Source organism: Lissotriton helveticus, chromosome 7, assembly GCF_964261635.1.
Source record: "Lissotriton helveticus chromosome 7, aLisHel1.1, whole genome shotgun sequence".
Lineage (NCBI taxonomy): Eukaryota > Metazoa > Chordata > Amphibia > Caudata > Salamandridae > Lissotriton > Lissotriton helveticus.
Window position 1 is genome coordinate 139,990,710 of NC_136068.1, and position 144,179 is coordinate 140,134,888.

Here is a 144,179-nt window from a genome sequence, read left to right on the forward strand (position 1 = left end):
GGGTGTCAAAGTGACACCCCCTGCACCCTTGTGTCAATCGGTATTTACCGATGCGGTAAATACCGACCGGTAAATGCCCAATCATTCCTATGGGTTTCAAAGCCCATAGGAATGCATGGGCATTTACCGGTCGGTATTTACCGCATCGGTAAATACCGATTGTTTCCGAATCGGTAAATGCACATCTGCATTTACCTACATCTCGGTACTTTTATTTTACCACTTCTTAAATACCGAGTCGGTATGATGCGGTATTTAAGAGGTGGTAAAATAAAATTTACCTACATCTGGCCCTTAGTGTTAGGGCCACAAACTAGCAAAAAACATACATGTGGTTATAGGTCGTTGAAATTTTTCCCAGTCGTCAAACTCAATTTTCTGAACCAAGGGAGAACATAGGAGCAATCACACGTTCATCAAGTGTGTTGCTGCTGCCTTGTGCCATGTTTTCCTTCCGTCAGTCACAATAAATTAATACTGTACAATAACACCAAACCACTACCATGCAATTATGAGCTAACCCCTCCTGGAATGGAAAATGACTGTGCTGACCCCGTTTTACCAGACAGAATTCCGCATGGTTTTTCCAGCTCCAAGGGGACTAACGCTTACATTTACCACCTGCTCTGTACAGATGGTAATAGTGTGCTTGGGCTGGCAGGTTCTGGGTAGGTGGAGAATTAGGGTTTGGAAAGGTAAGGAAGAGAAGGAGAGAAAGGATCTCTGGCAAGGGAAAACTTGTGGTTGCCAGAAAACGATGCTCCAGGGGGGAGGACAGACACTTCGCTGCTGTTGCAGCCAACGTTTTAAGTGGTGTTTTTTATTTTTTAAATTCTGTTTATTAAATAGAAAACAAGAAAAACCAACGGGAGGTGCCTTACATCACGGAACAAACAACAATTATACAATCATAAAAACGGAATAGACGGGTAACCCCCGAGGCAAAAGCGGAACCATGGATTGTAGCTAGCGTGCGGTCGTATAATATGTAGGAGATATGTCGTTCAGTTCAACCAGCACCAATCACAAATCCCACCACCCATAGGAACAGAATTGTAGTGAACAGGGCAATTTCAAGTGGCAAGAGAGCATAACACAGTAGAGGAGTGAACTAAACAGCGACCGCAACTAGCACACAATAATAAAACACAACACATTGTAGAGGTCAATGTAAACAATATCTCCCCCAGGACCCGTCTACCCATCAAACAGGATTACCCATCAGGAAGGCACCTAGGATATTAAACATAAAAACAAAAACATAAACAATACAAAGAACCCCGTCCCCCCACAGCAGTGTGCCTGTCGCCCCATCTAACTAAATACTAAAAGTAGAAAAGTGGAGGAGGACCTCTTCGTACAGGCTCCCGGTCTCCCCTCCCCCCGCCAGGAACAAGCAACCCCTGTAGTATAACCAAAAAGCTATCAGAAAACACCGGCAGAATGAAACAGGGGAAGTTGTAAAGACCGCCCAACCTCCCGTAACCCTAATGGTAGCAAAGTCCATATCCATTGAGGCCATGATATCAAACCCAGTCAGTCAAGCTCATCCTCGGCCCTTCCGATCTTTCATGCGAACCCCTTCCGGTCGAACCACCGCATCCACAGGAGAATCAAAGTCCGTAAAGAGTTCAAAAAAGTTCAGTCTGGAACGAGTCAAAAATGTTAAATCTTTGAGAACACCATCCGCACAGAAGATCTCCCTCACCGACATTAATTCCCAATGTTGCTTCCTCCGCGACCGTAGTAAAACTGCCAGGGAGGGAAAAGATGTTGTTTCAATCCGAGAACAGTCAACAACAGAAGTCTCCGGGAATGGAGAATCGATTGGCCCTCCCTCAGTCGGCAGCGATGTTAGGTGTAGAGATCCTTTCGAAGCCCTAGGCTCGCAATTATTTATCAGCACACTAACCAAGGGTTTCAATACTTCTTTCTGCACGGGGCCCTCATCCTCCGTTAAGATGTTCATCGTGGGAATCTTAGCTAGCTTTAGATCTTGCAATGGACGGGAGACCGGTCTCATACGCCCTGTCTCAAATGTACCCGCAATAATTTTGTGGACAATGGCTTCCACATGTGAGTGAAGTGCCCCGATGGCGGCTAGTACGGTCCTCAGCGACGGCTCACACTCCGTCCGACCCATCTCTTCTCACTCGATATTGACCATGGTCACTTTTCCCAGAGAGCCGGGTCTCTCCGGGGGGGCAGGCAAGAGCGGAACGGACGGCAGCGGAGGGCGACTTATCGATTACCACAACATCGATTTGTACTTCGCTACCGCGAGCGGGGACCCCGACCCATCGAACACCGGCGGTGGCAAACCGGGTCTCCGGGACAGGGACCTCCGCCCACAGCCTCAGTCGTGCCTTGTCACCAGTCCTTCGATGTTAACCAGACCAAGTGACCGCCATCAGAATCGGGCAAAAACAACCTCCACAGCGAGAGACCGGACCCTGCCTGGGTCCCACGGCCGATGTTGTTCAACTGTAACCCGGCTGGGCCAGTACTCGAGGCCCCGGCTCACAAGCTGGGCTAGGCCGCGAATTAAAACACGACGTAACTCCGTCAATCAAGCCGTTAAAATTCTAGGGATTGCACCATCAGACTCTGTACCGATTCATACACACGGAGGTCGGGCGTAAACTCAGGATATATGACAGGATCATCCGGCTGGAGACGGAGGACGGCGGAGCTGGGAGCCTAAGCGGCCATCTTGTTTGCTAGCGTAGCTCCTCCCTCTTAAGTGGTGTTTTTAAAGCATTTTTTTTCTAGCTGGTAAAATCAGTCCAGTGTTCCAACACCGAGGAAATCCAGATGAGGAATCACTATCCTACTTTGTGATCAGGCAGAGCTGAACTCTTGTTATTCCACTCTGTCCATCTCATTAGTGGGTTCCAGGTATTAGCCTGCTCTCTGTACCAAGCACATTGTAATCAGTCCCTTTCTGTTAAATCTGCTTGCTCTGGTACAGTAATATCAAATTTACAATATTCAGATGGATCTAAAATGCTGGTCTAATCGAGTACCTTTTTATAGGCGCAATGAAGGGTAAATTCTTTCCCCCTGGAGGTGGAGGCTGGGGAAGAATCACCACGAGGGCCAACTTTCACCTGTGCATGACCTAAGTAGCCAACTGGATGCAAAGCAACTGCCTCAAACTCAACACAACAAAACAGAAATACACATCTTCGCGAACAACACCTCCCAATGGAATGACTCCTGGTGGCCTGCAGATTTAGGACCCCCACCCACTCCCACAGACCATGCCTGGAACCTCAGCATTGTCCTGGACAGCAAACTCACCATGACAACCCAGATCATGCTGTCTCCTCCGCCTGCTTCCTCACCCTTCGCATGCTCCGACTGATCTTCAAATGGCTCCCCATCAGCACTAGACGTACCATCCCTCAAGCCCTCATCACAAGCCTTTTGGATGACGGCAATGCACTCTATGGAGGAATCACCACTCACCAAAGTTTCCCAGGTCCATGAGTGACTTATTAGGCCAGTCCTGTTTTTACTTTGAATTCTGGGACTTGTAGTCTTATTTAACCAGTATAAACCCAGACAGAATGCTGAACAATGTGAAACATTCACCGAAGTACAAAGATCTGGGCCTAAATCCATAGTTGTTTTGCTCCCCATGCCATGCCGTGTCTTTGTGTCTTTTAGTCTCAGGTCTCTTTGCCAAAGCGCCGGGACACCCTTCGGGGTAGCCGTGCGCTATACAAGAGTTTGCACATTCCAGTTGAAACCCAGTCATATGCAAATCAGTCTTGACCATGCTCCCCATGGGAACAGGCCATCCCGAACTGCCAAGCCAGGCCCTCCCTGGACTGGAACCAAGCATTCTAGGACCTGGTTTCGGGGTTTCACCCCTCAGCAGCCAGGATAGCTTGACTCCAGTGGCATGGAGAGCACGGGACATACGTCTGGGCATACCCATCCCACTCGGGTTGACAAATGCAAAAAGAACAATTGATGGACAGAATGCAGGGACGTTTTAAGGCATGGGCAATGTGGGCTGTGGCCCAGGGCCCCAGCCTTTCAGGGGGCCCCGTGGTGGAACCAGCTCTTCTGCAGAGAGTCTTGCCCTGATGACCTTGAATAATTCTTAAACAGATTGTTTTAAATTGTTTCCCTTTCATTTATTTTTAATGTGGGTGTTGTGTGAGAGTCTATTACGCACATTTTGCAGAGAAATGTTGTGTTTATGTTTCATGTAACATCCATTAACATTTGTTTTAGATCAAAACAGCATTTCAGATATGAGAAATAGAAGGGTGTTCCAAAGATTATTTGAAGTAATATTGGTGAACTGCTATATTAGAGTGTTGAAAACACACATCACTATCCCTGAATAGTAGATGTAACAACTTTAGAATTTGGGCAAGTGTGTCTGTGAGTGTCCTGGCTAAAGAGGATATGAAAGACCTGAGATTGGACTATAAATTCAAAACTGTTCCAAACAGGGCCCACAAAAAATGTTTGACCCAGGCCCCAAAAATCCTTAAGATGTCCCTGAGCTGACCCACAGAGGATATTGAGTGCTGAGTGGTTGGTGTCCGGCGGGAGCACCAACAAGCCTTGGCAAATGCAGCCAATGCAGGAATGGAAGAAGAAGCAACGCTGGGACCAGCAAGGTCCAGGGGACTCACCACCAGCAGGAGAGTCAGGGCAGGCCCAGAGCAATCAGGGGAGCCCAAAAGAAATAAGTGTGACCCTCAAATGGACCCACTGGCCGGAGGCACTGGAGTCGCGAGAGGACCTCAAGCAGCTCACCAGAAGACGTAGGTCACCATGCACACGATGCGGTGAGGCTGCAGATTCTGGTCACTGGAGGTGCTCAAGGTTGGGGCTACTTGGAGCTCGAAGATCTTCTTGGAAGGAAGCCAACAAGCCTTTGCAGCTGATACTGACCTCAAACTTGATGAGAGGGCAGGGCAGGCCTCGGGAGCTGTGGAAAATCACCACCTTTTGTTACTGACCCTACGGCACAGCTTTCCAAACTGTGTGGCGTGACACATTACTGTGTCGCGCCCCAGCCGTAGGTGTGTCGCTGGATGAGATGACTTCTGCTGGCAATCTGCAGAGCCGGGCTGCAGGGGCTCTTAGAAGGGCTGAAATAACAACAAAGCCCAATTAACATGCACATGGTCTTTAATGACCTGTGTAGTGCTCGGGTGCCGCTGTGAGCGGTTCCGGGATGCCACACACGACGGGGAGGTGGGGGGAGGATTGAGTGGGGGCTCATCACGCACTGATTCAAGTGTTTTTGGTGAATGTGTCAGGCGCTGTGTGCTGCTAAAGAGCTTCTGGTTGAGAGGTGCCAATTAGTCGTGACTACTTCATGGGGTCATCAAAGAGCCTTTGGCAACACCACCCCCCCTTCTGGAGTTTATCTTTTAGGAACACCGACATCAAACGCCTAAAATGGGCCCTCCCTATCCCAAATGTCAGCTTGTAGTTGCAGAGGTAGCATGCTGCCCCTGGTATGCAGTTTGGAAGTCATCTGCATGTCAACCAAGGGCAGCTGAAGGCAGACAACTGAGCTGAAAACAGATAACAACCCATATAGAGTTTGTCCGTGGTCTCACTGAATACAGGGGTTTTAGAATGGACTCGCACCACCCGACTGCACCATGTTTTGGTTCCACGTCTATTGCAGTTTTTAAGAAGCAGACAGAGTTCAGTTTATGACTACAAGCTGGACACTTTAATCATTGTCCGGCTCCGGCCATGGACAACGGATGAGAAGTAAAGGAAGTAGGGCAGTGCTTAATTTGAGCAGGAGCTCTTCTAAGAAAGCAACTAAGTTGATAAATAATGGTAGAAAACATCCTTTGCTCTTTACCATGCACCTTTTGCCAAACTTTTTTTGTTGAGCAAACTAGAGCCAAAGGTATCAGAGCGCTTTACATGAGCACCAGTTGTGTTACAGACAGGCACTTGCATTTTTGTGTGTGTGTGTGTGGAGTTGTGTGTGGGTGTGGGGTGGGTGTGGGGTGTGTGTGGGGTTGTGTGTGTGTGGAGTTGTGTGGGGTGTGTGTGTGGGTTGTGTGTGTGTGTGTGTGTGGGGGGGGTGTGTGTGTGGGGGTGGGGTGTGTGTGGGGTTGTGTGTCTGTGGGGTGGTGTGTTGGGCTGTGTGTGGGGTGTGTGTGGGGTGTGTGGGGGGCTGTGGGGTGTGTGGGGGTGTGTGTGGGGGGGTGTGGGGGGGTTTGTGTGGGGGGTGTGTGTGGAGTTGTGTGGGGGGTGTGTGGGGGGTGTGTGGGGTGGTGTGTCTGTGGGGTGGTGTGTGTGGGGTTGTGTGTCTGTGGGGTGGTGTGTGTTGGGCTGTGTGTGGGCTGTGTGTGGAGTGGTGTGTCTGTGGGGTGGTGTGTGTGGGGTTGTGTGTCTGTGGGGTGGTGTGTGTTGGGCTGTGCGTGGGCTTTGTGTGGGGTGTGTGTGGGTGGGGTGTGGGGTGGGGTGTGGGGTGTGTGTGAGTGGGGTGTGTGTGGGGGGGTGTGGGGGGTGTGTGTGGGGGGTGTGGGTGGGGTGTGGGGTGTGTGTGGGGTGTGTGTGGGGTGTGTGTGTGGGTGGGTTTGTGTGGGGGGTGTGTGTGGGTTTGTGTGGGGTGTGTGTGTGGGGTTGTGTGGGGTGTGGGGCGGTGTGTCTGTGGGGTGCTGTGTGTGGGGTTGTGTGTGTGGGGTGGAGTATGTGTGTGTGGGGCCTGAACCCACCATAGGTGGTTCGGGCTCGCTCGCTGCGCTTCCTCGCGCTACCGTGTCCCTGAATTTTTTTTCACAAAAAGGTGTGTCACCAACATGAAAAGTTTGGAAAGCTGTGCCCTACGGAATCCGGAGGAGCTCAGGTTCAGCAGAGTGGTCGACTTAGTTGTGGTGCCTGCGAAAGCAAGGGAGTGACTGCTTCACTTCAAGGGAGATTCCTTCAAGTGTCTTTGATGCTTCACATGCCTTCGGTGCGCAACCTGGGAGCCATGCTGAACAACAAACTAAGTATGGAAACCCAGGTGACGAAAACCGTAGGGATTTGCACTGCCCTGCTTCGATCACTGCGGAAAATCATGCCTCTTCTCCCGGCACAAGCCAGGGCGTCGATAGTCAGGTGCACGATACTCAGTCGCCTTGACTATTGCAACGCCCTGCTCCTGGAGTCTCCAGTCACGATGCTGGACCGACTACAGCGAATTCAATCTGCCGCCGCCAAGCTGGCTCTTGGCTGGACGAGGAGGGCCTCAGCCACAGCAGCTCTGGCTGAGCTGCATTGGCTACCCCTAAAACAAAGAGTGGCCTTCAAATCCCTCTGCATTGTCTTTAAGGCGCTGCACGGACTTGGACCTAAACCTCTGCAAGCCCTGTTCCGGTGGTACACTCCTGCCAGAGATTTACGTTCATCTTCTGCCTGTCTGGTAAAAGTACCCAGATTTAACAGAACTAGAACAGGGGGCAGATCATTCAGTGTAGCAGCGGCCAAGCTGTGGAACAGCCTGCCCACCGACATACGTCAGATATCACTGCTACTTCCCTTCAGGAGACGTATTAAGACCTGGCTCTTCCCCAAATAAATTGCCCGTCCGACTGTTCTTCCGGTTTACCGTTAACAGAGTAATTTCCAGCGCCAGGAAGCCTGCAAGGTGTCAGTCGCGCTTTACAAATTCTCAAAATAAATAAATAAATAAATTGGAAGGTTCCTGTATGATGCACAGGCACAGACAATGCAGCAGACTGGAAAGGAGACAAAGTCAGGCCCAAACGAAGTCCAGAGAAGTCCCGTGTGCCCAGATGGTACAAGAAGTAGCGTTTGATCTAAATCTTATCCTACGACGAAGCTAGGGCCCTATACACAGGTAAGCCCTTAGGTACCTTAATGGAAGGGTTGGGACGATTCAAGGGACCCTCCCAGGAGAGTGCCTGGATAGGGAGTAGGTTATTCCCATGTCCTTTGTCCAGTTTCGCGTGAGAGCGGTAGCCAACGGCTCCCACAACTGACTTGAACTCAGGGCCGGACTGAGAACCAAAACCGGCCCTGGCAAAGTGCTCGGCCGGCCCCTTGGGGGTGCGACCGAGCTCTTTGCTGGGGCTGGTTTTCGGCCGATTTTGTTACAGGGCCCATGGGAACAGGCCATCCCGAACTGCCAAGCCAGGCCCTCCCTGGACTGGAACCAAGCATTCTAGGACCTGGTTTCGGGGTTTCACCCCTCAGCAGCCAGGATAGCTTGACTCCAGTGGCATGGAGAGCACGGGACATACGTCTGGGCATACCCATCCCACTCGGGTTGACAAATGCAAAAAGAACAATTGATGGACAGAATGCAGGGACGTTTTAAGGCATGGGCAATGTGGGCTGTGGCCCAGGGCCCCAGCCTTTCAGGGGGCCCCGTGGTGGAGCCAGCTCTTCTGCAGAGAGTCTTGCCCTGATGACCTTGAATAATTCTTAAACAGATTGTTTTAAATTGTTTCCCTTTCATTTATTTTTAATGTGAGTGTTGTGTGAGAGTCTATTACGCACATTTTGCAGAGAAATGTTGTGTTTATGTTTCATGTAACATCCATTCAAATTTTTTTTAGATCAAAACAGCATTTCAGATATGAGAAATGGAAGGGTGTTCCAGAGATTATTTGAAGTAATATTGGTGAACTGCTATATTAGAGTGTTGAAAACACACATCACTATCCCTGAATAGTAGATGTAACAACTTTAGAATTTGGGCCAGTGTGTCTGTGAGTGTCCTGGCTAAAGAGGATATGAAAGACCTGAGATTGGACTATAAATTCAAAACTGTTCCAAACAGGGCCCACAAAAAATGTTTGACCCAGGCCCCAAAAATCCTTAAGATGTCCCTGAGCTGACCCACAGAGGATATTGAGTGCTGAGTGGTCGGTGTCCGGCGGGAGCACCAACAAGCCTTGGCAAATGCAGCCATTGCAGGAATGGAAGAAGAAGCAACGCTGGGACCAGCAAGGTCCAGGGGACTCACCACCAGCAGGAGAGTCAGGGCAGGCCCAGAGCAATCAGGGGAGCCCAAAAGAAATAAGTGTGACCCTCAAATGGACCCACTGGCCGGAGGCACTGGAGTCGCGAGAGGACCTCAAGCAGCTCACCAGAAGACGTAGGTCACCATGCACACGATGCGGTGAGGCTGCAGATTCTGGTCACTGGAGGTGCTCAAGGTTGGGGCTACTTGGAGCTCGAAGATCTTCTTGGAAGGAAGCCAACAAGCCTTTGCAGCTGATACTGACCTCAAACTTGATGAGAGGGCAGGGCAGGCCTCGGGAGCTGTGGAAAATCACCACCTTTTGTTACTGACCCTACGGCACAGCTTTCCAAACTGTGTGGCGTGACACATTACTGTGTCGCGCCCCAGCCGTAGGTGTGTCGCTGGATGAGATGACTTCTGCTGGCAATCTGCAGAGCCGGGCTGCAGGGGCTCTTAAAAGGGCTGAAATAACAACAAAGCCCAATTAACATGCACATGGTCTTTAATGACCTGTGTAGTGCTCGGGTGCCGCTGTGAGCGGTTCCGGGATGCCACACACGACGGGGAGGTGGGGGGAGGATTGAGTGGGGGCTCATCACGCACTGATTCAAGTGTTTTTGGTGAATGTGTCAGGCGCTGTGTGCTGCTAAAGAGCTTCTGGTTGAGAGGTGCCAATTAGTCGTGACTACTTCATGGGGTCATCAAAGAGCCTTTGGCAACACCACCCCCCCTTCTGGAGTTTATCTTTTAGGAACACCGACATCAAACGCCCTAAATGGGCCCTCCCTATCCCAAATGTCAGCTTGCAGTTGCAGAGGTAGCATGCTGCCCCTGGTATGCAGTTTGGAAGTCATCTGCATGTCAACCAAGGGCAGCTGAAGGCAGACAACTGAGCTGAAAACAGATAACAACCCATATAGAGTTTGTCCGTGGTCTCACTGAATACAGGGGTTTTAGAATGGACTCGCACCACCCGACTGCACCATGTTTTGGTTCCACGTCTATTGCAGTTTTTAAGAAGCAGACAGAGTTCAGTTTATGACTACAAGCTGGACACTTTAATCATTGTCCGGCTCCGGCCATGGAAAACGGATGAGAAGTAAAGGAAGTAGGGCAGTGCTTAATTTGAGCAGGAGCTCTTCTAAGAAAGCAACTAAGTTGATAAATAATGGTAGAAAACATCCTTTGCTCTTTACCATGCACCTTTTGCCAAACTTTTTTTGTTGAGCAAACTAGAGCCAAAGGTATCAGAGCGCTTTACATGAGCATCAGTTGTGTTACAGACAGGCACTTGCATTTTTGTGTGTGTGTGTGTGGAGTTGTGTGTGGGTGTGGGGTGGGTGTGGGGTGTGTGTGGGGTTGTGTGTGTGTGGGGTTGTGTGGGGTGTGTGTGTGGGTTGTGTGTGTGTGTGTGTGTGGGGTGTGTGTGTGTGGGGGTGGGGTGTGTGTGGGGTTGTGTGTCTGTGGGGTGGTGTGTTGGGCTGTGTGTTGGGCTGTGTGTGGGGTGTGTGTGGGGTGTGTGGGGGGCTGTGGGGTGTGTGGGGGTGTGTCTGTGGGGGGTGTGGGTGGGTTTGTGTGGGGGGTGTGTGTGGAGTTGTGTGGGGGGGGGTGTGGGGGGGGTGTGTGGGGTGGTGTGTCTGTGGGGTGGTGTGTGTGGGGTTGTATGTCTGTGGGGTGGTGTGTGTTGGGCTGTGTGTGGGCTGTGTGTGGAGTGGTGTGTCTGTGGGGTGGTGTGTGTGGGGTTGTGTGTCTGTGGGGTGGTGTGTGTTGGGCTGTGTGTGGGCTTTGTGTGGGGTGTGTGTGGGTGGGGTGTGGGGTGGGGTGTGGGGTGTGTGTGAGTGGGGTGTGTGTGTGGGGGGTGTGGGGGGTGTGTGGGGGGGGTGGGTGGGGTGTGGGGTGTGTGTGGGGTGTGTGTGGGGTGTGTGTGTGGGTGGGTTTGTGTGGGGGGTGTGTGTGGGGTTGTGTGGGGGGTGTGTGTGGGGTTGTGTGGGGTGTGGGGTGGTGTGTCTGTGGGGTGCTGTGTGTGGGGTTGTGTGTGTGGGGTGGAGTATGTGTGTGTGGGGCCTGAACCCACCATAGGTGGTTCGGGCTCGCTCGCTGCGCTTCCTCGCGCTACCGTGTCCCTGAATTTTTTTTCACAAAAAGGTGTGTCACCAACATGAAAAGTTTGGAAAGCTGTGCCCTACGGATCCGGAGGAGCTCAGGTTCAGCAGAGTGGTCGACTTAGTTGTGGTGCCTGCGAAAGCAAGGGAGTGACTGCTTCACTTCAAGGGAGATTCCTTCAAGTGTCTTTGATGCTTCACATGCCTTGGACGGTTCCTGTATGATGCACAGGCACAGAAAATGCAGCAGACTGGAAAGGAGACAAAGTCAGGCCCAAACGAAGTCCAGCGAAGTCCCGTGTGCCCAGATGGTACAAGAAGTAGCGTTTGATCTAAATCTTATCCTACGACGAAGCTAGGGCCCTATACACAGGTAAGCCCTTAGGTACCTTAATGGAAGGGTTGGGACGATTCAAGGGACCCTCCCAGGAGAGTGCCTGGATAGGGAGTAGGTTATTCCCATGTCCTTTGTCCAGTTTCGCGTGAGAGCGGTAGCCAACGGCTCCCACGACTGACTTGAACTCAGGGCCGGACTGAGAACCAAAACCGGCCCTGGCAAAGTGCTCGGCCGGCCCCTTGGGGGTGCGACCGAGCTCTTTGCTGGGGCTGGTTTTCGGCCGATTTTGTTACAGGGCCCATTTTGCAGCTATGCTGCAAAAACGGCCCTGTAACAAAAACGGCCCCAAGCCCAAAAACCGGCCCCCACCTTTGCGGCGCACCGGGGGATTGCCCGGTGCCCGCAATGGCCAGTCCGGGCCTGCTTGAACTGCACTATACATGGGGATACCGAATGTACCCCTCAAGCAGTCTGAGTGGTGCTGGCAAGCGCACCCACCCTACCCCAATACACAAAATCCTGTCTGGGAGGTGGTCATGCCTCCCTGTGACAGGATGCTTATTGTTCTGCCTTCTCCTGCTCGAGCTTGGCTCAGCAGCAGGAGGGCAGAATCATGTCTATGGTCGGCAGCAACCATTTTGTGCTGTCCAGGTCAAGAAGGCTGGTCCGGGAACACTGAGAGCCTAACGGAGGGCTTTTCCAGTGCTTGGAATCATACCACCCACACCGTTTATGGTATGTGGGTATGATTCCAACGTATATGGCTGCCTCACTGACAACCCGGGAGAATGGACTCAGTAGGCTGCAGGGGTGTCCTGCTAATGCAGGGGCACCCTCTCACTTAGAACCAAGCACCCTGCCTTCAGGATTGAAAAGGCCTACTCGAGGGGTGACTTATAGGTTTTAAGCGCAGTGACCCTAGATATAGGAAACCTATATCTTTAGTAAGTGGTACCAGCACCAACTTACACAGGCTTCAATGGCAGGCCTGTAATTCCATTTCAAAAGGTCTCTCATGGGTGGCATAATACATGGTTCAGCACATGGGAGACCTCTGGTGTACCAATGCCCTGTGTACATGGGTACCAAATACTAGGGACTTATGAGGGTACCCCAGTATCCATTCTGGGGTGTATCTAAGTACAAAATATAACAATTTAGGGAGAAAGCAGATAGACTGGGGTCCTGGTTAGCAGGATCCCAGTCAGACGAGTCAAACACAGCTTAGCACCAGGCAAAAAGTGGGGAGTAACCATAGAAGTATATCCTACGTTCCTACACATGCTCACTGCGCCACTGGATTCAAGCTAACCTGGCTGATGAGGGGTGATGTCCCAAAACTCGTCCCAGGATGCTTGTTTCCGGTCCAGGGACGACCTGGCTTGGCAGTTCGGGCTGGATTGTTCCCATGAGGCACAGGGTCAAGACTGGTTTGCATAGGGCGGGGTCTAAACTGCGGTGGCATGGTGAACAAAAGAACAATGGATTAAACCCAGATCTTTGTGACTGGGTGTCAATGTTTGCATTGTTCAGCAACAGTCCATCATTTGTTTCTTTTGCTCGAGCAGAGCTAAAAACAGTTATTACAATATGTTGGGGATTGGTGGAAGAAAACGTTATAAACTTATAATGAAACGCTGTCCATTTGCCCCCCCCCCTTTTCAAAGTGGCGTTTAGCCTTGCCACCTTAAGAGAGTTGCCAAAGTTTAAGCAGGTGGAAGTAAATTTGCAGACACATTTCAATTTTAATTTCTGAAAATTCAAGCCGCAAAAAAAGGCATTTCTACTATTTTCTGCAGAGGGGATGCGTCTCTTAAAGAGGGACAGCTGGGAAGGATGTCACACACAGATGGGCATCGTATTTCTGCGTCGAATGTGCACTTCCTGTCTCCATGGAAACACTATTTTGGAACAGTTTTATCTTTGTTGCAATGCACTTCCTGTGTCTCCTGGTCCAGAATAAGTGCGTGACCCCCGAGTGTACACACACACGGGCCCGCAGCAGTTGTACCACGTGCACGCATGGGCACACCCTTACACTCCGCTACCCCCTCTGCAAATACACCCCAGAGGGACCTGGGGGCCCGGGGCCCCGGGGCCCCCGCGCACTGCACTGCTACCGTGTCTGGCGTCACAAGCCCCGCTGCTAGGCCTGCAGTCCCCCAACACTGCCCGAAAGAATGGCAGGAAGGGAAGCGCCCCCACCCCCATATCAGGGCAGGGCGCTGGTGGAGTTTCCCTGTCCGGAAAGGCCTCGGTGAATAGGAAGGGCAGTGCTGCAGTGACTGGAGAGAGCTAACGGAGACCGACATGGACTACGAGCCTAAGAAGGACAAAAAAGTAAGTAGACATTTTAAAGTTTATTTAATAACTCGCAGAAATATGTATTTCAAGCCCCCTGTAGTCTATCAAAGCATATAACATAATGCTATATATAAATCTCAGGCCTAAATATTCTTAAACTGTAGTGGTGCTATTGGAGGCTGTTGTTACGGCATTATCGTTTCTATAGCGCCTTCCACCTCTAATATGGCAATTTAGCGCTTTGTAAACAGCCCCCTCCACTTTCTACGAATTTAAGATTTCTTAAATACAGTGCCAGTTTTGCAGCAGCCCCCCCCCCCTCCCGGGACATAACTTTCCCTCATTAACAATCTGCAGGGGGTGACGTCAGGTGTTTGTGGAGGGTGATTCCATTTAAACCGAGGGGGTGAACCATGTTTGGAGTGTAAAGAAGGTTTGAAGGGTTGGTAATCCCACTGAAGTCTATGGAAAGCGCTTGGCAGGTTGAGAGAGTGAAAATGATTCCAAGGCGAAGACATCATCCAGATGAGATTGAATTGTTGGAATGGCCGCCAGCCTGCCCCAGTGCTGCTACTCCCACACTGCTCCCAGGCGCTATATTGTGTTCCCAGACTACACCCCAGTGCTGCATGTCCCACCTGTTCTCTAATCCGGGAATCCTCCAGGTGTGAGACCCAGTCTCAGGTTCATGCTTAGTGTTGCATGGTGAAAAGCCCTTTTCTTAGGGTCAGTGTCACCTACATTTCTCAGTACATGCCATTTTTGCTACCTTTATTCTATTGTAGGTCTCATTGTTAGAACTAAATCTCTAATAAAAACTTGTGCTTGAAATTTGAACTTCCTTTCAGCATTGGGATCTGGCAGCTCCTGCTGTTTTCAATTTTTAGAAGAGTTTAAATGATGTAAAGATGGTGTCTCAGCTCTATCTTTCCCTCGAAAGACACCATGGTGCCCAATATAGGTTCAGGAGATTGACCTCTATGCAGATTTTCAGGATAGCGACAGACTGTGATTCCTGCTTAGGTTCATAATACGGTAAATGTACATACCTTGAAAACCTGGCATGGACGCTACCATCATGCATAAACGTTGGACACCCCAGAATATATTTTCAGTATTTTATTAACAGCTTGATATCATGCCTAAAAAGGCCATACAAACAATTCATAGCCACACATAATACAAAAAAACTCAAATCATTAAAAAAATTATACTTTTTCAATGATATATTTTTTATACTAATATACTTAACCCGCCCACATACAAGCATTTAAATGAACAAGTATTCGTTTTAACCCCAGCCCTTCTCTGTCTAAAAACATTAAAATCTCTCCTTTTCATAATAAAACAACAAACCTTACTCTCTTGCCACAGGAACATTTCTTCCATTTTATTTCCGTACAGGGTTAACATTATCTTTGTGCTAAATACAGTCCACTTCCGTGCAAACTAGAGCAATAATGTCATGGATGCGAGTACTTTTATCTATTGAGCAAGTAATCAAAATAAACATTAGATACCCCAGAGTGGATCGCCGGCAGAAAATTGTGTTCTTTTTTTACTTAATGAAAGTAATAATGGAACGTTATAGGATCTCTCCTTCACCCATGTAAGTCGCCTAATTATATGCATTAAAGTGTCTTACACATTGGGAAAATGCAAATGTTTTGATAGGGATTCACCTTTTCAAGTAGTTGAGATATAGCCTTACTGTCACTAAACCCACTCTCTTTCACTGTGCAACCCGCTTCCGCCTTATTAAGAGAATGTCAGATCGTTTGCAGTAACACTGTGATTCAGTAATTGTGTTACAGCATCCTGTAATCATATTGTCATTTTGCGTTTAGATTTAAATAGGAAATTACTTTTGGAAACAGCACTTGCACAAGTTTCTCCACATTTAAAGCAATGAAATAAGCATTAGTTTCTTGCTACTGAGGCTAAGACATGGCGATTTCAAATATATGTATGCATGGGTATGGTATTTCTATAGTGGAAACCTAGCCAAAAGGCAGCGGAGCGCGGTACATGGTCAAAGACGAGCATAACCTAACCAAGTAATAAAAGAGGACGCTTGGTTGTGGGCGGTTAATACATTATGATGTAGTGCTCTTTACAAAATGCTTCAACTCTTTCCTTGATTGGCGTGGTGTTGAGGCGGTCCGGGTGGATATGGTGATGTTGTTAAGATCCTGTGTGCATGGATGGAAAACGCCTGCCGTCTTGTGGGCCCGATTCACAAAACTAACTTAACCCCTTCCGCGCTGATGACGGAACCGCTCCGTCATCAGCCGCGGTAGCGCTGTGCTGATGACGGAGCGGTTCCGTCATGGCCCGCTCGACGCGCCTGCGCGGCGCGTTCTATTGAGTGGGCGGGGCCATGACGGAACCGCTCCGTCATGAGCACAGCTCAACCGAGGCTGGTGACGGAGCGGTTCCGTCACCAGCATGAGCGCGCCGCGCGGCCCCCGCCCCTTTAGCGCTGCGGCGGAATAGCCGCCGCAGCGAAGGTGTTAAGACAAAATCCTAAACTTACTACCATTTTGGTATTCCCAAAAGGAACTTACTCATTGATGATTAAGCGCCTTCTGTGAATACCAAAATGAGTAAGTTACTTAAAATGAGTAAGTTACTAAAAATGAGTGAGGTACTCAAAATGAGTAAATTACTCATTTTGGTATTCACAGAAGGCACTTACTCATCAATGAGTAAGTGCCTTCCATGAATACCGAAATTAGTAAGTTACTTAAGATGAGTAAGTGGCACTTACTCATCAATGAGTAAGTGCCTTCCATGAATACCAAAATGAGTAACTGCCTTCTGTGAATACCAAAATGAGTAAGTGCCTTCTGTGAATACCAAAATGGTAGTAAGTTTAGGATTTTGTCTTAAGTTAGTTCTGTGAATTGGGCCCTGTGTTTTTAGGTCGCAGTCGGTTTTCTAAAGACATCTTGGGGACATTCAGAAAGCTGACCTAGGAAAGCATTCTGCCCGTTGCTTACCAAAGGCTTTGTGTTTGTAACTCACATTTTCTGGCGTTCTATTTGCTGACTTTTATTTGCCTCAGGCTGTCCAGCCTGAGTTAATCCGTCCTGTTTCCCAAACATTGTTTACCATATTTTTCCACAAGGTCGCTTTCTGTAAACAGGGGTTTCATCTTGTCACATTTGTTGTGCATTCAAAGACAGAAGTGGGGAGCTTCATGTTTACTTTTCTTTCTCTGACTTTGAAGTGAGAGAATTTATGTGACAATTCTGCAGAGCATCCATGTAAGAGGAGAGGATGTGATTGTTTTTTTTTCTAGCGCACACAAAAGACAAACAAGCTTTGTCAATGCCAATAGGTCTCGCCTATGCAAGAGCTATTGGCTTTGCCAATATGTTTTAGCCATATTGTTCACCAGCTTGGCAGATTTTCAGCATGGCTAAATGTTAGTGGCATAAAGGAGAGGGGTGTGGAGTGGATTGTTGTAAAGTAGAGTGTCGTGTTATGGAGTGGTGTAGAGAGTTTTTGAGTGTCTTCAAGTGGAGTGATGTAGAGTGGAGTGTCATGGAGTGGCGTAGAGTTAAGTGGCATAATGTTGTGGAGGGAGTAGAGTGGAAGGGCTTAGAATAGAGTGTCGTAGAGTTGAGTGGTGTATAGTGGCGTAGAGTGTCATACAGTGTTGTGGAGCGGTGTCGAGTACAGTGGCGTAGAGGGTGTTGCTTTGACCGGAGTGTTGTAGAGTGGAGTAGATTGTCGTTGAGTCGAGTCGTATAGAGTGAAGTAGTGAAGTAGAGTAGAATGTCATATAGTGGAGTGGCTTAAAGTTTCAGTGTGGAGTGGCATGGAGTGGCATAGAATGGAGTATTGGAGTGGCGCAGAGCAGAGTAGTGTGTTGTAGAATAGAGTGGAATAAAGTGGCATGGAGTGGCGTAGAGTGAGTTGCGTAGAGTGGCGTGGAGTGTCATAGAGTGGAGTAGAGTTTAATGGAGTAGAGCGTCATAGAGTGGAGTGTTGTGGCCTAGAGTGAATTGGATGGCATAAAATACAGTGGTGCAGAGTAGATTGGTATAGAGTGCAATAGCTTATAGTGTATCGGTGTAGAAGGCATTCACATATGGTAGAGTGGCTTAGAGTGGTGCAGTGTAGAGTTGTGCAAAGTAGAGTGGAGTGGTGCACCGTAGATTGCAGTGGCGTGGAGTGCCAAGGCATAGAGTGGACTGGCACAGGGTGGAGTAGAGAGGCATAGAGTGAAGTGGCATGGAGTGCAGTGGTGCAGAGTAGATTAGAGTGTTGTAGAGTGTAGTGGCATAGAGTGCATTGGTGCAGAGTAGCGTAGAATTCAATGGCGGATAGTTCAGTCTTACATAGTAGGGTGTCTTAGAGTGCGGTGGGACAGAAAGCAGTGTCATACAGTACAGTGATGTAGAGTAGAATAGATTAGTGAAGAGTGCAGTGACATAAAGTGCATTGGTGTAATGATGTAGCTTGCAGTGGCATAGAGTTCCGTGGTCTAGAGTGCAGTCTTGCAGAGTAGAGTGATGTAGAGTGCAGTGGTGTAGAGTGCATTGGAGTAGACTGCAGTGGTGTAGAGTGCTGTAGAGAGCAGCTTCATATAGTACAGTGGTAGAGTAGAATAGAGTGCTGTAGAGTTCTCTAGAAAGCAGTAGCATAGAGTACAGTGGTGCACAGTAGAATAGAGTGCTGTAGAGTTCTTTAGAGAGCAGCAGCATACAGTACAGTGGTACAGAGTGGAATAGAGTGGGTAGAGTGTAGTGACATAAAGCCCAATGGTGTAGATTGCAGTGGTGTAGTGAGCAGTGGTGTAGAGTATTACAGAGTAGAGTATAGTGGTGTAGAGTACAGTGATGCAAAATAGTTGGCGTACAGTGAATTGGTTTTGAGTAAAGTGGTGTAGAGTAGAGTGGGTGGAGTGCAGTGGTTTGCTGTAGAGTGGCTTAGGGAAGAGTGGCGTAGAGTAGAGTGACCTAGAGTGGTGCAGCATGGAGGAGAGTGGCACAAAGTGCAGTGCTGTAGAGTAGATTGTTTCAGTGAAGTGAAGTGCTGCAAGGTAGAGTGGAGTGGCTTAGACTGGAGTGGTTTAAAGTGCAGTGGCGAAGAGGGCAATGGTGTATAGTAAAGGAGAGTGCATCGGCATATAGTAGAGTGAAGTGCTGTAGAGCGTTGTGGCTTAGCATAGTCCAGTGGTGCAGAGTTAGGTGGTGGAGTGTGCAATGTTGCGAGAGGTGTGGCGCCGCGGCCAGGGCGACTGACGCTGGAATCTGGGGACCACAGTTCGATCCCCGGCTCCGGCGGCAGGTTAGCCCAGCACCATGTGACTCTGGGCAATAGCTTGCTTAATCTTCCTGACGGCCCCCAGCGCCTAGAGACCCTTACGGGTGATTGTGCGCTTTACAAATGTGGACTTTAGAGTAGAGTGTCATAGAGTGCAGTGATGTAGAGTGGTTTAGAATGCAGTAGCATAGACTGTTGCAGAGCAAAGTGGTGTAGAGTACAGTGGTACAGAGTAGAATGTTGCAGAGTAGTATATAGTGGTGTAGGGTGCAGTGGCATAGAGTGGAATAGTTCAAAGTGGAATGCAGTGGTGTAGAGTGGCTTAAAGTGCAGTGGTACAGAGTTCAGTGGTGTAGAGTAGAACAGTACAGAGTAACGTAGCATAGAGAGCAATGGTGTAGAGTACAGTTGTGCAGAGTAGAATAGAGTGGCATAGATTAGAGTGTTACAGAGTAGTGTATAGTGGCATTGAGTGCAGTGTTTCAGAGTAGACTGTCGTAGAGTGCAGTACTGTATAGTAGAGTGGATTGGCGTTGAATGCAGTGGAGTAGAGTGGTGTAGAGTAGAGTAGAGAGCAGTGGCATAGAGTACATTGATGCAGAGTAGAACAGAGTGGCATATAGGGCAGTGGTGTAGAGGACATTGGTGTAGAGTGCAGTGGCGTAGAGTGTTGTAGAGTAGAGTATAGTGTCTTAGAGTGCAGTGATGCAGAGTAAAGCGGTGTAGAGTGCATTGGCATAGAGTACAGTGGTTAGAGTAGAGTGCAGTGGCATAGATTGATACAGAGTAGAGTGGATGGGTGCAGCATAGATTACAATTGTGCAGAGTTGATTATTTCTGAGTAGCTTGAAGTGGCGTACAGTGGAATGGTGCACGGTAGATTGGAGTGGTGCATGGTATAGTGCAGTGGCATAGAGTGCAGTTGGTTAGAGTGCAGTGATGTAGAGTAGATTCTTGTGGATAGTGCGGCTGGTATAGTGTGCATTGGCGTAGAGTGGAGTGGTACAGAGTAGAGTACATTGGTGTAGAGTGGAGTGGTACAGAGTAGAGTACATTGGTGTAGAGTGGAGTGGCAAAGAGTGGAGTGGTGAAGAGTGCAGTGGTGCATAGCACAGTAGAGCGCATGGGCACAGATTAATGGAGAGTATAGAGGCATAGACTGAAGTGGAGTAGAGTGGAATGTTGTAAAGTGCAGTGACGCAGTGTGGAGTGGTGTAGAGTGGAGTATCGTAGTGTGAGTGGTGAAGAGTAGAGTGGAGTGGGGTAAAGTGGAGTATGCGTGGTGTGGTAGCTCACTGCCATTACAGACAACACATCTTCAATTGTAATAATGGCCATTACACTTGCCCAGACATACAGTTTAGATGATAAACGTATACAGCGCACAAACAATAATGTGTTGAAATGTCCTCACCTAGTATATTAATTTGTGTTGATGATATTAAAATATTTGTTTCCACCACACTTAAGAATAATAACCCCCAGTCACCAGCATGAGAAGTGTGGCTCAGGGGTTAGAGGCAGCAGACCCGGAAGCTGAGATCGGTCCTGGACCAGGGTTCAATTCCCCGCCTCGGCGGGTCTTGGGCTAAAAATTCCACGGACTCGATAATTCTCGCCCCGGTGCCTCCTCGACTCACGGGTTCACACTCTGCGACTCTGGGCAATAGCTTGCTTAATCTCCACAACGGCCCCTCGCGGCGGGATGCCTGACTTTCACCTTGTGGATACCCTGCTATCTCACAGGGGAATACCAGGAAGGGTTCCCTAAGCAAGCGCTGGGAAACCCACTGCGGGTAGCTGTGCGCTATATAAGCTCAACTACATTTACATTTACATGATTGTCACATAAATTCTCTCTCTCACTTTGAAGTCAGCGAAAGAAAAGTAAACACCAAGCTCACTCGAAGATGGAGCCTGCCATTTGACCTCTGTCTTTGAATGCACAGCATTAAAGCCTGTTTATAGAAAGGAAGCACTCGAAAGGATACTGTAAACAGCTGCGGCCGCTTCAGGTAAGAGCGGTGGGGCAGTGGGTCCAGGTGAGGGGGGATTTCGAGAAACGACCACGAGGGAAAATTGATTATTTATTTAATTCTACCTTGTGGTCGTCTCTCAAAATCCGCCCTCCCCTGGACCCACCGCTCTTACCTGCAGCGGCCGCGACTAACTGTAAATAAGGTTTGTGCTTCCGGAGGGACGATCTTAAGCTGGACACCCTAAAACAAATAAAGCCATCAAATAGAAAGCTAGAAAATATGAATTACAAAGCCAATGATAAGCAATGGACAGAATGCATTCCTAGGTCAGGTTTCTAAATGTCCCCAAGATGTCTTTAGCTAGGCTGTTACATAAAAATTAACTATGCTGATGTTCAGAAAATATTAGAACTAGTACAAATAAAGGACCTTTATTGTGCAATTCTGAAGTGTGGTGTAAAGAAATATTTGAATTGAATGAAAGCGCATCAATACAATAGTTGCAGGGGCGTAGCTTGGTCAGTTAGATTGGGGGGCCGGGGGAGGGGGGGGGTTTATGAGCTTCAGATTTTCCAACCATCATGCCGGCATGTAATGTAAAAATACATTGTACAGGGGGCAAGGAACATTAGAGGAGCTTAAGGGACAATGGAAAGGGCGAGGAATGCAGATTGGTAGAGGTACTAAGTAAGGGAAAACACAGTATTTTGTAGACTTACCAACATATTTGAAGATTTTCAATACATAGACATAGAGAGAGTGTGTGTATGTGTTTTTGTCTGTGTGTGTGTACAAATCGATGGTAAAATCAGACAGACACCTCACCATACCAGACTGAAAGCACCTGTACCCAACCATGTACTAGAAGATACATATATTAGGGGGGTGTAATACCCCAAACACCCCCTGAAGCTGTGCCCTTGACTAGTTAATGACATTTGCACACATTATCATTTGTGTGCAGTAAAACCGCATTTTGGTGGAAATGTAATGGTCATTTCAATTCAAAACATGTTGTCAGTCCACTCCAATGTACCCCAATCTACCGCACCCCACTCCACGATAATCTACCCCAATGTACGCAACTCCAACACACCCCACTCCACTACAATCTTTTCCAACCCAATTTACCCACCCCACTCCAATCTACCCCACATTAATCCAATTTACTCAACTCCCTCTCTACCCCAATCCACTCCACTACAATTCAATCTACCCTACTCCAATCTACCTCACTCCACTCCAGTCTACTCCACTCCAATCTGCTCCACTCTACCCCACTCCATTCAATCTAATCCTATCAACTCCTCCCCAATATATCCCACTCCACACCAGTCTACCACACTCCACTCAAATCTACCCCACTCTGCTCCAGTCTACCCTACTCCACTCCAAACCACCCCAATACACCCCACTCCAATCTTCTCCACTTCAATCTAACTGACTCCACTCTACTCCACTCCAATGTACCCCAGTCCAATTTACCCCACTCCATTCCAATTTACCCCACTTAATCTAAACTTCACTCCATCTATCCAACCCATCTCCACTCTAATCTAGCTCATTCCACTCCAATCTACCCCACTACACTCCTCCCCAGTCTGTCTCACTCCACTCCACTCTTGCCTCCACTCCAATCACTCCGATCTATCCAACTCCCCTCCACCCCACTCCAATTTACCCCACTACACTCTACCTGAATCTACCACACTCCATTCCACTCTTCCCAATCTACTCCACTCCACTTCACTCCATTCTACCACATGCCACCCAAATCTACCCCTCTCCAGTCCAATCCACCCCACTCCAATCTACCCCACTCCAGTCTACCCCACTCCAGTCTACCCCTATCTACTCCACACCAATCCAAACCACTCCAATCTACATCAATCTTCTCACACTCTTGATAAACTCCACCTTACTCTATCCCTCTCTACCCCACCTATCCCTCTCTACCCCAATCTACCCGACCCCACTTTACCACACCACTCCAGTCTACCCCACACCACTCTAATATACCCCACTCTCCAATCTACGCCACACCCCCAACCTACCACACTCCACCACAATCTAGCCCACTCCAAACTACCCTAATATACCCCACTCTATTCCATTCTGACATACTATAATCCACCCAATCTACCCCTTCCTGTCTACCCCACTCCACCCTACCCCACTCCACACAACCCCAATCCACCCCACTCTTCCCCGATCTACACTACTCATATCTACCCCACTCTATTTAACCCCAATCTACCCCACTATATTCGACCACAATCTACTCCTTTCCAATCTACCCAACTCCACCCCAATTTAATTAGCCATGTTAATCTACCCAACTCCCGCCCACCACAGTACCCCACTCCACCCCACCCCGCCTACCTCAATCCACACCACTCAATTCTATTCCCACTCTACCTCTACTCCACTTCCCCTCAATCTACCTCCACTCTACTGAACCTCAATCTACCTTCACTCTACTCCAATCCCCCACTCCACTCTATCCCAAACAACCCCATTCCACTCTACCCTAATCTACCCTACCCCCCACCACTAACTTTTAGCCATGCTGAACAGCAACCACACTGGTGTACATAATGGCTAAAACAAATTGCCAAAGTCAATAGTTCTCACATAGGCAAGACCTATTGGCTTTGCCAATGCTTGTCTTTGTTTATTATTTTTAATCTGCAGTCTGATGATGTCCTGGCTGCGGGTTTGCAGAGAACCACCAGAAATGATGAGCTTGCCTACAAGATAAGTGCAGGTGCTGTTCGTGATGGCCTTGTAAATGATGCAGCTGGTAATGAGCATGGTGTGGGCAAAATGGTATTAGCACATTTTTTTCTTCAGTAAACTACTTTTCTATAAACAGAAAATTGTGTTAAGCGCAAGATTTTTGCTCACATTTCACAGAATGTTTAATACTTGCACTTCCAACCTCTAAACGGAACACTCAATTGGAATTCCAATAGACAAAATGCCATTGGTGGGAAAAAAAATAGCAAAACCAATTGGGTGACTGCCTGTATGGAGCAAAGTAGAGACCAATTGGCTTTGGCAATGCTTATTTAAACTGCTGTTTTAGAAAGGCCATCAGCCCTGTTGGAACAGTAAATTAAAAATGGCCATTGGTGCATTGCGACGTAGGCTCTCCCATAGATTGCAATTTAGGAATGGTTGTTGAAAAATAACTATTTCCCCATTCCAAGATGGCCACTATGTGTGCATGTGCATGCATCTTGTCATTTTTATTCTCAAAACTTTCTTTATTGAGTTTTAAGAAAATCCAACAATACAATCTCATTAGTTTTTTGGGCAATTATCACAATTGAAACTGCAGCTTACAGAAATGCTATTGAAAAATCAGTTGCTATATATTCTCAGGTGTCTTCTACAAAAGCCTCCATTTTCAAGTAACTGCTGCACTAAAATTCTCACCCGTTTTTCTGCTGTCCCCTTCCCTCCTCCACCCCCTGATAATAAGGAACAAGCATTTGTAAAGCCAATAGGTCTTGCAATGGCTTTGCTTTTTTATTTTTATTTTATTATATACCGATCTGAGTAGATTGGTAAATTAAACAAATTGTGACCCCCATGTCTCCCTCCCATGTCTCCCTCAATTTGTATTGGGCATGTTGTTATTTACTGTTTTATAGGTGGTGGAGACTGCCTTAGTTGTTAGCTCTTCCTGCAGTATTCTCCCTTCAAGTGGTGCGTATTCTGGCAATTCAGTATCCTCTATACCCTCTGCTCCCCACGCATGTCATAATTGGGTGTATTTGAGAAATTGGGAAGTGTGGATTTTAAATTCAGCTTGGAGGATGGAAAAAGTTTTGAGTTTACTGAGGAAATCCCGGGCAGGTCCCATGTTTCAAATCCCTGGTGTAATAGTTAGCGGTCCTGTTCTCCCCGGACCGCCGCACCTCATCTGCAGACCAGGCGTGACCTGCGGGGTGAATAAAAGGGAAGCGCCCGCTTGGGGGCAGGATTCCTGGCTATGACCCATTGTGTGTAGTGTGGTTTACTTGCGCCAGCGCACATGTTGTAGCGGCCCCTAAATCAGCCTCCGTTATCACGACACCACACTGGCGGCGAGAAGAGCCGTGACCCTCGCTCGCTACACCAAACTGCCCGATACTGCCAGGTCGCTCATCTCCGGTCGTGGCAGAAGAGCCGCAGACCACGACGTTCCGCACACGAGGCGTGCTGCATCGGGTGAGTGCACCCTGCCACATAACAGCGGTTTTGACCCCACAACAAGACCTGTGCACACCCTCGCGCCCATCCAGCCCTGATATTACCGCGCAATCACCGTGGTTGAGCCACGCCCCCGCCTGGGGTCTGCAAGGCCTACCAAGAGGCTATCTGATCACCGTCAGCCCTGCAAGCTGCACCGCCACGTGCACGCGCCCTGCCACACATGTGAGCCTGCCTGGGAACATGCCTGCCATCACTCAGCCTCAGTGCCTGCCTGCGGTCTTACCTGCTCCCTCTCAGCCCAGCAATTTGGGTTCTCACGCCGATCCTCGGCAGTTCAACCTCTGCTGACCCAACCCCACCAGTGTTGGGCACCCAAAATACTCCTTGCCAGCTCAGCCCTCTACCCCCCCGGATCGAGATGGGGGACAATGACCAGGCCACAGCACCCGCTCAACCCCCCTTCCAGCATGCAGCCTCGGGGGTGTTACCACCTTTCAGTGAGTTGGAGGATCCAGCGACGAAGCTGTGAAAAGTTAGTTGCTGCTACACTACGCGGGAGAAGAAATCTTCAAACTCTTTAAGCACCTGCCCAACACGGGAGCGGCGACGGACTACAATGTAGCGGTGACCGCCCTCAACGCCCACTTTGTCCCCTAACTAAACCCTGATTTCGAGCGATTCAAGCTGCGGCAAGTCTGACAGCGAGAAGGAGAGTCCATGGACACATTCTACGCCCGGTTGCCAGAGACAAGATGCTCAGAGGCCTCATCTTACGCCAACCGAAAATCGCGCTCGAGTACATGCTGATACTGGCATGGTCGCACGATCTGTCAGCAGCCCGAGCAAACAAAATGGACCAGGCACTCATCAAACCCCAGGGACGACCCGACACCATAAAGACGGAACGGGCAGATGCCCTCAGAACCAAGCCGAAGGGAGACTCGTTCAGGAAACCGAAGCCAGAAACGTCTAAGCCAAAATGCCACGAGCAGCATGCTTCAAGAGACTGTCCTCCATAGGGGAAGACCTGTATCAACTGCGGTATACCTAACCACCTTCCCACCGAAGGCCGGAGGCGAAACAGAGGCTGTGACTACCAAGACCAAAGACCCCCAACACGGGCGCTTCGACAACTGTTGGTGACAGAGGCAGCACCATCAGAAGATGCCCAAAGGAAAGGTAGAAGATACCAAGGGCCCGTCAAAGACTCGTCAGAATAGGAGGATGAAGAAGTATACCTGATTTCATTCGCACATGAACTCAAGCGACGTCGCAGTCCCCAGCCAACGTGCATGATCCATGTCGCAGGAACGAAGATAAAGGCAGTCATTGGCACTGGAGCGCCAGTAAATGTAATGGGCCTCCAACAATATCGACAGCTACGACCACGTCCACTGGTGACCCCGTCCAAGACCAAGATATTTGCGTACGGGGCAGACACACCTCTTCAGTTGAAAAGAAAGATTTCTGTCCCCATCAAAGCGGATGACCTAGAAGTAACAGCCATGATCCATGTAATCGACAGGGAAGCAGACACCCTATTGAGAAGCCACACGGCAGAGGACCTGGGCCGTGTCTCGTCTGCCAGGAGAATCCAGACCCACCAAGTAGAAGAGTTACTCAGCCAGTTCCCGGAGCTATTCCAAGGGCTTGGATGCATCAAGTGTGATCCAGTCAAATTACACATCGACAGGACGGTTGCCCCAGTTGCCTTATGACACAGGAGAGTGCAGTTCCACCTAAGGCCACTGGTAGAAAAGGAATTGGAAACCCTAGAAGAGCAAGGTGTCATCGAGAAAGTGTCAGGACTAATGCCGTGGGTGTCCCCGATGGTCATCGCGGAAAAACCGAAGCAGTCAGGTGCCATATGCTTCTGCATCGACATGAGGCTACCGAACAAAGCCATCAGAAGGGAACGTCACATTACACTGACGATGGATGACATGATCGCAGATGTCAATGGGTCCAAGTGGTTTTCGAAGATCGACTTGAATGCAGGATACCATCAGCTTCCTCTGTCAGAAGAAAGTCGGTACATCACCACTTTGAGCACCCACCTAGGGTTACGAAGGTACAAAAGGCTCAACTTTGGGATATCCTGGGCAGCTGAAGTATTCCACAACACAATACGGGAGATGCTGTCAGGACTACCAGGTGTGTTGAATGTCAGCGACAATATTTTGATCCACTCAGCAAGGGCAGCTGACCATCACAAACACCTCCGCAACACCTTAAAGCGTCTCAGTGAGCACGGAGCAACGTTACATAACGACAAGTGCCAATTCTTCTAACCAACCCTTGAATTCTTTGGGTATGTGTTCAACCAAGAAGGTATCCAAGTGGACCCGAGGAAGTCACTCGCCATCAAAAGCGCCCCCACTTCGACAACGCCAACAGAAGTGAGACGTTTTCTGGGAATGGCCACATACTGTGGGAGATTCATTCCAGGACTAGCCACCAGAGCGGAGCCACTCAGAGCCCTTACCAGGACGGATACCAAGTGGCAGTGGGGTCAGAAAGAAGAAGAGGCGTTCCAGGGAATCAAAGATGCGCTCCTAGAAGAAGCTACGCTTGCCTATTTCGACCCGCGAAGAAAACTGAGGTGCTCGTCGATGCAAGCCCAGTGGGGCTAGGAGCAGTGCTGGCCCAAGAACATGAGCCCGGCCAATGGCCGACCCTGGCGTTCGCCAGCAAGTCACTCACGCCCACCAAAACAAGGTATGCTCAGATTGAGCGGGAAGCATTAGCCATAAAGTGGGCCTGTAGCCATTTTTATCTGTACTTGACAGGACAGCCATTCACCATGGTCACTGACCACCAGCCCCTAGTTCCCCTTTTCAAAGGGACTGTGCCTCATCCTCCTCCCCGAATTGAACGCTGGGCAGTTCAGCTACAGCCGTACGAGATGGTGTACCGACCGGAAGCCAAAAACCCTGCAGATTTCTTGTCAAGACACCCCAGCCCGCAAGAGACACAGGAAGACACCGAAGATGCAGAACACTATGTACATCTGGTATCGATAGCTGCCTGCCCCAAAACCATGACCCCAGACGACATCAAAGAAGCAGCCGCCACCGATGCAGTGTATGCTAGAACATAACAAGCTGTCCAGGAAGGGTCGTGGACAAACTATCTCCGACAAGCTACCTCCTGGACTCCGGAAGAGCGAGAAAACCTGGCGAAAATATGGAGAATAAAAAAATGAACTCAGCACCACAGGAAATGGAATCATATTAAGAGGATCGAGACTGCCAATACCCCAAGCACTAAAGCACCGTGCCACCCAATTAGCTCACGGAGGCCATCAGCAAATAACAAAGATGAAAGCTCGGTTGAGAGAAAAGGTTTGGTTCCTGGAATTAGAGAAGATGGTCGAAGACTTCGTCCGTCACTGTCCGCCGTGTCAACTAACGAGCCCCCCAGAAAGGCCAATTCCAGTGATCACTAAAGAAACATGCACCGTCCCATGGTCCAAAGTGAGGGTAGCCTCCGGCAGCTTCCCGGGAGGAAAACACACGCTAGTGTTCGTGGACGCCTTCTCCAAGTACCCTATAGTGGAACCAGTGGTATCTACTGCTTTCAACCACGTGGGCCCTGTCCTGGAAAAAGTGTTTGCCATGTTTGGTTTTCCCCACGAGATCCGCAGCGACAACGGGACACCGTTCCAAGGGGCAGAATTCGCCAAATTCCTAGACCAATGAGGGATAAATCACTGGCGAGTCACGCCTCAATTGCCACAGGCAAACGGTGATGTGGAGTGTTTCATGCGCACATTGAACAAGATGTTCTGCATAGCAGTGGTCGAACAATCCGACCCGGAGAAGCAGCTTCACTAATTCCTGAGAGAATACAGAAGCACCCCCACTGCACCACACAAAGGAGCCCCTGGTCCCTGATGCTCTACGGCCCCAGAAGAGACTTTCTCCCAACCTGTCCAGGATGGGTGTCACCGCCTCTGGAAGCCGACGAAACACAAGATCGGACAACCCGTCGAAACCAACGTGTCAGCCTTCGCCGCAATGCCGCACCACGGGCAATCCGACCAGGGACCACAGTCCTTCTAAAAGACCGTCGACCAGGAGGAAAATTCACAACGAACTACGAGCCTGGAAGGTCACTGCCCACAATGAGACCATGATAACAGCGCAGAGAGAAAATGAAGAAGTTTCCCGAAACATCTCATGGTTTAAGGAAATCCCTGCCGAACAGCCAGCTGGACCCGTCAAGAATCGACCAGGTGGCCCGGCTGTCCCAGTGCAAGAACATCCAAGCGGAGGAGCAGGGAGCGATGGAGGCAGCGGAACACCGTAGGCTACCATCTCGCCACCCCCAGACCTATCTCCAAACTACATGACCCCTGGTAGCCCGCGTCTGCGAAGCTATCCGTAGAGGTACAACCTGCGACCAAAACCCCGCCCTAACCGACACCGAGAGACTTTGTGTGCTGATGATGCCAGACCTGTGCACATGTCAGCCGATCTGTTTGATTTGTTTGTTTTCAAGGACTGAGTTGGAATGGGATGTAATAGTTAGCGGTCCTGTTCTCCCTGGACCGCCACACGTCATCCGCAGGCCAGGCGTGGCCTGCGGGGTGAATAAAATGGAAGCGCCCGCTCGTGTGCAGGATTCCTGGCTATGACCCATTGTGTGTAGTGTGGTTTACTTGCACCAGCGCCAGCGCACATGTTGTAGCGGCCCCTAAGTCAGCCGACGTTATCACAACACCACACCCGGAGCCTGTTCATTTCTTTGAACCAGGTTCCCTTCCACGGAGTAGCGATCCTAGTTATCTTGTGGGCCCAGCCAACACTCTGGTAGTTCTATCCCATGCTTCTAAGCTGCCTGTGGGTCCCCTTCCATCCATACAGGTAATGCATAAACCTTTGTGGTGTTAATGTCTCCCTTTCAAGCCTGTAGGTGAGATGGCCCCCTGGTGCATGTATCTAGTCGTTTATGGGTGTGAGGTGGGCTCCAATAGTATGCCTCAATGTCTGGAAGCGCAAGTCCCCCAGTGTATGGATTTTGTTGTGGTGACTTCAGGACAATTCTTGGGTGTCCTTTCACCCAGAGTAGCGTGCGGAGTTCAGAGTCAATTTCTCTGAATATCGTTCTAGGGAGGGGGTGATATGTGCTTTGTAGTACGTAGAGGAATTGGAGCAGAGAGATCATTTTAAACATAGCTGCCCTCCCCATTATGGTAAGCGGTAAGTCTCCCTGTCTGCAACCTGTTTGAAGTTCGATAGTATCCGTTGTATATTATACGTGCGACAGATCATTGGATTAGAGGTAAGGAAAATCCCAAGATATTGGAATCCCTCTATGGCAATATGCAGGTCTGCGGGTAGCGGCAGCCAGTCCATGGCTTGATTTGGGCTGTATACTATGGATTTATGGTAGTTGACCGTATACCCGGATAACCAGCCATATTTCGCCAGGATGTGGAAAACGGTGGGGATGGTTGTGTTTATGTTCATGGTAAATAGGAGGATATCGTCTGCATATAGTGAAATGTTTTCCTCCCATTGGTCGTCTGGTGTAGTCCTAAAGCCCCCCACCCCTGGGTGTTGTCTGATTATGCAGCTAGGGGTTCGACCACCAATACGAACAGCAGTGGAGACAGGGGGCATCCATGCCTTGTCCCACGGGAGATCAGAAAGGTGGAGGAGAGCCTGCCGTTTACTCGTACCGCTACTCTCTGTTCAGTGTATAAGAGGGATATCCACTTCCTGAATTTCAGGCTAAAACCAAATTTAACTAGGACGATATCCAAGAAGGGCCAGTGTACCGTGTCTAAGGCCTTCTCTGCATCTAATACCCGAAAGGCGTGCGGGGTGGTGTGGTTCTTAACGGCCATCACCTAGTTGTGTGCTCTTCGGAGGTTCCATCTAGTTGCCCCGCCAGGTATAAAACCAGATTCATCACAGTAGATAAGAGTTGTTACGACTTTCAGGAGTCGCGTGGCCAAGATGGTCGCGTGCATTTTTATCTCTGTGTTCAACAGGCAGATTGGGTGGTATGAATCACATTTGTCCTTAGGTTTGCCCTTCTTGTGAATGACCACTATTGTGGCAGTTCGGTGATCTGCTGGGAGAATTCCTTTTTTATAGGCGTCTCGGTAGAGACCCAAGAGGTGAGGGCCCAGGAGATCTTTGCATTTTTTAAAGAGTTTGGCGGGGAGTCCGTTTGGGCCCGAAGTTCCACCGGGTCTCAACCGAGTCATGGCCTCCCCAACCTCTGCCAGAGTCAAATCCTCCTCTAGTGTCTTCATGTCGCCCTCCTCTATTCTAGGGGTAGAGATACCTGTAATGTATTCTTTAATAGCGTCTGTGGTGCTAAACGTTTTCCTGTCTTAGAAGTCTGCATAATGTTGGGCAAATGCTAACACTATTTGTGTGTCCGTAGTGTTAGTCTCCCCCCGGCCGTCCACAATGGAACCAATCCATCTTGGCTTCCTTTTTTCTGAGCCAGGCCTGTAATTTCCAAGACTTGTCCCCCACCTTGTATAAGCGATGCAATGTCGCTAATCTCTGTTTCTTTGCCTCTTCCTGAGCCAGTTTGCGGTATTCTGTCCTTAGGGCATCTAACTGTTGGGAGGTCAATAGTTCTGGCCTATCTAGAACGTTCCTCTCTAGAGTAAGATTGACCTTGGAGGGGGCACCAGGTGGAGGCCTTGCACTCAATGCTCTATGTGCCCGTTCGAGCACATATCAGGTGGAGAAGTGTTCAGGTAGGATGATGTTTCTCAGCCAAGTGGTTAGGAACGTCCGCAGGTCAGGTCCCTCAACCCCCTCCAGGAAACCCACAAACTGAAGATTGTTCCTGCATGCCCTGTTTTCAGCGTCGTCGATACACCATTGCAAGTTGCTGTTGGAACTACGAAGTTCCATTACTTCTTTCTGCAGGTCTTTAACAGTGTCCTCTACCTCTGAGACTTGTTTCTGTCTCCGTAACTCACTCAGAGGCTTTCAGGTGGTCCTGCCTCAATAATGTAACCTCGGAACGTACCTCTCTGATCCTGTTTCCTAGTGCTTCTCCGGATGACTGTATGGCGTGAAGTATGGGGTAACAACCTTTAACAGGGTTTTTACACGCAATACAATCACAACGTGGTTCTTACAACGACCGCGTTGTAACCACGCAGTACCATTACAACGCAAGTCGTTACAACGACTTGCGCTAGATGGTGCTCTAGACTAAGGAATAGTATGATTTACTATTCCAACAGCTTCCCTAGTGTTGCACACACTGGAGTTGGAATAGTAAAGCATACCATTCCTAAGTCCAGCACTCCATCTAGTGCAAGTCGTTGCAACAACTTGCGTTGTAATGGCACTGTGTGGTCACAACGCGCTCGTTGTAATGACCGCGTTGTGATTGTATTGCTGTGTAAAAACCACGTTCTAAAAGTATATATTCGAAGTATGGTACTCGCATCAGGCAAGGGCTGTGAAGGGTCTTGTGGGGTCACTACCTTAGTATAGTTGTCCATTTTCCCCTACCTAGGGGGGTTTGGGTCCTTATCTTTTGTCATCTTGAGCGAAGGATGAGGACTCCTGGCGCAGAGCACGTTTGCGCGCATTGACTTTTGATTTCCAGCTGGATCTGCCAATCTCCGGGGTATGGTCCAGTGGCTCCGATGGCCTGGTCCGATTTCTAATCTAGCTCCCCGCGTCCCATACCGCTGTGTTGCTGTGTCAGGACGCCTCGCCTGTCCGCTGGCCACCAGGGTGCTTGATTCAGTTTGGTTTCTTTTCACATACTACCCCCAGGCACTACCTGATGCAGGGGCAGTGTACAGGCCAGGGCCGGACTGGCTACCGGGTGTTTCTGTGTGCTGCCGAGCTGGGGGCTAATTTCTCTGCAGTGGGGGCTGATTTCGTTGATGGGGACCTGCGTGTGCTGCACAAAATTCGTGTTGCTTTTTTTATTTCAAAACGCACGCAGGTCCCCATCAACGAAATCAGCCCCCACTGCAGAGAAATTAGCCCCCAGCTCGGCAGCACACAGAAACGCCCGGTAGCCAGTCCGGACCTGGTACAGGCCCAACCCCTCTAGGTGCCCGGTTTCTCCACCTCACATTGGGCCTCGATGTCTGTTTTGGTGAGAGTGAGGAGGGGGGAGAGGGAGAAGAGAGTCCGCCCCCCTCTCGCAGCCACATGGATATCTCCGTCCCCGTCTGGGTGTCACTGTGTCCAGGCCCTGCCTCAGGGTGCACCCCCACCAAGGCCATCCAGTGGGATCCCTCTCACCCGCCCGGCGACCAGGGGCAAGGAGAGCACTCACAGAGAGAGCCGAGATAGATCCGGAGAGCTGATGAGCCTGGGGGAGGAATTTGTTTCGGGAGGTCTGTCTTCGTGCCCGACAGCACTTCGCTCACCGTACCAATCCAGGCCCTAATCCAGCAGATGGGCGACACTGCTGCAAGCCAGCGCGGCTTGCTCTTCTGTCTCCCACGCTTCAGCTCCTTCGTCCAGGTGAGGGAGGGGGAGACAAAACCAGGCAGCACCAAGCGCAGTCCCGGCAAGCCACAGCCCCAAGAACCCCCGGGTCCGCACCCTCGCCGCGACAACGCATCAAGGCTGCACCCGCCACTTTCGGGCCATCAGCGTGAGGATTGACTGTACGCGGTTGCACTCGAGGGGCACACACGGCAGGTAGGCCGCTCCTCTTCGTCCTCTCCCCCAGTGAGGATCAGGGTTGCACACAGGGGACCTTGTACCATCACTCCGGGCCGACTCCCCGTGCCAACTCAGTCCGGGCCCAGTGTCGGTATAGGTAGGAGGTGGGGGAGTGGAGATGGCAGGCAGGGCACTCACATCCGCCCATTCAGTTGCAGCGATTCGCCCCGTATCCCCCCAGATTCTTTATTGCCGCTGGGAGCACCCGCTCACTGGGAGAGTTCCGCAGCACATGGGTGCCGATACAGCGCTCTGCTAGGTTTTGCTCCCCGAGCCTCCATCACTTTTACCTCTCCACTCACAAGAGGGAGGGGAGGCTTGGGCACAAAGGGATCGCGGAGCGGCCCCCCACTCCTCCGGGCCCGCCCAGCTTCTGCGAGTCGTCAGGGCCACACGTCCGCCATCTCCATTGTCGGCCTGAGGCTCGGAATCAGATGGCACCCTGCTTCTCAGATTTGGTGTTCGCGCCATCAGTAGAGGGTTTTATTTGGTCTGTGCCCCTTCAGGTTGAGTTTCAGGAATGATTTCTGTGATTGTATGCTGGCAGGATTCAAACAGGATTTCAGCTCTGGCCGCGAGCTCCGAGGAAACACGTCTTACTCGGCCATGTTTTAGGCCACACCCCACGTGATGAGTCCACTTCTGAATTCAGTATTGTGGAACACTATGTTGTATAGATCGCCTGCAATTGCATTAAAAAAGTGATTGTATTTATGTATCCGCTTGGTTTATGAAGAGCCATTTCCTAAAATGCTAGTCAAGATCGACAGACCCATTCCCACAGCCAAAACTATATACAACAGACTACAGTTTTGGAATATTGAGTGCTACCCTGAAGATAACGGAGTGGCTCAGGCCCCATACTGGCTGGTATAAGCCTTCTGCTCCAATAGTCTAGTGTTTTGCTTTCTGTTCCTCTTTTTATTTTAGATCATTCAACCCTAAATTGATTGAAAGTGAAACAGTGTTAGAGCCCTTATATCTTAGGCTACATCGGTTTTATAAAGGCCCTCTCCATTATTAAAGGACCTTACCTGTGGCTCGGGCCTGCAATTCGGTTACAGGGCCTTTAACGACCAGTGTAGCCCTTGACAGTGGGCTATAATGGTATAGTGAATGAATTGAAGAGGTTTCCCAATGCATTACAATTAAATTGCTCATATAAGTATTATATGTTATGGAGAGGGCGATTTCCCTGAGGTACAGCACAAGGCCTGTACTGACACCACCTCATATTTTAGGGTTGTGTGATAATGCAGCACACACTGCCTTCAAGCACTGGACAAAGGTGAGCTGCCTCGGCCTGCTGCAGGCTCTTCGTCATCAGTAGAAGGAGAGGGTTGCTCGGCTGCAGGTGGCCCACAGCTTGGCAGGCCTGTCTGGCTTTGTAGTCATTCTGCACAGACATCCAGCAGTGGTGGAGTGGCTGTACCACAGCGTGGGCTCAGCAGGCAGCCTCGGTCTCTATCCCTCATCCATCCATTATCAGCGAATAAGCTTTCAGGATCCCCCATGGCTTCACCAAAAATACCTCAAAGAACCTCAGGCATTGTGCCCTATCCGCATGCAGAAGAGTATCATAGCATGAAATCTGCAAGAATAAAGACTAGGTCCTCAGGGGCGGCTCTTCCAATTGAGCGGAGGAGCGTTGCCCCACAGGATCAGTAACCGACCCATCCTGAATTGAGTGACCGGTCGGGCGGCGCAAGTTCTGGCGAGTGGCGTGAGGGAGTTGTGCTCTTTAAAATGCGCATGTCTCTTTGGCCGGCTGTCTTGGGACGGCCAGCACGAGGTGCACATTTTAAAGTTGTGTAACCTAGCTGTCTTAGACAGCTGAGTTAGAGACAGTACAGGCCTCCAGTGCTCTTAGGAGCGCTGAGAGAGCCTGCTCTATCCAATCCTGGCGATGCTCTCATGCTGGTGAGAGTAGCGCCAAGCTTGGTTAGTGCAGTTTCCTGGTCCTGCATTGGAGCCTTCCTGGAAGAGAAACAACTGGTGGAGGAGGACGTTGTGTCACGCTTCAAGGTAAGTGTTTTGTTTTTTTGCGCCCGCCCCCCACCAAGCTTCACCACCCTCAGTACATGGCAGCCGCCACTGAGGAGAACTATGTGAGATGTCCATGCTTCTCAAAAAAATTAAAGTATGCCATATGGGCAAAACTTAGGTATGGGCTCTTTAGGCGAGAACTACCAGCTGCACGTCAGCATATATGATAATGGAGGGATTGTGCTACTATACACGGTCTGTGACTTAGCAAAGCTGTACAACCATCTTAAGCTTTCTCTGAAATACATTAAGGAAACAGAGATACTAGTCTAGCATTCCTTTATGAACATTTCTTCTAGTTTACTGCACCAGGAGACACAGCACAAGTCACAGATCATCTGTTGGCAGCAAAAAATAAATTCCAGAGTTTTATATAGCGCAAACTTGACCCGAAACGGGTATTATAGCGCTTTACATAGCACCAGTTGCATTACATGAGGACACATTCATTATTATTAGGCAGTGGGTGATTAAGTGATTTGCCCAGAATCCCAGGATGTTCAGCGTCATTGCAGACACTCGAACCCAGTTCCCCAGATTCGAGGTCGACCGCCCTAGCCGTTAGGCCAACTCCTCTCCCCAATCTAATGGCTGTTAACTTTCCACCGCCCTTCAAGACGCTAATGCTGTGCTTCCTGGTAATGAAACACAGGCCAGACGGTGTTAACACCACAGCCCTCTCCCCATTAATACAGAATCAAGAGCTATGCTTTCTGGCACCCACTCAAACATGGTTCATCCAGCATCTCAACCTACAACTGACACATCACCCTGCACCCCCAGGACATATCAAGCACGTTATCATCCCACAAGAACTTCTGTTTCTTGGAGGCATCAAGGTACAACGGAATATAATAAGGCAACGGCTGCCTATCAGTTGAAATCTTACCTGGACGAAAACAATATATTTTAGCTGTCTATATCCACACCGCCACGAGAAAAGAGACATCTTTGACCTTATCATTACTATACAAAAAACTATTTCACCGCAAATGGAAAAGAAGCAGGGAGGGCTGTGCTAGCACAACGCCTGTGGTCATCCAATGTAGATTGTTTAATTTCTCAATTTCTTTGCACCTGAATCTTTTAAGAATTACCACTGTACAAAATGCGATTCGGCAACTTGTTACTGAATCACGATTTATATGTGCGATTCGGTATTTAGAAGGGGTGTGTTTAGGGCGTTCCTCCCAAACACTGAATCAGTTACGGTATGCATTACTGTTTTGCGACCAAATACCGGTCGCAAAACAGTAATACTCTACCACTAGCTTTAAACTGGTGGTAACCCATTCGAAAAGGAGAAGGGGTCCACAAAAGACCACTGCCCCTTTGAGATTGTAAATAAAATAATTTTTAAGAGTAGGCATTCTTAATAAATGAAATGTCACGGTTTCATTTTTTTCTTTTTAAACACATCCCGTTTTCCTTTAAGAAAAACTAGATGCATTAAAAAAAAAAAGATAGCTGTATCAAAAAGCATTCCTAATGTTTGTACAAGTGGTCCTAAGTGGTTTAAGAGACAGTCTCTGGGTAGACAAGGATCAAAACTGCCAGGGAAAGGGGATTTGGGGAAATAGGGTGAAGACCATCCAAACACACAATGGAGTCAGTCCTTGATAGGTACATTGGATCAAGCAATAAGGGTACTGAATTACCAATCAGATAAATTGGAAGTGCAAATAGACCTCATAGACCTAATCGCCGGCCACATCTCAGGCATAAATACTAAGATGGACTTAATCATGTCGCTACTAACACGCAGGGGAACCCCGGAGCAAGAAACAAATAATGACAAACAACTGCCTAATTGTGGATGAGGCAGTATAATCGATAAATTGCCAAGTTGTCTTTAAGTCCTAATGGACATTCTAGGGGCCGTAAAACTAACCAGTAAAAACAAGCAGAATATGGAAACTCAATATGAGATTGAAATGAAGGAAATACCAAAAGGTAATAAATCGATAACAAAGTCAAGTAGCATAGCCAAGGGTGAAACAGAGCAAGTGGAATTGGATGATCAGTTAGGACACAATAGATTACCGAATGGAAGCAATACAGAGCATCCTTAAGACCTCGCATCCTGTAAAACCAACAAAAAGGCAAAGAAAACATTCAAGGACGGCCAGGCTTAAATATAACAAACAACAAAGCACGGGTTTGGAGAAAAACTATTCAATATTTGCAATCAAAACATCCCAAGGGGATAAAGCAATTCTTCAAAATTGTCCATAAGTGGGGCAGCACTAACAGACACAGATCAATCAAAACATATATCAGAACTCAAGCCAATGCAAGAAAGTTTGTCCTCCACCGCTCCTACCAATCCCAAAAAAAAAGACATATCAAGATTACCAACTGAATGTGGGACGCCCACAAGCAAAAGAAACAGAGCAGAAGTATAGACAGGAAACATGGCTACCGGAAAGACATCAATCAATTAAGAAAGGTGCAGGGCAAGAAAAAACATCTCAAGCACCAGATAAAAATGCATCTCGGAGTACCAAATGTCCAAGCACAGATACAGGAGACAAATCTTCTATTCAGAATGAGGAGAGCAAAACATGGAACGAACCAGGAATCCGGGAAGATTTGACAAGTAAGAGGTGACAGGAGAAAACAAACTTCAAAACTCAAAGCAAGCATAAACCGATAAAGGTCACAATAATGGAAAAGGGCCGAAGATGCAGGATTCCTCTCATGGAACCAGAACCTGAGCCAACAGGGATAAGGATGACAAAAACCCCTGGAAAAGTAGAGAAGAAGAAGGAGGGGGTGAATATAGTACTAGTGGAGCAAGAAGCCCAAGACGATCAAGATACACCAGAATCTGGAAACCCTGCCGCTGGAAAAAACGAAATCCTACAATCTCCCAGTAGTTTTCAAACTAAGTCAGATGTGTTTGAATTCAAATTTACATTTGTGCCCGAATATTCAACTTAAGGAAGGCAAGACATTCTGAACCGAAGGAACTTGTTAAGGCTGTTTACAGAAATGCCAGAACTAGATGGAATAGCCTCAGAAGATCTAACAGCTGTGGAATTTCAACAAAAAAGATCAACTCCAGATATTGAAGAATCCTTGACAACTTGGTCCTCAAAGGAAATAGTGGACAAGATATACTCGATGAGAGCAAGGTTCGGAGCATGGGGAATCATGCTGATGTTACATAAACGCCCAAGGTACCCCTACCCCCTCCTAAAAAATTCTAGAAACTTAAAAGAGGAAGACACTTTCGGGAAAAGCCATAAAACGTGTATGGGGCGCTCGATCCACCACTCCTGTAATGCCTCCCAACATAAACAGGGCCAATATACCAGCAAACCCATTAAATGTGGAAACCCAAACATCGGACTGGATGGATTGGTCCTGGGTGCCAAAGGTGTTAAGTAAAACGCATACCTAACGAAGAGCTAAAACCAATAACGGAAGAAGAGACGCAGGACTGGAACTGGGGGGATAAAAGGCCAGATAGTATTACAATCTGCTCATGGAACGTCCACAGCTTTAAAGACATGGGCCAGGACCATGAAACTCTATCCTTTCTCCGACAACAAGATATAATCCTGCTCTAGGAAACTTGGAAAATGGTACCAAAAGCATGACTGGTCAACCGAAGAACTGGATGCTGGGATTAATTGGGTTCAAGTGATCAAAGTTAGTGGTAAGTCCCCACTCAATAAATCAAAGTGGCAACTACTCCTAGTTAATGTTTACACTCACCCAGACAGAAAGAACCAGAAAGAAAAATACACTACCTTAATGACCTTGATAAAAGCAATGCAAAGATCTCACAAGCGATGCCCTATGTTTATCTCAGGAGACTTTAACTGCAATCTCATTAAAAAAAATCGGAATGAAAGAAAGAGGCTGGAGAACTGGGAAGTTCGAATAATGACGAATGAATTAGAAAACCTCGGACTGACGATTTTGAACGGTAACACAAAGGGAGACACACCGGCAGCAATTACACACTTGAGTGGAAAAGTTCATTCAACAATAGACTTTACTATTACTAGCAATAAGTTAGTCCCTAGTATTGAAATATTTCAAATCGACTGGCGAATAGAAAGCGACCACCTCCCCCAAATCACGAGAATGAAAATTTCTCTCACACAGGCCCAAAAGACAAATGTCCTCTCACGACATGTAGAAAGGTTTAACCTAAGAAAATTAAAATGGCGGGGAGCAGACTTGAGAAACATACAGGAGACAGCAAGGGAACACGTGAGTAAACTAGGGCCACAGACTGAGGAGGAACGTGTAAAAAACTGGGAACAGCTGACCTTGGCTCTCATTCGAAAATTTCCTGCTATTTCGGGTAGCCAAAAATAGACCAGACACCAGGAGGGAACCATGGTTTAATATTGAATTACGGGACCAATAGAGAAGGATCGCAAGAGAGGTGCGATTACAAACACGGGCAGCAAGAATGGGCAGAAAATTAATCAAGGTAAACTGAATGAAATAAGGAACAACTACAGGAAAATGTTGAGTAAGGCAAAACAGCATATAAGGAATCCATCTGGACAAAATTACTATGTACAAGCAAACTGCCAAACAGCAGGGTCCTTTGGGGCATTATAAATCCCAACACATGCAAAACATGTACAGTAGCATGGTATCAGGGGCCATAGAAGAATCCCAAGGGCCGATCCTTGAAATGGGAAAAATACAAACAACATCCAGTCAGGATAGGGCGGAATGCAAAGACACAGGACTAGAGATACGTAGTAATGATCAAAATACCATGACTGACATTAAACAATTAAGAGGCATAATACAAAAACTTAAAACCGAGGGAGCAGCAGGTCCAAATGGGCTACCCAATGCGCTTTTTAAGAATTACCCGGATTTCCGGTCGGAGTATCAAACGCCACTCTTCAACCAGATTTATATGCAGACCAACGTCCCCGATTCCTGGAAAGGGAACATAATCCATCCAATATTTAAACATGGTGACCACTGTAAACCAGGAAACTACAGGTTGATATCTCTAATTGACGTAGAGGCCAAGATTTATGCTTCTTGTCTCCTAGCTCAGTTTCGAGATTGGATGGATGAAAAGAACATAATTCCCAAGTACCAAACGGGTTTTAGACAAGGGATAGGCACAATAACAAATTTGTCCATCTTGGCGCTTTTAACGGAAAAAGCGGTAAAAAAGAGAACACGGATGTATGCATGTTTTGTCGATATAAAATCCGCTTTCGATCGAGTGAGTAGAAAACGGCTCTGGGAGAAACTAAATCCATGGGGATTGCCGAGTCCATTACTGAATGCAATAATTGCCCTATGTACAAACACCTGGGCAAGAGTGAAATTAGGCGATGGATGCAGCACAACTTTGAGCATCCATACGCAGCAAGGTCTAAAACCAGGCTGCGTCTTAGCGCCAAGCCTATTCAATCTGTTTCTCTCAGATATCAGTAAATATATGGAAGCAGCCGACTGTCATCCGCCGAACATGGCCAACAAGCCAATCTCTTTTTTACAATACGCTGACGACATCGTAGTGTTGAGCCAAACCCCCATCGGACTACAAAGAGCAATAAATAATCTAGTATCCTACTTGAACCAGGAAAACTTGGAGTTAAATAAAGAGAAAACCAAAGTCGTTCGCCTAGTGGACACTAAAAAAATCAAGTTTAAATGGTCGGTGAAAGGGGTAACAGTGGAAGAGCAAGGGTCCTACAAATATCTTGGCATAACAATAGGGCAGGGCATTACACACAAGGAACACAAATTGGCCATAAAAGCCAAAACGCAATCATTAATCTTCGCATACAGGTCACTATACAAAAAATTAGATTGCCCGAACCATAACCATCTCTTAAAAGTGATGGCTGCGCTAATTCTGCCTACTCTGTCATATGGCTTAGTCACTCGGTGCGCCAAGGAGGCTGACCTATTAAACAAACTTCAGACGAAGGTTTATAAGGCCGTTTTCAAACTGCCAAAATCTGCCTCCCCAGCTCAGGTCCGGCTCGAATTCGGCTTCCAGAAACAGAAATTCTGGGGCATGAGCGGTTTGTCAAGCTATGCCATAAATTCGGCTCCTCCGATCCAGACACAATGAACAGGTTATGTAGGGAAGAAATTAAGTACCAATAGACCAAGAAACACTGAACCCATGGGGAAGTTATCTGAGAACATCACTGGCCAACCTGGAAATACAAACAGCATGGGAAAATAGGGCAGATAGAGCAAGCATCAGTAAAGCGGTCAATGATGCAGCAAAAAAGAAATCTTTTCTTGAAGATAAAAAAACAATTTCCAAACATCGGCACGGGTGGACTGTCATCACCTCTTATAAATCTTTAAAGCTGCAAGCATATTTAACAGCTCATTTTAGCTTCCAGTTAAAAAAGAGCTACACCGATTATTGGATGGGCTTGCATGATTCAAAAGACCTACAGCTGTCTTGGAAAAACACCCAACAATCAGCGCATTGTCGACTGTGTGGCTTTTACAAGGAATCTTTAACTCATCTACCATGTGTATGCCCAATAGTCATGGCCCTGAGAAGACAGTACCTAAAATCCATTTTTAATTAAGTGAACATTTGCACGTGCAGGCAAGCTGTGATACACTGGTTGGCCGGCTCCTCTATAATCTTAGCCTGTCGGGGAGTAAAATACCTGGGCAAGGTAAGAAAGCCTTTAGAGCAAACTGATCCGGAGGAATACAAAGAAGTATGACCGACCTGGCATGGGCCCAGCTGACTCATCTGTGTAATAAATGGACTGAATGTAAAACATATTAAGATACTATTTAGTTAGCAGGACCACAGAAGTTGGTTTTTAAGACTCACTTTGCACTAACCGTCTAATTGCACTTTATTCCAGGATCCTGCGATTTTTCAGGGCTTTCTAATCAGCTAGCTAGTTATTTTTAAAATTTTGAATAGGCAGTACATAATTTAGTTTTCCATTGTGTTGACTCAGTGATAGTATATCTTTCATGTTACCATTCACTAGAGTGGGAATGACTAAATAACAGCAAGGTCTAAAAGCACTATCATGGTTCTAGAAAGGAAAACGAGGTACTTAGTCAACTGCTTTACAATGCATTTCATAACATTTTATACCGATGGCTAAGCACACGCACTTTAGCTAAAGAACCAATGGAATATCATCAATGTTGTCTGGTTTTAACTGTGAAGGTAAAGATATATATTTTTTTATTTTATTTATTTTATTCATTTGGAGATTTGTAAAAGATTTTAATTAATCATACAATAAACTATGACTTGACTTGACTTGACTTGAGAAGTGGTATCAGGCTGTGACAGCTACTTATGGCCAAATGTGGGGGCGGTCCTGGTGCTCCCTCAAAGTGTAAGTCGGGGGCATTTTTTCTGCTATTCAAGAGTAAACGTGTGAGGTATCAGTCCAGGACCTCCGAGAACAGCTAATAGTGACACCGTGTCACACACATGCAAGCGTAGAGGATATATGACAACGACTAAACTGTTCCATTCAGCGAGGGAGATTATTTACAGTTTAGGGGGTCAAGAAGGTGGTCCTGAGTGACACTGTCTTCCAGTTTGTACAACTAGCAGACTTGGAACGTCTTCTCGTGTCGGCATCACATTGTACTTCGATCGTTCAGTTCCAAGTTCCACCAGCAGGTGGCAGTCTTTCTACTTTGAATGCATTTCATTAATTGTTTTAAAGGACCGAGGAGCATGGAGTTAAAAGGCAGAATGTGTGAGCGCTGACTGTTACTGTAGAGGCTTCTCAGTTAGGGCATTTGGCAGTGCCTCTCTCTGACACGTTTTAGCGAGTGAAATCTGACTGGCACGTGGCACCATATATGCTGCTCTGCTGTCCTAGTTATCACTTGATCGGCTCGCTTATGTTTGCGCCCAATGTCCCTTGTTCGTCATGCACACCCTTTGTGACTTGCAAGCCTGGTTCTAGAGATGGTGGGCTTGCTCCCTCCCCCGCCCCCTCCCCCCAAGGTAGCCCCTTGGCGCTCCCAAGGCCCATTCACAAGCGGAAAAACATATTTTGTACTATTTCTTAATGAAGTACGTCATGTGGGTCTGTAGCCCCGCTTGCCCAGCCGGTCTAACTGCCAAGAAAACCAACAATGCCTTGGCGCAGGGGCGGCTCTAGGCTCATGGCGGCCCTGGGCAGGGAGCGTAGGTAGGGGGCCCCGGAAGAGGTGGTCCGGACAGGGCGGAGCATGGAGGCCAGTGAAGAGGGGGGGTCAGGGTGTTTGGAAGTGGAACAGAGCCAGAGGCTGGCAAATCCCTGCCAGGGGCCGCCACGCAAATATGTATCCATCCCCAGAGGATTATTATATTAAGGATATATATTAGCGTGGTGGCCTCTGGGGTTTGGTGGCCCTGTGCAGGTGCACAGCTTGCACATGCCTAAGGCCGCCCCTGCCTTGTGCTTCTTTAAGTGCCTGGGGACAGGTGTGAAATCAGTGGGGATCAGCAGTCGAAGTGCATTAAAACAAGTATGGGAACTGTGATGATGCTGTATACAATGGGGGCGGGTCAGTGGGCGTGGTCAAAGGGGTGGCTTAAAAAACAAAACATTCTATACGTTTTTGTGCTCTTTCACTGTCAGGTAGCTACATATAAATTAACGCGCAGCCTAAATGAACAAGCATTTGCACTGCAAAAGGTCTCGCATTTGAGTGATTTAATCTATTGGCATTGTAAATGACAATGCCTTTTATTTATCTATTTTGATAATTAACACATAAATAAAAGGCATTGTCATTTACAATACCAATAGTTGAGACTCTTGTAAATGTGAGACTTATTTCACTTCAAAGAAGTGGCCGCCATTGTCCTGGGCTGCTTGGAAAGTCAAAGTGTGCATGGTGCACTGAATGTTGCAGGGAAGCATGTTGTGCCTGCAGTAGGAGAAACGCATTCAAGAAAATAGTGCTTACGGACTTGTAGTGTAGTTCCGATAGTACCCTTTCATGCAGAACCTACACTGTTTACGGATAACATATACTGTGGGCTTGGTGGCAAACTGACTCTGTACACCCCCACCGAATATGTCAGCCTATGTTTTTGCATTAGATAGCTCACAGTGCCACTCGAATCTCCTGTTATCAGAGAGATTAGTTTTGGCAACCTCAGAACATAATAACGTCAGACTCGTGGAAACAATATACTACTTTCACCCAGTCACTCGTGCTTGCTTGTTTTGCTCTCAGAGAGATATACAAAAGAAACAGTTGAGAGTGTTTACAATAAGAATGTATTGTACCATTGTTCTTCTCATGTACAATTAGTGCGCTGCTACATCTGTAACACCGTAGCAGAGATACAGAACCAGCAGTACAGTGAATAAAAATAAATAGTATTGTTCTACCACTTTGCAATAGTCATGAACACATACATGAATATGAAATGCATTTATAAAATAAAGTGCGTACTCCTAAGATGCCTGTCTAGATGTACCTAAGTGTACCTAGCATGTGAGTAGGTGCGAAAGAGCCTAAGCCTAAAAACCTAAGTCTAAGAGCCTAAGTCTAAGAGCCAAGAATCCCACTAGGATTTAGTCAAACCCCATACCCGAATAGTGATAGGCAGGAAGAGAGGAAGATGTGGTAGAGAGGCAATGAAGGCCAAGGCAGGAAGAGAGGAGGATGAGGTAGAGAGGGAGTGAAGGCCAAGGCAGGAAGAGAGGAGGATGAGGTAGAGAGGGAGTGAAGGCCAAGGCAGGAAGAGAGGAGGATGAGGTAGAGAGGGAGTGAAGGCCAAGGCAGGAAGAGAGGAGGATGAGGTAGAGAGGGAGTGAAGGCCAAGGCAGGAAGAGAGGAGGATGAGGTAGAGAGGGAGTGAAGGCCAAGGCAGGAAGAGAGGAGGATGAGGTAGAGAGGGAGTGAAGGCCAAGGCAGGAAGAGAGGAGGATGAGGTAGAGAGGGAGTGAAGGCCAAGGCAGGAAGTGAGGAGGATGAGGTAGAGAGGGAGTGAAGGCCAAGGCAGGAAGTGAAGGCCAAGGCAGGAAGAGAGGAGGATGAGGTAGAGAGGGAGTGAAGGCCAAGGCAGGAAGAGAGGAGGATGAGGTAGAGAGGGAGTGAAGGCCAAGGCAGGAAGAGAGGAGGATGAGGTAGAGAGGGAGTGAAGGCCAAGGCAGGAAGTGAGGAGGATGAGGTAGAGAGGGAGTGAAGGCCAAGGCAGGAAGTGAGGAGGATGTGGTGCGGAAAGAGAAGGGTGAGGCAGAGAAAGAGGAGGTTGCGATGAAGGGAAAAGAGGGTGCGGTGAGACGATGCAGAGTTTGAGGGCGCAGGAGAGCAGGATGAAGTGGAATGAAAGGAGGTCGAGATGGAGAGAGAGCAGATTGTGAGGTGGAGAGAAAGAACGGGTGGCAGAGAGGAAGGTGGGTGAGGTGGAGGGAAAGGAAAGTGAGGCAGAAAGAGCAGAAGAGATAAACACATAGTTGCAAACCACCAGGATTACAGAATTCAAACTAATAGAAATAACTCTGTCAGTGAATAGAATATGCAGCTCACACCCCTAAAAGACCATCCAGCATGCCCAGACCCAACGTACAGACACTTGGGAAATGCTAGTGATGGGTGGCGTGTGTGATGGAAATAGGAGATACTAGTGGAAGAAAGAAAGAGAACTGAAGAGAGACGGGAACAGGCCAGTCATAATTTAGAAGAGAAAGTTCAGTTTTGAGGCTTTCACATGAGCAACAATACATTCTATTGAAGGAACTGACAATCAAACCTTTACCTAAAATACACTCTGCTTACATAAGTGACAGTCAAAAACTGGTTGAGATGCTAGACACCAAATTGAAAGTCCAGTTGTCAACTTCAGAAGCTGTGACTATGACACTGTGGGCAGCTAAGGATTGAAACAGGCCCTTTCATCTTCATGGCCCACCCATGCTGCTTCATGGCCCTCCCATATCCTAAACCCTGGAATCAGGCTTGGTTACTTGCAATATACCCACCCTATTTGTCACCCTGTGCATCCTTTCTCACCCTGGCCTGTGCTCCCATCCTGTTAACCTTGCTCACTTCACGTTCATCTGGTTTCCGCGGAACCACCTGTCCTAACTGTCCTACTTTGGTCTCCATGCAGTACCCTCCTAATTCAGCACACCCTTAGTTACAATGCAACCTCTCGCTCGACCAGTTCTTCCTTGGTTCCTCATCCTTTGCTCCCTTTGTCGCCCTGGACTCTCTTCCTCATCCTACCTTACCTACGTCACACATACTCTTTTGCTCATAATGCTCTCTTCCTCACCCTATCATTTAAAAAAAAAATTGTTCTGCAGTTTTTTTTGTTGTTTTTTTTTGTAAGACGTTTATTAGTGATCAACAGAGCAGTACATATAGCGCAGCCTACAACCCATAGGGCCGGCCGCAACATTGCGATGTATATTAAGGATAGAAGGGTGCAAGAGACAGGTACACATTCCCACAGCTATGACCATGGAATATGGGTCATTAACGGTATCCTTCATAGTACAGGTGCTCATAATACAATTGTGTCTTTAAAGGACGTCTTATTTTATTATTTTATAAGAAAACACTTTAACTCTGTGAACTGAACGGTTCTCATCGGTGTGTCCCACATTGTTGGCCGTGTCGCCAAGTAACATTTCAGTGACTATTGTACTGAAACCCATAAGGGTCACGGATAGACCTCGGTTGCGTGTCAACAGAGTAGAGGTATCCGATATATGTGTGCGGTCTATCCTCGCCGCGAGTCACTCCATCCAGTAAGGACGGCAGAGCCCCACGGATTATTACTGCAGTGTGTGATGCTTCATACGGATAACTGTCATAGCCTGTCTGTAAGTCGGGGAGACACGGCCCTCGCCAGTACTCATGGCCGGTCGGGTGTCCGAGTGTGCCTCCTGGACTATGTGTGTGAGGAAAAAAAGGGGGCTATGTGCGGGAGACAAGAATCCAGAACAGTTAAACGGGGGGGGTTATGTGGGAGGGGGGTGGGGAGGGAGAGTGTACCTAAGGGAGCGACGCCGCGAAAGGGGGCCAGGAAGATAATGTAACAGGACATGTACTGGTGTGTCTTCGTGCGGGTGGCTGTCCGGACCTCCGACCGACGTGTCGGACTTGTGGCATGATCGTCTGTCAGTTGTCAGGGTGGCTGGGGAGGAGGCAGTCCCTACCGGTCTGTAAGCACCACATCTCCAGCGCTCCGAGTGTGTGAGCGTCGTGAGGGGGAAGCACTATCTGTGTTCCTGACGTCTCCCCATCCAACCCGTCTGCGTCACCTCGCTTGTGGCGATCCCTATACGAATCCTCTGATCGCGCCCTCTGTCTGGAGGGATCTCATGATACCATCCCAGTGTTGTGCAATTGGGAATTGCCTCAAGCCCGCTATCTCTTCTCCATGTAATGCCACGCTTTCTGCCCTAGCCCAGTTAGTGAAGGAAGCATACCAGTATTTAGGGATCGGTGGCTCCCTTTTTTTCCAGTGTTTGGTAAGTAACCGCTTGGCTGTGATGAGGCCTAGATCCCAGAACCTGGCTTGTGTCTTATTTAGCTTATTTCTTTTATATAGTCCTAGAATGCAAGCCTCCCATGTGTATGGCAGCCCTGGGCCAGTGCTGCGTGTCAGGAGAGACGTCACCTACCCCCAATACGTGGCTAGAGAGAGGCAATGCCAGAGCATGTGCAAAATGTCCGCGCCTAGCAGGTCGCATCTCAGACAGGTAGAGGTGTTGATCATGAAGTATCTGTTGATTCTGTCTGGTGATAAGTACGCCTGGTGCAGTATGTAAAATTGAATGGTTCAGAAGCGGGAGTTGCGCGGGATATTCATGGGGCAGGCTAGGATCATGGTCCATTCCTTGTCCGTCCAATCTCTCCCTCAGTGGGCCACCCATTTGTCCCGTATCGGTAGTGTGGAGCGTTGTGTGTGCATGAGGAGGGCCTGTGCCAGCCAGCGGATGATGTGGGAGCCGTTGCCCATGACATGTTGGTACTGCATTAGGTGGTGTATCGGCGGTTCTTCCCAAACATCACCCCAGGATTCCGTGTATGCCCTCAGTATAGACGCATGGAGCAGGAACTGCCCCGCCGGCAGACCCGTGCCCTCCGCCAGGTCTTCATTGTTCTGCAGTTTTATAGAGCGTAAACTCGACCCAAAGGTATTGCAGCGCTTTGCATAAGCACCAGTTACATTACACAAGGCACATTCATTTTTGGTAGGCACGGGGGAGATTAAGTGATTTGACCAGAATCACAGGATGTTGATCCAACTCCAGACTCGAACCTGGTTCCCCAGTTCCAGAGTCGGCAGCACTGGCCATGCTCCCTGCTTCACCATGTTCCCTTAGTCACCCTTCTGCACCCATGCTCCCTTGCTCACCCCTTACCGCTATGCCAGTAATCTGTTTCTTTCCATTTCTAACTCTGTGCTCCCTTGCTCAACCTCGGCTTATGTTTCTTGCTCTCTGACTCAACCCCTATCTGTTTCTGGGATGTCTTCTTAGGGGTTCGCTTCTCCAATCAAACGTCTGGTTTTTCCTAAGTCTGCCAGGAGGCACGCTGTGCGGAACTGTAACCACCGGAGACCGCTGCACTCTGTGGCCGCCTATCCCCCCGACTACCTGCTGGACCCACAGATCCTGCTGCGTGACTACGTTGAAAAGGAAGTGAAGGTGAGGCACTACTTTGTGGAGGGAGGAGGGTGACTGAGATAAAGATGAGGCAAGAACATGGTGGTGAGCTAGCAAAACTGGCTCCAATGAGAGTGAGTTCCAGATATCTCAGTGCCAGGCCTAGGACCCATCAAAATAAAACCAAACACCTTGTTTTAGAGCACCTTTTCTGCTGTTTGTAAGTGTTGTAATAGAGGGGTAACTATTACCCAATGTAAAGATACTCGATTGACAAACCTCGCCGAGACCTCAATCATCTCTTACCAAGGTTCAGACTTTTGACTTTCAGATCACCACAATGTCAGTGCAAGCATTAAGTCAATGGGCCATCTTGTCCCAGAGATTGCAACATAAAGGACATCAAGCCACAGTGGTGGCACTAGACAGAAGATGGCATCCCAACCTACTATTAATGAAAAAGTGGAATGTGCTGCCCACAGCTTCCAAGTCTGAAGTAGAAGGCTAATTGAGTGATTTGATACAAGGGAACTGGGTTCCATTGGTTAAGGTTTGTGATGCTAGTTGAAAGAGAACATCGAAACATGATAGCAGGAAAGGCCCGGCGCGTCTGCTCATTTCTGTGCTTCCTGTGGCCAACCAAACCCTTAATGTCCCTTTTATGTTACTACTACTGATGATTGTGTGTGTGGTATTCAATAGAATGTCATACGCATGGTTTGGCCACCCCCTTCAGGTTCAACTGTGGTTTCTTTATTAAAGGAATAGGGATTACTTTTTCAAAACAGGCATCAATTCGATCTGTAGTTAGAGATTCATTCAATATGTCTCGGAGCCGATTGACTATAACAGCAGAGGATGTTAGAAGCTCAGATAAATTCGCTTGGCAGATGTTAAAAGGGGAGGCTGATGTTTCACTCTTAGCATACAACATGCTAAGACCAATAACCAATGTAACCATAAATGAATAAAGGTTAAAAGTCAGTCAAAGTTATTTGAGTTTGCAATGTAAGGTACACTCAGCATAGTTGGATTAACTAACTGTTCATTTAGGCCATCATCATAAATGTTGCTCTTTGTAGCTGTAAACAATTGGTGAAAAAAGACTCATTGATTGGGAATGATCTTCATCTGCTTTGCTATAAAAGGTCTTGAATTGCTGTGAATGGGGATAAATTCATTTTGGGGGCAGGCCTAAGGAACAATTCCATAATGATAACATAGTTGGATTCCTGCACTCATACCACAAATGTATATGCGGAGAGAATCAGATGCTAAATGCTTAGCACAGTTTTTATCAGCAGACCATTGTCAACAAAGATTTATCTGAAGGACAATGTGGCACACCTTGAGCTATGCAGTCAGATAGAGAAACCCAAACAGAGATGTTGTCATCCATCTAACTTTAGTTTCATTGACAAGGAACTCTTACGAGCGAAGACCAAATCATAAAGGGTGAAGTTTTAAATTAGTTGCAATGTTTATTGAGGACAAAAATGTACTGGGTAGTTCTAGGTTGTACTTAAGACCATACAGCACCTCACCGAGAGATGCCTCACAAACATAAGAGCCTCTTCTGTGAAAAAACAATCAGAATCCATACAATTTTGGAGATGTGAATGACCTTCCAGACTGTGGACCATGTGGTGGTTTTCAACTAGCTAAAAGACAAAGCCAATGGGTCTGTTGGACCCCTGGGTGCCGGAAACATTCAACAGGGGAGAGTAGTTTTGTCTGTCTTCAGTGTTCTGTACTGGATAGACCCTCTTGGATTAAACCATTTACTCCTCCAGCTCAGCATCTACATGTTGCTACTCACTGTTCGCAACAGGCGTTTCACCGTGGGTAGTGCCGGCTATTTGTTGATGAGTCAATTAGTTGTCTGCTGCGTGCCAGAGAAGTATATGAAGAAGAGGAGTATCGTCCTTTCAAAACATCGCCCAGGCCATCTTGTGCTTGAACAAAGGTAACTTGGTGGCCCCAGATGGGGGTAATATGGAGATCTTAATGACGACCATCATGTTCCGGATAAGCCCAAAGGCTAGTCCAGGTTGTCAACAATAAGTTCCTAAAACACAAATTTTCCAATTCAGGTAATCCTCAAACCAGGCTCGAGGATTGGACTGTGCTGACTTCTCTGACCCGTCTAAGACATTCACAAGGAAAACACAAACAGTCCGGAACAAAGAAGCCAGATTGAGATACCGGCCTGCACTAAAAGAAGAAACTGAACCGGCTCCAGTAGAAGAGCAGATACAATTCATGCTGCTCAGCATTATCCATTGTGCAGCTCTACCATTGCACCAAGTTTCTTTTGAGACCGGTCAGAGACTACAAGCCCATCATACATTTTGAGAGTAACTAATGATACCCACCAGCAGTCAGTACATTTAAACACAAGAGGTTTGCAGGATGGAAACTCAAAAAAGGCCACCCTATTGCATGGGTTTCTGACATGCCATGGTCTTGCTGCACTTCCATGTTCACTTCCCAGTAAGTTTTCTGGTCTGCTATGGAGAGGTGTTGACACTACTTTCATCTCCAGTTTTTAGGTCACTTGACCTGGGTGATCTCTTCGTTGAACCCGTCCAGCCGTGATGAGATGCTCCAGCTGCTCGACACAGCCAGGGTAAGAAGTAAGTGTGTGTGTGTGCTTGTGTTTGCTTGTGCATGTGTGTGTGTTTCTACCAGATAGGTGAACATACACTATCTTGATTTGTGGCCAGCTGTTATATATGTGACTGGGAGAGATAGACACTGCCAGTGAAGACAGAAGCCGGATCTGCTTTCAGTGTGAGTGTCTTGTGTCTGCTTTCAATGTGAGAGTCTTGTTTTTGCGAATGTTCCCCTTTGTATCTGCTTTCCTAGCTTCACAATTCTCTTTAATGCTCTTTGAGTTTGTGTGTTGCTTCTAGCTTTGGAAGCCAGGGTACCTGCAGGGACAGCTTAAGGACAATGGAGTCTTCTGAGAGAGCCCCCTTGGAAGAGTGTCACAGGGACACGTGTCTGCACAGGCAGGGCTGTGAAAGAGACCAGTGAGGCATCTGCTGGCCCTTGCATCCTAGGGGCCTACACTGGTTTACTTGTGTTAGAAGTGTCTCCATAGTATACGTGTGAGCATTTATGTAGTTTACTGGTTATTTCGCTGTGATGTGCACTTTGCTGCACAAATAATTCAATATTCTCCACTCGGTTTGTATCTCATAAGTCCATACTTACATTTGTACAGGCCACGCATAATTGTTTATTGTCTTGGGGAGGCGCGGTGGCCTGCATTTTAATCACTTCCTTTCCAGGTAGCACTTCCTGCCAGCATCAAACAGTGATGGCTCCAGTCCTCTAAGATAGATTTGGAGGAGTCTGAACCTCAATCTGCGGCCATTATTTTAGGGAATCTGCCCCACCTCAAATAATCCACATTTAGGCAGAATCCACCACATCCCAGCTGTGCAATTTTGATAGATCAATGTTATGTCAGCTCACCTGCTGCCTATCAGAAGTGTGTTACTTATGACTAAGAGGGGTAAAGAAACATTAGCAAAGGTTCAATCAATTCGCCCACTCTAGTAGGTACGAGGGACCCCTGCACCCCCATATCCAAGTGCTACATCTCAGTAAACTCAGAAGTTGAAGCCAAGATGGCTACAGTGCAGCGAGGACCAGAAACATGTCTGTCCTTGACCCCTATCCGGGGAGCTGGGGCAGAAACACTCGTGGGGTTTTGATACATTCCCTTACTAACAAAACCTCCATAATTTTAGGGGTGCATAACACAGCCCCTGCTCCATGGAGATCACCCCAAGCACAGGCCTGGCAGGCAGGGAAGAGACCCCTTAGTTCATGGGCTTCCTGGAAACAGGGGAGTAGCTCCAGGTGGGGGTGTTAGGGGTGTTACACTCCCAATAAAAATATTTTCTGATAAATAGCTGGGTACATGTGTTTTCAGTTGGATATTGTGAGATGTCAGTCGTATATCAACAGGGACACAGGCAAAAACGAACACAGACTCTCTCCCTCTCTCTTTTGAATGCCCTCAGAATATTGGTTATTTTACCAAATATTGTGTTTTCTCTGTTAGTACTCTTACCAATCCACATTCCTTTCCCTTTCTACTGCCCCTTAGGCCCCTCTCATGCTCCCTGCTTCTATAAGGTATTTAAACATTATATTCCAGCCTGATTGTCAGAAAGTCTGAAGTGCACCCCCCAAAAAAATCTTACTGACCATACTACGCCCCTGCCTGCAAGGCGCAGAGCTGTTCTGCTACTTATAGAACACAAAGATCTGTATAGATTGCTCTTGAGATAATCTAGGCATTAACCATGATACACTGCACATGTGAATTTAAGTTTATGATAAGTGATCTGTGTCCCACACCCTACCTGCATTTGACATTCCCATACCATGCATTTGGAATTATTAGTTTCCCCTTTCCTTTGTTATGTTATGTTAACAAGATTTGTAGAGCGCTTGTATACCCTGAGGTGTCTGAACCTTAACTGGGAAGAGATTCTTAATCCTTGCACCTACTCTGTACCTACCTGACCTGCATTAGACTGGCCACAGTCCCTGTTTGCAACCACGTTGTACCTACTTATAAGCATTACAGTACAACCCACAGCCACCTCCACCATCCTGTTCTACCACAAAGTACAGGACTAATGGGCCTCTTCTACTCCCAGACCCCCTACATCATCCTTGCCTTTCTGGATATCCCACTCAGCTCTCCCCTGAGTTCACTGCCTCAGTCCCACTAACTCACTCAGAGCAGACCACCCCCAGCCCAACCTCCTTCACCCTATGTAGACAACAAACTGGCTTTAAACTGTAACCCTACCCTCGTCGCCACATATCATCTAGCTCTGCCCCTTGAATGCAGCTGAATATGTAGCATGGCCTAATTTATTACAAACACCTCGACTCCCTCGTTTACTTCACAACAAATACAGAGACCGGGAGCGACCAAAACAACCACAAAGCAGACCACAACTGCACCCTAGTGTCTCGCACTGCGCATTCAGCAGTTGCGGGGAATAGCCGCCTGCCGCAACGCTACATTAGCACCTCCCAGACAAGACATGCTTATTGCATGCAATGCTGCACGGTTGCCTCTACCATCAGACCCATCTTCTGTGACGTGTGTCATATTCCCCAGAGCATCCAGCCCCACATCTAGTCTTAAATGCTAGTTAGCCTGACAGTCTGGCTCTAGAAAGCATCCAAAGGTAAACATTTAACAACAATGAAGCATCCACAGTGTGTAACAACAGGCTCCAAAGTGCACTCTGGAGAAGTGTTGAAATTCACTTCTAACAGAAAAAATCAATCTTCCTGAACAAGAAAATCTTTAGCTAAATATGTAACACACAGTTTATAAAATCCCAGCGTTAAGGGGTTACCTAGCATTTTATATATGCACTTGTAAAACATGTCAGTCACATGGCAATGTGCAGCGTGCTCACTACTCCAGCATGTATATTCTAGGGGTGTGCGAATTTACAAAGAGGGTTCCTCACAAGGGCCATTTTTTGTCATTTAAAAAGAGACATCTCCAGAAGCATTTCACTACGGTGGGAAACCATTGCTAAATCAGTCTCTTGTCACTCCCTGCACCCAAACAACTGGTATCACCCCAGGGCACTATCGCAACAGAGGTGTTCCTCCCTCACTCACTCAGTGGTGGTCCCTGGCCCCCGCACCCAAGTTGTCCAGATCTGCCCTGTGCTGCCCCAGGCTCCCTCGCTGTCCTGTGGCACTGTGGCCCCAGTATAACCATCGGACCAAGGCGTAGGACCTATTGGCGTGTGGGGAGATGGAGAAATCAAAAGAAAAGTGTTCTTTTTCACTCACCAACCTGGTTGGTGACATGCTCCATCATCGGGGTCCCACCCGGACAGCCGAGTGCCATCCGGGTGTGCTGCGACACCTGACTACAGTGGAGCTGGTAATTTTTTTGTGTGAGTGTAGTGCAAGAAAGTGAGATTAAAAATTGGCCAAGTATAACTTCTAGAAAAAATTTTTTATTCTGAAGCTACTGGACAATGTTAAAAACAGTTTGCTCGATACTTCCGTAGGTTAAATTGACCGACAGTATCTATGTGAGTGTAAAAAAGATCTACATGTTTCAACCTGTAGTGGAATGTACCAGGTTTTCGTCAGGACCAAGTGAAAGGAACCTGGGTGGTATACACTCGCTAAGGTGTATCCAACCCTCGGTCCCTGTAACCTAACTGCGTACTTACAGTTGGTGACCTTACAAACCAATTAGGCGAAGGCAAAAAGAAAGAAACTCGTGGTGCGAGTGGTTATTGTTTCATGGGAAGCAGAGGTGGAAATTACCTTCCCAAAGCACTAATGTGACAGGTAAGGAAAAACGGCCATTCCGCCTACACGTCCGCTGTCAGGTGGGACCCCGATGATGAAGCATGTCACCAACCAGGTTGGTGAGTGAGGGGTCTTCTAACAAAAGAACAATTTTCTTTTGATTTCTCCATCTCCCCACACGCCAATAGGACCTACGCCGTGGTCCGATGGTTATACTCCTTTTGTTTATACAGATTAGGGTCTAGGGGACCAGGAGTTCCGCCCTCCACTTAGTGGTTAATCCCTTACTCTCTCTTTTTGTTGTTACACACACTGTGGCCCCACCACCACCGCTGCAGCACTATCTGCTGCTCTGCCCTCCCATACAACCAAGCTGTCCTGATTGGATCCTTCCTGCATTACACACCCATGCTGTCCCAGCAGCATGCAGTGCCACCCTCACTAGAGCTGCCTGTTCCCTCATTGCCTCCAAGTGCACCTGCCACTCCCACTTGGACATGAGCAATCCATGGCTGCCCAGCTCTCCTCCACACACTGTTGGCTTCCCCCTCTTCCTGCACATTGTCCATGCTCAGGGAATTTCATCAGATCTGCAACAGATTACATGATGCACTGCACCCGGGGAACCCGGAAACAAGTGTCCAGAAAAGCAAACACCGGCTGCTCCCACGAGTGGTGGCAAATACTTTTTATTTATTTATTTATTTAAAATATTTATAAAGCGCGACTGTCACCTGGCAGGTATCCTGGCGCTGATAGCTACTTCTGTGGTTTATTGACGGGGGGGAGCTGGAAAAGGCCAGTTATTTTTGTTATAGGGACAGGGGAAAGAGCCAAGTTTTGATACGTTTCCTGAATGGGAGGAGATGAGGGATATGGCGAATTTCGGCAGGTAGACTGTTCCATAGCTTGGCTGCAGCTACTCTGAACGATCTTCCTCCCATCCTGGCCGTCTTACATCTGGGCACTCTCGCGAGGCAAGCAGTAGTGGACCTAAGTGTTCTGGTGGGGGTATACCAGGAGAATAGACGTTGGAGGGGTCTGGGTCCTGTTCCATGCAGTGCCTTGAAGACCAAACAAAGGGCCTTGAAGGCAATGCGTTGCCTCAAAGGCAGCCAATGTAACTCGGCCAGTGCGGCAGTGGCCGATGATCTCCTGGTCCATCCTAGAGCCAGTTTGGCTGCTGCTGACTGGACTCGTTGGAGTCTGTCCAGTAGTGTCGCCGGAGATTCAAGCAGCAGGGCGTTGCAGTAGTCAAGGCGACTAAGAATAGTACACCTGACTACTAGTGCTCTGGCAGAGGATGGGAGCAGAGGCAAGACTTTGCGCAGTGAGCGCATAAGGCCGGTGCAGGTTGCGACTGTTCTTGAGACCTGAGTCTCCATGCTCAATTGATGGTTGAGCATGACGCCCAGGTTACGGACGGTGGTAACTGGTGGGGGGTTGTTGGAGTTCTCCGGGGGCCAGAACTCAGCGGGCAAAGGGCGGGGTATGCGACTCGCAGGACAGTACATCACCTCAGTCTTTGCGGAGTTGAACTGAAGAGAGTTCTGGTGCAGCCAGCGTGCCGTGTCTCGTAGGCAGTCATGGAAGGCTTGTAAGGAGATGGAGTCTTCGCCTTCCCACGAGAGAAGGAGCTGTGTATCGTCCGCATAGTTTACTGTGGTCATGTTGTGTGACTTGATTAACGTGACCAGAGGTTTTAAGTAAACGTTAAAAAGAATCGGACTGATAGAGGAACCCTGGGGGACACCGTGTGGGACCGGGGAAAAAACCGATTGAAAAGGGGGAAGGGAGATAGCTTGTTTTCTGTCGCTGAGGTAGGAGTGAAACCAAATAAGGGCCGTGCCGTCAATCCCTGCCGCTCTCAACCGCTGGAGCAGGATTCTGTGATTGACAGTATCGAATGCGGCAGACAAGTCAAGTAAAATGAGGGCCACAGCTTGGCCCCTGTCTGCGCGCATTCGAAGCTCCTCCATGGCCGTGAGCACCGCGGTTTCAGTGCCATGGGCTGGGCGAAACCCAAATTGGAATTCGTCCAGAAAATGGTGCTGCTCAAGGTAGGTTGAGAGGCATTTACTGACCCAGCGTTCGAGCACCTTCACTGGGAAGGGCAAGAGTGATATGGGACGGAAGTTGGACAAACAGTCTGGATTGAGCGTGGGTTTCTTTAGCAGCGGGGTAATAAGCGCTTGCTTCCAAGAGCGGGGAACGACGCCACAGCTCAGGGATTGGTTGCATATCAACCGAAGGGTGTGAAATAGTTGGGGGCCACAGGCTTTCCATATTTTCGGTGGCAGAGGGTCAAGGGGGGATCCGGAAGTAATGCCCTGTGCAACTGTTTCAAATTCTATTTGAGAAATAAGAGGGAAGGCCAGCAATTTGTTCGTGGAAGGACAGGATGGCCTCAGGGAATCAGGGTTAGTGGAGATGATTTCGGGAAGGGTGGAGAGAGTGGTAGGCGGGGGTGTTGCCAGGTTATTAATGATGGTCTCAATTTTATCAGTGAAAAACTGAGCAAGATTATCACAGAGGGACTGAGAGGGGGGGATGGAGTTTTTGACGCAGTCGGGATGTAAGATATTGTCCAAAATCTGGAATATGCTTTTTGGACTGTTGGCTGCATTAGTAATGGTGGAGCAATAGTAGTTCGCTTTACTTTCTGCAATAGCGGACTTGTAGTCACGGAGTGACTTCTTCCAAAGGATTTTATTGTTGTTACAGTATCCGTGTCTCCACTTTCTCTCAGCTTGTTTACAGGCTGATTTAAGGGATTTCAAAGAGTCGTTGTACCAGGGAGCCGGGGTTCTTCCTTTCGGTTTACAGAGCTTAAGAGGGGCAGCAGCGTCCGTAAGAGAAGTGATTCTTGAGCTAAAGGACCTGTAGTTGTCTTCCACTGAGCTGGTAATAGCGAAACTGTCTTCCACCTCAAAGGCTCCGGTGGAGGTACTAAGTTTTTCAAGCGCTTTCCAGTTTCGGTACGAGAATTGTGGGGGTGGGTGGGATTTGATTTTGCTTGTTGTGGCATTCTTAATGTAGAGTTTGATGAGCGAGTGGTCTGTCCAACTCATGGGCAGAATGTCGCCTACTTGGGTTAGACCTGGGCTCGAGAAGATAAGATCGAGTCGGTTGCCTGCGGAGTGAGTGGGGCCCTTTATCAGTTGTTGGAGGCCTACATTATCACAGGACAGCCGAAGGTTGTCTAGTCCTACATCAAGACTGCCATTTGGCCAAAGGTTAAAGTCTCCTAGAAGTATAAGATTACTGTGAGAAGTTGCCATGTTGGTGATAGTCGTGAGGAGGGCTTGCTGTTGCGGGATAGAAAAGGCCCCAGGCGGGCGGTAGCAGACGATTACCGTGAAGGTTTCGCCTTGATGGCAGTTTATAGACAGCCCAAAAAGCTCGGTTCCAGGGGTCGGGTCTATGTCTAGGATGTTCGTTTGCCACGAGGCTTTAAAGATGACACCAACTCCGCCACCGCGGCCTTTAGGTCTGGGGAGGTGGAGGATGTTAAAGTTTAGCGGACAAGCAGCTGCTAGGTCTGTCTCACAGTTTGCATGTGTCCATGTCTCAGTTAAAAAGAGTACATCTAGATGGTGCGACTCGATAAGAAGATTAATTTCAGTGGCATGTTTAGGTAAGGATCTTACGTTCAAAAGGCCTCCTACAATTAAGTTCCGTTGTAGGAAGTCAGTAAGTGGGAAGGCCGATTCTTCAAAGGAGAGCTTACCTTCCTGCGCATACCCCCGAAGGTCGAGTAAAGCATCCCGAGTGGAGCCAGGGGATGAAGGGCTGTGCCGGGCAGGGTTTGTGGCGCTAGGCGCGTCCTCGTCGCGGACGAGCGCAGACGAGCTTGCCTTAAGCGCGCCTTCGGCGCGCAATCGGCGTGCCCGCTGCGCTCGTCCGCTGCGCTTCCGACAGTGACACATAGTAGTAGTGGTGACGGGTAGCGTAGGGGAGGGCGTGGCCAACAAGAAGTGGGCGTGGCTGTCGTCTCCCTTCGGCGTTCTATGGCGCCAAGAAACGAGTGGTTTCCGTGTCCCAGCAGCTAGTGATCAGCTGTTATGGGATCAGGTGTATTTCAGGTAGGCAAGTATTTTAAAAGCAAAACAATTCACAATCTTTAAAAAACGAGTGAGTTACACCTCCCGGCTTTTCACCTCAGGAGTAGCAGCAATGGAGCAGCGTTCAGCGGCAGCGCGCTCTATTTATATCTGCGGAGGGGGCGTGGCCAACAAGAAGTGGGCGTGGCTGTCGTCTCCCTTCGGCGTTCTATGGCGCCAAGAAACGAGTGGTTTCCGTGTCCCAGCAGCTAGTGATCAGCTGTTATGGGATCAGGTGTATTTCAGGTAGGCAAGTATTTTAAAAGCAAAACAATTCACAATCTTTAAAAAACGAGTGAGTTACACCTCCCGGCTTTTCGCCTCAGGAGTAGCAGCAATGGAGCAGCGTTCAGCGGCAGCGCGCTCTATTTATATCTGCGGAAGGGGCGTGGCCAACAAGAAGTGGGCGTGGCTGTCGTCTCCCTTCGGCGTTCTATGGCGCCAAGAAACGAGTGGTTTCCGTGTCCCAGCAGCTAGTGATCAGCTGTTATGGGATCAGGTGTATTTCAGGTAGGCAAGTATTTTAAAAGCAAAACAATTCACAATCTTTAAAAAACGAGTGAGTTACACCTCCCGGCTTTTCGCCTCAGGAGTAGCAGCAATGGAGCAGCGTTCAGCGGCAGCGCGCTCTATTTATATCTGCGGAGGGGGCGTGGCCAACAAGAAGTGGGCGTGGCTGTCGTCTCCCTTCGGCGTTCTATGGCGCCAAGAAACGAGTGGTTTCCGTGTCCCAGTAGCTAGTGATCAGCTGTTATGGGATCAGGTGTATTTCAGGTAGGCAAGTATTTTAAAAGCAAAACAATTCACAATCTTTAAAAAACGAGTGAGTTACACCTCCCGGCTTTTCGCCTCAGGAGTAGCAGCAATGGAGCAGCGTTCAGCGGCAGCGCGCTCTATTTATATCTGCGGAGGGGGCGTGGCCAACAAGAAGTGGGCGTGGCTGTCGTCTCCCTTCGGCGTTCTATGGCGCCAAGAAACGAGTGGTTTCCGTGTCCCAGCAGCTAGTGATCAGCTGTTATGGGATCAGGTGTATTTCAGGTAGGCAAGTATTTTAAAAGCAAAACAATTCACAATCTTTAAAAAACGAGTGAGTTACACCTCCCGGCTTTTCGCCTCAGGAGTAGCAGCAATGGAGCAGCGTTCAGCGGCAGCGCGCTCTATTTATATCTGCGGAGGGGGCGTGGCCAACAAGAAGTGGGCGTGGCTGTCGTCTCCCTTCGGCGTTCTATGGCGCCAAGAAACGAGTGGTTTCCGTGTCCCAGCAGCTAGTGATCAGCTGTTATGGGATCAGGTGTATTTCAGGTAGGCAAGTATTTTAAAAGCAAAACAATTCACAATCTTTAAAAAACGAGTGAGTTACACCTCCCGGCTTTTCGCCTCAGGAGTAGCAGCAATGGAGCAGCGTTCAGCGGCAGCGCGCTCTATTTATATCTGCGGAGGGGGCGTGGCCAACAAGAAGTGGGCGTGGCTGTCGTCTCCCTTCGGCGTTCTATGGCGCCAAGAAACGAGTGGTTTCCGTGTCCCAGCAGCTAGTGATCAGCTGTTATGGGATCAGGTGTATTTCAGGTAGGCAAGTATTTTAAAAGCAAAACAATTCACAATCTTTAAAAAACGAGTGAGTTACACCTCCCGGCTTTCCGCCTCAGGAGTAGCAGCAATGGAACCTTTCAGCCTCAACTTTTCTATTTGTCATTAATTCAAACACAGTATGAACTGCAGCTACCATAATGCATGGGACAGCTGGTGCTGGCTTTCTTTCCAGCAGTGTGCTCCCTCTGTAGGTGATAAGGGTAAGAAGAACATGCCAAGGCAAATCTCCATGCAGAGTTCATGTTTGACACCAGTGTGGTTTGAGCTAGGATTTGTGTTGGATCCTTCAAGTTGCTATGTGTTAAAAGGAAGAATACAGATAACATCAAAAGGAGGCCCTGTACAGTTGCTACACTCTTTTTGCTCTGCTCCTCCATGAAAGTTTTTTTCTAGAACTGTGTACAAGCCCTTCAACTAATGGGTGGTACAGCAAAGGTCCTTAAGGATTTTCTTCCTGCTGGGTTCACTATGTCAGGACTTACGGGGGGTTGCTGGGGATGCCAGGGTTGGCAGAAAGTTTCAGCCTGATTCTCCACCTTCACCACAAGGTGATAACGGTCCCTGCTTGCCAGTGTCTGGGGGGAGGCAGCATTGGTCACCATGACAGCAATGGACAGCCTTTGCCCATTGCACTCTGCCCCTTGTGCATGGTTAGAGTTGTGCCTGATTCAAAATGGCCACCACCCTTTTCAACCTCTGTTTTCTTAATGCCCGATTTCGCAATCTTAGGCGCCATCGCTGTATTCCAGGTAGATGGTCCTTCGCTTCCAGATTAAAAGGGGTTCTGGCAGTATCTAAGCCAGTACTGCCTTCTAGTTATGCCTAGCAATATCTGAAGTTGGTGGGTTCTTCCGCCATCGACTTGTTCACTCATGTGACTCCCTTATTTGTGCTTACCTTTTATGTCACTACTACACTGTCTCGAGTTAGGCCATCAGGAGATAATTCCTGCGATTCTTCCTGTACAGTATCATCTCACTATCAATTTTATCTCTCTGTAAGTGAAGAAAAAGGAGCAAATATCTTGCCACCACGGAGGTCTTATGATTGTTAAAATTGATTCTTCAAAGTAAAATGTATGCCCTCACCATATGTGAAGAAGAAATACATTGAAGATTCTGTGGCAAGGGGATTTTTCCAGTACTCCACATCCACTGCTTGCACACCTATCTATTTCGTCCCTAAACGTCATGGAGAATTAAGACTTTAAATAGACTACCACACATTTAAGGTCATCACCAGTTGCAGTCAACATTCGTTGCATCTAATTTCCACATTATTAAATCAATGACGATAAGCAAAATGTTCACAAAGCTGAAACGTTGGGGTGCTTACACTTTGGTACTGATAAAGATGGTGGATGGAAAGAAAACTGCTTTTAACACCAAATGTGGTCAGACTGAATATTTTGTAATGCCGTTTGGCATAGCCAATGCACCAGCAGCATTCCAGAATCTAAACAGTGATGTTCTAAAAGACATTCTCGACATGTTCGTTGTTGCAAACCTGGATGATAATCAGTCTATTCTTCTACACTGACAGAACGTAGCATGTTTGAGAAGTATTACAAAGACTCTAGATCCATTCTTTTTATATACTAACTTGGAGTAATCTCTGCCCACGCGCACCCTCCGTGTTTGAGCCCACCCCCACCCACACTTCAAAAAATTATGCTTTTGCACATTTTTTAATTTTATTTGCCAATCCAACTTAAAATGGCAAACAAAAAAAAGCACCTGTGTCATTTTACAGGCATTCCCATGCATGTTGCGTGTGCCTTCAACATGACACGGCTGGCCACGTTGGATATTTTTTTTAAACCACTGACGAAGTCAATAGGTTTCAAAGGCGAGATCTGTGGCTTTGCCAGTGCTAGTTATACCAGCAGAAGCATCTCAGGTTTAATGTGCTGTTCTTCAAACAGTATTCTGTCCATGGAGTCTAAATATAGAATGCGATAAGGAGGTGGAGATATCAAATTAAAGGAGCCACTGGGTAACTAGCATGGTACCCCTCCAACAAAGAAAAAAGATGTCTTCCAACATTCTTAGCACTTATTTATATGAACAAAAAGGCCAGTGTAGTTATGCATATTTGCATATAGATACTTGAAAGTCCAATTTAGTAGCGAAAGAAATGTCAGCTGGAAAGTATGAACAGAAATATGGAAGGGCTCAAATTCTTAATTCATCCCTGACCGTCCGCTATAAAACACTAAAGTGCAAGAGGGCACTGTGTAATTCACATCTCTAATCTCTGAAATAAAAAGTAGAAAAACTATCGCACAGAGGACCTCTGCTACTAAACCTGCTCTTCCCTTTCTTCATGGTTAATATATTTTGACATTGTGTATGAGACCCCCCAGTACATGAGTCATGAAGTCTCAATGCTGCCTAATTGGTTTTCATTTTCTTTGCATGTGGCTGGCAGACGGCAGATAAATGGTCCAGTCTCAACAAGTTCTGAAGAGGTTAAGGGGGGCACCTGCATGTTCTGTGAGTGCTTTTGGACCAAAGAGAAACTTAACACTGGCACCGCCAAACCCAACTCTGAGTGCCTGGACCCAACCATCTCATTGAGGATGCATTTATTAGGGAGGTGTTACACCCTGCCCCCCTCCCCACAAGCTATGACCCTGGGATAGGGTTTTAAGGTTTTACAAAAGAGACAAAGAGAACCCTCCTCAGTTAGGGGACACATCTGATTAGAACTCAAATGAACTCTGCGCATTGCTTTTGCGAGGTGTCGCCTAGATCTGTGGAATGAATTCCAAGTGCTAAAGTAGTATTTTCCATTGCCCCCACTTCAGGTGCTTTACAACCAAGTACATTTCCTATTTCCCAAGGTGTTTGGAAGAAAGTGCTCCTTGAAAGGATGGAGCTCTGGAGAGCTCCATCTTAAAAGCCCTAATGCTTGCCACAAGCTCAGTTTTAAAGTTTAGATGATTAGTGCTGTGTCCCAGTTGAGTGTGCCCCCAGTGTCCTAACTCTGAACCTCTGGGCATTTCTCTGTGTGTGATTAGTGTCTTTGAATCTAGTGTCCAGTCTGTGGTGTACCATCCTCCCTATTTCAGCTCTGATTGTAAAGCTCTGAGCCCCCCACCCTAATCCTGACTCCCCATCCCTGCAGCAGCTGAAGGAGCTCCCCCTCAAGACTACGGTGGAGCAGGACTGCATCCTGAGCCTGTCGGCCCGCTGCCTCCTCCTGACGTGGCGGGACAACGAGGAGCTGATCCTGCGGATCCCCACGCATGAAATTGCAGCCGCCTCCTACTTGCGAGATGATGCCCTGCACCTGCTCGTCCTGAAGACTGGTATGGGGTCTCCTCAAGCGCCACTCTACCTCCAGCTCTGGCATGGGGTCTGCCATGGGGGGTTCAACAAAGGATACCATAGCAAGCATGGTCCCTCTAACCCACACTTTTTATTTTTATTTCATCTGTCAATATGGGACAATAACAGGACTCCCCATCAAGTAAAAGGCCTCTTTATTAGGACAGGGAAGCAATTTTAACTTCTTCAAACATTACATCAATTTGAATACTCCCCACCCTACTAATACATTGAATAACTACTCCCCCATCACTAGTAAGCCTCCCCCCAACATGAAACAACACCTCAACTGCAACAATTTACCATTCAGCAAAACCCCTTTATTCTCACTCATATCCTTCAACACCTGACCACAGCTTCTCCCATCCGCTCCCTGTGCCAAGGTGTCCCCCAGCCAGGCCACAACCCCTTTTGGGCTCAATGCCAGAACCTTCTCCTTGTACCTGCTTGTCTGCCACCCAAAAAACCCTGTTAGATGTGTTTTTCTGCCCCACCCATCCAGTTGCCACACCAACTCTCATAGGTTGTCGCCCTTACAGCAAAAGACCCGGATCTAAATTACTAGCATTTTCTTGGGCGTGCCGCTCAAACAGCCATACCGCTGCCCAACCCCCGGTGCCCCATGTACTGTTTTTGTCTCCACCGCCTCTTCTAGCAGCTCTTCGATTATAGATAGCCTACTCACTGGCTTCCGCTGAAGCCATTTCTCTCTTACATTTTGCAGGTCTGGGTGTTGACCCTGTCCCTGCCGGAGGAAGCCTTGGTAAATACCCAGGCAGCGAGGCAGAGCATAAACCCACCGGTGGATCAGCAGAGACGAGCCAGGTTGGCAGCAGCACAGAACCTAAACAGCCAGGAGGCAACATGGAGCGGCGTCACACCATATGCAGCCTGGACTGGAAAATGTCACGGACAGGCCAAGATGGCCGCCCTACGGGGGGAGGGAGCCTGGAGAGAAAGCAGGCAAACCGCAGTTGGGAGAAGAAGCAAGGAGGGCGTGCCTTCGGCAGTTGGGAAAGAAGGTTCACATTTAGTGGGAGTTGGGAGAAAAGGAACACAGGAAAACCCGCTGGCAGCTGGGAGAGGGGGAAGACGGGCAAGCCCACAGGCAGCTGGGAGAGGGGACAAGCTTACAGTGGGAGCTGGGAGAGGGGAAAGACGTATGGGAGCTGGGAGCGGCGGCACATGGGAAGCTCCCCACTGGACCCAAAAGTACCATGTCCTGACGCCTACTGCAACCTGATCATCCTGGCCGTGGAGAACAAGGTATGTCATAAGACAAGGAGCCACACCCAGACTGCCCAGTACTTCCACATTTCTCGAAGACCTCTGCTGGGGGAGAAGTCCTGCTAGGGTGGGAGCTCTACTGCGTGTGTTTGCACCCCGCTGGTAGGAGAAGACCTCATATTGCTGGGAGAAAGTCCATCTTGCTGGATCATATGGAGTGAAGCAGGGACTTCTGCTTGGGTGAAGCTACGCTGGGAGGGAGCATGCACTACTAGAAGGGAGGAAGCTTGTGCGGGTGAGTGAGCGCTTACACTGAAGGGACAAATGGGACATAAACCGTGCGTATGGGCTAATCTCGAAGGGGGCCTCACTTGGTCTTTGTTTAGCTCTAATGCTCTTTATAATATTTGTAGACTTGTTATTTTGCAATACGCCAATGCAAAGAAAGTAGGTAGCCATGATAAGACAGTACTTTTTTGGAAGAAGGTCACGCTTCTGTGAGGGAGCTCACACTTCTGGGCGGGAGGGTGTTTAATCTGACTGTGCCATCCTTTACTTGATCCTCTCTGGACTAACTGGCCTCTTCTCTTGCACACAGGATGCTGGTGAAGAATCTTGTGCCCTCTTATGCCAAGTGTTCCAAATTATCTACGGTGACCAGAGCATCGAGTGTGTGGATCGCGCCGGATTCCACTACACATCCAGCCCGGAGCGACCATGGCTGTCCAGGAGTGGGTCCCACTCACATTTCATGTATTCATTGATTAGGCCTAAAATTAACCCTGGGCTGAACACTAGTGTGCGTAGTTTGCACAACTACGGGCTACTCGAATTGCACGTAGCACAGTGCAAAAATGCATAGTGTACCAGGCACCTTTTGCTCGCTCGCAGTCCTCAACGTCAAGTTGGCGACCGCGAGCGAGCAAAATCACCATCCCGGCGAGACATTTTCCTCGTTCGCGATCAGCAACACCAAGTTGCCGATCGCGAGCGTGGAAAATAAACCTCCCGGCGAGATTCTCAATGCAGGGAGGTCAGGTTTATCATTGCGAGTGGTCGCGTATGCTCGCGACCGCTCGCGATGAGAAACTACTAGTCCGTGTTGAGAAAGCTGCCGCTCGAGTACAAATCTACTCAAGCGGCAGAAAACGACCTCTTGCACTGTGCAAGATGCCATTTGCACTGATTGCACAGTGCGGACAAGCATCCGGCACTGTGCAATCAGTGCGAACAGCATTTTCCCTACCGGACTACGCAGTTCGCATAGCTACACATAGCGTGCGTACTGCGAAGTGCACTTTGTGGAACTACGCGGAACTACGCGCAGCGCTACTACGCGAACTATGCCCAGGGTTATCTAAAATGTCTGGCACAGTAGTGAGTGATGACACCGTGTAGTTTGCTCTAGTGCTGTCCACTGTCTGGTGTGAGGGTGCATGATAGTTTTTATTGGATTGACCAAAGTTAGGCAGTGGTTGGAGAGTAGTTTAGCCTTTGGTGCCTCCCTTTAGCCCTGCATGCAGTTTATATCAGGAGAGGTAGGCACAAGGAAGGAGGAGCAGGAGGAGCATTACTGAAATGCAGTTAAATAGTTTCATGGAATCATAAAACAAAAGTCATGATAAAGTCCAAATATTCTGAATTAAATGTTCAATTATAACCATAAACCCAAGGTGTTACTTAACTCCAGAAGTCCCCGCTTGAAAGTGAGTCTTAAAAACAGTTCAGAAGAAGCCCAAGGACCTAAACTACACATTAGTGAGTCAGAACCGCAGAATCCAAATTGAGCCACAAAGACCTGGAGCAGAAATGTTTAGTCCGTCTCACTTTACGCTTAATTCTGCCAGTAGAATTCTGGACGCTATCCATGGGTAGCACTAAGTATATTGTGGTCATTTGCCAATGCTTCGCTGTTGGTGGGTCAGTCGTGATGTTGGCATTGGTGGATGTGTGGGTATTAATATTGGGGCAGTAGTAATGCTGATATTGGGTCAAGCGTGGTGATGATATTCGGGGTGGATAATGCTGTTTTTATGCAGGAATACTAATGCTAGAACTAGATTGGTAGTAATTTGTTAGCAGGCCAGTAGTAATCCTGCTGGTGAGCGTTGTTCATGCTAGTTTTGGATCAGTTGTAATGCTGGTATGAGGGTTCTGGTAATGCTGATATCAAGCCAGTGGTAGGTCCAGGTTTGAGTCCTCTGTGATGCAAATTGTGGGACTTGCCTGTATTAGGCTTGCCAGTCCTGGACAATGATGTATGTGCTAATGTCTGAGGGCCACTGTGCTCCCAAAGCCATGTATGTGATCTGTATTCCCACAGGTGACAGTCGAGGCACAGACGTGACCTACGGATATGATGCCGATTTCAGCTGCTGCAGCTCTTTGTAAGTACTTTGCTTTCCCTGACAACCTCTGCGCTTTACAGAGTCACCACTGCACCCCCAGTACACGCTGCACATGATCTTTGCTCCATGTTTGCAGGAGCCACAGCCTTCCAGCACTTCCAGCGCAGTCCCTTGTGTGTGTGCTCAGGACCATGCTTCTAAGTGTCACAGTTACTCCCCAGTGCAAGCTCCTTACTGTGCATGGTCCGAGGTCTATGTTTTCTGGATTCACAGTTGCCCTCGCAGTGAAATTTCTATGCCGTGCATGGGGTCGAGTCCAAGCATTATGAGGCCACAGATACTCTCCCAGTGCAAGTTCCATACTGCGCATGCTCTCAATTCTATGCTTTCCATAGCCAACACTGCACTACCAATGAAGCCTCCATGCTTTTCATGGTCTCGGATCCTCTGCATTCCTAGAGGAAGCTCCTTGCCTCCCTGATTCCCCATTACACTACTCTCAGAACAGGCTTATCCATACTGCACTTAGTTTTATCCTATGCTACACAAAGCCGCCACTGCAATTCAGTACAAGTTCCATGATGTTCATGATCTCAGGACCATGCTTTTCTCTGTCAGGCTTGCACTCCCAGTATACAGCCATGTCGTACAGTTCATATTTTTTCAGTAAAACTGTGAGTTTGTTTGAACAACATAAACGTCAAAACTGTGCGAGAGACTGAGTCCATGCACACCATCAGGATATGTTGGCCTTAGTCCTGGCTTTCTCACAGTGCATCATGTGTACCCCTAACTTGGCAAGGTAACAGGTCATATGCGCACCCTCAGAACATGACAACCCTGACTCCCCAAGTAAATCGTGGAAACAGATAAAGCCCTTTCGCTTGGTAACTCATGCATGCCCAAAGAGAAACACAAGTACACAAATTTGCATTTCAAGTATTTTTTGGAGCAATAAGATTTTTGTGCAAAATATGTGTGCTGCAATTATCAATAGAAGGAAACAAAACTGAGTAATCAGCGTCACGAGAATGGTAAAGAAAATGAAAAATTCAACCATTGTGCTTTTACATAGTTTATATGCTTGCTTACAAGTACAATTATATTTATGCTCCTACCTAGCATCCCCTATCCTAGTGTGCCTAGGGTGGGTTAATCTACCAGAATCCATGCAGGGTGATCTAAGTCCCCAGGTACCTGTGGGTATGTTTCATCTGGGAGCCCATCTTGGTGTAGAGCTGGACACCATCCTTCTAAGGATATAAACAAAATTCACCTGGGCTGATAATCTGGCATGGGGTGAATTTAACGGTGCCAGCGAAGTACTCCACCCAATTGCACTCCAGTGTTGTGCATGCTCTCAGGGCAATGCTTCCTTAGGTCTCATCTCAACTGCACTGTCAGGACAAGTTCATCCCTACTGTGAATAGTGTCTGTTTCATGCTTTCCATAGCCACCACTGCACTGCAGTGCAGGTTCTATGCTGTTTATGATCTCAGGTTTATGTTTCCTACAACCATGCTTGCTCTCCCAGCACAAGCCCCAAGCTGTGCATGGTTTCAGGTCCATGCGTCCCACTGCCATGCTTGCACTCCCAGCACAAGGTCCATACAGTGCATCCTCAAAGGTCGTTGCTTCCTGAGATCCCAACTACACTTCCAGCACAAGTTCATCCATAGTGGGCATGGTGTCAGTCCATGCTTCTCACAGCAATCACAACATTTAAGTGCAAGTCTCATGCTGCGCATGCTCTCAGGCCCATGCTTCCCAACTGTGCGTGGTGTCAGGCCCATGCTTCCCAACTGTGCGTGGTGTCAGGTCCATGCTTCCCAACTGTTTGTGGTGTCAGGTCCATGCTTCCCAGATCAGCCATAGCACTCCGGTGCAAGTGTCATGCTGGGCATGCTCTCAGGTCCATGCTTCCCAACTGTGTGTGGTGTCAGGTCCATGCTTCCCAACTGTGTGTGGTGTCAGGTCCATGCTTCCCAGATCAGCCACAGCACTCCAGTGCAAGTCTCAAGCTGGGCATGCTCTCAGGTCCATGCTTCCCAGAGCAGCCATAGCCCTCCAGTGCAAGTCTCATGCTGGGCATGCTCTCAGGTCCATGCTTCCCAACTGTGTGTGGTGTCAGGTCCATGCTTCCCAACTGTGTGTGGTGTCAGGTCCATGCTTCTCAGAGCAGCCACAGCACTCCAGTGCAAGTCTCATGCTGAGTATGCTCTCAGGTCCATGCTTCCCAACTGTGTGTGGTGTCAGGTCCATGCTTCCCAACTGTGTGTGGTGTCAGGCCCATGCTTCCCAGAGCAGCCACAGCACTCCAGTGCAAGTCTCATGATGTACATGCTCTCAGGTCCATGCTTCCCAACTGTGTGTGGTGTCAGGTCCATGCTTCCCAACTGTGTGTGGTGTCAGGTCCATGCTTCCCAGAGCAGCCACAGCACTCCAGTGCAAGTCTCATGATGTACATGCTCTCAGGTCCATGCTTCCCAACTGTGTGTGGTGTCAGGTCCATGCTTCCCAACTGTGTGTGGTGTCAGGTCCATGCTTCCCAACTGTGTGTGGTGTCAGGTCCATGCTTCCCAGAGCAGCCACAGCACTCCAGTGCAAGTCTCATGCTGGGCATGCTCTCAGGTCCATGCTTCCGAACTGTGTGTGGTGTCAGTCCATGCTTCCCAGAGCAGCAATAGCACTCCAGTGCAAGTCTCATGCTGTGCATGCGTTCAGGTCCATGCTTCTCAACTGTGTGTGGTGTCAGGTCCATGCTTCCCAACTGTGTGTGGTGTCAGGTCCATGCTTCCCAGAGCAGCCACAGCACTCCAGTGCAAGTCTCATGATTTACATGCTCTCAGGTCCATGCTTCTGAACTGTGTGTGGTGTCAGGTCCATGCTTCCCAACTGTGTGTGGTGTCAGGTCCATGCTTCCCAGAGCAGCCACAGCACTCCAGTGCAAGTCTCATGCTGTGCATGCTCTCAGGCCCATGCTTCCCAACTGTGTGTAGAGTCAGGTCCATGCTTCCCAACTGTGTGTGGTGTCAGGTCCATGCTTCCCAGAGCAGCCACAGCACTCCAGTGCAAGTCTCATGCTCTGCATGCTCTCAGGTCCATGCTTCCGAACTGTGTGTGGTGTCAGTCCATGCTTCCCAGAGTAGCCATAGCACTCCAGTGCAAGTCACTTGCTGTGCATGCTCTCAGGTCCATGCTTACGAACTGTGTGTGGTGTCAGGTCCATGCTTCCCAACTGTGTGTGATGTCAGGTCCATGCTTCCCAGAGCAGTCACAGCACTCCAGTGCAAGTCTCATGCTGTGCGTGCTCTCAGGCCCATGCTTTCCATATTCACCGTTGCCCTCCCAACTAAAGTCCCACATTGTGCATGATCAGAGCCATGTTTCTCACTGCCCTGCTTGGACTCCTAGCACAAGTCTTGTGCTGTGCATGAGCTCGATTCATGAGCTAGAGGGTGTGGTGTCAGGTTTGTGCTCCCCAGAGCAGCCTCAGCACTCCAGTGCAAGTCCCACGTTGTGCTTGGTTCAGGTTCATGCTTGTCGCTGTTGCACTCCTAGCACAAGTTCCAGGCTGGTCATGATCTCACGTGCCATGCTTCTCACTGCCACGTTTTGCTCCTGACACATGTTCTAAACTACGAATGCTATCAGGTACGTGCTTCCCATAATCACTCTACACTCTTTGCACCAGTTGCATGCTCAGTATGTTCTCAGGTCCGTGCTTCCCATGGTTACTGTCACTCTTAGCACAAGCCCCTGTGTGTTCTCAGGTCCGTGCTTCCCACACTCACTTTTCACTCTTAGCACAAGCCCCTGTGTGTTCTCAGGTCCGTGCTTCCCACACTCACTTTTCACTCTTAGCACAAGCCCCTGTGTGTTCTCAGGTCCATGGTTCCCACACTCACTGTTCACTCTTAGCACAAGCCCCTGTGTGTTTGCAGGTCCGTGGCTCCCATAGTCACTGTTCACTCTTAGCACAAGCCCCTGTGTGTTCTCAGGTCCGTGCTTCCCACACTCACTTTTCACTCTTAGCACAAGCCCCTGTGTGTTCTCAGGTCCGTGCTTCCCATATTCAGTCAGTCAGTCAAATTTGCTTTATTCGAGGTAAAAACTCATAAAAGCAGACAGCATAAAAACAGATGAGTTAATTGCTAAAAGATATTTACATATCACAACATTCATCATGTATATTAATACAATTAAAAGAAGGCATATTGACTACAATTTAAAAAACCCGTTAAAATTAGCAATAATAATATTCAATGCCCCGAGCACATAATTTAACATTTTGTACTTTTTCTAGAGAAACAGGCATATTAAGAAAAAAGACAAATCAATCACATCGAGGGGGTCAGGCCCACCACGAATTTCCTTCTAATGGCCCATGCCCACCCCAAGTATTTGATTCAGAAAAGGGGGTGGTGATGGACAGAGCATCTGAGTTAAACAGAACACTCATACCCAGTCAAAAGATCAGGGCTTGATCCATCACCGTTTTTTAGCTCACTGCACCATCCCAGCTCAGAACCTGGCTATATGCAAATTAGTCTGACCCTGGCCCAGTGCATCATGGGAACAGAGCAGACCAAACTACCAAGCCAATTCTTTACTGGAAAGGAAACAAGCTTCCGGGGACCGGTTTCTGGCATTACAGCCGTCTTCGGCCCGGCTTGCTTGAATCCTGATGGTGCAGTGAGCAAGGGACTCACATCTGAGCATTCCCTGCCACTCCTATAGTGGCCAAAATGATTCAGAAAAGGGGGTGGTGATGGACAGAGCATCTGAGTTAAACAGAACACTCATACCCAGTCAAAAGATCAGGGCTTGATCCATCACCGTTTTTTAGCTCACTGCACCATCCCAGCTCAGAACCTGGCTATATGCAAATTAGTCTGACCCTGGCCCAGTGCATCATGGGAACAGGGCAGACCAAACTACCAAGCCAATTCTTTACTGGAAAGGAAACAAGCTTCCGGGGACCGGTTTCTGGCATTATCGCCGTCTTCGGCCCGGCTTGCTTGAATCCTGATGGTGCAGTGAGCAAGGGACTCACATCTGAGCATACCCTGCCACTCCTATAGTGGCCAAAATGATTCAGAAAGGGGGGTGGTGATGGACAGAGCATCTGAGTTAAACAGAACACTCATACCCAGTCAAAAGATCAGGGCTTTGATCCATCACCGTTTTTTAGCTCACTGCACAATCCCAGCTCAGAACCTGGCTATATGCAAATTAGTCTGACCCTGGCCCAGTGCATCATGGGAACAGGGCAGACCAAACTACCAAGCCAATTCTTTACTGGGAAGAAAACAAGCTTCCGGGGACCGGTTTCTGGCATTACAGCCGTCTTCGGCCCGGCTTGCTTGAATCCTGATGGTGCAGTGAGCAAGGGACTCACATCTGAGCATACCCTGCCACTCCTATAGTGGCCAAAATGATTCAAAAAAGGGGGTGGTGATGGACAGAGCATCTGAGTTAAACAGAACACTCATTACCAGTCAAAAGATCAGGGCTTGATCCATCACCGTTTATTAGCTCACTGCACCATCCCAGCTCAGAACCTGGCTATATGCAAATTAGTCTGACCCTGGCCCAGTGCATCATGGGAACAGGGCAGACCAAACTACCAAGCCAATTCTTTACTGGAAAGGAAACAAGCTTCCGGGGACCGGTTTCTGGCATTACAGCCGTCTTCGGCCCGGCTTGCTTGAATCCTGATGGTGCAGTGAGCAAGGGACTCACATCTGAGCATACCCTGCCACTCCTATAGTGGCCAAAATGATTCAGAAAAGGGGGTGGTGATGGACAGAGCATCTGAGTTAAACAGAACACTCATACCCAGTCAAAAGATCAGGGCTTGATCCATCACCGTTTTTTAGCTCACTGCACCATCCCAGCTCAGAACCTGGCTATATGCAAATTAGTCTGACCCTGGCCCAGTGCATCATGGTAACAGGGCAGACCAAACTACCAAGCCAATTCTTTACTGGAAAGGAAACAAGCTTCCGGAGACCGGTTTCTGGCATTACAGCCGTCTTCGGCCCGGCTTGCTTGAATCCTGATGGTGCAGTGAGCAAGGGACTCACATCTGAGCATACCCTGCCACTCCTATAGTGGCCAAAATGATTCAGAAAAGGGGGTGGTGATGGACAGAGCATCTGAGTTAAACAGAACACTCCTACCCAGTCAAAAGATCAGGGCTTGATCCATCACCGTTTTTTAGCTCACTGCACCATCCCAGCTCAGAACCTGGCTATATGCAAATTAGTCTGACCCTGGCCGCCCAGTGCATCATGGGAACAGGGCAGACCAAACTACCAAGCCAATTCTTTACTGGAAAGGAAACAAGCTTCCGGGGACCAGTTTCTGGCATTACAGCCGTCTTCGGCCCGGCTTGCTTGAATCCAGATGGTGCAGTGAGCAAGGGACTCACATCTGAGCATACCCTGCCACTCCTATAGTGGCCAAAATGATTCAGAAAAGGGGGTGGTGATGGACAGAGCATCTGAGTTAAACAGAACACTCATACCCAGTCAAAAGATCAGGGCTTGATCCATCACTGTTTTTTAGCTCACTGCACCATCCCAGCTCAGAACCTGGCTATATGCAAATTAGTCTGACCCTGGCCCAGTGCATCATGGGAACAGGGCAGACCAAACTACCAAGCCAATTCTTTACTGGAAAGGAAACAAGCTTCCGGGGACTGGTTTCTGGCATTACAGCCGTCTTCGGCCCGGCTTGCTTGAATCCTGATGGTGCAGTGAGCAAGGGACTCACATCTGAGCATACCCTACCACTCCTATAGTGGCCAAAATGATTCAGAAAAGGGGCTGGTGATGGACAGAGCATCTGAGTTAAACAGAACACTCATACCCAGTCAAAAGATCAGGGCTTGATCCATCACCGTTTTTTAGCTCACTGCACCATCCCAGCTCAGAACCTGGCTATATGCAAATTAGTCCGACCCTGGCCCAGTGCATCATGGGAACAGGGCAGACCAAACTACCAAGCCAATTCTTTACTGGAAAGGAAACAAGCTTCCGGGGACCGGTTTCTGGCATTACAGCCGTCTTCAGCCCGGCTTGCTTGAATCCTGATGGTGCAGTGAGCAAGGGACTCACATCTGAGCATACCCTGCCACTCCTATAGTGGCCAAAATGATTCAGAAAAGGGGGTGGTGATGGACAGAGCATCTGAGTTAAACAGAACACTCATACCCAGTCAAAAGATCAGGGCTTGATCCATCACCGTTTTTTAGCTCACTGCACCATCCCAGCTCAGAACCTGGCTTTATGCAAATTAGTCTGACCCTGGCCCAGTGCATCATGGGAACAGGGCAGACCAAACTACCAAGCCAATTCTTTACTGGAAAGGAAACAAGCTTCTGGGGACCGGTTTCTGGCATTACAGCCGTCTTCGGCCCGGCTTGCTTGAATCCTGATGGTGCAGTGAGCAAGAGACTCACATCTGAGCATACCCTGCCACTCCTATAGTGGCCAAAATGATATAGAAAAGGGGGTGGTGATGGACAGAGCATCTGAGTTAAACAGAACACTCATACCCAGTCAAAAGATCAGGGCTTGATCCATCACCGTTTTTTAGCTCACTGTACCATCCCAGCTCAGAACCTGGCTATATGCAAATTAGTCTGACCCTGGCCCAGTGCATCATGGGAACAGGGCAGCCCAAACTACCAAGCCAATTCTTTACTGGAAAGGAAACAAGCTTCCGGGGACCGGTTTCTGGCATTACAGCCGTCTTCGGCCCGGCTTGCTTGAATCCTGATGGTGCAGTGAGCAAGGGACTCACATCTGAGCATACCCTGCCACTCCTATAGTGGCCAAAATGATTCAGAAAAGGGGGTGGTGATGGACAGAGCATCTGAGTTAAACAGAACACTCATACCCAGTCAAAAGATCAGGGCTTGGTCCATCACCGGTTTTTAGCTCACTGCACCATCCCAGCTCAGAACCTGGCTATATGCAAATTAGTCTGACCCTGGCCCAGTGCATCATGGGAACAGGGCAGACCAAACTACCAAGCCAATTCTTTACTGGAAAGGAAACAAGCTTCCGGGGACCGGTTTCTGGCATTACAGCCGTCTTCGGCCCGGCTTGCTTGAATCCTGATGGTGCAGTGAGCAAGGGACTCACATCTGAGCATACCCTGCCACTCCTATAGTGGCCAAAATGATTCAGAAAAGGGGGTGGTGATGGACAGAGCATCTGAGTTAAACAGAACACTCATACCCAGTCAAAGATCAGGGCTTGATCCATCACCGTTTTTTAGCTCACTGCACCATCCCAGCTCAGAACCTGGCTATATGCAAATTAGTCTGACCCTGGTCCAGTGCATCATGGGAACAGGGCAGACCAAACTACCAAGCCAATCCTTTACTGGAAAGGAAACAAGCTTCCGGGGACCGGTTTCTGGCATTACAGCCGTCTTCGGCCCGGCTTGCTTGAATCCTGATGGTGCAGTGAGCAAGGGACTCACATCTGAGCATACCCTGCCACTCCTATAGTGGCCAAAAGGATTCAGAAAAGGGGGTGGTGATGGACAGAGCATCTGAGTTAAACAGAACACTCATACCCAGTCAAAAGATCAGGGCTTGATCCATCACCGTTTTTTAGCTCACTGCACCATCCCAGCTCAGAACCTGGCTATATGCAAATTAGTCTGACCCTGGCCCAGTGCATCATGGGAACAGGGCAGACCAAACTACCAAGCCAATTCTTTACTGGAAAGGAAACAAGCTTCCGGGGACCCGTTTCTGGCATTACAGCCGTCTTCGGCCCGGCTTGCTTGAATCCTGATAGTGCAGTGAGCAAGGGACTCACATCTGAGCATACCCTGCCACTCCTATAGTGGCCAAAATGATTCTGAAAAGGGGGTGGTGATGGACAGAGTATCTGAGTTAAACAAAACACTCATACCCAGTCAAAAGATCAGGGATTGGTCCATCACCGTTTTTTAGCTCACTGCACCATCCCAGCTCAGAACCTGGCTATATGCAAATTAGTCTGACCCTGGCCCAGTGCATCATGGGAACAGGGCAGACCAAACTACCAAGCCAATTCTTTACTGGAAAGGAAACAAGCTTCCGGGGACCGGTTTCTGGCATTACAGCCGTCTTCGGCCCGGCTTGCTTGAATCCTGATGGTGCAGTGAGCAAGGGACTCACATCTGAGCATACCCTGCCACTCCTATAGTGGCCAAAATGATTCAGAAAAGGGGGTGGTGATAGACAGAGCATCTGAGTTAAACAGAACACTCATACCCAGTCAGAAGATCAGGGCTTGATCCATCACCGTTTTTTAGCTCACTGCACCATCCCAGCTCATAACCTGGCTATATGCAAATTAGTCTGGCCCTGGCCCAGTGCATCATGGGAACAGGGCAGACCAACTACCAAGCCAATTCTTTACTGGAAAGGAAACAAGCTTCCGGGGACCGGTTTCTGGCATTACAGCCGTCTTCGGCCCGGCTTGCTTGAATCCTGATGGTGCAGTGAGCAAGGGACTCACATCTGAGCATACCCTGCCACTCCTATAGTGGCCAAAATGATTCAGAAAAGGGGGTGGTGATGGACAGAGCATCTGAGTTAAACAGAACACTCATACCCAGTGAAAAGATCAGGTCTTGATCCATCACCATTTTTTAGCTCACTGCACCATCCCAGCTCAGAACCTGGCTATATGCAAATTAGTCTGACCCTGGCCCAGTGCATCATGGGAACAGGGCAGACCAAACTACCAAGCCAATTCTTTACTGGAAAGGAAACAAGCTTCCGGGTACCGGTTTCTGGCATTACAGCCGTCTTCGGCCCGGCTTGCTTGAATCCTGATGGTGCAGTGAGCAAGGGACTCACATCTGAGCATACCCTGCCACTCCTATAGTGGCCAAAATGATTCAGAAAAGGGGGTGGTGATGGACAGAGTATCTGAGTTAAACAGAACACTCATACCCAGTCAAAAGATCAGGGCTTGATCCATCACCGTTTTTTAGCTCACTGCACCATCCCAGCTCAGAACCTGGCTATATGCAAATTAGTCTGACCCTGGCCCAGTGCATCATGGGAACAGGGCAGACCAAACTACCAAGCCAATTCTTTACTGGAAAGGAAACAAGCTTCCGGGGACCGGTTTCTGGCATTATAGCCGTCTTCGGCCCGGCTTGCTTGAATCCTGATGGTGCAGTGAGCAAGGGACTCACATCTGAGCATACCCTGCCACTCCTATAGTGGCCAAAATGATTCAGAAAAGGGGGTGGTGATGGACAGAGCATCTGAGTTAAACAGAACACTCATACCCAGTCAAAAGATCAGGGCTTGATCCATCACCGTTTTTTAGCTCACTGCACCATCCCAGCTCAGAACCTGGCTATATGCAAATTAGTCTGACCCTGGCCCAGTGCATCATGGGAACAGGGCAGACCAAACTACCAAGCCAATTCTTTACTGGAAAGGAAACAAGCTTCCGGGGACCGGTTTCTGGCATTACAGCCGTCTTCGGCCCGGCTTGATTGAATCCTGATGGTGCAGTGAGCAAGGGACTCACATCTGAGCATACCCTGCCACTCCTATAGTGGCCAAAATGATTCAGAAAAGTGGGTGGTGATGGACAGAGCATCTGAGTTAAACAGAACACTCATACCCAGTCAAAAGATCAGGGCTTGATCCATCACCGTTTTTTAGCTCACTGCACCATCCCAGCTCAGAACCTGGCTATATGCAAATTAGTCTGACCGTGGCCCAGTGCATCATGGGAACAGGGCAGACCAAACTACCAAGCCAATTCTTTACTGGAAAGGAAACAAGCTTCCGGGGACCGGTTTCTGGCATTACAGCCATCTTCGGCCCGGCTTGCTTGAATCCTGATGGTGCAGTGAGCAAGGGACTCACATCTGAGCATACCCTGCCACTCCTATAGTGGCCAAAATGATTCTGAAAAGGGGGTGGTGATGGACAGAGCATCTGAGTTAAACAGAACACTCATACCCAGTCAAAAGATCAGGGCTTGATCCATCACCGTTTTTTAGCTCACTGCACCATCCCAGCTCAGAACCTAGCTATATGCAAATTAGTCTGACCCTGGCCCAGTGCATCATGGGAACAGGGCAGACCAAACTACCAAGCCAATTCTTTACTGGAAAGGAAACAAGCTTCCCGGGACCGGTTTCTGGCATTACAGCCGTCTTCGGCCCGGCTTGCTTGAATCCTGATGGTGCAGTGAGCAAGGGACTCACATCTGAGCATACCCTGCCACTCCTATAGTGGCCAAAATGATTCAGAAAAGGGGGTGGTGATGGACAGAGCATCTGAGTTAAACAGAACACTCATACCCAGTTAGAAGATCAGGGCTTGATCCATCACCGTTTTTTAGCTCACTGCACCATCCCAGCTCAGAACCTGGCTATATGCAAATTAGTCTGACCCTGGCCCAGTCCATCATGGGAACAGGGCAGACCAACTACCAAGCCAATTCTTTACTGGAAAGAAAACAAGCTTCCGGGGACCGGTTTCTGGCATTACAGCCGTCTTCGGCCCGGCTTGCTTGAATCCTGATGGTGCAGTGAGCAAGGGACTCACATCTGAGCATACCCTGCCACTCCTATAGTGGCCAAAATGATTCAGAAAAGGGGGTGGTGATGGACAGAGCATCTGAGTTAAACAGAACACTCATACCCAGTCAAAAGATCAAGTCTTGATCCATCACCGTTTTTTAGCTCACTGCACCATCCCAGCTCAGAACCTGGCTATATGCAAATTAGTCTGACCCTGGCCCAGTGCATCATGGGAACAGGGCAGACCAAACTACCAAGCCAATTCTTTACTGGAAAGGAAACAAGCTTCCGGGGACCGGTTTCTGGCATTACAGCCGTCTTCGGCCCGGCTTGCTTGAATCCTGATGGTGCAGTGAGCAAGGGACTCACATCTGAGCATACCCTGCCACTCCTATAGTGGCCAAAATGATTCAGAAAAGGGGGTGGTGATGGACAGAGCATCTGAGTTAAACAGAACACTCATACCCAGTCAAAAGATCAGGGCTTGATCCATCACCGTTTTTTAGCTCACTGCACCATCCCAGCTCAGAACCTGGCTATATGCAAATTAGTCTGACCCTGGCCCAGTGCATCATGGGAACAGGGCAGACCAAACTACCAAGCCAATTCTTTACAGGAAAGGAAACAAGCTTCCGGGGACCGGTTTCTGGCATTACAGCCGTCTTCGGCCCGGCTTGCTTGAATCCTGATGGTGCAGTGAGCAAGGGACTCACATCTGAGCATACCCTGCCACTCCTATAGTGGCCAAAATGATTCAGAAAAGGGGGTAGTGATGGACAGAGCATCTGAGTTAAACAGAACACTCATACCCAGTCAAAAGATCAGGGCTTGATCCATCACCGTTTTTTAGCTCACTGCACCATCCCAGCTCAGAACCTGGCTATATGCAAATTAGTCTGACCCTGGCCCAGTGCATCATGGGAACAGGGCAGACCAAACTACCAAGCGAATTCTTTACTGGAAAGGAAACAAGCTTCAGGGGACCGGTTTCTGGCATTACAGCCATCTTCGGCCCGGCTTGCTTGAATCCTGATGGTGCAGTGAGCAAGGGACTCACATCTGAGCATACCCTGCCACTCCTATAGTGGCCAAAATGATTCAGAAAAGGGGGTGGTGATGGACAGAGCATCTGAGTTAAACAGAACACTCATACCCAGTCACAAGATCAGGGCTTGAATCATCACCGTTTTTTAGCTCACTGCACCATCCCAGCTCAGAACCTGGCTATATGCAAATTAGTCTGACCCTGGCCCAGTGCATCATGGGAACAGTGCAGACCACACTACCAAGCCAATTCTTTACTGGAAAGGAAACAAGCTTCCGGGGACCAGTTTCTGGCATTACAGCCGTCTTCGGCCCGGCTTGCTTGAATCCTGATGGTGCAGTGAGCAAGGGACTCGCATCTGAGCATACCCTGCCACTCCTATAGTGGCCAAAATGATTCAGAAAAGGGGTTGGTGATGGACAGAGCATCTGAGTTAAACAGAACACTCATACCCAGTCAAAAGATCAGGGCTTGATCCATCACCGTTGACTGGGGAGGAGTGTTCTGCTTAATTCAGATGCTCTGTCCATCACCACCCCCTTTTATGAATCGTTTTGGCCACTATAGGAGTGGAAGGGTATGCTCAGACATGAGTCCCTTGCTCACTGCACCATCAGGATTCAAGCAAGCCGGGCCGAAGACGGCTGCAATGCCAGAAACCGGTCCCCGGAAGCTTGTTTCCTTTCCAGTAAAGAATTGGCTTGGTAGTTTGGTCTGCCCTGTTCCCATGATGCACTGGGCCAGGGACAGACTAATTTGCATATAGCCAGGTTCTGAACTGGGATGGTGCAGTGAGCTAAAAAACGGTGATGGATCAAGCCCTGATCTTTTGACTGGGTAGGAGTGTTCGGCTTAATTCAGATGCTCTGTCCATCACCACCCCCTTTTATGAATCGTTTTGGCCACTATAGGAGTGGAAGGGTATGCTAAGACATGAGTCCCTTGCTCACTGCACCATCAGGTTTCAAGCAAGCCGGGCGGAAGACGGCTGCAATGCCAGAAACCGGTCCCCGGAAGCTTGTTTCCTTTCCAGTAAAGAATTGGCTTGGTAGTTTGGCCTGCCCTGTTCCCATGATGCATTGGGCCAGGGACAGACTAATTTGCATATAGCTAGGTTCTGAACTGGGATGGTGCAGTGAGCTAAAAAACGGTGATGGATCAAGCCCTGATCCTTTGACTGGGTAGGAGTGTTCTGCTTAATTCAGATGCTCTGTCCATCACCACCCCCTTTTATGAATCGTTTTGGCCACTATAGGAGTGGAAGGGTATGCTCAGACATGAGTCCCTTGCTCACTGCACCATCAGGATTCAAGCAAGCCGGGCCGAAGACGGCTGCAATGCCAGAAACCGGTCCCCGGAAGCTTGTTTCCTTTCCAGTAAAGAATTGGCTTGGTAGTTTGGTCTGCCCTGTTCCCGTGATGCACTGGGCCAGGGACAGACTAATTTGCATATAGCCAGGTTCTGAACTGGGATGGTGCAGTGAGCTAAAAAACGGTGATGGATCAAGCCCTGATCTTTTGACTGGGTAGGAGTGTTCTGCTTAATTCAGATGCTCTGTCCATCACCACCCCCTTTTATGAATCGTTTTGGCCACTATAGGAGTGGAAGGGTATGCTCAGACATGAGTCCCTTGCTCACTGCACCATCAGGATTCAAGCAAGCCGGGCCGAAGACGGCTGCAATGCCAGAAACCGGTCCCCGGAAGCTTGTTTCCTTTCCAGTAAAGAATTGGCTTGGTAGTTTGGTCTGCCCTGTTCCCATGATGCACTGGGCCAGGGACAGACTAATTTGCATATAGCCAGGTTCTGAACTGGGATGGTGCAGTGAGCTAAAAAACAGTGATGGATCAAGCCCTGATCTTTTGACTGGGTAGGAGTGTTCTGCTTAATTCAGATGCTCTGTCCATCACCACCCCCTTTTATGAATCGTTTTGGCCACTATAGGAGTGGAAGGGTATGCTAAGACATGAGTCCCTTGCTCACTGCACCATCAGGATTCAAGCAAGCCGGGCCGAAGACGGCTGGAATGCCAGAAACCGGTCCCCGGAAGCTTGTTTCCTTTCCAGTAAAGAATTGGCTTGGTAGTTTGGCCTGCCCTGTTCCCATGATGCACTGGGCCAGGGACAGACTAATTTGCATATAGCTAGGTTCTGAACTGGGATGGTGCAGTGAGCTAAAAAACGGTGATGGATCAAGCCCTGATCTTTTGACTGGGTAGGAGTGTTCTGCTTAATTCAGATGCTCTGTCCATCACCACCCCCTTTTATGAATCGTTTTGGCCACTATAGGAGTGGAAGGGTATGCTCAGACAGGAGTCCCTTGCTCACTGCACCATCAGGATTCAAGCAAGCCGGGCCGAAGACGGCTGCAATGCCAGAAACCGGTCCCCGGAAGCTTGTTTCCTTTCCAGTAAAGAATTGGCTTGGTAGTTTGGTCTGCCCTGTTCCCATGATGCACTGGGCCAGGGACAGACTAATTTGCATATAGCCAGGTTCTGAACTGGGATGGTGCAGTGAGCTAAAAAACGGTGATGGATCAAGCCCTGATCTTTTGACTGGGTAAGAGTGTTCTGCTTAATTCAGATGCTCTGTCCATCACCACCCCCTTTTATGAATCGTTTTGGCCACTATAGGAGTGGAAGGGTATGCTCAGACATGAGTCCCTTGCTCACTGCACCATCAGGATTCAAGCAAGCCGGGCCGAAGACGGCTGCAATGCCAGAAACCGGTCCCCGGAAGCTTGTTTCCTTTCCAGTAAAGAATTGGCTTGGTAGTTTGGTCTGCCCTGTTCCCATGATGCACTGGGCCAGGGACAGACTAATTTGCATATAGCCAGGTTCTGAACTGGGATGGTGCAGTGAGCTAAAAAACGGTGATGGATCAAGCCCTGATCTTTTGACTGGGTAGGAGTGTTCTGCTTAATTCAGATGCTCTGTCCATCACCACCCCCTTTTATGAATCGTTTTGGCCACTATAGGAGTGGAAGGGTATGCTCAGACATGAGTCCCTTGCTCACTGCACCATCAGGATTCAAGCAAGCCGGGCCGAAGACGGCTGCAATGCCAGAAACCGGTCCCCGGAAGCTTGTTTCCTTTCCAGTAAAGAATTGGCTTGGTAGTTTGGTCTGCCCTGTTCCCATGATGCACTGGGCCAGGGACAGACTAATTTGCATACAGCCAGGTTCTGAACTGGGATGGTGCAGTGAGCTAAAAAACGGTGATGGATCAAGCCCTGATCTTTTGACTGGGTAGGAGTGTTCTGCTTAATTCAGATGCTCTGTCCATCACCACCCTCTTTTATGAATCGTTTTGGCCGCTATAGGGGTGGAAGGGTATGCTCAGACATGAGTCCCTTGCTCACTGCACCATCAGGATTCAAGCAAGCCGGGCCGAAGACGGCTGCAATGCCAGAAACCGGTCCCCGGAAGCTTGTTTCCTTTCCAGTAAAGAATTGGCTTGGTAGTTTGGTCTGCCCTGTTCCCATGATGCACTGGGCCAGGGACAGATTAATTTGCATATAGCCAGGTTCTGAACTGGGATGGTGCAGTGAGCTAAAAAACGGTGATGGATCAAGCCCTGATCTTTTGACTGGGTAGGAGTGTTCTGCTTAATTCAGATGCTCTGTCCATCACCACCCCCTTTTATGAATCATTTTGGCCACTATAGGAGTGGAAGGGTATGCTCAGACATGAGTCCCTTGCTCACTGCACCATCAGGATTCAAGCAAGCCGGGCCGAAGACGGCTGCAATGCCAGAAACCGATCCCGGAAGCTTGTTTCCTTTCCAGTAAAGAATTGGCTTGGTAGTTTGGTCTGCCCTGTTCCCATGATGCACTGGGCCAGGGACAGACTAATTTGCATATAGCCAGGTTCTGAACTGGGATGGTGCAGTGAGCTAAAAAACGGTGATGGATCAAGCCCTGATCTTTTGACTGGGTAGGAGTGTTCTGCTTAATTCAGATGCTCTGTCCTTCACCACCCCCTTTTATGAATCGTTTTGGCCACTATAGGAGTGGAAGGGTATGCTCAGACATGAGTCCCTTGCTCACTGCACCATCAGGATTCAAGCAAGCCGGGCCGAAGACGGCTGCAATGCCAGAAACCGGTCCCCGGAAGCTTGTTTCCTTTCCAGTAAAGAATTGGCTTTGTAGTTTGGTCTGCCCTGTTCCCATGATGCACTGGACCATGGACAGACTAATTTGCATATAGCCAGGTTCTGAACTGGGATGGTGCAGTGAGCTAAAAAACGGTGATGGATCAAGCCCTGATCTTTTGACTGGGTAGGAGTGTTCTGCTTAATTCAGATGCTCTGTCCATCACCACCCCCTTTTATGAATCGTTTTGGCCACTATAGGAGTGGAAGGGTATGCTCAGACATGAGTCCCTTGCTCACTGCACCATCAGGATTCAAGCAAGCCGGGCCGAAGACGGCTGCAATGTCAGAAACCAGTCCCCAGAAGCTTGTTTCCTTTCCAGTAAAGAATTGGCTTGGTAGTTTGGTCTGCCCTGTTCCCATGATGCACTGGGCCAGGGACAGACTAATTTGCATATAGCCAGGTTCTGAACTGGGATGGTGTAGTGAGCTAAAAAACGGTGATGGATCAAGCCCTGATCTTTTGACTGGGTAGGAGTGTTCTGCTTAATTCAGATGCTCTGTCCATCACCACCCCCTTTTATGAATCGTTTTGGCCACTATAGGAGTGGAATGGTATGCTCAGACATGAGTCCCTTGCTCACTGCACCATCAGGATTCAAGCAAGCCGGGCCGAAGACGGCTGCAATGCCAGAAACCGGTCCCCGGAAGCTTGTTTCCTTTCCAGTAAAGAATTGGCTTGGTAGTTTGGTCTGCCCTGTTCCCATGATGCACTGGGCCAGGGACAGACTAATTTGCATATAGCCAGGTTCTGAACTGGGATGGTGCAGTGAGCTAAAAAACGGTGATGGATCAAGCCCTGATCTTTTGACTGGGTAGGAGTGTTCTGCTTAATTCAGATGCTCTGTCCATCGCCACCCCCTTTTATGAATCGTTTTGGCCACTCTAGGAGTGGAAGGGTATGCTCAGACATGAGTCCTTGCTCACTGCACCATCAGGATTCAAGCAAGCCGGGCCGAAGACGGCTGCAATGCCAGAAACCGGTCCCCGGAAGCTTGTTTCCTTTCCAGTAAAGAATTGGCTTGGTAGTTTGGTCTGCCCTGTTCCCATGATGCACTGGGCCAGGGACAGACTAATTTGCATATAGCTAGGTTCTGAACTGGGATGGTGCAGTGAGCTAAAAAACGGTGATGGATCAAGCCCAGATCTTTTGACTGGGTAGGAGTGTTCTGCTTAATTCAGATGCTCTGTCCATCACCACCCCCTTTTATGAATCGTTTTGGCCACTATAGGAGTGGAAGGGTATGCTCAGACATGAGTCCCTTGCTCACTGCACCATCAGGATTCAAGCAAGCCGGGCCGAAGACGGCTGCAATGCCAGAAACCGGTCCCCGGAAGCTTGTTTCCTTTCCAGTAAAGAATTGGCTTGGTAGTTTGGTCTGCCCTGTTCCCATGATGCACTGGGCCAGGGACAGATTAATTTGCATATAGCCAGGTTCTGAACTGGGATGGTGCAGTGAGCTAAAAAACGGTGATGGATCAAGCCCTGATCTTTTGACTGGGTAGGAGTGTTCTGCTTAATTCAGATGCTCTGTCCATCACCACCCCCTTTTATGAATCGTTTTGGCCACTATAGGAGTGGAAGGGTATGCTCAGACATGAGTCCCTTGCTCACTGCACCATCAGGATTCAAGCAAGCCGGGCCGAAGACGGCTGCAATGCCAGAAACCGATCCCCGGAAGCTTGTTTCCTTTCCAGTAAAGAATTGGCTTGGTAGTTTGGTCTGCCCTGTTCCCATGATGCACTGGGCCAGGGACAGACTAATTTGCATATAGCCAGGTTCTGAACTGGGATGGTGCAGTGAGCTAAAAAACGGTGATGGATCAAGCCCTGATCTTTTGACTGGGTAGGAGTGTTCTGCTTAATTCAGATGCTCTGTCCATCACCACCCTCTTTTATGAATCGTTTTGGCCACTATAGGGGTGGAAGGGTATGCTCAGACATGAGTCCCTTGCTCACTGCACCATCAGGATTCAAGCAAGCCGGGCCGAAGACGGCTGCAATGCCAGAAACCGGTCCCCAGAAGCTTGTTTCCTTTCCAGTAAAGAATTGGCTTGGTAGATGGTCTGCCCTGTTCCCATGATGCACTGGGCCAGGGACAGACTAATTTGCATATAGCCAGGTTCTGAACTGGGATGGTGCAGTGAGCTAAAAAACGGTGATGGATCAAGCCCTGATATTTTGACTGGGAAGGAGTGTTCTGCTTAATTCAGATTCTCTGTCCTTCACCACCCCCTTTTATGAATCATTTTGGCCACTATAGGAGTGGAAGGGTATGCTCAGACATGAGTCCCTTGCTCACTGCACCATCAGGATTCAAGCAAGCCGGGCCCAAGACGGCTGCAATGCCAGAAACCGGTCCCCGGAAGCTTGTTTCCTTTCCAGTAAAGAATTGGCTTTGTAGTTTGGTCTGCCCTGTTCCCATGATGCACTGGGCCATGGACAGACTAATTTGCATATAGCCAGGTTCTGAACTGGGATGGTGCAGTGAGCTAAAAAACGGTGATGGATCAAGCCCTGATCTTTTGACTGGGTAGGAGTGTTCTGCTTAATTCAGATGCTCTGTCCATCACCACCCCCTTTTATGAATCGTTTTGGCCACTATAGGAGTGGAAGGGTATGCTCAGACATGAGTCCCTTGCTCACTGCACCATCAGGATTCAAGCAAGCCGGGCCGAAGACGGCTGCAATGTCAGAAACCAGTCCCCAGAAGCTTGTTTCCTTTCCAGTAAAGAATTGGCTTGGTAGTTTGGTCTGCCCTGTTCCCATGATGCACTGGGCCAGGGACAGACTAATTTGCATATAGCCAGGTTCTGAACTGGGATGGTGTAGTGAGCTAAAAAACGGTGATGGATCAAGCCCTGATCTTTTGACTGGGTAGGAGTGTTCTGCTTAATTCAGATGCTCTGTCCATCACCACCCCCTTTTATGAATCGTTTTGGCCACTATAGGAGTGGAAGGGTATGCTCAGACATGAGTCCCTTGCTCACTGCACCATCAGGATTCAAGCAAGCCGGGCCGAAGACGGCTGCAATGCCAGAAACCGGTCCCCGGAAGCTTGTTTCCTTTCCAGTAAAGAATTGGCTTGGTAGTTTGGTCTGCCCTGTTCCCATGATGCACTGGGCCAGGGACAGACTAATTTGCATATAGCCAGGTTCTGAACTGGGATGGTGCAGTGAGCTAAAAAACGGTGATGGATCAAGCCCTGATCTTTTGACTGGGTAGGAGTGTTCTGCTTAATTCAGATGCTCTGTCCATCACCACCCCCTTTTATGAATCACCCCAAGTATTTGGCGACCGCGACTGTAATCACCGGCAAGGTGTTAGTGCATATTATTCTTAAGGCCACCTTGCTGTCCTTTGTGCCTAACAATTTGCACATCGCCTTTAGCCACACACGTCGGGGGGTTGAATAGGCCCTACAAACGAAAAGAAGGTGGGCAATGGTCTCTCTTTCACTTTTACACACCAGGCATAATTCAGAATTACCTTTACCCCATCTACCGGTTAATGATCTTATAGGGAGTGACCCTGCTCTAAGCTGGAAGTAGAGCTTCCTATCCTCCGGCTTTGTGATGTTGTCCCAATACAGCTCTAAACTAGGAGAAACTTTTATTTCCAAAAAGCGACTTTCCATAGTAGAGGGATCAACATCATTCCAGTTCCGGTAGGCGACCATTTCCCAGTACCTTTCTTTCATGATGTCTTTGGATGGGAACTGGGCTGTCTCTGGGTTCTCCCACAACCCCTGCATGCCCATTAATACCAGTACTTTGTGGAGTTCTTTAAACCAAGTGATCTTGTGGAATGTATCAGTTTTAATAACATCCAGAAACCCCAAAGCGTAGTGAGTGAGTTCAGGAGTAACCCAGATACGTCGCCAATATAAAATGGGTCGTAATCTAGCCATATCTGGGATGGCTTTCCTGCCTAGATAATAACGCAGCGGTTGCATTGGGGTACTTTTCCGGAGGCCAACAAGATCTCGAAAAAAATTATTTCCCACCAACGTTAGTGACGCCAACTTATCATAAGCCCATATTTCGGCACCATAAAGGGCCGAACTTAGGGCTTGCGCCTCATATACTTGCAATGCTGGTTGTACAGGCTTGGTCAAAGACTTCCTGTGCTCCCGGCTTATAGCTCCCGTATTCTGGCGGAGTTTTAGTGCCACCATTTCTATGTGCTTCCCCCATTTTACTCCTTTTGAAACATGAATACCTAGGTAGACAAAGTCTGATACCATTTCCACTTTTTGACCATCCATATAGAAGTTCCCTTTAAAACTGTGGTGGGGGTTAAATGCCATAAGCTTTGTTTTTGTAACATTGACTTCCAACCCCCGATTGTCGCAAAAGTCCTCAAAGATCTTCAGGGCTCTCTGTAATCCGCTGGGGGTTTTAGATATGATGAGCGTGTCATCTGCGAATAGTAGAATTGGGGTTTTCACTCCAGCCAGACTAGGAGCATCTACTTTACCCAGCAACATACGCTCTACTACCCCATTAATGTACAGTGAGAAGAGCATGGGGGCCATGGCACAGCCTTGGCGCACCCCACGCTCTACCGGAAATTCAGAGGTTACTTGGCCGTGACCCCCCCACTGTATTTTTGCATGATTTGACTGATGCAACCTCATCAAAAGTGTTAAGATCTCTGACGGCATACCCATCTCGCTTAGGACTTTCCACATCTGGGATCTAGGGACTAAGTCAAAGGCAGCATGTAAATCTATGAACGCTGCATAAATGCTGCCTTTTCCTAGTACTACCGTCTTCCAGTATAATAATGTACATCTGAATATCTGGTCTGTGGTACTAGTTAGTTTACGAAATCCAGCCTGGAAGGGGGACAAAATGTTTTTCTTTTCTATCCAGGCCGATATTTTCTCTAAGGTCATTTTTCCAATCACCTTTTGGACTGTGTCTAACAGGCTAATAGGCCTGTAATTCCCAGGCTGTGTTTTGTCGCTTTTCTTAAACACCGGGATTATGCCAGCCCCTAGCCAAGACTTAGGCACTGGCGCCCCCAGTGCCACTGCATTGGCCAGCTTTGTTATGTAGAGTCCCCAGTGCTTTTTGTCGTGAAGAAAAACATCCGCGGGGACCCCATCAGGTCCTGGTGCTTTCCCCCTCGAGACAGAGTCAAGTGCCACTACTGAGTCATTAAAATTTAAAGGGGCAACTGAATATAAAGTATATTTCATAAGTTCTCTGGCCTTGTCCTCAGGACAACATGCGTATTGGGGGCCAAAAAACTCTACCCACATGCTCTGCGTTACATGGTTTGTAGGTGGGTCAGGGTGACCTCCTTTCCCCCACTTGACAATACTCCAAAAGAGTTTAGAGTCCCTAGCAACACTGGCTGATTTAAGGTCTTGCCAGAATTCCTCATCCCATTGTTTCTTTGCTATGTGAATGCATTTTTTGTAGTCCTGTCTTGCTACCCTGACAGCAATAGGGTCTCTTCTTTGGATTGCTGTTCCCAAAGATTTTCTTGCAGTTCTACAAGCCTCATTATACCATCCCACACTCTTTTGGGGTTTATTTTTCTTCCTGGATTTGGCGGCTACCTTGAAAAAGTAGCCCTTTATATTTCCAAAGAAACCATCGTGCAGGTTAGTGATATCTCTCAAGTCTTTTCCTGATAAATTTTCGGCCATCAATATGGTGTCCATAGCAGATGTAGTTATGTCCAGCTCATCACTAATATTCTCCAAAACCACGGTGTTTGTTACAACTTGGGGCCACCTCACTCTTCTCATATCGTTTGTAGGGACAATATCAACTATAGGCTCCTCGTCCTCATTTGACCCCTCTAGCTCCCCTTTCCAGAAATGGTGAGCAATACATAGGGGGTTATGATCACTCTCCTGCCTGGAAACAACCTTCATATCTTTTATTAAATTACAGATTGCCATGTTACAGATAACATAATCAATTCTACTTTTGGAGCGGCCATTATCAAAGGTGTTTTCTCCGTGAGCATCACTCAGTGTTCTTCCGTTTAATGCTCTAAGTCCCCTTTCATTGCATATTGCGTTTAACTGGATTATGTTATCTGACCACCTGACCTGGTTTTAAATCCAATTTAGGGATCCCCCACTGGGAGTCCTCTTCTTCCCCCGAATACCAGTCGCCTACTATGAGGGGCTCAAAGGTCATGTTTAGATCGCCAGCAATTATTATATTGTTCTCACATAGCTGGGAACCAATCAGTTGGTCAAGGGCTACCAGAACCTGGGATTTCTCTCCACCAGACCCTCTATTGTACAGATTATAAATATCCAAGATGCCTAGAGAGCCCAATGTTAGCCTAATCAACTGTATGTCCCTATTATTAGTTGGAAGTTCTACCACTCTATCGAAAAGTGCTTGGCGTAGCCAAATGGTTAACCCCCCTTTTGGCCGACCCTTGGGTCCCTTGAGTGCCGGCACGAAAAAATTCAAGAATCCCTGAAGAAACTGGGGCTCACAGGCCCAGGTCTCTTGAAAAAGACAGATGTCAAAACTATTTACAAAAGAAACCCATTCTGGGGATTGTAGTCTAGGGCCCAGTCCTGCCAGGTTCCAAGATACTATCCCACCCATGTCCCTCAAAGATCCAGTGGTAGCTAGGGATAGTGTGCTTGTGCTATTTACCCTTTGTTGCTCACATCCCATATTTTGGACCATGATTAATTCATTAGCCACCATCCCCACCGGAACACTGGGCACAGTATCAATGACTGGATTTGAATTCACCCCTGTGTGATCCGCACTATCTATCCCCTGCCACCCACTACAATTTGAGATGGGCTCGCTATCTCGAGGTTGCTGGATACCCAGGGTCGCCACCCCTAACCCGTTGGATGGCAGTCAATCTGTTGCATCCAACCCAGAGCTACTGGGCCTGTGTCCGTTTACACCCAAGGGTATATGTAAGGCATTCCAAAATGGGAGAGGGGACAGCTTCCTCAATTGGATTCCTGATCGACTAGGCGGGGAATATCTGAGTTCTAGCTGGAATAAATTCTCTGCTAAATCCTCCGTAGTCAAAGGTAATTCATTTACATCTTGGGTTTCTCCGGGATGGGTCAGTCTCCTTACTTTTATTATATCATCCCTTATCACTGATCTACATCCTCTGACATGACGCAGCCAATGAATGGCCTTGTTCGTCAGAGTGTCTACCCCTTCTCTGTTGGAGTCAGCCCTCCTTACTAACTTTGGTACATTGGTCATAAATATTTTCTTTGTAACAAAGTTCCCTTTCGTGAGGGCTTCACCCCTACTGGGGCCTGAACTAGAATTTTGTGCCCCTTGGTTAGAACATATAGGGATGCTTTTTGTGGGTGCCCCTGCCGCCACCCTAGGATCTCTTTTCTGGGACACTCCAGCTAGCCCCCTACCCTCCATGGTACCCCTTATGTTCCTCTGCTTATGAGACCTAGATTGGTTTTCTACTCTATCTTTTCTCGGTGAAACATGGGCCCTGGTAGTTAGGGTTATAGGAGTAATTGGTATCCTTTTCGCCTCTCCATCTACATAGTGGGACTGGGGGGATGTAGTCATTCATCACTCTCAGCACAAGTCACTGTGTCTTCTCAGGTCCGTGCTTCTCATAGTCACTGTTCACTCTTAGCACAAGCCCCCGTGTGTTCTCAGGTCCGTGCTTCCCATAGTCACTGTTCACTCTTAGCACAAGCCCCTGTGTGTTCTCAGGTCCGTGCTTCCCCTAGTCACTCATCACTCTCAGCACAAGCCCCTGTGTGTTCTCAGGTCCGTGCTTCCCATAGTCACTGTTGCACTCAGCACAAGTCCCTGTGTGTTCTCAAGTCCATGCTTCCCACAGTCACTGTTCACTCTCAGCACAAGCCCCTGTGTGTTCTCAGGTCTGTGCTTCCCATAGTCACTGTTGCACTCAGCACAAGCCCCTGTGTGTTCTCAGGTCTGTGCTTCCCATAGTCACTGTTACTCTTAGCACGTCACTGTGTGTTCTCATGTCCGTGCTTCCTTTAGTCACTGTTTACTCTTAGCACAAGCCCCTGTGTGTTCTCAGGTCCGTGCTTCCCATAGTCACTGTTGCACTCAGCACAAGCCCCTGTGTGTTCTCAGGTCCGTGCTTCCCATAGTCACTGTTGCACTCAGCACAAGCCCCTGTGTGTTCTCAGGTCTGTGCTTCCCATAGTCACTGTTGCACTCAGCACAAGCCACTGTGTGTTCTCAGGTCTGTGCTTCCCATAGTCACTGTTCACTCTTAGCACGTCACTGTGTGTTCTCAGGTCTGTGCTTCCCCTAGTCACTCATCACTCTCAGCACAAGCCCCTGTGTGTTCTCAGGTCCATGCTTCCCCTAGTCACTCATCACTCTCAGCACAAGCCCCTGTGTGTTCTCAGGTCCATGCTTCCCATAGTCACTGTTGCACTCAGCACAAGCCCCTGTGTGTTCTCAGGTCTGTGCTTCCCATAGTCACTGTTCACTCTTAGCACGTCACTGTGTGTTCTCATGTCCGTGCTTCCTTTAGTCACTGTTCACTCTTAGCACAAGTCCCCTGCTCTTCTGTGCTGCGGAGCCAAGTGACAGACTGACAGGGAAAGTAGAAACAGGTCTTCTTGCCAGGATGCCTGCTACCTGAAAGAAATGTAAATGTGTGCACTTGGGTAATCTGCAAATGTAGCTGCTGTTTGGAAGCCAGAATTAGCTTTAATTGATAGAGTCAATTGAAGCTTCATAATGAGAAAGATTTGTTGGCTACCCGCTCAGCTCTGGAGTGCGTGCTTTTAACGGAGAGTTATAGAAAATGTTTGCAGCAGCTACAATCTGTGCGTTACTAAAATCTCTATTTTGAAAGCACTTTTTGTATCTTAATTAAACCTAAATCGCATTGCACATTTCGTGGCAGTTTATTTTATACTGTGTGTAAGAGTGCGTGTCCCACTGATCAGTTTAACGTGGATTCAGTTTTTCGTTTAGGGTGTGTGCGTTAGTTTGTATCCAGTTACCAGGAAGCAAAAGCCCAACACTATAGTTACAGAATGCTGTGTTTTTCCCCCAGTCCCTTGACCCTGCGCCCACACTCACTCACCCCCATTGCTCTCAGGACCACTCTTCCATCCTCTAGTTAACGCGCTGAGCCGCTGACGTAGGTGAAATGTGTACTCTGGTTGTGACCCGCGCGCCTCTTTTCTTAGTAATGGTTCCCACGACGCATTCGAAGCTTACTACAGTGGAAATTCTTCACCCTCCTGCCGTGAGTCCTACCACAGCTCCGCCACGGCTTGCAGCGAAAGCGACCACGGCAACGTCGAGCTGGAGCAGCTGCAAGACTACATGACGACGGTAGGGGGCGCCAGCGTCACAGATTTGTTAACGCCTAATCTTGTGGCTTTTTTAAGTTCTCTTTTCTTTGCTCTTGCGTTGCTCTGGGCGGGTTATAAAAATGTATGGGGCATATTAGCAAGGGGAAGTATCGCCGCTTTTTCGGCGATTTGTGCCGAGAAAGCGGCGATACTTCTAGAGCCCTATCCACAAGGGCATTTCAACGCCTGGCACAAGCCCACTTTGCATGCCGGCGACAAACATCACTATTGACATGCAAAGTGGGCGTTCCCACGTCCAACCACATGTGAAATGTGGTCGGAGGTGGGAACACCCTATTACCAAGGCAGGCGTTGGGAGAGGGAGACCTGCGATAAACTCGTTTATCGCAGGTCTCTCAACGCCTGCTCTGACCAGGTGTTAGGGCATTGATAACATGGGGGTGTGGATCATAAAGCTGAATCCACCCCCCATATTATCAAGGAGCACATTTGCGCGTGAAAACAACGTTTGTTTTCATGCGCTAATGTGCCATATCGCCGGATTTCATTTTGTCTCATAGATAATTGCGCGCTATCACAGCGATGGAATCCGGCGATAGCTGGCGATATGGGAATGTGCGTTGTGCGTTTTCTAACGCACTTCTAGGTAATATGCCCCTATGTTTTTTAAATCCTCAGATTTAATCGTCTGATTTTAACCCGTACTCTGAAACGTCATAATAGTCTGAAGGCCGCTTAAAACCCGTTTTATCGATAACCAGTTCTTCCAGTGTGCACTTGAAAAGTCTGATCACTCTCCCTGTAGGTTTCTCAAGTTCTGGGTTCAGGACTTCGGCTGGAGCCGGCAGAAAGCCAGGAGGACACTGCACTATGCACTGCCCTGCCATTGCTGTCAATGCCAGTAGCAATCAATCAATCAATACATTTATAGAGCGCGCTACTCACCCGTGAGGGTCTTAACACAACTACTAACCAACACACTCCTACAAGCATGATAATTCAGACTATTCCAGGCCCTCCAGAGTTATAAGAATGGCTTGGGCAGCAGTTATTAGTCATTTTTTAATGTAAATTGAATAAATAAACTACTGTTGTTGGGCTCATCTCTAAATTAGAAGAACAGCGCCACCATGTGGCAGACTGTCATAAGTGCTGGTGTTGACAATTAAGTGCTGTTGCCGAGCACCAGAAACCACCAGTTCAAATTAAGCACTGGTTACAGCCCATTGGTTACTAAAGTAAAATCTGGTTACATCAATCACAGTTTTAGACTTCAAATGCCTGATCCTTACCTTTTAATCAAACACTAATAAACATTCAAGCAGGCTGTTGCCCCTGTGTTGGCCACACATACCATCACTCATCCACCCTGAGAAATAACCTCACTAACGACGCTAGCTTTACAGCAGCAGAAAAAAGGCCAACAATACTAAAGCATCCTTAGACTTGATGGACCAGATAATTCAAATGTTAGGGCAGATCAGGTATTGCTAGGACCTACAAAACACGGATCTTCCTACTTACATGACCCACTTAATTGCCATGTAAGGTGATGGTTGACGGATAAAGACCGCAGGTTCAAACTTCAGAATGGAAATAAGCAAAAACGAGCAGGGGAAGTCACCCCAAGATAAGTGAGGAACTAAAAGAGGTTCTGAAAATAGATCTAGGGGAGATATGTAAATCTACAGAAGTTTGGTTTGCCGGAGAGGAAGGCCAATGGGCATTTACGCAAAGTGCTGCAGAAGTTCTTAACCCAACTTTCCTGGTCCAAGTGCAGAGAAATACTGAAAGTTACAAAAACTGAAATTTCACCACATGCAAAAACCAAGACTTTCAATACCAAATTTCTCAGATCTCCTTTAGGGGCAATTTACGGGACTGTTTTAGACAAATGAGAGAACTGGGCAAGAGGTAATGTTTTACTGTTTGAAGACTTCAATAAGGATGACCAAATATGAAAACATATATCCACTGAATCTCTTACCCAGTAAAGTTTGAAATACAAATGAGTGGCAGAGTTCTTGCCTTCATTTGGAGTAAGTCTGATTGTCAACTCTTTTAGATTGTGAAGGTTTAACTCTTTCGGGTGATGTCAGTATTTGTCTCAGCCATGTTAAACTAATTCTGTGGTAGGATTATATAACCTAATTAATAGGTATTACTAGGTATCCATTTAATTAACTAGTGTCACCCCTCGCTAAATATTTACACACTTGTGTCTTCAAGAGTGAAATCCTTTGACTTGTGGGGGGCTGTATGGTTTCTCTATTGTCATGCGGCATTGACCCTATCACTGCAAATGTTTTTTCCAATTTCCTTTTTACTCACCTAGTACATGGAGATAGAAGGCTCATCATGCGGCTGGACATGGGTTCCTGGGCTTTATAATTGGAAAATGATGTACCTGGGTAGTGTTTTGAGCTGAGTTATTGAATACCTGGGTCTAATAAATGACCTGTGTAACAAAAGATTAAATGAACAAGCATTGAAAATGCAATAGGTCTCGCAATAGAAGAGTTTAACATTTTTCGTTTTGCAAATGGATGAGTGGCGTTGCGTGGATGAGTGGCGTTGCGTGGATGAGTGGCGTTGCGTGGATGAGTGGCGTTGTTTGTGTGAGTGGCGTTGTTTGTGTGAGTGGCGTTGTTTGTGTGAGTGGCGTTGCGTGTGTGAGTGGCGTTGCGTGTGTGAGTGGCGTTGCGTGTGTGAGTGGCGTTGCGTGTGTGAGTGGCGCTGTTGTTTGAGTGGCGCTGTTGTTTCAGTGGTGTTGCGTGTGTGAGTGGCATTGCATGTGTGAGTGGCGTTGCGTGGTTGAGTGGCGTTGCGTTGTTGAGTGGCGTTGCATGTGTGAGTGGTGTTGCGTGGATGAGTGGCGTTGCCTGTGTGAGTGGCGTTGCGTTGTTGAGTGGCGTTGCGTGTGTGAGTGGCGTTGCGTGTGTGAGTGGCGTTGCGTGTGTGAGTGGCGTTGCGTGGCTGAGTGGCGTTGCGTGGCTGAGTGGCGTTGCGTGGGTGAGTGGCGTTGCGTGGGTGAGTGGCGTTGCGTGGTTGAGTGGCGTTGCGTGGGTGAGTGGCGTTGCATGTGTGAGTGGCGTTGTGTGTGTGAGTGGCGTTGTGTGTGTGAGTGGCATTGCGTGGTTGAGTGTCTCGTCTTCATAAACGTTGGACAGAGTAGCGGATTGCCTCGTTGACAAAGGCCACATAAATTAGACAAACGGAAATCCAGGTAAGCACACACTGACACGGGAACTGAACAGAAAAAGACAAGCATGCACATGCATTAAAGGACATACACACAAGCCTATGAAAACACATACAATGCTAAACTAAAGCACTAGTTAGTCAGATGAGACGTTATGCAAACCTTCTTTACACAGTAATCCCGCACCAAAATTAAATAGCAGGGCTAGATTTTCCTAGAGGTTAGAGAAGCTATGTGGCCTTTAATTGAGATAGATGGCCGCGTATGTTTGTTCTGGAGTGGTTTATTGTCCCAGGAGAGCCGCAGAGTCTCATGTGAAGCAGAGGGTTGAGGAGTGTCCGCATTTTGGCAGCCCCTTTATAACAAGCATGAGATGGGACCCGAAAACACTGGAATGAGAAGGGGCTGAAAGGAGCTAGTGACAGAGTTCAACTGGAGGAGAGGTGGGCAAAAACAATGAAAAGGTGGACAAGGGAGGAGAGAAGGAAAGGTGACAGAGAACTGCTGGAGGAGCAAAGAGGAGAAAAGAAATGCGACACGGCGGGCAGGGGAGGGGGCGGAGCGGGTAAAAAAAAAAACAAGACGGGGGAAAGGCAGATAAGGGGAGGGGGGAGGAGAAATGCGACACGGCGGGCAGGGGAGGGGGCGGAGCGGGGAGAGGGTGTGAACAAATATGTTTACTCACAAGTTAAGTAATTTCACTCCATACCTTCTGGTGCTAGCACATACAATTACATTAAGAATATTAAAGTGAGTGGATTGATTTTGTTACGGTAATTTTAGCAACATATCATCTTCGAGCAGCGTTTTCACTAGACTTCAATGAAATTAACAATATTTGAGGATTCTGTCAATTATTCAATCGTTTTAAGGTCTGTTTCTTTCTGATGTAAACAACGAGAACACAAGCAAAGGAGTAAAACGTGATGTGTGCGAGTGATTAATCAATGCTTGTACTGCGTCTGTGTGGTGTTTCCTGGTGCGTGTCTGTCCGTTTTCCTGTGCATTTGCAGGCAAAGGGAGCTTAACCCCAAGCATGAGATGGGACCCGAAAACACTGGAATGAGAAGGGGCTGAAAGGAGCTAGTGACAGAGTTCAACTGGAGGAGAGGTGGGCAAAAACAATGAAAAGGTGGACAAGGGAGGAGAGAAGGAAAGGTGACAGAGAACTGCTGGAGGAGCAAAGAGGAGAAAAGAAATGCGACACGGCGGGCAGGGGAGGGGGCGGAGCGGGTAAAAAAAAAAACAAGACGGAGGGAAAGGCAGATAAGGGGAGGGGGGAGGAGAAATGCGACACGGCGGGCAGGGGAGGGGGCGGAGCGGGGAGAGGGTGTGAAAGCAGCAGGGGACTGGAGTGCGGCTGAGGGAACTGATGTGCACGCGCTTTTAAGCTCAATGAGCATGCGCATTGAGCTTAAAAGTCACGGGCACTGCAAGGAATCGCCACGATTCCTTGCAAGTTAGTTAAAGAGTGGTTAAGCCCCAATAGTCTCGCAAGCTCGATGTGCATGCGCATCGACAGGCGAGACCTAAAAATGAAATCAAATCAGTGGTTCGGGATCTCTTTAATAAAGTTCCAGGAATGGATCAAATTATTTGGGATCATTGAGTGGTTAAAGTAAGTTTTATGCATGTGCAACTGTGTCGTTTTCTGTACAAGGTTTTCTTGTGGATTGACCACGGCATGGCTGAGCAGTGTCTCGTGATAGGAAAATAGTTTGGTTCGGCAGTGCTTCCTGGCTGCGTCAAGTCATTGCTGGACAGTGTTTCATGGCTAGGTCCTGTTGTGGTTGATGCCTTCATAGGCAGCATGCTTCCAGGAATGGGTCATTGCATTACCAGTCAATGCTTTTGTGATAACTCATGCTGTGGTTAGACAGGTTTGCATGGATGAATCCTAGTCGGGCTGACCAAGATTCCACATTCGGATCTCAATGTGCCCGGAATAGTTTCAAAGGATGTATGACGTTACAACGCATGCTATTACAACGCATGCCTTTACGAAGCAAGTTTTACAACGCAAGTCGTTATAACGACTTGCGTTGGGGGGCGCTGGTTAGTGAATAGTTTAATTTACTATTCTAACTCCAGTCCCCATGGATAGTAGGGAAGGTGTTGGAAACTATTCCCTACCCTAGAGCGCCCCCCAGCGCGAGACGTTGTAAAAGTTGTGTTGTAATGGTTGCGTCGTAAAGGTACTTCGTTGTAAAAGTTGCGTTGTAAAGGATGTTCCCCGTTTCAAAGCTTGATCTGGAGTGTCTGGACAGGCTTTTGTTGAGGAATTGCCGTGTTCAGAAGATCTATCTATAGAAGATTTATTCATACAACTCTAGCATAGTTGAAAAATTAAGTACTATTAATTGGTTTGAGGAAACACCAATTGCTTACAGGACATACAAATAGCAAAACAGCAGCATTAAAACAGGGTATTCTCACAATTATTATTATGAATGTTTTTGATATGTTCGGGAATTCCAGAATAATTTATCAGGGTGTCATTAAAAAGAGGCCCTGATTTATTGTTTGGCAGACAGGTTACTCCCTTACAAAAATGGAGGGGTGGCAGTCCACCGTCCTAAAAGTGCCATCGGATATAATGCCTTGGTAATAAAGCAGACAGGATATCCCCCACCTTTGTGACCCTTGCACCAAGCTCTAAATCACTCCCAAAAGTTTAAACCCGTATAACAGTGTAGTTTATATTTGTACATGAATTATGTGAGTTGGGTTACTTTATTGGACAGACCACAGTATGGCTTAGCAGTGTTATGTGACTGGATTGTAGTTTGGTGTGACATGACACAGTGAGAGCATGAGAGTATCCTGATGTGGCTAGACACAGTGTCAAGGATGCCCCAGGTTGCAGCTCAGCAATTATTTGTGGGTGTGTTGTCTTATTTTTGGCTTTTATGGATGGATCGTAGCATGATAAGGTTTAGGGAGTGGACCAGCCACGGCTCGTGCAGGGCGTTACACCAGGCGGTGACGTCAGGTAGAGGAGGCCCCACCTCTGCTTGACGTCACCGCCCGGTGTAACGCCCTGCACGAGCCGTGGCTGGAGTGGACACGAGAATTCTTTGTTGAAGGCTGGTCATTGTTGTGTGCTAGGGTCATGGTGTCGTGTTAGGTTTTATTGCATGGTATATTTGTGTTTTCTTGAAGAACCCAGACTTGATTGGCAAGCATATCATTAACTGCTCATGCTTTTGGTGCACAGTATTTGCTGTATAAAATCAGAGAACACCAGGGTTTGAGGTGTGGCATGTGGTACAGATATAATAAGCTTCCTTTTTGCATTAATATCTGAGATGTTCTGTTTGTGGTTCTTTCTGTGAAAAGCCAGTGTTGGATGGCTCATACACATTTGGCTAGACAGGCAGCAGTGGTTCCTGCGCTAAGGCGGAGGAGTGTCGCCCCGCTGCTCTCGGAACAGTGGAAAAAGGAAAAATAAAATGATAATAACGTTATTATCATTATAATTTTTGTACCAGCTACGGGGCTATGTTAGGGCGGAGCGGGGCTGGTGTCACAGGGTGGAAGAGTGTTTTGTGCACCGTAAATGTGCACAACAGGTCGTTCGGCCGTAGACAGTTTGGCCGGCCATCTTGGGCAGGCCTAAAAATCATGCGCACTTAGCATTTCTCCACCTAGCCATGTTTCACAGCCATGTGGAGAACAGTCCCAAGGCTCCCAGACACTGTCTGAGTGACCAAACAGGCCGCTCAGGCCAATCACAATGCTGCTGTCATGCTAGTGGCAGCAGCTTTGTGATTGGCTTAGGGGAGCCTGTGTGCTGTTGGGAGCCAGGAAGAGAAGAAGATGGAGGAGAAGCTGCAGCTTTAATCAGGTAGGAGTTTTTTTTGTATCCTCCCCTGCCCCCTAGCCCACTCCGTAGCAGCCGCCACTGTAGGATAGGGTTTATTTTCTTTGCATTGTTTATGCGTTGTTTAGTGGCAGTATCTTATACATGGATCTGTTTTCTTTGCATTGTTTATTGACGGTATCTTATGCATGGATCTGTTTTCTTTGCATTGTTTAGTGACAGTATCTTATGCATGGATCAAAGTGTTGTTGTTAAACATACAATATATGAATGATGGTCACTTTGTCAGGTGTTTTGAGGGGATTCCATTGTGTCCCCTCTGTTAGCTTGTATTTGGTGACTAACGATTTTTTCTTTCCTCTTGTTAACTGTGCACTCTTCCTGCAGCTGAGAAATAAACTCTCCTCGCAGGAGATCCAGCAGTTTGCGGTGCTGCTCCATGAGTACCGGACGGGCATGGCAGTTCGCGATTATTGCACAGACCTTTTGCGACTCTATGGGGACAAGAGAAAGTTCCTTCTCCTAGGTAACTTCTAAGCATTTCTACTTGGATGTTTATTACTTGCTTGCATCTCAAAAGTTTTGCCCTGCCTTTGGTTGCACTATGGACATAAGTGTTGTACGTAAAATGAAATATTCATATTTATTTTGACGGCATGGTAAGTGATATGAGGAAACTGTTAGGCTATCCCTTTCCTTGCTTCAGTGTGAAATATACCCTCAACATCAGAGTCTCTCAGCAGAAAGGGGAATATGGCATTGTCAGGTTATCAGCAGCGGCCCGTGCAGGTAAGAGCGGTGGGGCAGGGGGGATTTTGACAGACGAGGGAAAAAGACTTATTTATTTAATTTTCCCTCGTGGTCATCTGTCGACTCCCCCCAACCCGGCCCACCCCCCCCACCGCTCTTACCTGCATGGGCCACTCCTGCAGGTTATCTTCTATTGAGGTATAGTACAGACTTTACCAATGTCTCACTTCAGACCTCCAGTCTACTAATCCCAGAAGTCAGACATTTCTTGCGTGGTCCTTTGGGCTTGCAATCTGTTGGGCTTTTAGTAGCCTCTAGTGTCCAACCAAGTGGAAGAGGTGTTGCAGGTAGGAAGTGTGGGATGTGTGCTAAGCCCTGTTTGTACCAAATACCCTATAATGTGACCTCACATCTGTCTATTTCCACTGTTGCAGGGTTGAGGCCTTTCATCCCGGATCAGGACATCGGCTACTTTGAGAGCTTCCTGGAGAGCATCGGGATCCGTGAAGGCGGAATACTGACCGACAGCTTCGGAAGGATCAAGCGAAGCATGAGCAGCACATCGGCCTCTGCTGTGCAGAGCTACGACAGCTGGTCTCTGCACTCCGAGAGCGAGTGCTTCAACCGGATGATCAATAACATTACCCATGACATTAAGGCTCTGGCGCATGATGAGGAAGACGAGGATGGCGTGGAGGATGACAACTTCTTATAGCTGTCGTAGGTTTTGCCTATCGCTTGACAGTGGTGGCTGCGGAGAGCGATGGGTGTTCACCAGTCACTGTTTCCTGCTGCTTCTGTCCTGGATCGGTGTGTTCAGGAGCTCACACCAGTCTCTGATCAACACTGCTCTGGGGACATATGGGAACTCCTAGCAATAGAATGATGCCCTTATTTTACATGGGTCCAAAAGGGCACAAGTTTCCAACCCGAACCGAAGAGTGGTTCCTGCGGCTTCCTCTGCTGGTCATTCAGGATGTAAGCTCTTGACATCACTAGAGAGAGTTTTGGATTGAGGATCTTATGACAATAATGTGGACCCTTGTGTTTGATGCTGAGGAACCCAGCATTTAGATGCATCCCTGTTGCTGGGAAGGTGAGATTATGTTGGTGTCTCTGATATAACTTTGGACTTAATGTACTCAGTCTCCTATGATGCTCAGGCCAATCAACCCAAGCAAACCAAAGGCTCAGAAAGCCCAAATAGTCAATGTGATTCACTTCCCAAATAGATATAAGAAAGAACTTCCTTGTAGTACCAGACCATGAACGGTTGTTTTGAATGACTTGTGCTAATAATATGTGACTGTTTTGTCATTATTTCATCAAATTGATGTTTTTTTATTATTGGGATCAAGCATTTTCACCCCACCGGCTTTTGAAACCCACTGGGAGTAATGGTTAGTGACCTCATTTATAAGGCGGCTACAGGGGTTGATGATTTCACTGTCCCACAGTCCCAGCCAGTGCAGATATTATCAGACAATTATAGTGATATGGGTAGTGTAGATTGTTTTGAGAAGATGAGTCGGGCAAGGGATCAATCCTGTGTTATCACTGGGGCTAGATAAGGCATGATGTCACTCCTGCTCCCTCTGGCATTTTGATGAATCAATGTCCATGCAGAAAGACATCCTGCATGCTGCTGTTCACCTAAGCATTACTGACAGAATCAAATTTAACAAGATCACTCCATCTTGGAAATAAACACACTTGTTCCCACAAACTGCCTGTATCCAAAAAACAAACTTTGTCGCAGATAAACGCCACATATCTCTGCGTCCCCACTACCTATATTCAGTCCTTGCAACTCCAAGATCCTGAAGTCCCAAAAGGAAGGTGCATAGAACCTTGTATGGTTACTCATCTCAAGATTGCCCCAAAATCCTCAAATGAGCTTCCCTGGCATACTAGACTCTATCCTTCTGAACAGAGCTTTAATAAAGAACTAAAGACCTCTCTTTATCCTCCTCTTGCAGCCTACTGGCTGACATGGCCCTGCCCCTCATCTCCATTCTTTCAGACCATCCATGTTCTCCTGACCTATGTACCTATCTGGGCAAGACCTTTGTAACCAAGAATGTGGCACGTCAGTAGGCTGGCTGTTATAGCACGCTGTTGCCTCCACAGCAAGGTACTCCCAATAAATACATTAACAATTGGAACTAAAACCACAAAAAGTATAACCAGTACAGTCATCAGTAGGTCAGTGCCTTTAGTAGGTTGGTAGAGCTCAGAGGTAGTCAAGGTCCGCCTTGCCTAGTTTGTAAGTGACTGGGCGAAAGCCTGGCACTCTTTTCAGTGGTGTTGGCCTTTCAAGAAAAATCCTGATTTTGTTACTCTCACATTCCAGATACTCAACTGTTGCTATCAAAACACTGTTCATTAGGGGTGGCAGGACTCATGTTTGGTCTGCTGCATCCCAGACAGCAGTGTTAGGTTGATAGACTCTACAGTCAGATAGGTGACTGGTAGCAAAGAACTAAGTTAATGTTGTCCTTCAACGAGGCCACAGGAAGTGTTTCTTGACAACTGTTTCGTTCACAGCAGGAATTCCATGGTGTCTGAAGCAAAAGAAGGAGGAAAACAAGGCAACATCTGTTTGGTTTTGGAAATGGCTAAACGACAGAACCCCTACACCGCACAAATGTGGCAGAATTATCAACGTGCGAATCGCCAACTATCCACCATGCAAACCCTACTATTATTCGCAAACAGAAACCATAGAAAACGCAAAAACAAACTTCACTCGTACACCACTCATGGCCATACACGTTCTTTAACGTTGATCAATCTATGTTATAGTAACGCATGCTGAACACATTGCGGATACCATTACAGTGCACAATGAGGAAACTATTTCTGTCACTTTAAAGTAATCAGTTCCTCCCATACATATAGCCTTGGTATCATCACTCCATCAGGCATGCACACAACTGGTGGAGCTCTCACAGTCTGTGAGAAGTTGGCCTGATGTGCAGTGCTCACTGTTCTAGTGATCACTATATATCAGTCCAAACAACCCTTATTGATGATTGGTTGTAAGTCAACCTTATAGACCAGCTATCCTAGTAGCATGGATACGAGCAGTCTAAGGCTAAGACTCTAGAGGGCGTGTTAAGCCAGCTGTTTCACCATCACATTACCCCTTGAACACCCAGTGAAAGGACACCACACAAGTTGTTATGAAAATAAACAGTGTATTTATTTATAACAAGACTACCCTGGCTCTTTATGAGACAGGGAGCTAAGCACACAACAAAACTCTTACGAAAATACTTTTAAGTTAGCACGTTACACAAGTGCCCGAGGGGCACGAAAAACCATATACGCTAAAAGTGGAATGCGAATTACTAGCAGGTAAGTAACAGTTCTAATAGGCTTTGGAATCGCTAGGACTGGACTAGGGAATCGTTAGATTACTACTAGGAGGCCCAGGGGACTCGGGTGCAGAGTGTGCACTCTCACGCGGGATGCGGGACAAAGTCTATGGAAGCTAGAATTCACAAAGTTAGTGTTCACGGGCGAACCCGACCTGGTAGGGAGAAAACGACAGTGGATCCTGACCCTTGGATAGTGAGGCTATGCTGGGACACCGGAGTGCCGAAGTTACCTAGCCCAGGGGCTGCAGCTGCATAGGTCTGAAAAGACGTCGGGGATCTCGTTGCCGGACCAGGAGCCTGGAAGGAAGAAGTTGCTGGCAGGCGACCAGTGAAGAAAAGTTCGATGGATCCAAGCCTGGATCAAGGAAGAAGAAAACCTGAAAGCAGAGGGGACCAAGTTCTTGAATCACTAGCCAGTGATTAAGTGGGCACCAGGATGGCACCGGGCGAAGTCACCGCAGTCAGGTGAGTGGGCGCTGCTGGGCTCTGCAGTCTCTCGGACCAGGAGGCGTTGTCGGCGACCAGGATGGAGGTGCGAGCTGTCCCACGAAGGATGAAGTCGTCGGCGTCGAAGTTACCCAGGATTGGGCAACAAGCCTTGGCTAATTCAAGCCCACGCGGTGGACTCAAAATGGCGTCTTGAGTGGACCAGGAGGGTCCGGGGGGCTCCTCTTCTGGAAGGGAGCAAGGGCCAGTCTGGAGCAACCAGACCAGCAGCAGAAATGTCGTCGGGTGTCGTCAGGAAGGCCACAAGCCAACGGGCTAGTAGCCAAACAACGCAGTGAGCAGCGGAAAGCAGAAGGGCCCCACGCAGATCGTGGAGATGCTGGGGGGCTGCTCTTCGGTGCTGGAGCTGCTCAGGGTGGGGGCTTCTCGGACCCCAAAGCACTCACCAGGAATTCACTCGGCGGGCTTGCTGGAAAGAAGTCGTGCAGTCTTGCAGATGGCCGGTCCCTTGAGGTCTCGTCGCACCCACGGTTCTCAGCTGGGCTGTAGAGGTGGGTAGAGGTCAGAGGTGCCAGGGAAGCCGGTTCTCGTCGAGCTGGGCAGTCGGATTCCGGAGGAAGGACTTGCAGCAGACCGCAGTGTTCTTAGATGGTGCCTGCGGATGCAGGGTGACTACTCCTTAGTCACAAGGGAGAAATCTTAGGAAGAAGTCTTGAGTTCCTTTCGCAGAAAGTAGTTTCAGGATTCAAAGATGATCTGATTTGGAAGGGGGCCAGTCTCTACCTTTATCTGGGAAAAGGGGGCTGGCACGCGACTAGGTCCTGCCCTATGGGTGGGACCAGGAGGGGGGTGGTTACACCCACGTCCTTGGCGGGCTTTTCCCCAGGCCAGGGGCTGGAGTGCCCCTGGAACTGGTTCCAGCCAGCCTATGCACAGTGAGCACCGGGGTGCCACGTGCAGTCACCTTCCTCTAAAGCCCTGCCTACCTACAATACACAAAACCCTGTCTGGGACGGTGCTGGCACCGCCCCTGGCAGGAAACCCTTTGTCCTTATCTCCTGCTCTGGGAGGACTCCCAGCAGCAGGAGGGCAGACTTGTGTCTCGGTGGCAGCATCCATTTTGTGGATGCTAAGGCTCTGTCTGACTTTAACCGGGGTTAGGGGTTACATACATGTCGTGTCCCTCTAGAAGGGTGGAATGCTAACCCCGTCGCCAGAATTGGCGAGGGGTTAGTATTCCAATTCGTATGACACCTTACTCGACATGTTTTGATAAAGCGATACCAGAGTTGGCACATAACCGCGAGGATTATAATGCACTTAAGAGTATATGGTATGCGATATCATGGAAACGGCTAAGGGATGGATCCCGAAAGCCGCAGACAGGCTCAGCTCATGCCAGAGCACCATCTCACACGATTCCAAGCACTCTGCCTTCAGGATTGTTAAGGCCTGCCATAGGAGTGACTGATAGGAGATCTGTGTGTCCATTTTTAGGGTTAGATATAGGTATACTATATCTAAAGCAAAGGGTGATTACACCACCTTGCCCCAGCTGTCAAGCAGCCAGTTGTGTCAGATTTGGATGGCCATCCAGGGGTGGCATAATACATGCTGCAGCCCCTGGTAGGCCCTGGGTACACCTATGCCCTGGGTACCTAAGGTACACAGTACAGGGACTGATAAGGTGACTCAGTATCCAATTTAGATATGTACCTAAGGTACATGGAATCCATTTTACAGAGAGAGCAGTAGGCCTGGGGTCCTGAATAGCAGGGCCCCAGGTCAACTAAGTCAGAAAACCAGCAAAACACCAGGCAAAAAGTTGGGGGCAACCATAGTCAGGGGTCAACCTTCCTACATAACCCCCCCCCAAACGAAAGGAGATAAGGCTATCCTTGTCCAGGTAAGCCTATATTGCCTAAGTGGCCATTTAAGGAAGTACCAGCCCTGGCATGGTTACCCCCTATGTCATGGTCCACTAAGCAATCCCTCACCCTAAGGGTGTCTGAGGGTCTCCACCATAGGGAATCTCTACCTGTGGTGTGTTTTGTCAAAGAAAAAGGCTGGTGCTGAAATGGAGTACTGAAGTGAGGCTCCACTAATTTTGGGCTCAGCTTCCTCCAATCATCTTCCACCCTATAGGCCTTTCTTTCCAAGACTGAGTTGTTTTGGGCTCTCAGGGTCAACCTCTGGCTACCTACAGCTGGAGGTTGGATCCCTCTGTTTGGCTTACTGGAGGGACAGGTCAGGTCTGGGGCCCTCAGGTCCCCAGTTTGGCTGTGCCCAACAGTGTCCATCTGTGGGAGGTCCCTAACTAATTTTAAGGGGGATCCCTCAGGAGTATGTTTTATTTTCACTTGGCTAGGACTACTAGCTTCAGTGCCCTTAATCTGCTGATTGGGAAATTCTTTTGGACAGGGGGCCCTTTGGGGTCCAACACTGGCCTCCCTGACCTCTACAGCCCTGGGCTGACTGAGGCAGGGTAGAGAGGGGCAGGTTACCTGCTCCAGACTGGGTCCCACCTTGGAAGGGTCCACTGACATCAGGGGTTCTGCCAGGCTAGGCCTGACTACCTCTGTGGCAGTTTCTTCACAAGGGGTCAGATCAGTTCCCTGAGGAGGCTGATCCTTTCCTAAAGTCTGGTGGGAGGGAGATTTCTCTTCCTCCTCAATACTCTCTGTCTGAGTGGAGTGATCCATAGTTTCAGGCTTCACAACACTGTCATCTGTCTGAGTTTGAGCTGTGGCCATCACAACTCTCCCAACCTTTTCAGGAGGGGGCTCAGTTTGGGTGTGGGCTGTGACCATCACAGCCTTGACAACCTGTTCTGGGAAGGAAGTTGTCTGAGATTGGGTTGTGACTGGCACAACCCTCCTGACCTGTTCAGGGAGGATATCTTGGACTGGGGCTGTGGCTACCACTGCCCCACTAACCTTACCATGGATGTTCACCATTCTAGAATGGGTCTCTTGCTCTACTTCAGCCCAGGCTGAGAGCTCTAAATCATTCCCCAGTAGGCAATCTACAGGCAAGTTTGGTGACACTGCCACTCTCTTGTGGCCAGTGACACCTCCCCAGCTGAGATTGACCACTGCCATGGGATGATCTCTCTGTACTCCATCAATATTGGTCACCTGGTATGTGGCACCAGGTAAAAGTTGCCTTGAGGGGACTAGACTCTCAGTCACCATAGTGATGCTAGCCCCTGTATCTCTATAGGCCTCAACTTTTATACCATTGATGAGGGGCTCCTGTCTGTACTTGCCCAAAGTGTTGGGACAAGTTGTGAAGTTGGCAAACCCCATGCCAGTCTCACAGACAAGAGTATCTAAGTTTGGGGACCTGGTTAGGCCAGAGTCCCCAGGAACTCCCAAAGTAAATGCACCCAAATTCTTGGGGGCACTCCCACTACCTGGGGGATTACTACTAGTAGTAACAGGAGGTTTGGGAATGTTACTTGGGGGTATGTTTTCCTTATTGTTATTCTTGGGGCAACTGCTGTCAGTCTTTAAATGACCCACCTGTTTACAGGGATAACAATAAGGTTTCTTCTGATTGTTGGAAGGATTCTGGGACCCACCCCCCTCAGAGGATTTTTGGGGCCCTGGTGTGGTTTGATCTGAAGATTTATTCCCACCCTTCTCTTGAGGCTTGGTTGATTCCCTTTTCTGGTCACCACCTTGGTTCTTGGGCCTAATCCTGGTTCTGACCCATTTGTCTGCCCTCTTACCCAATTCTTGTGGAGAGGTCAGATCAGAGTCTACCAGGTGCTGGTGTAATAACTGGTTCTGACAATTATTTAAGACTTGCTCTCTCATAATAAGATTATACAATCCTGTGAAGTCAGTAACCTTGCTACCCAGTAGCCAGCCTTCCAAAGCCTTAGTGGCACAATCAACAAAGTCTGACCAGTCCTGAGACTGAGTTTTCTGGGTGTCTCTGAACAGCAACCTGTACTGCTCAGTGGTTAAACCAAACCCATCAACCAGTGCATTTTTCAGGACCTGGTAATTGTTAGCATCCTCCACTCTTGTAGTGAGGAGCTTATCTCTACCTTTACCATCAAAGGAGAGCCACAGTATAGCTGCCCACTGACTCTGGGGAATGCCCTGCACAGTGCAGGCCCTCTCCAGAGCAGCCATCCATTTCTGGATGTCATCCCCTTGCTTAAAGGGGGGCACTATTTTTGTCAGGTGTTTAGTATCTAAACCCTTCTCTTTTTCTCTTGGGAGATTGCTGCCACCAGTGGGAGCTAGCCCACTCATCTGCTGCTCTCTTGCCAGGGCAAGCTTCTCTTTGGCCAGGGCAATTTCTTCCCTTTCAATCCTCAGTTCAGCTTGTCTCATCCTAGCTTCATGCTCCCTTCTCTGAGGGGAAGTAAATCTCCTCTGTGGAGGATTCCTTCTCCCCTGAGAAGAGGCATTAGAGTGCAGAGATCTATTGGAGTCCCTAGAAAGAGATCTATCTCTCCTAACTCCAAGGTTAGGCCCACTTCGGGTTAGTACTGGGGGGCCCACAGATCCTAGCCCAAGTAAGTCTAAGTTGGTCCTAGTTAGCCTTCTGACTACCTCAAGACCTTTGTCTACCTCATCCCCAGAGAGTACCTCCTGATCCTCCTCCTCAACTGCTGAATCAGTGTTGGGGAGATCTGGATCCCCAGAGGTTCCCTCTAAGGCTGGCATGTTCTCATGTAACTGAGAAAGCTTTCTGGCATCATATGTCTCTAAGAGACCTATCAGAAAGGAAGTGGTGGGGTTAGACCCCTGCTTCAGTTTTCTGGAGACACAGATCTGTCTCATCTCATGGAAACTGAGAGCTGCATATCTTGAAGTGACCTGTGGAGGGTCAACACTGACCAGGGGAGTCTCAGTAGAGTCCCCCTGAGTCGACATGCTTTTCTAGTGAGGTGTAAGTGGTGCACTTACCTACACTATATGTTTGCCTACTGATCCCTTGCTAGAGTTGTAGTTTAGGGTGTGCTAGGCCCTAGGAGCTACAACAGCTGGTTCAGTAGAACTCAGAGTATTCTAAGCTAAGTTATATGTACCTTTAGTACTTATGTGATCTTTCACAAGATATTCTTAGGGCATGTGTGGTAAAACAACAGCAAGCTCAAATCCCAACCGCTGCTCACCAATGTGAGAAGTTGGCCTGATGTGCAGTGCTCACTGTTCTAGTGATCACTATATATCAGTCCAAACAACCCTTATTGATGATTGGTTGTAAGTCAACCTTATAGACCAGCTATCCTAGTAGCATGGATACGAGCAGTCTAAGGCTAAGACTCTAGAGGGCGTGTTAAGCCAGCTGTTTCACCATCACATTACCCCTTGAACACCCAGTGAAAGGACACCACACAAGTTGTTATGAAAATAAACAGTGTATTTATTTATAACAAGACTACCCTGGCTCTTTATGAGACAGGGAGCTAAGCACACAACAAAACTCTTACGAAAATACTTTTAAGTTAGCACGTTACACAAATGCCCGAGGGGCACGAAAAACAATATACGCTAAAAGTGGAATGCGAATTACTAGCAGGTAAGTAACAGTTCTAATAGGCTTTGGAATCGCTAGGACTGGACTAGGGAATCGTTAGATTACTACTAGGAGGCCCAGGGGACTCGGGTGCAGAGTGTGCACTCTCACGCGGGATGCGGGACAAAGTCTATGGAAGCTAGAATTCACAAAGTTAGTGTTCACGGGCGAACCCGACCTGGTAGGGAGAAAACGACAGTGGATCCTGACCCTTGGATAGTGAGGCTATGCTGGGACACCGGAGTGCCGAAGTTACCTAGCCCAGGGGCTGCAGCTGCATAGGTCTGAAAAGACGTCGGGGATCTCGTTGCCGGACCAGGAGCCTGGAAGGAAGAAGTTGCTGGCAGGCGACCAGTGAAGAAAAGTTCGATGGATCCAAGCCTGGATCAAGGAAGAAGAAAACCTGAAAGCAGAGGGGACCAAGTTCTTGAATCACTAGCCAGTGATTAAGTGGGCACCAGGATGGCACCGGGCGAAGTCACCGCAGTCAGGTGAGTGGGCGCTGCTGGGCTCTGCAGTCTCTCGGACCAGGAGGCGTTGTCGGCGACCAGGATGGAGGTGCGAGCTGTCCCACGAAGGATGAAGTCGTCGGCGTCGAAGTTACCCAGGATTGGGCAACAAGCCTTGGCTAATTCAAGCCCACGCGGTGGACTCAAAATGGCGTCTTGAGTGGACCAGGAGGGTCCGGGGGGCTCCTCTTCTGGAAGGGAGCAAGGGCCAGTCTGGAGCAACCAGACCAGCAGCAGAAATGTCGTCGGGCGTCGTCAGGAAGGCCACAAGCCAACGGGCTAGTAGCCAAACAACGCGGTGAGCAGCGGAAAGCAGAAGGGCCCCACGCAGATCGTGGAGATGCTGGGGGGCTGCTCTTCGGTGCTGGAGCTGCTCAGGGTGGGGGCTTCTCGGACCCCAAAGCACTCACCAGGAATTCACTCGGCGGGCTTGCTGGAAAGAAGTCGTGCAGTCTTGCAGATGGCCGGTCCCTTGAGGTCTCGTCGCACCCACGGTTCTCAGCTGGGCTGTAGAGGTGGGTAGAGGTCAGAGGTGCCAGGGAAGCCGGTTCTCGTCGAGCTGGGCAGTCGGATTCCGGAGGAAGGACTTGCAGCAGACCGCAGTGTTCTTAGATGGTGCCTGCGGATGCAGGGTGACTACTCCTTAGTCACAAGGGAGAAATCTTAGGAAGAAGTCTTGAGTTCCTTTCGCAGAAAGTAGTTTCAGGATTCAAAGATGATCTGATTTGGAAGGGGGCCAGTCTCTACCTTTATCTGGGAAAAGGGGGCTGGCACGCGACTAGGTCCTGCCCTATGGGTGGGACCAGGAGGGGGGTGGTTACACCCACGTCCTTGGCGGGCTTTTCCCCAGGCCAGGGGCTGGAGTGCCCCTGGAACTGGTTCCAGCCAGCCTATGCACAGTGAGCACCGGGGTGCCACGTGCAGTCACCTTCCTCTAAAGCCCTGCCTACCTACAATACACAAAACCCTGTCTGGGACGGTGCTGGCACCGCCCCTGGCAGGAAACCCTTTGTCCTTATCTCCTGCTCTGGGAGGACTCCCAGCAGCAGGAGGGCAGACTTGTGTCTCGGTGGCAGCATCCATTTTGTGGATGCTAAGGCTCTGTCTGACTTTAACCGGGGTTAGGGGTTACATACATGTCGTGTCCCTCTAGAAGGGTGGAATGCTAACCCCGTCGCCAGAATTGGCGAGGGGTTAGTATTCCAATTCGTATGACACCTTACTCGACATGTTTTGATAAAGCGATACCAGAGTTGGCACATAACCGCGAGGATTATAATGCACTTAAGAGTATATGGTATGCGATATCATGGAAACGGCTAAGGGATGGATCCCGAAAGCCGCAGACAGGCTCAGCTCATGCCAGAGCACCATCTCACACGATTCCAAGCACTCTGCCTTCAGGATTGTTAAGGCCTGCCATAGGAGTGACTGATAGGAGATCTGTGTGTCCATTTTTAGGGTTAGATATAGGTATACTATATCTAAAGCAAAGGGTGATTACACCACCTTGCCCCAGCTGTCAAGCAGCCAGTTGTGTCAGATTTGGATGGCCATCCAGGGGTGGCATAATACATGCTGCAGCCCCTGGTAGGCCCTGGGTACACCTATGCCCTGGGTACCTAAGGTACACAGTACAGGGACTGATAAGGTGACTCAGTATCCAATTTAGATATGTACCTAAGGTACATGGAATCCATTTTACAGAGAGAGCAGTAGGCCTGGGGTCCTGAATAGCAGGGCCCCAGGTCAACTAAGTCAGAAAACCAGCAAAACACCAGGCAAAAAGTTGGGGGCAACCATAGTCAGGGGTCAACCTTCCTACACAGTCCTTCACAAGCTTTTCAGAAACAGACCCCTTCTGGAATCTAAACCCCCCTACTCCTGAGAATTCTGATTTGCTCTTTCCTCCTCTAAGCTTCTAAGATAAAGGTCTTCTGTCGGATCTACAGACCCCCACCCCCGATACCACAAAGGCTTAATTAAAGAAATCATTTACGTCATCACTAACGTACATGATGAACCACTACACCATATCAATACATCTTTAACCATTTCTTCTTCATCAAAGTTTTTTCCCTTTCATGTGCGCAGGGTGATCTAATTGGCATAGGAACTATGATCCAACCTGCAATAAATGTCTGCACACTACTCAACTCACCGAACAGCACACTAAAAGGTAACATAGACTCATACACCACAAGGAAGCCCCACACCACAAACCAAAGATTGCAGTCTGGTACATTCAAGAACTATCCGACAGCAAGCATTCACCCACTAGGAAGAAAAGTGGTGAGAAACTATATCACAACATAACCTAGTCCTAATTCTCTGCCCTCCACAGAACGTAATAACTACCGGCAATGTAACATACTACAAATTAATCCTTATGAAAGATATATATATATATATATATATTCTCTGAAAAAACCATAGGTTTCAGGCCTTATATAGTTAGGAATTAGCATTTAAAAAACCTTTAAAATTCACTCAAAAAACTATAAGTTTTAGGGGTGTTATAGTTAGCTGGACATTTCACTCATACAAAACCATTGAAATTGCTCCTATATAGTTAGTTGTACTAACTATATTTCGCGCACCCGCAATCCACTGCTGATGATGTCACATATTACATCATTCATGACATGGTCAGTGACATCACTGATGACATCTCAAATGACATCACTGATGACATCACTGATGACATCATCCAGTGAATGTGGTTTGCTTCGTTATTTAACTATGCATTATATATATAGCAATTTGCATTGAAGAATGAGTGGATATATAAAAATAAATATTTGGATGGAGGATTTAGTAGCAGTGTAATTGACTGTTTACTTGACCAATTTATAGTGTCTCACTAAATATAGTGGATAGTGACTACACTGTTTGAATATCTGTATCACTTTGTCAGGTGTTGTGTAAACTGGTTCTCCAGTTGGTTACTAGCTATGTGAAAGTCTGTATTAGTTATTGATTAGTTAACTGAGTATTTGTATGGGAGAGTTAATGTGTGTGTGGTTCGGTGGGGGGTGTGTGACTGCCCAAAGATGTGTGAGTAGTTGATTCACTAGATATATGAAGTTAAAACTACATGTTCTAACAGTTGTTTGGGTGAGTGAATATCTTTATGGGTGTGGTGATGAGCAAATATATTTCTCAATGGTACATGTCCAACAAACTAGAAAAATAAAAGGCAGTGTATGTGTCAGTTGTTGTATATTAATAAGTATACAGAAGACTCAATGATTGTGTGAGTGACTGTATGGATAACTTTATACTTGTAATAATGATTTTATAATTCACTAAGTATGACTTACTATCTAAATGAATAGATGAAGTTGTGTTTGTATCAGTGTGTAGCTAAGTAAATATGTAAGTATGATTCATTGTTTGCATAAGTGAGTAGGATGACTTCATATGTGAATAGGATGTGTGCTGGTGTGTAATGTCAATTTAGGTGTATAAGTATTTTTGATAGTGTTCTATTGTTCATTGACAGAATGTATGAGTGAATCTACAGGTAAGTGATTAGATGTGTGTATACATCTATGAATCACTGAGTGGGTTTTTAGATACTTGTATTGCTATAACAATGGATTCAAATATGATACTCTGTATTTTACAAAGAGTGATGAAAGATTTTACTAGTGTATGAAAAGGTGTATGTGATTGTCACGTGGATGATGTCATCAGTGATGTCATCAGTGATGTCATTTGAGATGTAATCAGTGATGTCACTGACCATGTCATGAATGATGTAATATGTGACATCATCAGCAGTGGATTGCGGGTGCGCGAAATATAGTTAGTACAACTAACTATATAGGAGAAATTTCAATGGTTTTGTATGAGTGAAATGTCCAGCTAACTATAACACCCCTAAAACTTATAGTTTTTTGAGTGAATTTTAAAGGTTTTTTAAATGCTAATTCCTAACTATATAAGGCCTGAAACCTATGGTTTTTTCAGTGAATTTCAAAGGTTTTTTAAATGCTAATTCCTAACTATATAAGGCCTGAAACCTACGGTTTTTTCAGTGAATTTGCAAGGTTTTTTAAATGCTAATTCCTAACTATATAAGGCCTGAAACCTATGTTTTTTTCAGTGAATTTCAAAGTTTTTTTTAATGCTAATTCCTAACTATATAAGACATGAAAGCCCACCAGGAATCTCCAGTATGCGCCAGGGGACTGCATTGCAGAGAGGTGTAATGAAGCCACGCCCCTTTTTACACCTCTCTGCAACGCAGCCCCCGTGCATGTTTGAAGAGGGAGAACTAATTCCCCTTGCATACTGGGGGCCCCTGGGAGCCAACTAGCCCACCTTGAACCTCCAGTATGCGCTAGGGGGCTGCATTGCAGAGGTGTAATGAGGCTATGCCCCTTGTTACACCTCTCTGCAACGCAGCCCCCTGGCGCGTTTGCAGAGGGGGAACTTATTCCCCTTGCATACTGGGGGTACCTGGGGGCCAACTAGCCCACCAGGAGCCTCCAGTATGCGCCAGGGGGCTGCATTGCAGAGAGGTGTAATGAGGCCACACCCTTTTTTACACCTCTCTGCAACGCAGCCCCCGTGCATGTTTGAAGAGGGGGAACTAATTCCCCTTGCATACTGGGGGTCCCGTGGGGCCAACTAGCCCACCTGGAACCTCCAGTATGCGCCAGGGGGCTGCATTGCACAGAGGTGTAATGAGGCTATGCCTCTTTTTACACCTCTCTGCAACGCAGGCCACTGGCGCGTTTGCAGAGGGGGGACTAATTCCCCTTGCATACTGGGGGTCCCTGGGTCATATCTGCCCAAACGACGAAATTCCGAACGATTGAAAATGACTTTTTGGATTTGGATTATCATGTCCTATACTTTGGAATTTTTGAAAGACTGACTTTGAGGATGCTATAAATTACTCAAGTCTGCCCGAATTGTGTGGGTAAAATTGATACCTAGTCACTTTGAATAAGAATGTACTTACGTCTCGTCTAACCTTTGGAAGAAATATCTAGTTATATGACAACAGGATACCAACATAACTTGAAGGAAATAAGAACGCCCTGAAGAAGTTCTGTTGTACAGAACGAAACGCGTCAGCTGGCTGTGGTACATAAACTTAAGGAAAATAAAAGCATTTGAATATACACCAAGATTCAGCGCTTCAATAAGGACTCTAAGTGATATGATTTGATTGGACTTATTGTGCAAGTGGTGCTGTGCCAAACTTTGGAATATTCCCCACTACTCTCTACTACTTACTCTCTACTACTCCACTACTCTCTAATACTCACTCTCTACTACTCATTCTCTACTACTCTCTACTACTTTCTCTCCTACTCACTCCCTACTACTCACTATCTACTACTCTCTACTACTCACTCTCTACTACTCTCTACTCTCTACTACTCACTCTCTACTACTCTCTCTCTACTACTCACTCTTTACTGCTCACTCTCTACTACTCACTCTCTAATTCTCACTCTCTACTACTCTCTACTACTCACTCTCTACTACTCTCCCTCTACTACTATCTACTACTCACTCTCTACTACTCACTCTCTACTACTCTCTACTACTCACTCTCTACTACTCTCTCTCTACTACTCTCTACTACTCCCTCTCTACTACTCTACTATTCTCTCTCTCTGCTACTCACTCTCTACTACTCTCTACTACTCACTCTTTACTACTCTCTACTACTCACTCTCTACTGCTCTCTACTACTCACTCTACTACTTACTCTCTACTACTCTCTACTACTCACTCTCTACTACTCTCTACTACTCACTCTACTATTTACTCTACTACTCTCTACTACTCACTCTCTGCTACTCTCTCTACTGCTCTCTACTACTCTCTACTACTCACTCTCTACTCTTTATTACTCACTCTCTTCTCTTTACTTCTCTACCTCTCTCTACTTCTCTCTCTACTAGTCTCTACCTCTACCTCTCTACCTCTCTACCTCTACACCTCTACCTCTCTACCTCTCTCTACACGCACACATATACACATATATATATGCATAAATATGCATATGCATTTATGTATGTGTGTATATATATATACATACATATATAAACATATATAATCTGCATATCTATATAAATACAAATACAAATATAAATGCATGCATACATATACATATATGCATACATATGCATGTTATTTACATGAAAGTTTTAAAAACACTAATAAAAGCAAAGCTAAAAAGCCACCTCATTACAAATAGAATGGCTTTAACTTAAACGAGGGCGAGATCTATTGCATTTTCAATGCTTGTTTACTTTGGTTACATCAAGAAGGCATTCAGATGAGACACACATTTGCCATAAATTCTGAATGTTAGCACTCTAGTTGCTCATTAGATCACTGTAGTAAAGCTACTGCTCACCAGGGAAGTCTGCTGCTAATCATACTTTCTATGGCTGAATGAACCCCCTCATTTTGTTCCTTTTTAAATTAAATGTTTTCAGACTTACCACTTCTTTCCAATCAAGTTGGATTCTGGTGTGCCATACTTTTGTCATAAGTAAGACTGTTAGCGCTCTAGTTGTTCTTTAGAACACTCTGGGACATTCTGTCATTGGGCTATACTTGGGCTACATCTGGGTGATATTTGGGCTACATTTGGGCTCTTTTGTCTCTGGTGGCCATCTTGGGAGACTGCATGTCAGATTTGTTAATGAAATAGAAGAGGATTTTGGAAGTCACTCAAAATGTGCCCTCATTTTTCTTTCTGCAGCACTAATCATACTTTCTATGGCAAAATATACCCCCTCATTTTGTTCCTTTTTAAAATAAATGTTTTAAGAGTTACCACTTTATTCCAATCAAGATGGCTTCAGGTGTGCCATACTTTTGTAATAAGTAGGACTGTTAGCGCTCTAGTTGTTCTTTAGAACACTCTAGGAGGCTGCAGTAGAACACAAAGGAATCAACTGACAGTCTCTGTCCTTGTTGGATGTACATGTTTTACTGAGAATGTCAGACTTCATTCTCACACGGCTGAGAAAGATAATGTGAATTTACAGAAAATATGCTTTCAGTTTAGCTTATAGATCCCCTTCCAAACCACTGTGGGAAAAGCATGAGATAATAGTTTTCTTTCAAACATGATTCATGATATCCCAGCAGAAGGCTTTTTCACATGGTAAAATCACCTTAGAACACACCACAATTCCTAAAATGAGTATGGTACCATCAACAAATGATTTATAATGTAACTAAAGCCCTAAAACCCTCTATTAACTACAATGCTTTTTAATGAGGTGCTATAATGTATATTGGTCCCAAGATGGCTGCCAACACTTCTTGGATGAAGTGCTGACAGCCAATCAGATCTCACGATGAGATGTGTGGTTAGGCTCCGCCCAGATATATATGTGTCTTTGAAGTTAATTTTCATAACAACCACTGGAGCAATTTTCACCAAATATAGCAAAGGCACTTCTGCGTACCAGTCCCTACAATTTTGCCAAGTTTGGTGTAATTCCGTTCAGCAGTTCGGGGTGTAGCCTTGTCAGAACGTCCTATGGAAATTAACATGGGGAAAACATGTTTTGGGACCCCACTTTTTTTCAGCCCCCACTTCACGAATCCCCCCGAAACTTTCAGGGAAGGAGCGCAGCGGAGCTGGCCAAAAGTTTGGAAAATTACACGCAAATTCCTCAACCGGCGCCAAAGTTATTCCCAATAGAATGTTGCGGATGTCCTATGGTAGCTAGTCCTAACTATATATACCTACTGGCTATCGCCAGTAGGTAATATATATATATATATATATATACATATATATATATATATATATATCTTGCTCACAGATGATGTGTTAAAAGAGGACCTACCACCACACCCATTAGTGACCTTTAGTAAGGCCAGGTCCTTGGGCGATATGCTGGTACACAGTCATCTGGAACCCTTACCAACTCAATCTAATACTCTAAAAAACATGAGTGGGTTCTTCCCATGTGGGAAATGTAAGGCGTGCAGTAATAATCGGAGGGTTCTACAATATGACATCCCCGAGGCTGGTAGGACTAAAAAGATCCAAAAATTCATTACCTGCAGCACTACCTATGCCGTGTAGTGTTTGATATGCCCATGCGGCCTAAGATACATTGGGAGTACCATCAACCAACTCAAATTGAGAGTGCTGGAACACCTCAGGGCTATCGACAAAGTAGACCCTGCTTACCCAGTAGCACGGCATTTTGCCGAACATCATAATAAGGACAGGAACAAACTACGCTTCTTTGGGTTAGATCATGTCCCATACAACCCACGGGGTGGGGATAGACTGAGAAGGCTTAGACGCCTCGAATCAAGGTATATCATTGACCTGTCCACTAAGTACCCCAAGGGCATGAATAGCGGGGAGGACATGGTAGTCCATCTTGGAAAATGATATAATAATGTCTGAAAACGTATAAGAGTAATGTTTATATCATTTTATATCATCTTATAAAATTTTTCAACTTCTGTTATATGTCCAGTTATGATTACTGCTGCCCATTTTGTATGAAACTATGAGGAAGGAATTGTCCTTGTCTACCTACTGTTTTGTATATTGAATAGTTGTATCCTTTTCTTATGACATCATTCGATTCCTGCGTTCTTATAACACATTTGTGTATTTTGGCTTTCTGGATCAATTGCATTATCATTTAATATTGTGTTATGAATTTTCATGAAACATTTGAAATATTCTTTATGAAGCAGGTTGTTGTATATAGCACCACTTTCTATTCCAAGATGGCGCATATTGTGGCGTTGGGAGGGCTGGTCCCTTGTTGATGTCCATTCTTGCACACATGACCTTATTTAAAAGCGAAGTACGAGTAAACGGTTGTAACACTGACGAAGGCTTCTGCCGAAACGTTTGTTTGCTAAATAAATTAACTTGCTGTATCTGTAACCACCGGAGTGCTGTTCTTTCTTTTCCCGATGTGGAGGAGCTTTTGAGCGTGATATATATATATATATATATATATATATATATATATATATATATATATATATATATATATATATATATATATATATTTCAGCAAATAGAATCTTTACACAGCGCTCTCCTTGGCATGATTTTAATTCTTTTATTCAGACCTCCTTCTCCTCCACCTACGCGTTTCGAACACAGAGTTCTTGTTCACGGTACTATATGGAGCCCCTCTTTAGTTTTTACATTTTATACCTAGTCTCCATGTTGCCCATAATGAGGCATTGTGGGACTGGTAGTTTACACATGTAAAGCAAAATTATTTAATCTTGCATTCATCTAAATTGTTGCATTTAACAAAACTATTAGTACAGTAAGAACCCAATGTTAGCGCTTTATACATTTTGTACCCACTTTCAAGTATTAAGTATACTGTCAGATTATTCATTTCTTATATCTGACACACGATGATTGCTTGCTTTTATGAATCACCTTTTAATTCCCTTATCGTCCATCTTGACTTTGTGTCCGTATTTGTCTTCTACAGTCTACATGACTTTTTACTTGGGAACTCCCACCCTGCATACATTATACCGGACGCAGGTATAATGTGACGCAGGACTTTATACCATGACCTTCTCCCTAGATGCGTCACGTTGTAAATGGGCCGCAACATTTACGCCGAAGCTGCATCACAAAAGTGAAGCAACGGCAGCTCACTAGTCATGCAAAGGGCTTGTAAATCTGCCCCTGAGTGTTTATCTCCATTGAGGAGGATGGAAGTGTCCCCATATTGTCTGGCCATTTGATCATGTATTGTGAAGAGTTTTCATTCATGGCCTGGCACCGTTATCATTTCCTGGGACCACCCTGTATGCGATGGTACTACTGGTGACTTCTAAAATCTCAGTATACGTGGCTCAGCCAGTCCAAATGCAGTGGGTAGCCCCCTCCTCCTGATGCATTCATATCAATGGTGTATATTTTCAACTTCTGCAGTCCCTGCCAACTATAATCAAGAATTCCCGATTTTGGCAAGGAATTTTTTCTGCCCTTTGTGAGTTTTTCCTCCTAACTGGTGCTGTCTTAAGGAGATTTTAGTCAGAAAGAAATTCCCTTTGGGCAGATAAACACTAGTACATAGGTACTCACAGACATACAGAGAAACTACTAAACAACCCACATGTCGCACGGAAGCAATGTAAACAGGTGAAAGTTACTATACATGTGAAAACACTCTAAAAATAATTCAATTTCTTAAAACAATTTATTAAAGATACATTACATCAAGTAAAAACTGAAGATTGGGAAACACATAAAGACGGTACAATAATCAATAAAAACAACATTCAAATAAAAAAGGAGTGTACAGGGTGAAAGGATAAAAATCAAACAGAAAGCATTAGTTTTGAATTTCTCCTTGATTTATATTCCCAACTTTACTCCTTGGGCGTCGACGCGTTTCGGCGGTGCTTTCAATTTACTCCGCCTTCATCAGGACAGTTTATAAATAATGTTTCCCAAATAATTTCTGAAATTTAAATAAGACCAGTTTTAGGCTTAAATTATAAACATAAAAGATCTAGCTATTTAACAGAGATACAAAGTCCCAGTCTTTAAAAAACGTAATGTTTCCTACTCATTATGTTGACACATGTTTATATATACATTGCTTCCAGAACAAACAAACACATATAACATACTCATAGTGGTGCCCTACATCTGTCACCTTGAAGGAAATGGTTCTTCACATTATATCATTATCTCATGATTGAAGGCATAGAACCTATACGTTTGTGCATACGTTTAAAATTTAGGAACATTGGATTTTCCATGGATAACCAATACACACATACAACGTACTCATAGGAGTGTACTGCATCTGTCACCTGAAGATAACAATTCATATTCATTAAATGATTATCTTCGGGTTAAAGGCATTAAACCAATACGTTCGTGCCTATATTTAGAATTCAGGAACATTTGATTTTCCATGAATAAAGAAAAGAATTTACAAAAACATATCAAGACTCGAGGTGGCAAAGAGAGAGAGCAATGATGTTTCACCTACCTCAAACGAGATATAAGTCTAGAGATATCTTATAAGGGGTGTTCAGCCTCCTTATCATCAGGTAGAGGTATTCGTCCAGCGAATAATTTTCTCTCTATATATTTAGACACCTAATCAGGAAAAGTACACATATTATTCCGCTTGTATGAGAATTAACGCTCTCTATTTGTATTCTAAAAAGTGGGTTTTTCAAAGCACCAACTTATACATGTCAACTATTGCTGCGCATCACTTTCCGAATTATTTGGAAAAATGAACTTCTTGTCTCTTTATAATATTTTAAACTGCCCATTGGTTTGCGCATATCGAGAACATGGTAATGCCCCAATCGTATCGACTGTGGTTGCCTCGGTCGCGGGGCGCGAGGATCAATTGTTTCCTCATAGCAGAAAGGTAACCTTGCTAAGAACTCGTTGCTATTCATTTTACAAATAACAGCAAAACGGGAAATGTCTCGGTGCTGTTATATATAATGCATTTATATGCGAAAGAAGTACTACCCGTACTTACTATTAAAACTTAGTTGCTTTAGGCGTAAATACGTCGATGTAAATACATGATGATCTCCAGCAAAATTACTAGGAGCTGAAAAAATATACGGAAACATCACATTACTAGCTGGATGTTAAAAATTAAGAACTGCTACTATTCGATTATCTATAGGCATACTTACAAACAATAAAAATGCTAGTCCGTTAGCACGCAGTAATTAATTGCTTCTATTCCGACTTCCACATCTTATTCGTGCATCTTTACAAGACGGTCTTTTCATAGATTCTGTGATTTGCGTTCAAGGATCCCCACTATACGGCGAAATCTCTCTTTGCAAACCCTGCACATTGGGACGAAAAGGCGAAAGGAGGGGAGTAAATACCACCATCCCAAGCCTCTCCCATTTCCCTTAGCGCATAACAAGCGATAGCGCCCACGCGGTTAGATTACCTTAAGCGTCTCGGACCCGGACGTTCTGCGTGCTTCTCTCCGTCTTCCCGGCTAGCGGCCACTAAGGGATATGCGTGATTTTAAATACCGGCACTTCGCGGGTGATTGTGTGTGACGAAAGCGGAAATAGTAGAGCGGGAAGAAAGACTCCCGTCCCAATAGCCGTGTTTCACAACACTAGAACGTGAAAGAGTTCTTTATAGGCAAAAAGGAAATAATATTTATCTTGTGCCATATATTTATATAGTGCTACGAGAATTAATCGGTGTGATGGTTTTTCTACTTACATCGTCAAAAACAACCGCCATTTAAAAAACGACATTTAGAACATCAATGCTGGTTAAGTTATGATGACCCCAGCTATGAACATGTCAAAAGGACATCTCATATATAAACGGGATATTATAAAAAAAGGTTCTAGGGGCTATTCAGAACCGATGTTTTTTTTAGATTGTGATAGTCCCAAATATGGGCATATCAGAGACTTCTTACCCATAGACTGGACTATATAGTGTTCACCAACCCCAAGGAGCCCCAGCATACGCTGCTCATAGTCCTCGGTATCAAAGACCACCACACCGCCCCCTTTATCTGCTGGCTTTATGGTCAGGGAGCTATCGTCTCTCAAATGATTGATGGCCTGTCAAATACTGTCAAAAAGGGTCTTAATTCAAGAGAGGAGTGGGATAGGATTATTGGAGCGATATAGAACACACATCTGCTCTGGTTATCCGGGTCTTTTCCCATTATGCCTTGCTGTAACAGAACAAGCTACCCATACATCTGAAAAGCCCCTAGTACCTTGCTGAGATAGTCCAGTCTATGGGTAAGAAGTCTCTGATATGCCCATATTTGGGACTATCACAATCTAAAAAAAACATCGGTTCTGAATAGCCCCTAGAACCTTTTTTTATAATATCCCGTTTATATATGAGATGTCCTTTTGACATGTTCATAGCTGGGGTCATCATAACTTAACCAGCATTGATGTTCTAAATGTCGTTTTTTAAATGGCGGTTGTTTTTGACGATGTAAGTAGAAAAACCATCACACCGATTAATTCTCGTAGCACTATATAAATATATGGCACAAGATAAATATTATTTCCTTTTTGCCTATAAAGAACTCTTTCACGTTCTAGTGTTGTGAAACACGGCTATTGGGACGGGAGTCTTTCTTCCCGCTCTACTATTTCCGCTTTCGTCACACACAATCACCCGCGAAGTGCCGGTATTTAAAATCACGCATATCCCTTAGTGGCCGCTAGCCGGGAAGACGGAGAGAAGCACGCAGAACGTCCGGGTCCGAGACGCTTAAGGTAATCTAACCGCGTGGGCGCTATCGCTTGTTATGCGCTAAGGGAAATGGGAGAGGCTTGGGATGGTGGTATTTACTCCCCTCCTTTCGCCTTTTCGTCCCAATGTGCAGGGTTTGCAAAGAGAGATTTCGCCGTATAGTGGGGATCCTTGAACGCAAATCACAGAATCTATGAAAAGACCGTCTTGTAAAGATGCACGAATAAGATGTGGAAGTCGGAATAGAAGCAATTAATTACTGCGTGCTAACGGACTAGCATTTTTATTGTTTGTAAGTATGCCTATAGATAATCGAATAGTAGCAGTTCTTAATTTTTAACATCCAGCTAGTAATGTGATGTTTCCGTATATTTTTTCAGCTCCTAGTAATTTTGCTGGAGATCATCATGGGTAAACACACATTACAACGCATTTTTTACAACGCACTACCATTACAACGGAACTTTTACAACGCAAATACCATTACAACGCATTTATTTACAACGCATGTTTTTACAACGCAGGTACTTTTACAACGCATACCATTACAACGTAAGTATTGGTAAGTATATAATTATATTTAAAATGTTATATGTTAGGTTTTTTTTAAAGGGGTATTTTTAGGGTTTAGGGTCAGTTTTGGTTTTTTGGGTAAAGGGGTATTTTTAGGGTTCAGGGTCAGTTTTAGGTTTTTGGGTAAAGGGATATTTTTAGGGTTCAGGGTCAGTTTTGGGTTTTTGGGTAATGGGGTATTTTTAGGGTTCAGGGTCAGTTTTGGGTTTTTGGGTAAAGGGGTATTTTTAGGGTTCAGGGTCAGTTTTCAGTTTTTGGGTAAAGGGGTATTTTTAGGGTTCAGGGTCAGTTTTCAGTTTTTGGGTAAAGGGGTATTTTTAGGGTTCAGGGTCAGTTTTGGGTTTTTGGGTAAAGGGGTATTTTTAGGGTTCAGGGTCAGTTTTGGGTTTTTGGGTAAAGGGGTATTTTTAGGGTTCAGGGTCAGTTTTCAGTTTTTGGGTAAAGGGGTATTTTTAGGGTTCAGGGTCAGTTTTCAGTTTTTGGGTAAAGGGGTATTTTTAGGGTTCAGGGTCAGTTTTCAGTTTTTGGGTAAAGGGGTATTTTTAGGGTTTAGGGTCAGTTTTCAGTTTTTGGGTAAAGGGGTATTTTTAGGGTTTAGGGTCAGTTTGGGGTTTTTGGGTAAAGGGGTATTTTTAGGGTTCAGGGTCAGTTTTGGGTTTTTGGGTAAAGGGGTATTTTTTGGGGTTCAGGGTCAGTTTTGGGTTTTTGGGTAAAGGGGTACAGGGTAAAAATAAAATAAAATTAAATTTAAATTAAATTAATTAAATGAAATTAAATTAAATTAAATTAAATTAAATACAATTACATTACATTATATTAATTTTAAATAATATACAATTAAAAAAAATATATATACTTACCAATACTTACGTTGTAATGGTATGCGTTGTAAAGGTACCTGCGTTGTAAAAAAATGCGTTGTAAATACATGCGTGGTAATAGTATTGGCGTTGTAAAAGTCCCGTTGTAACGGTATGCGTTGTAAAAACATGCGTTTTAACGTCATATATCCATCATCATGTATTTACATCGACGTATTTACGCCTAAAGCAACTAAGTTTTAATAGTAAGTACGGGTAGTACTTCTTTCGCATATAAATGCATTATATATAACAGCACCGAGACATTTCCCGTTTTGCTGTTATTTGTAAAATGAATAGCAACGAGTTCTTAGCAAGGTTACCTTTCTGCTATGAGGAAACAATTGATCCTCGCGCCCCGCGACCGAGGCAACCACAGTCGATACGATTGGGGCATTACCATGTTCTCGATATGCGCAAACCAATGGGCAGTTTAAAATATTATAAAGAGACAAGAAGTTCATTTTTCCAAATAATTCGGAAAGTGATGCGCAGCAATAGTTGACATGTATAAGTTGGTGCTTTGAAAAACCCACTTTTTTGAATACAAATAGAGAGCGTTAATTCTCATACAAGCGGAATAATATGTGTACTTTTCCTGATTAGGTGTCTAAATATATAGAGAGAAAATTATTCGCTGGACGAATACCTCTACCTGATGATAAGGAGGCTGAACACCCCTTATAAGATATCTCTAGACTTATATCTCGTTTGAGGTAGGTGAAACATCATTGCTCTCTCTCTTTGCCACCTCGAGTCTTGATATGTTTTTGTAAATTCTTTTCTTTATTCATGGAAAATCAAATGTTCCTGAATTCTAAATATAGGCACAAACGTATTGGTTTAATGCCTTTAACCAGAAGATAATCATTTAATGAATATGAATTGTTATCTTCAGGTGACAGATGCAGTACACTCCTATGAGTACGTTGTATGTGTGTATTGGTTATCCATGGAAAATCCAATGTTCCTAAATTTTAAACGTATGCACAAACGTATAGGTTCTATGCCTTCAATCATGAGATAATGATATAATGTGAAGAACCATTTCCTTCAAGGTGACAGATGTAGGGCACCACTATGAGTATGTTATATGTGTTTGTTTGTTCTGGAAGCAATGTATATATAAACATGTGTCAACATAATGAGTAGGAAACATTACGTTTTTTAAAGACTGGGACTTTGTATCTCTGTTAAATAGCTAGATCTTTTATGTTTATAATTTAAGCCTAAAACTGGTCTTATTTAAATTTCAGAAATTATTTGGGAAACATTATTTATAAACTGTCCTGATGAAGGCGGAGTAAATTGAAAGCACCGCCGAAACGCGTTGACGCCCAAGGAGTAAAGTTGGGAATATAAATCAAGGAGAAATTCAAAACTAATGCTTTCTGTTTGATTTTTATCCTTTCACCCTGTACACTCCTTTTTTATTTGAATGTTGTTTTTATTGATTATTGTACCGTCTTTATGTGTTTCCCAATCTTCAGTTTTTACTTGATGTAATGTATCTTTAATAAATTGTTTTAAGAAATTGAATTATTTTTAGAGTGTTTTCACATGTATAGTAACTTTCACCTGTTTACATTGCTTCCGTGCGACATGTGGGTTGTTTAGTAGTTTCTCTGTATGTCTGTGAGTACCTATGTACTAGTGTTTATCTGCCCAAAGGGAATTTCTTTCTGACTAACGTCAATTGCGGAACCCTATCCCTTTGGTTTTGGGGTCCCTCTCTCTTTTATTAGAGCTGTCTTAAGGAGATACTTGGCACCTTTTTTAAGTGTAGTAAGTGCAGGGTGTCATTGTGGCTTCTGGATGGATTGCCCTTTCCTCAGACAATGAAGAAAGAAACTTAAGAGGCCTTCAAGGCATCCAATCCTTGACATGCATTTACAAAGTGTCCCTTCTCCTCCAACAAGGACCACATTTCCAAAAGGTGTTAGGGGGTGTGTAATGAATGGTGTATATTTCCCTGTTTTTTCCAAACAGGCCTCAGCTCCATGTGGCTGAACTGGTTGATAGCGGATGATGATGGGAGGTGAGAGAGAGCGTCATAGCCAAACAGTCGTGCACACTATCTTGGCTTTTAGGTCACAAAAAACTGTTGGAGAATTTTGGTGACTTTAGGTGCAGAAAGTACGTCACACTGAAGTTAAAGTGGGAGTGGAACATGGGGGAACCAGGGGAATTGCCGTCATTGGTGCAGCTGGTGTAGTGACATTGACTAGTCTATCCTTCACCCCCTTTAGTTAGCAAAGAGGCATTGGGAATGCTTGCCTGGAGCCTAGCTCTGTGTTTCTTCTTCAGGAGAAGGGGGTGAGGGGTCTTGGGTTACTGTAATCAAGTGTGAATCAGACCCCAGGAAGACTCTAGTCCACCCAAATCTGAGCAAGTCCAGCACAGCTGACACGTATAGAATGGCTGTATGGGTGGGGCTCACTGCTGCTCAGTCCCAGCTGAGCTGCGTTGCCATTGGATGACGTCACAGACAGTCATCCAATTACAAAGAAGCTAAGTTGAAGTCAGGGTCATTGTTGAGGTACCAGTACTGCTTGTGTGGCTTCTGACTAGTTGCTCTCGCAACTGAGAACAGAAGTGTATGCAGGAGTCAGGCAGAGTAAGACAATCAGAGGGCGAGAGACAAAGTGACCCCTCCTGGTCTGCTGGAAGGTCCCTTGCATCGTAATAAAAAATCCTCCCCAGACTATGAATGTAGTTGATGGTCACCGTCTCCTACCCAAAGCATGTCCATCGGGGTGTGCATTGTGAAGACTGGTGCAAGAAGAAGAACTGTGAAACAGGGATGAGTTGGTTTGAAGTTGTAGAGGACTGGGGTATGGCGGCTGAGGCAATGTAGGAAAAGTAAGAACGTCAAAGGCACAGAGAAGCAGGGCTTGATTCAGGGAACATGCAGTCAGGAGGAGGGTTAAACACTTTTGGGAGAGTTTAGCAGAGGTAGCTAGAATAAGATGCCTCACATCAATTGTTGGTGGTATGGTTCTCGCTGCCACTAGTATTCGTTTGTTGTTAAGCGCCCCTTGCATGTTGTTGTTTCTTCCCCTTTCCCCACCAATTCCTGTTTCCTTGCAGTTCTATGACATTCCCTGTCCTATGTACCGCCTGCTTCCTTACATGCTGATTCCTCGTCTGGGTGGTGAGACGTGCACTGGTTTCTTGATGTTCCACTGCTCCAGAGCAGGATTCCTGGTAAGATATGAGACTCGACAACTACTACAGCGGGGAGTATCAGGTGAGATTGGTGGACAATGAAAGCTTTATCCGATTACATTCCGTACAGCTACTGCTCATGTCTCTGAGACAATGTCTTCAAAACCAACACATCTGATGTCCCAGAGGTCGGTTAGCAACATGGCCTCCTCAAGACCCAGGAAGCACCCATGGCTAAAGCCTTGAGGACACAGCAGATGTCAATGTTTGGTCTCTTTCGCTCTCCTACCCCGTTCCCTCATTGGGAATTGCGCAGGCCAATGGTATGATTCCCAATTTGTTTGGATCCCACAGTCCAGAAAGTCCAACATATCTTGAGAATCCTGACATGCATGGAGAGCCTACCAGCTACTGGCAGGGAACCATGGCAGAATGGTTCTAGGGCTGGCTATGCCAGGATCTAAATCAAGAGCATTAAATGCTGATCCTCTAGGGCCATATCACAGACACAGCTCTAACTACCTGACTTTTTACAACCTTCTCCCTCGGTTAACACTTTATATGCAGGGATGACTTTATATATCAAAAAGTCTGTGATGTATTCTCATAAACATAATTATAAACATCTCCATAAAAGTTATTCTTCCTTTAAAAATAAGCACCGAAATCCATGTTATACCCAATTTTTAGGGAAAAGTTTATAATTGTTATTTATCACAACCAATAAATAACTTACCCCGCTGTATCATTATGAGGTGCGATAGATATCGCGCCTAACACCGGACCACTCATAATGATGGCCTTAGTGTGTCTAATGTTCAGTTTCGCAGTCCTGAGAGAATGCATGGTCGCACACACTACATTGAAATGTTTTTTTTTTAACCCAGAGAAGGAAACAACACAGAACAACCAGGGTTTTCTGTGGGATGAAAAAACTGGGGGGGGGGGGGTCTCTCAAAGCGGCGTGACTGATATAAATAAGGGCATGGCACGTAAGTTAGAAATATCTGCTTAGCATTAAATGCCACCCGACTGGTATTTTGTTTCTTTCTGTCTTTGCATCCAGATATGTAATACAACAAGTAACATTACACCTACAGCAAGCCAGGACTTTTGGCTTTGTCAATGGTAGTTAGTTGCATAAGATAAATGAGCAACCAAAATGACAACTTTTTATAAAATGGTTAAAAAGCTTCAGTTCTGAAATGATGAGACTGTGAAAGAACTTTAACCAATCCCTTTAAAGATACATCAAAGGCAGTGAAGGGTGCTAACAGGTGCGCAACACCCATTGGGCTCACGGGGCTTCAGCACCCCCCCCCGTCGTGTGTGTCAGCCCGGGGGAGAGAGCATCGCGGGCTGGCAAGCATCAAATTGCAGCCGCACCTGAGTACTTAACAGGTCTTTAAAAGACCATTTACTTGTAAATGAGGCTTTTGTTGTGTGTTCACCCCTTCTTACAGCCACTCTGTCTGTGGTGGAAGAGTTACCCCCCCCCCCCCCGAATTATTTTCCAACCCGACCCCCCCCCCCCTGAAATTTGGCTCTAGTTGCCCGCCTGGCTGCCAAGTTAAGATTTATTTTTTACTTGGAGGGTGAGTGCAATAATAATGAGTCCTAAAGGGACTTGTCACAGCACCTGCTTTTTTGAACTGCCAGTGCTGAGCACCGGCAGGGTCTGGCCCACTTAAAGCCCTGAGAGCATTCAGAATATAAATAAGTCATCGGGAACCAAGACATGTACAGGCAACTACAAGAAAGCAATGAAAACATTTCCAGTGAGAAACAAGATGGGCTTAAAAATGTTAAAGACTTTGATAATCCTTCACAACAATTGTGCCCTGAAGAAGTTCTATATGAACGAAACGTGTTGGCTGCAGGCAATTGTGTACAAGCAAAATTAAATTTATGGAAGCAACAGAGAATACTTTTCAATTGAGTAAATGTACTCATATGCATTGCCTAATTGTACTTCACACACACGGCCATAGAAAAGGAAATTATGAGGGTGCTGAGTACCAGTTGTTGAGTTCAGTTTCTCAGTAACAGAATTCTCAGTGCCTCTCAGTCAGGCCCTGAGTGTCACTGCCTTGAGCGCTCATTCTCAGTGTGACATTCAGAGGTTCACTAACACTTGCCTGGATGTGCAGTCTCAACACATTCTTAGTGGTCGGGCGGTAGGTTTCGGTAAGTTGGAGAGTGAGTTCTAGAGAGTCAGTTGGTCATTCTCCCAATGGGCAGTGCTTTAAATGGGCCGGTACTCACCGGTACTGAGTACCGGCACTTCTTATTTTTACCAAGCCGAGTACCGCCACTTCTCCACTGTCAAGGAGAGTACCGGTACTCAGGATCAGATTGATGAGTTGGGCACTGGACGGCCCGAAGGCCAACTGTGAGCCGTTTTTTTAGCAGCATGTTTGCCATCGTATTATTCACCCCCCACCCCACCAGTTCGCCAGCTGGGACATTGAGTCCATGATGGGCAGAGTTGAGGTGGTGAAATTGGCCTAAGCGGCCTCCCTGGCGCCCAGGTGAGGTGTAAGGAGGTCAAATGACCTCCCCATGGGAGGCCAGCATAGTTCTTCCCCTGACCTCTATCATGCTAGACTCTGCGCGTGCTCGGGACCCTGCAGTGCTCACTGTCTGCCACTACAAGCTCTCCGGCCGGCCGTGGGGCCTTCTGTCGAGGGGAAAGGAGGGAGAATGGGGGTGAGTGAAGGAGCAGAGAGTTTAAAGTAGGAAAATATAAAGAGGCAGAAGGGGGAAGGGCAGATAGATAGGGGAGAGATCCAGACAGGGCCGGCTCTAGGCTCATGGTGGCCCTGGGCAGGGAGCGTAGGTAGGGGGCCCGGAAGAGGGGGTCCGGGCGGGGCGGAGCGCGCAGGCCAGTAAAGAGGGGAGGGGGTCCGGGTGTTTAGAAGTGGAACAGAGCCGGAGGCGCCAAATCCCTGCCAGGGGCCACCACGCAAATATGTATCCATCCTCAGAGGATTAATATATTAAGGATATATATTGGCGCGGTGGCCCCTGGGGTTTGGTGGCCCTGTGCAGGTGCACAGCTTGCACATGCCTAAAGCCGGCAATTGGAGTAAAGAGAGTGGGACACAATTAGCTACAAACGGGAGAGAAGTGAGTGCGGGAGGGATCGCAAGATTAGAGATGTGAAAACAGATATAGTGTATCTTTGTCTCTGAGAGAGAAACAAACAAGTAGAGGAAGAGAATCAGCAGGTATTTGAAAAGAAATGCGTGGAATGTTATTGTTTGTGCGTGTGCACTCTTGAATATATAAGGATTGGTCCGAATGCAAGCAAGTAGGAACATTCAAATTATTATAATATTAAGAAGCTGCAAATCTTACAGAACAAGAAAATATGAACATTTGGTAACCCTGGCCACAGGCGGCGCTAGATTAAGGCTGGTGGGGCACTCTGCGTCAACCACTTGCACACCGGACCCGGCTGGCACATTGTTGGTCAAACCTCTTCCTGTCACACTTCATGTTTCCATCGAGTTGTGCCCCTCCCATGCCACCCCTCCCCCCTCCCCGCAGAAACGCGCTGGCGCCAGTGAGCCCGCTTAATTTATTTTGAAAGTGTCAGCTGGAGCTGCGCTGTGGTCACTTTTTTCAGTAAAAGTAAAAAATAGAAGTCGATAAGGAAGTCACTTCTCTGCTGACCTCGTTACCACGCCCTTCTCGCTCACCCAGAAATTCCCGCCTCAGAGCTGAGCACTTTTTACTTCCTTCCGGTTTGACAAGGGCCTCTTTGGCTGAGCGTGAAGCCCTGTTGCGTCAGCTGCTGGTCAGCCGAAGGTTCGCATTTTTAGCGTTCTTTACACTTTACTGTTTTCTCCCCTTTCCCCGTTTTCCATTTGCTCTTAGATCCCGTGCACGAGCCGAGCCCTGAATATGTTAGCTATGTAACTTGTAAACTATACAACAAACATCATGTCAAATATGACAAATTCCCTCCAAAATTCAAAAAAGTGAAGTACATCGTCATGTGGAAACTTTGACATTAATACGTCACATTATAGCACGGCACTGAGAAGTACTTATTTAAAGTGATAGGGGTATATTTACAAGCCCCATGCGCCACCAGTGCATCACGTTACGTGGCGTACCGGTGGCGCAGCCTGCTAAGGGATATATACAAGCACAGGTAAAGGATGTATGACGTTACAACGCAGGCTATTACAACGCCTGCTTTTACAACGCGGTTTTTACATCGCAAACCTTTACAACGCATAGCGCTTAGAGATGCTGGATAGTAAAAAGTTTAATTTTCTATTCCAACTCCAGTCCCCGTGGACACTAGGAAAGGTGTTGGATAGAAAATTAAACGTATTCCCTATCCTAGAGCGCCCCCCCAGCGCAATATGTTGTAATAGTTTGCGTTGTAATGACCGCGTTGTAATGGTAGTGCGTTGTAAAAGTTTCGTTGTAAAGGTTGTTCACCACAGGTAAAGTCACCCCGCGTGACTTAACCTGTGCTTGTAAATATCGCCCCTGTTCATGCAGCACTTTGCGTGTTAGGGGCGGGACATGGGTGTTGCTGTGGGTGTTCCCACGCAACACCCATGTCCACTGATGCATGTCCAGATTTACGGGAAATCGTACACCTGGAAATGCGTCAGTTTGCTGCGCCACCATAGGGGTGGCGTAGCCAAGCAAAATGAGGAGAGATTTTTCATTTCTCCTCTTTCAATGCGTGCTGCATTATACAGCACGCATTGAAAGAGGAAAATGCCTGCAGTGATTGCTTTTGTGCAGGAAGGAGCCCCTTCCTTCACAAAAGCAATCTCCCCATGGTGCAGGCATCCTTGCACCATGACAACTGTTTCTGCGCCAGCGCTGGGGAGAGCACAGGAATGCAACATATCATTGTAGATATGTCGCATTCCTGTGCTCTGAAAGTGCTGCAGCGTGGCGCAGCCAAAGGGCTTGCGGTGCCGCGCTGCGGCACTTTCTTGTAGATCTGCCCCATCGTTTTTTAAACATGAACCTTTAGTGACCTTAGAGGAAAGAGGATTGTCATGTAAACCCTGTGTATGGCTGAGATTATTATAGAGCAAAATCAGCCAATACATGGGTATCTATTTCCTTTTATGTTAACCCCTTTGTGTTTTCCTTTGTTTGCATTTTTCTCCAGTTTTTATAAAGCGCAAACTGAACCCAAAGGTATTGGAGTACTTTGCTGATCTCCAGTTACTTTACACAAGGTCCCAGTCATTTTTTCAGCATAGGGAGATTTAAGCTATTTGCCCTGGATTGCATGATATTGAGCCTACGCGGAGACTCAAACCTGGTTCCCCAGTCACAAAGTCGAGGACTCTATCTGAACAAGTCCTGGGTAAAAATAGAGTGGCAGGCAAAAACCACATGAAAGTTTGGCTCGTTGTGGGCTCGAGGTTCCAGCAAGAATTCGAGCTGAGCAAGAGCCACGCTTCAGGCTCCAGCCTGGCTCGAATTTTCAGAGCCTCCCCCGCCTCTACTTACAAGCTTAATCACTGTTGCAGCGCCTTGAGACCCTCGTGGGTGTGTAATTGTGCTTTAACCCCTCCCATGCTCATGACGAGCTGAGCCACGGTTCCCGTGTGCTCATGACGAGCTGAGATCGTCATGACCGTTAGAACGCTCACACGCGGGGCTAATTCCCCTGCTGTACGAGCGTTCTACAGAAATGGGTGTGCCCGTGACGAGCTCAGCTCGCCATGAGCACACAACCACCGTGGCTCATGATGAGCTGAGCTCGTCACGAGCACAGGGGCGCTGTGCGTGCCCCCCTCCCCCCAGCACAGCGGGGGAATCGGCCCCACAGGCAAGGGGTTAACACACATTGATTGATCGATTGACTTATTTATGTACATTAAAACATGTATCCAGAGGATCTGTGGATTAGCATGTGGGTATATACCTCAAGTACTACACATCCTCTGGAGATGCACTTCTGGAACCTGGGAATGATGGCTCCCGGGGTGGTTATACCAGGATCTAAATCAAGAGCAGTAAATGCTGGTCCTCTAGAGCCAAGCCACAAACAAAGCCCCCCAACCTTACTATTTCTACAACCTTCTCCCTCAGTTTACACCGTATATGCACAGATCACATCCAGTGCTTAATCTGAGCCGGTGGGCCCCACCAGCGCTCATTTTTGGGGACTGGTACTTATTTTTCCTTATCAGACATTTCCCGAGAACTCGAAAGAGAAAATGTGCGAAGGGCAAAGAAGGAGGAAGTGAAAGACGAAAACGTAATGACTGGAGAAAGCAGGTGCCCGCAAGAGGGAGCTAAAAGGGAAGGGGTGTCTGGTAGTGGACTAAAGAGGCCTGAGGTGGATTCTGGACTACCAGCCTTGGTATTGGGCACGCTAACACTTAACCCGTTCCGTGCTCGTGACGGAACCACTCCGTCACGAGCCACAGGCACGCTGTGCTAATGACGGAGTGGTGCCGTCACGCCGCGGCCGCTCCGTCCCACGCTGCATCAATTCCGCGCCTGCGCGGCTGAATTGATGAGCAGGCGGGGCCGTGGCGGAACCACTCCGTCATTAGCACAGCGGGCCCGTGGCTCGTGACGGAGTGGTTCCGTCACGAAAATATTCATCCTTTAATAATATCATACAACCTATATTCACTGTGCGGAGACAAAAATGATTATAAATCATTTCGGAAGTATCACAGCATTCATCAAACACAATCACTCACTAATACAGATTTTCTTGATTAACATCAGTATATCTTTGTGAACAGATACTTTATGGAAGGATTATCCATGGTGTAAACAGTGATTTCCTCAAAGTCGTTTGTGAAGAGCTTATGAGTCAAACAATATACAATAAGATGATTTTGCTGAAGGATGAGTCCTCGAGCAGCAACTGAAAGAGGAGAAATCATTTTCTACTACAGGTAAATAGAAAACACACCGAATATAGATTGAGTGATATTCTTAACCCCTTCGCTGCTAGGCCTTTTCCCCCTCCTGTGCTAAGGCTTTTTTTGGTGTTTTGGGGTAGTGCGCGCTTAGGCCCTTGTAACTTTTTGACCACATAAGGGATCCGCGCCAAATTTGCGTCCTTTTCTTCCAACATCATGGGGATTCTAAAGGCGCCCAGGGTTTGTGGATTCCCTTGGAGGGGTCCCAGAAATTAACCAAAATATAGTGTTTTTTTTGTTTTTTTCAGAAAAATGGGAAAAACGGGCTGCAAATGAAAGCCTCTGGCTTTTTCCCTGAATATGGTATCAAAAAAGGGTTTGTGGGGCTGAATTCTCCATTTTCTCAGCTTTTAGGGAATGACAGTGTTTTGTCAGAGAACCGACATTTTTCACTCAGTTTTGGCATTTTTCTGGGACATAGCCTATTTTTGCTATTTTTAGAGCTTTCCACCTCCTTCCAGTTAATGGTAGAAATGAGTTTGAAAGCAATAATGGATCCTGGAAAGCTTTACATTTCCGAAAAATAGACATAATTCTGAATTCAGAAAGGGGTCATTTGTCTAAATCCATGAAGGGTTCGTTATAGAAACTAACAGTTAGATATTGGAATATTTGAAAATTTGTTGAAAACAACGGCCTTTTGTCTCAACGTTTTCACCTATAACTTTCTCTAATTTTGACAGCTCTTGGAAAGCAATATACCGTTACATCCGTTAGACCTTCCTGGTTGTGGGGATATATGGGACTTGTAGTTTCACCAAGAACCCGACGAACCCAGATCCAAAAACTGAGCAGCAACTTGCAATGGTATTTTTTCATTTACTGGGTATAGTGCACTTTGTCTTGGAAAATGTACACATGGAATAATCTGCATGAAAGACACCTATGTATGTATGAATTGGGTACAAATTATAGAGTTCAGAAACAGTATATAATTGCACATTTTCAAAGTTGGGAATACTCATACTAGCATGAGAATTATTGGTCATTTTTCATAAAGTTTTTTTTTCTACACAATATCTTTCATTCAAAGGGAGAAATGCAAGAAAGCTCAATTGGTAATAACAGTTGATTTACAAATCTGAATTACCCCAAGTGTCCCGATAAAAACGGTACCTCACTTGTGTGGGTCGGCCTTGTGCCTGCGACAGGAAACGGCGCAAAATGCAACGTGGTCACACCTAAATTTTGCAGTTACAAATTGACCCTTTTTTGGCAAAGTGCCTACCTGTAGTTTTTGCACCCTAGTTCTTCCGGCACCTAGGGAAACCTAGCAAACCTATACATTTTTGAAAAGTAGACACCCAGGGGAATTCAGGATGGGATGACTCGACTGCCTACCACCAGGTTTTGTTACCCAGAATCCCTTGCAAAGCTCAGATTTTGAAAAAAAAAACACATTTTCCTCACATTTCTGTGGTGGAAAGTTCTGGAATCTGCGTGGATCAACAAATTTCCACCCACCCAGCGTGCCCCCAGGTCTCCCGAAAAAAATGGTACCTCACTTGTGTGGGTCGGCCTTGTGCCTACCACGGGAAACGGCACAAAATGCAACGTGGTCGCTCCTCAATTTCCCAGTGAAATCTTAAGCTCTTTGGACAAAGAGACTACCTTTTGTTTTTGAGCCGTAGCTCAACCAGCACCTAGGGAAACCTAGCAAACCTATACATTTTTGAAAACTAGACACCCAGGGCAATTCAGGATGGGGTGACTCGTCTGCCTACCCCCAGGTTTTGTTACCCAGAATCCCTTGCAAACATAAATATTTGACCAAAAAAACACATTTTCCTCACATTTCTGTGGTGGAAAGTTCTGGAATCTGCGTGGATCAACAAATTTGCACCCACCCAGCGTGCCCCTAGGTCTCCCGAAAAAAATGGTACCTCACTTGCGTGGGTAGGCATAGTGGCTGCGACATGAAACTGCGCAAAACGCAGCATGGTCGCATCTCAATTTCCCAGTGAAATTTAGCACGATTCGGACAAAAAGACTACCTTTTGTTTTTGCGCCGTAGCTCTGCCAGCACCTAGGGAAACCTAGCAACCCTATACATTTTTGAAAACTAGACAACCAGGGCAATTCAGGATGGGGTGACTCGTCTGCCTACCCCCAGGTTTTGTTACCCAGAATCCCTTTCAAACAAAAAAATTTGACCAAAAAAACACATTTTCCTCACATTTCTGTGGGGGAAAGTTCTGGAATCTGCGTGGATCAACAAATTTCTACCCACCCAGCGTGCCCCCAGGTCTCCCGAAAAAAATGGTACCCCACTTGCGTGGGTAGGCATAGTGGCTGCGACATGAAACAGCGCAAAACGCAGCATGGTCGCACCTCAATTTCCCAGTGAAATTTAGCACGATTCAGACAAAAAGACTACCTTTTGTTTTTGCGCCGTAGCTCTGCCAGCACCTAGGGAAACCTAGCAAACCTATACATTTCTGAAAACTAGACACCCAGGGCAATTCAGGATGGGGTGACTCGTCTGCCTACCCCCAGGTTTTGTTACCCAGAATCCCTTTCAAACAAAACAATTTAACCAAAAAAACACATTTTCCTCACATTTCTGTGGTGGAAAGTTCTGGAATCTGCGTGGATCAACAAATTTCCATCCACCCAGTGTGCCCCCAGGTCTCCCGAAAAAAATGGTACCTCACTTGCGTGGGTAGGCATAGTGGCTGCGACATGAAACAGCGCAAAACGCAGCATGGTCGCACCTCAATTTCCCAGTGAAATTTTGCACGATTCGGACAAAAAGACTACCTTTTGTTTTTGCGCCGTAGCTCTGCCAGCACCTAGGGAAACCTAGCAAACCTATACATTGCTGAAAACTAGACACCCAGGGCAATTCAGGATGGGGTGACTCGTCTGCCTACCCCCAGGTTTTGTTACCCAGAATCCCTTTCAAACAAAAAAATTTGACCAAAAAAACACATTTTCCTCACATTTCTGTGGGGGAAAGTTCTGGAATCTGCGTGGATCAACAAATTTCCATCCACCCAGTGTGCCCCCAGGTCTCCCGAAAAAAATGGTACCTCACTTGCGTGGGTAGGCATAGTGGCTGCGACATGAAACAGCGCAAAACGCAGCATGGTCGCACCTCAATTTCCCAGTGAAATTTTGCACGATTCGGACAAAAAGACTACCTTTTGTTTTTGCGCCGTAGCTCTGCCAGCACCTAGGGAAACCTAGCAAACCTATACATTTCTGAAAACTAGACACCCAGGGCAATTCAGGATGGGGTGACTCGTCTGCCTACCCCCAGGTTTTGTTACCCAGAATCCCTTTCAAACAAAAAAATTTGACCAAAAAAACACATTTTCCTCACATTTCTGTGGTGGAAAGTTCTGGAATCTGCGTGGATCATCAAATTTCCATGCACCCAGTGTGCCCCCAGGTCTCCCGAAAAAAATGGTACCTCACTTGCGTGGGTAGGCATAGTGGCTGCGACATGAAACAGCGCAAAACGCAGCATGGTCGCACCTCAATTTCCCAGTGAAATTTAGCACGATTCGGACAAAAAGACTACCTTTTGTTTTTACGCCGTAGCTCTGCCAGCACCTAGGGAAACCTAGCAAACCTATACCTTTCTGAAAACTAGACACCCAGGGCAATTCAGGATGGGGTGACTCGTCTGCCTACCCCCAGGTTTTGTTACCCAGAATCCCTTTCAAACAAAAAAATTTGACCAAAAAAACACATTTTCCTCATATTTCTGTGGTGGAAAGTTCTGGAATCTGCGTGGATCAACAAATTTCCATCCATCCAGTGTGCCCCCAGGTCTCCCGAAAAAAATGGTACCTCACTTGCGTGGGTAGGCATAGTGGCTGCGACATGACACAGCGCAAAACGCAGCATGATCGCACCTCAATTTCCCAGTGAAATTTAGCACGATTCAGACAAAAAGACTACCTTTTGTTTTTGCGCCGTAGCTCTGCCAGCACCTAGGGAAACCTAGCAAACCTATACATTTCTGAAAACTAGACACCCAGGGCAATTCAGGATGGGGTGACTCGTCTGCCTACCCCTAGGTTTTGTTACCCAGAATCCCTTACAAACATAAAAATTTGACCAAAAAAACACATTTTCCTCACATTTCTGTGGTGGAAAGTTCTGGAATCTGCGTGGATCAACAAATTTCCACCCACCCAGCGTGCCCCCAGGTCTCCCGAAAAAAATGGTACCTCACTTGCGTGGGTAGGCATAGTGGCTGCGACATGAAACCGCGCAAAACGCAGCATGGTCGCACCTCAATTTCCCAGTGAAATTTAGCACGATTCGGACAAAAAGACTACCTTTTGTTTTTACGCCATAGCTCTGCCAGCACCTAGGGAAAACTAGCAAACCTATACATTTCTGAAAACTAGACACCCAGAGCAATTCAGGATGGGGTGACTCGTCTGCCTACCCCCAGGTTTTGTTACCCAGAATCCCTTACAAACATAAAAATTTGACCAAAAAAACACATTTTCCTCACATTTCTGTGGTGGAAAGTTCTGGAATCTGCGTGGATCAACAAATTTCCACCCACCCAGCGTGCCCCCAGGTCTCCCGAAAAAAATGATACCTCACTTGCGTGGGTAGGCATAGTGGCTGCGACATGAAACAGCGCAAAACGCAGCATGGTCGCACCTCAATTTCCCAGTGAAATTTTGCACAATTCTGACAAAAAGACTACCTTTTGTTTTTGCGCCGTAGCTCTGCCAGCACCTAGGGAAAACTAGCAAACCTATACATTTCTGAAAACTAGACACCCAGGGCAATTCAGGATGGGGTGACTCGTCTGCCTACCCCCAGGTTTTGTTACCCAGAATCCCTTACAAACATAAAAATGTGACCAAAAAAACACATTTTCCTCACATTTCTGTGGTGGAAAGTTCTGGAATCTGCGTGGATCAACAAATTTCCACCCACCCAGCGTGCCCCCAGGTCTCCCCAAAAAAATGGTACCTCACTTGCGTGGGTAGGCATAGTGGCTGCGACATGAAACAGCGCAAAACGCAGCATGGTCGCACCTCAATTTCCCAGTGAAATTTTGCACTATTCGGACAAAAAGACTACCTTTTGTTTTTGCGCCGTAGCTCTGCCAGCACCTAAGGAAACCTAGCAAACCTATACATTTTTGAAAACTAGACACCCAGGGCAATTCAGGATGGGGTGACTCGTCTGCCTACCCCCAGGTTTTGTTACCCAGAATCCCTTGAAAACATAAATATTTGACCAAAAAAACACATTTTCCTCACATTTCTGTGGTGGAAAGTTCTGGAATCTGCGTGGATCAACAAATTTCCACCCACCCAGCGTGCCCCCAGGTCTCCCGAAAAAAATGGTACCTCACTTGCGTGGGTAGGCATAGTGGCTGCGACATGAAACAGCGCAAAACGCAGCATGGTCGCACCTCAATTTCCCAGTGAAATTTTGCACGATTCTGACAAAAAGACTACCTTTTGTTTTTGCGCCGTAGCTCTGCCAGCACCTAGGGAAAACTAGCAAACCTATACATTTCTGAACACTAGACACCCAGGGCAATTCAGGATGGGGTGACTCGTCTGCCTACCCCCAGGTTTTGTTACCCAGAATCCCTTACAAACATAAAAATGTGACCAAAAAAACACATTTTCCTCACATTTCTGTGGTGGAAAGTTCTGGAATCTGCGTGGATCAACAAATTTCCACCCACCCAGCGTGCCCCCAGGTCTCCCGAAAAAAATGGTACCTCACTTGCGTGGGTAGGCATAGTGGCTGCGACATGAAACAGCGCAAAACGCAGCATGGTCGCACCTCAATTTCCCAGTGAAATTTTGCACTATTCGGACAAAAAGACTACCTTTTGTTTTTGCGCCGTAGCTCTGCCAGCACCTAAGGAAACCTAGCAAACCTATACATTTTTGAAAACTAGACACCCAGGGCAATTCAGGATGGGGTGACTCGTCTGCCTACCCCCAGGTTTTGTTACCCAGAATCCCTTGAAAACATAAATATTTGTCCAAAAAAACACATTTTCCTCACATTTCTGTGGTGGAAAGTTCTGGAATCTGCGTGGATCAACAAATTTCCACTCACCCAGCGTGCCCCCAGGTCTCCCGAAAAAAATGGTACCACACTTGCGTGGGTAGGCATAGTGGCTGCGACATAAAACAGCGCAAAACGCAGCATGGTCGCACCTCAATTTCCCAGTGAAATTTAGCACGATTCGGACAAAAAGACTACCTTTTGTTTTTGCGCCGTAGCTCTGCCAGCACCTAGGGAAAACTAGCAAACCTATACATTTCTGAAAACTAGACACCCAGGGCAATTCAGGATGGGGTGACTCGTCTGCCTACCCCCAGGTTTTGTTACCCAGAATCCCTTACAAACATAAAAATGTGACCAAAAAAACACATTTTCCTCACATTTCTGTGGTGGAAAGTTCTGGAATCTGCGTGGATCAACAAATTTCCACCCACCCAGCGTGCCCCCAGGTCTCCCGAAAAAAATGGTACCTCACTTGCGTGGGTAGGCATAGTGGCTGCGACATGAAACAGCGCAAAACGCAGCATGGTCGCACCTCAATTTCCCAGTGAAATTTTGCACGATTCGGACAAAAAGACTACCTTTTGTTTTTGCGCCGTAGCTCTGCCAGCACCTAAGGAAACCTAGCAAACCTATACATTTTTGAAAACTAGACACCCAGGGGAATTCAGGATGGGGTGACTCGTCTGCCTACCCCCAGGTTTTGTTACCCAGAATCCCTTGAAAACATAAATATTTGACCAAAAAAACACATTTTCCTCACATTTCTGTGGTGGAAAGTTCTGGAATCTGCGTGGATCAACAAATTTCCACTCACCCAGCGTGCCCCCAGGTCTCCCGAAAAAAACGGTACCTCACTTGCGTGGGTAGACATAGTGGCTGAAACAGGAAACGGTTCAAATCGTACCGTGGTGAATTTACATTACCTTATTGCAAAACTACCTTGATTTTGGGGGGGAGGGATCTGAATTTGTGGCCCGGGGCTCGGTGGTATTCTTTGCAAAGTAGCAAACCTAAACAGGTCTGAAAACTAGACACCCGGGGGAGTCCAGGGAGGTATGGCATGCATGGGTCCCCCAATGTTTTCCTACCCAGAACTCTCTGCAAACCTTAAAATTAGGTAAAAATTGCACTTTTCCAAACTTTTTGGCGTGGGATCGCCGTGCCGGCAAAAAAGTCGTACCACCCTGCGTTCCCCTTGTTCTCCCGAGTAAAAGGATACCTCACTTGTGTGGGTGCCCCAAAGCAGAACACCCCAAAAAT

At 47.2% G+C, this 144,179-nt stretch overlaps 1 protein-coding gene across 1 annotated transcript; it reads left to right on the top strand.

Moving 5' to 3' along the window:
* The first annotated feature begins 13,639 nt into the window (after positions 1-13,639).
* Positions 13,640-103,506, top strand: CCM2L (CCM2 like scaffold protein). Its single transcript, XM_078650446.1, has 10 exons — positions 13,640-13,756; positions 49,361-49,528; positions 52,032-52,115; positions 64,633-64,816; positions 65,560-66,101; positions 66,661-66,793; positions 68,386-68,449; positions 94,345-94,492; positions 101,886-102,024; positions 102,683-103,506. The coding sequence occupies exons 1-10, from the start codon at positions 13,727-13,729 to the stop codon at positions 102,961-102,963; spliced, it is 1,773 nt and encodes a 590-aa protein (XP_078506572.1). The 5' UTR covers positions 13,640-13,726; the 3' UTR covers positions 102,964-103,506.
* The last annotated feature ends 40,673 nt before the right edge of the window (positions 103,507-144,179 follow it).

Excerpts from the sequence above, each read along its gene's own strand:
- CCM2L (XM_078650446.1), top strand. The coding sequence starts at position 13,727 with ATGGACTACGAGCCTAAGAAGGACAAAAAA. Across the intron at positions 64,817-65,559 it reads CCTGCTCGTCCTGAAGACTG|GTCTGGGTGTTGACCCTGTC; the intron begins GTATGGGGTCTC and ends TACATTTTGCAG. Across the intron at positions 68,450-94,344 it reads TTCAGCTGCTGCAGCTCTTT|TAATGGTTCCCACGACGCAT; the intron begins GTAAGTACTTTG and ends CTCTTTTCTTAG.